The 126,491-nt window shown below is 50.3% G+C and overlaps 1 protein-coding gene and 3 long non-coding RNA genes across 4 annotated transcripts; 3 read left to right on the forward strand and 1 right to left on the reverse strand.

The window, feature by feature from the left end:
• Positions 1-7,201: 7,201 nt before the first annotated feature.
• On the reverse strand, positions 7,202-47,191 carry PARP1 (poly(ADP-ribose) polymerase 1). The gene is made up of 23 exons (XM_077901314.1): positions 47,009-47,191; positions 42,382-42,547; positions 34,073-34,188; positions 33,265-33,479; positions 31,454-31,553; positions 29,044-29,160; positions 28,312-28,488; positions 25,795-25,942; positions 24,501-24,641; positions 22,760-23,002; positions 22,562-22,630; positions 22,215-22,347; positions 20,336-20,531; positions 16,544-16,672; positions 14,584-14,667; positions 12,709-12,831; positions 12,069-12,197; positions 10,932-11,030; positions 10,310-10,462; positions 9,292-9,419; positions 8,530-8,591; positions 7,919-8,033; positions 7,202-7,729 (listed from the first exon to the last, which is right to left on the reverse strand). Exons 1-23 carry the CDS (start codon positions 47,126-47,128, stop codon positions 7,648-7,650), a joined length of 3,045 nt encoding a protein of 1,014 aa, XP_077757440.1. The 5' UTR covers positions 47,129-47,191; the 3' UTR covers positions 7,202-7,647.
• LOC144315965 (uncharacterized) lies at positions 15,136-19,205 on the forward strand. The gene is made up of 3 exons (XR_013381696.1): positions 15,136-15,283; positions 16,407-16,696; positions 18,843-19,205. It is a non-coding gene; the product is annotated as an uncharacterized LOC144315965 (long non-coding RNA).
• Positions 47,192-54,771: 7,580 nt separating the features above from the next.
• On the forward strand, positions 54,772-64,630 carry LOC144315183 (uncharacterized). Its single transcript, XR_013380944.1, has 4 exons — positions 54,772-54,943; positions 55,109-55,243; positions 61,140-61,252; positions 64,182-64,630. It is a non-coding gene; the product is annotated as an uncharacterized LOC144315183 (long non-coding RNA).
• Positions 64,631-106,081: 41,451 nt separating this feature from the next.
• Positions 106,082-106,913, forward strand: LOC144315184 (uncharacterized). The gene is made up of 2 exons (XR_013380945.1): positions 106,082-106,170; positions 106,631-106,913. It is a non-coding gene; the product is annotated as an uncharacterized LOC144315184 (long non-coding RNA).
• Positions 106,914-126,491: the final 19,578 nt, after the last annotated feature.

Here is a 126,491-nt window from a genome sequence, read left to right on the forward strand (position 1 = left end):
CAATAATTCTTACTTTGTACAATGACCAACCATGTAGTCATTAGTAGCTGGCCTTGGGTTGGATAAGGAGGGATGTCGCTCGGCCTACCCATTCAGCAGGGTTTGTGTGGCAGTCATGCAATGAAAGGCATGTCTAGAACTTAGTACTTCATTGTACGGCCTTGGGCAAATCACTCAGCTACACTGTGCCTCAGTTTCCCTCATAAGGCTAGTGCGAGGGTAAAAATAAATGCTGTGCAATCAGATCAAATTTATGAAGGAGACTTCAAAACACAACAGGCATGCGGAGGAAACAGTCTGCGAAGAGTTCTCTGATACTTAGAAACCTCCAGCCAGGCCAGGGGTCAGTGTGTGGAAGGAAGGTGAAACTGTGTTTGAATTTCAGAGTCATTGTGGGGTGTGAAAGGCCAACTGTTCTTTACAGAAGGACAAAGTCACAGGGCCTGCCTGCAGAATGTTCTTCCAGGGGCAGGAGAAAGATTCCCTCACTGAACTATTTTATTTTTCTATTCTATTGTGTTCCATTCCATTCCATCCCATTCCATCCCATTCCATTTATTTTTAAGTAGGTTCCACCCCCAGTAGGGGGCTTGAACTCAAGACCCTGAGGTCAAGAATCACATGCTCCATCAAATGAGCCAGCCAGGCGCCCCTGCCCGCTGAGCAATTCTTAAAGGGCAGCAGGAGAAGAACAAATGGTTTGGGTCACCTGTTGTGCTTGTCGACATAACATAGATGGGATGTATTGTGTCAAGTGTCTGTTAGCTTGACAGGATGTCACATGCGTTCCCTCAATTGTTGCCATGAGCCGGCTGCCCAGAGCCAGCCCCTGGTCCTTGTGTGGGGCTGGTGCGGGAAATGCCTGGACACCACACTGTGGCTCCTGTGGGGCCCACCTGTCCCACCTGCAGAGGGTCCCCAGCCCCACCCAGAGGTCACCACAGCCCCTTACCGCTGTGCCCATGGCTGGCAGCACAGCGGCCCAGAATCACCAGCAGGACAGCTGGAACCCAGGCACTGCTCAGGCAAAGAATTTCCACTACTGACAAGCAGGGCAGGACCATCCTCGGGGCAAGGACAAGGGGGTTCACAGCAAAAAAACAAGCTAAAGAGGGAAGTAGAGGCTTAGTCATCCCAGGAGTGTCTGGCAATGACCTTGGCAATGTCATTGAAGCCCAATGGGTCTGCGAGGTCAGCACTAAGTACCACCATTTAGACTGTTCTGGGCACTGACTCTATTTCTGTGGTTTACATCTTCACGAAAGTCAGAGAATGTTAGAGCAGCTAAGGGAGACTTCGAGATCCTCTACCAAGATCCTCTGTGTTTTGGAGAGTCCTTACACCAATGAGTGTGCTCCCAGGGGATGCCCTGCATGCAGCCACCAGGCCCCACTCCGTGGTCCTTGCTGGAAGAGCCCACCTCACCCTAAAAACAAGCTGCAAACACCAATCATTGTGTGTCCAACCTCCCTTGTAGCCAGGGCACAGGCCTGGGTCCCAACCCTGGCCAACGAGATTAGTCTTCTGGGAGCAATGGAGCAGAGACGGATGACAGGGCAACTTTCTCCTTTCCTGCTTTTGGTTATTGATGTTAAGAGTCTAGCCGCCAGGGATCCCTGGGTGGCGCAGCGGTTTAGCGCCCGCCTTTGGCCCAGGGCGCGATCCTGGAGTCCCGGGATTGAGTCCCATGTCAGGCTCCTGGCATGGAGCCTGCTTCTCCCTCCTCCTGTGTCTCTGCCTCTGTCTCTCTCTCTCTCTATCTATCATAAATAGATAAATAAATAAATCTTAAAAAAAAAAGTCTAGCTGCCATCTTGCAACAATGAAGGGGAAACCAAGAGTAATGCAGAGCTGCATTAATCAACCCTGGCACTGCCCATGTCTTGACAGAGATAGAACTTGTGTCCTTGTCATTGGAGCTGACATTAGGTGGGCTTCCCTTCTCTTGCAGCTGAAAGCAGGCGTGTCACAGCAGACTCCCCAACGGCCATGGAGCATCTTCTGTGGGTCCATGGACCAGTTTAGGAAGCCACGAACTAGAGCTGGGTCTCCTCATCCTACTGATGTCTGCTCTGGTCCTCACCTTCCATAGCAGAGAGAGAGGCCAAGGCAGCTGGAACAGAGGTCTCTAAGCCACGTTGGGCCAGCAGTTCTTTCACGTGCTGGGGGGATTGGCATGAAGGGCAGTCTTCAAAGATGCAGGCTGATGAGTAAGAAACACCACGCAGGAAAAAACGGCTCAATTCTAACCTGTGTCGGGATCTTGGGCAGAGTCTGCTGCTTCTGTGAGAATAGGTCCCACGTTGGCCACATCACACTAGGCCGTCCCCAGGTCCTGGTTGGCCTGTGTGGCTGGGAACTTCCTGATCTGTCCTTCCACAGCTTCAAAATGCAGCCCATCCACCAGGAGAGGTCCAGACCCAGAACCAGGGCGCCGAGAAGCCAGCCCGCTGCTTTCATTTTGACAGAGGAGCAAGAGAGCCCACGCGGCCTGCACCCCGAGGCCCTGCCACCCGCCTGGTAGCAGGGAGAGTGGGGCAGGAGCTGGGGTGGCGTCTGCTTCTTGCCACCTCCGCCAGCGCGCGGCCTCTTGCTTCCTCCCCGGCACCCCGCAGGCTGCACCGCCTGCTTGCTCTGTAGTTTGGGCTCCTGTCGGTTCAGAGAAACAAAATGCTCTAAACAGTGTATTTCTGGAATGCCTGTAAAGTGCTCAGCAGACACCCGATCACAACAACTCAAAGCTTTGTTACTGGCTCCAAACCAAAGCTGCACACTGGCTTATTCAAATCTAAAAAGCCCAGCCTGGTCCCTGGGTGAGCACCACATGGCTAAAATTAGCCCGGCCATCTGCTGAGGCAGCAGCTGGGCTATTCTGAGCCCCAGCAGGCCTGCCTGGACGCGGGGCCAGGCCTTGGCGGGGGCAGGGGCTGAGGCTGGGCCCATTGGACAGAGACGGTGACCAGGAGGCATGGACGGACGACGCCACCCTGGGAAGGCCGGTGTGCTGGGGGATTGAAGGGGGCACAGGGCCCCTCAACAGCCTGGGGCTCTTCCTCCCGAGACCGTCTAACCCCCCACTACCATGCACAAGGCTGCTGTCTTTACCCTGGCCCCTGGCTTCCCCATTCTCATCTGGACTCACACTCCGGCCAAACATTTTCTGGGACTCCAGCAGGAACGGCTGAGATTTATTGAGGGCATGTCAAGGTCAGGGACCACTCCAGGTATTTTGCAGGGATTAGGACACACACTCTCAAAACAGCTCAAAGGGGCTGCCCAGCTGGCTCCGTGGGTAGAAGCATGTGGTTCTTGCTTGATCTTGGGGTTGTGAGTTCAAGCCCCATGCTGGATGTAGAGAGCACTTAAAAATAAGGTCTCTAAACAAACAAACAACTCAAAGAGGTAGGTACCAAAAGATTTCCGGGATTGTGAATGGTTTGATTCATCTTTTTGGTCAATGAGGGAGAGGCCTGGTTGAAAGGGCCAGATGGGATCTGTGGCTCAGGCAACCCCTGGCATCCAGGACTCGTCTGTTTGAGTCCTGACCTCTGCTTCTCCCATGAGGCACCCACCACTGTTTTGTTTGTTTTTTTTTTTAAGATTTTATTTATTTGAAGGAGAGAGAGAGTGAGCGTATGAGCAGGGGGAGGAGAGGGGGAAGCAGACTCCTTACTGAACAGGGAGCCCAACACAGGACTCAATCCCAGGACCCCGAGATCATGACCTGAGCCCAGGGTAGATGCTCCACCGACTGAGCTCCCCAAGCGCCACCCACCACTGGTTCTGCAACAGTAGGCCTCTGAGTTCAGGATGCATTGAGGTAGGAGGTGAGGAATCTGGGGTATGGACATAACCTAGACATTTACTTTTTCTTAAGATTTTATTTAATTGAGAAAGAAAGAGAGAGAGAGAGAGAGAGAACCAGAGAACCAGTGTGGGGAGGGGCAGAGGGAGAGTCAGATTCCCAGGGGGGGCAGAGAGCCTGAGGTGGGACTCCATCCCAAGACCCTGAGATCATGACCTGAGCTACCCAGGCACCCTAACCTAGACATTTATAGATGCTCCACAGATGAGAGTCCAGTTTTATATTTGCAGCCACTTGAACCCATCATCACACATGTCAGACTCAGGTCCCAGGGGCTACTTCAGTCTGCATTCCCACAGCTGGTCAGAAACCTGCTAACCTACAACTCCTTCCACCATCCATTCCCTATCTCCCCTGCCCTTGGTCAGACCAGCCTATCAGAGTTCTTCCCCGCTGAGTACCCAACCCTTCACCCCTGAGGGCCTGAGTCCTCAACAGCCCTGTGTGTCACCGCTGGGGGCTGCTGGCTCCCACTAACCGTTCCTGTTGGACACAGGAGGTGCCCCTGAGTGCTAGAAGGAGCTCCTGAGTGTTAGGAGGTGCTCCTGAGTGCTGGGAGGAGGAATTCCTGGATGTTGGGAGGAGCTTCTGACTCTAAAAGATGCTCCTGAGTCTAGGAGGAGGAGCGCCTGAGTGCTGGGAGGTCCTCACTTCCAGGGCACAGCCTCCCCCTTGATATAGTCAGGAGACCACTCCCCTTTCTCTGCTGTGGGGACAGCAGCCTTTAAGGAGCCCCTGCCAGCCAGGCGGCACAGCCTCTTCTGACTCAGTGGAACTACTGTGTCCCCAAGGAGAGACACTTCTCCCTCGAGGCCTTAGACCTCCAAACCAGCATTGCTGGGGGTGGGGTGGGGGTGGGGCAGAAACCAAGCGGCTGTCAGATGTGGTTGCTGTGAGGACTAGCCTCCCCCGTTGGCCACCAGACCCACACACCGTGGCTGCAGGAGACAGCAACATGCAGTCGGATTTATTTATTTATTTGATTTTTTAAATTAATTATTTTTAAAAAAGATTTTATTTATTTACTCACAAGAGACACACAGAGAGGGGCAGAGACTTAGGCAGAGGGAGAAGCAGGCTCCATGCAGGAAGCCCAATGTGGGACTCGATCCCGGGTCTCCAGGATCACGCCCTGGGCTGAAGGGGGCGCTAAACCGCTGAGCCACCTGGGCTGCCCTAGCAGTTGGATTTAAAACGTATACCAGATCCTGTAAGATGGACCCACATCCCTTCAGGAAGCTCCCTGAGGAGCCACGCTTCCCAGACATGGGCCAACACCTGGGGGGCCCTGCCGCCAGCGCCGCCCTCCAGCCCGGCCCCAGTCACCAGGCGTGTTTATGGGTCACGTTTCTCTTTTACTTTTCAAAGTCAGTCTCCAAAAATGTGCCTTCCTGTGACTTAACTTCAGAGAGGTAAATAGACCTGGTACTGCGCCCCGCCCCCCAGGAGAATGGGCAGAGGCCGCCAAGGGGCAGGGGGTGCGGTTTGTCACCAGACCTCACTAAACTCCAAATTCCCAGCCCCAGACAAGTTGCCATTTGAAGGTCTTACGTCATTCCTTAAAGAAACCCCCCCAAACTCCCATCTTCCGGGACTTGAACAGATCTTAAGGGAAGTGACACCACATAGAGACCTAGGAAACCCCTAAGGAACCCAGGTAACATGGGAGTGTCACAGGACGACCCTGGCAGGTCCAGGTCTGAGACCCAGACTTCCACAGCGACAGACACCCGGTGTCCAGAGACAGACAATGCGCTGGGCGGGCCTTCAGCGTGGACACTAACTGACGTGGCGGTGTCTTCGCCCAGGCGACAGCCCGCAGGCACAGCGCTCTGGGATGTCGTAGGGGTGGCTCTCTGCCTCCAGCGACGGCAACACCCCAAGGGTGGCAAGGCTGAACTGCCAAGGGGATCCGCCAGCTGCCACCCTGGAGGGACCGGCATTGTCACCCGGACCCAGGGCTGCACCTGTTTCCATGAAAGGCTTAAAAAGAAAAATTAAGATTACCAGTATGCATTTCAGCTACACCCTGGGATGGGCCTGGACTTGTAAGGAAAGAAACTCATATTTTTTTTTTTTAAAAGAGATTTTATGTATTTATTCATGATCATGACAGAGGCAGAGACACAGACAGAGGGCGAAGCAGGATCCCTGCGGGGAGCCTGATGCAGAATTCGATCCCAGGACTCTGGGATCACACTCTGAGCCAAAGGTGTCCCTCAAAATATAAATATTGAAGCATAGTATGGCGGGTGCCCTTTTAGAAGATGTGAATTTAGAAATGCGTCACTCTAGGAAGTCAGTTGTGAGGAGGGAACCCATGGAGCAATCACTCCAACCTAAAAATACTTTAATCAAGGACTGGGAGAGTAATTGCCGTTCTCTGCGCCAAGGACGGTAAAGAACTCAGAACATTCTGGATCCACAGAGCCTGAGTCTTGCTGAATGGCTGATCGGGAGCACATCTCAGGTCAAAGGCACGAGGGCCGAGTGGAGGACACTGGACAGACACAGGACCTACTTTCAAGTGGATTCCCCAAATCCCCTGCTGTTGCCATCAAAGAAAGCCTGCCTGGGTCTCTGGTCAGGAATGACGTCTGCTCCGTTTCCCTCACCAAAAACCCCACGAAAACTTGTTTCAGAAGTCATTGGCTCACTGTGCCTGACACTGAGGCCCACACTTCTCATTCTCCCATCAAAGGCCCTGTGTCCTTGCGATCACCCTAGCATGCTTTGGGGTCATCCCCCGCCCCTGGCTGTGGTGTGAGGCGGTGTGCTGTGGGCTCCGTGGATGGGAGGGTTGGCCCACAGGCCTCCACCAGCACCACCTACTTGATTACCAGAGGCCGTGGGCCCCCGACTTCTGGTTCTCTGCCATCTAGATGGGCGCTACCAATGCCATCTGCTGCCTGACATTCTTGCCCCCCCCCCCCGAAGCAAATGCCCCCCAGGTAGTCTTTATGGACCTTGTACTGAGGATGAACCCGATCCAATTGGAATGAGACCAAACACAATACACAACAAACGTAGAAACCATTTGTTTTAATTGAGAAGTACTGTTAGCCCTTGGGTGCGTGCATCAGTGATACCGTTTTAATCTGGAAGACAAGACTAGTCATGGGGAATACAGGAACTTCAAATGCAACTTTTAATTCGCTGCACTGCGCGTTCTGAGGGCTTCCACATCCAAGTGTGTCCAGAAACAGAAAGCACTTCTTTATTTCTAAGTGTGAGAAATTGTTAACATCCCTCCTCCTCCTGGTCTCCCCCACGTAACTCATACAAAAGTGGGGGGAAAAAAAGACGATAAATGCAAAATAAAAAAGAAAACCTAAGTAGTATGAAATTAGTTTTTATTTTTACCTCAAAATAAACGCTTAACATTTTTCCAAAACTGAAACTAAACGTGAACACTTAGAAGGGCGGAAGGAATACCCCCCGGGAAGCCAGTGAGTAAGGCAGACGTCGTGACGTGCGTGGTTCTTCCTGCAGAACTAGTCTAGAACCCCCTTCCTCTTCTACTGTCAGTCGTCCCCACCAGGGTGCTGGCCGCAGGGGCACCCCCTGCTCCACCCCCAGACCCATACAAACAAAGGATTTGAAAAGCAGGGGAAACATCGCTTAACACGTGAGCAAACATTCGTAGAAAATCCTTCCTAAGGAGACGGAATGGAGGTCGATCTCCAGGTGGTGGTACAGCGGCCATTGCCCAGTCAGGCAGTGCGGGGCACTGGGCACCCTCATCCCTGCCACCAGGCTGTGCCTCAGCCTCACGCCCCAGCTCACCACAGGGACGTCTTGAAGTTGAACTTGAGCTTCAGCAGGTATTTCAGGTTGACCTGAGCGATGTCATAGACAATGTACCTAGGAGGGGAGCGTGTCAAGGAGTGCCTGGTTTCATGCTGGCTGCCCCCGTCCCTCATACCAACCGGGCTTGCAAGGGCGGGGGGCCTGGCTTGTCCCCCAGTGCAGGTCCGACAGAGGGTGTGCAGTCAGCCTGCCCCCCTGGACATCCTTTGGGGCATACAGCCTGGCATGCTCAGAAAAGGATACTCGTTATACAGCAGGCAGGTGTCGTTGACGCCAGAGGAAATCCCAGTTCCAAGAGGGACTTCTACGCCATCCAGAGTAATACTAGCGGAAGGGTCAGGAGTCGTCTTGCCCAAACCTGCAGAGCAGAAGGCATGATAGGAACTGTGAGAATGGAGACTGAAAACATTCCAAGAGGAGATCCATTTTACATTGGGTCTGTGTGTTCATCTTAAAGATACGCATGCATTCCATATTCTATCCTTCCAGCCAGAAACCTGTAGTTACCAATCAAGGTCCCAGGGCCAGAGCCTTACTGATCTCACCTGCCCCCACCCCAGTCCTATTTCTGAGCATAGGTCCAAAGCAGCCACTTCAATGTGGCAGGTAAGACCCTGGGTTGCCAAGTGCTTGGAACTCCAGCAAGCCCAGATGTTCTGGGCACCCCAACGTCACGAGCCCCACCCCCAGCACCGCAGCTGAGAGTCACGTTAAAACCCTGGATCCTGGCACACGAGCAGCACAAGGGGGTGTGACCTGATTCTCTAATGAACCTCCAGCTGTTTTACAGCTGGCCACAGACACACAGACTCCTCCCATGAATCCAGGGAGCAGCAGTTTCTGAAACACGTTACCTTTGACACTGTGCTTGCCCTTGGGTAGCTTGCTGATATGTGAAGCGTGCTTTAGTTCGTACCTACACGAGAAAGGACAGTCTCAGAAGGGCCTCTGAGGGCTCCATGCTCTCAAAAGGTCTGACCAGCAGGAGGCCAAGTGAGAAGAAGAACCCAGCCTGCCCTCCCTGCTGGGAGCTCCCTCCCACCCTGGCTTTAGGGAGTGAAGGGGCAGTTCTCTGAGAACAGTCTGTGCCAGTGATTGCTACTACGTGGCAACTTTGCAGGAGAGGTCCTGTCCTGAGCTGTGGCTGGCCACTCTGGAGGCTTCTCTGCCCAGGCCACCCTCCCTGGGCCCCTGGTCTATTACATGACTCTGCTCTCCCATGTCATGACTGGACCAAGGCGGATGCCCAATGCAAGCAGGACCAACCTGACTTTTTCTGCAAGGAATCTGAAACTGGGATGGATTCCGGTTTGACCTGAGTTGGTCTCCAACAAAAAATCTAACATCTGTGTGCACACACTTGTGCGAGGGGGTGACCATCCCTTATGCAGCCCACAGAAGGATGGATGCCGCCAGTTCCCAAGGCCTGGCTGGATTCCTCAGCCTGGGTACTGGGAAGCACTCCTGGGTCTCCCTCATTCACTTAACTAGAACCGGTTTCTACCATCGTGGCAGGAATTTTTAGGGTCCTATCCCGGCCAAAGGGAGCTCCCCTTTCTGGACCCACCCGTCCGTCCCCCCCCACGGGCTGCTCTCCCCAAAATGGGCTGACTCACATGTTCCCAAGGGCAACTTCTCCCAGCAGGATCAGGCCTATGGGGTCTCCCTGGGATGTGTGGCAGTAGTTTGCACTCTTGGAGACCATGTCGGCGAAATAGATCCCTTTACCAAACATGTAGCCTGTCTGGAGAATTGGAAAGGGTCACTGAAGGGGTGTTCGTGGCACCATCGATCCCCTGAGTGCTGACCAGGAGCCAGGCAACAAGGCACACACAGTGGCTGAGCTCATGCAGCAGGCTGTTCAGATCCTGGGTCCCGCCGGGCACCTAAGAAGCTACTTAATCTGCCTGCACCCAGCTTTCTTCCCCTTTGAACAGGAGAAAGAACCTCATGGGGCCCTCATGAAAATTAAATGACTTAGTGAGCAGGTAGATCAGTACCCAGCCCGTGTAAACACCCCATAAATGCTGGCTTATTAAATTTATGTCCTTCTGTTAAAAATGGGGTTCAGGGCGGTCAGGGCATGTGCCCAGGTCACACGGCACTAGCCAGTCACTAGACCTCTTTGCTCTTTTCACAATCTGAAAGCGAGAGGGTTGCAAGACTGCCTCTAAGCCCCCGACCAGCGGGTCACCTCTACAATCCAGTGGGTGATGCACCGACCCCTTGTGTCCGGGCAGGGCTTCACTCAGGCAACGCCACGTTTTCCTGAGGAACACACTGGGTTCATGAGGTCACCCAGCTGGAAGCAGCAGAGGCAGGTCTGGACTCGGCTTGGCCTGTGGCCAAAGCCTGTTCCTTGCATGTCAACACACCCGTTAAAGCAAGGCCCAGACACCCGCTTCTTTTGTTCCAGAAACTATGGCTGATAGAGGTGCAGCCACATCCCCCAGAGTTAGGGGCAGGAGGACAAGGTGCAGACACTCTGGGTGCCATGTGTGAGGGGCCCGGAGAGAGAGGTCTGTCAATAGTCTCCTGTTGCCGTGACTCAGCCAATATCTCCTGTTGCAACAGACCCTGTATGGGGGCATAGGCCTTTCCCACCCAGGCCCCTGCCCCAGGCCAGGCACCTACCACAGGGGCCTCAGGTGGGGCTATCCGGAGGCCCTGGGACAGGATCCCCGCGAAGTTGGTGGTCCTGGACCCGTGCCACAGCAACCTCCGGTTATGCAGCTGCTTGAAGGGCTTATAGCGTTGGCTCTCGCCTTCACGCTCAATCTTAAAGATCTGCTCGGGGGTGGGGGTGGGATTAATGGAAGGAAATGCCAGAAGCCGTTGGTTAACAGATTGGCCTGACCCAGGAGAACAGGAACGGTCTCTAGAGCTAGAGGCCACAGCAGAGAGAGAGGTTGGGTCAGGTGGGGATGAGCTACTCCACCAGAACCCCACCTTGCAGAGGCTGCCTTTACCCTGAACGCTACAGGTAGCAGAGGCACCCCTGAGAGGTGCTCCGAGGTGCATCTCATTGTACATTCTGGGTCTCCATCTAGGCTTTGAGATCGGAAAGGAACAGAAAAAGAGATACAAAGCCGCCCCCCAAACCACAACACTGCTAATTTTTCTCAACCAACAAATCAGTCACTTCCTCTAGTTAAAGTAAAGGAAAGGTTTTTTTTTCCCCTGCCTAGACCCAGGCGGGAGTGAGTAGGCAGGAGCCTGTGGGACTAAACAATGGTAAGAGGAGGAAGAGTCTTACATCAACAACCTCCAGGTCATATGCGTTGTGGGTGGTTGCGTGAGTGTTCTTAACGTACTTCCTGATGGTCTCGGCTTCCTCAGAATCTCTGTCCACCACCTACAACGTTGTTGGGAGTCAGAGTGCAGAAGACCCCAAGTACAGTCACCCCACACATGGGCCGACACTGCATGAACTGTCAGGTTTTGAGGACAGGATGAGAACTCCGAGTCTCTGGAATTCTCAGGGCTGGGCGCACCATGGCCAGCGTGTCTACCCAACAACCGCCTACTCGTTAACATTATCCACGGCGCACAAACATGAGTGCACTATGAGGAAGGCCGAGGTTTCATACTCTCAGCCAAAGTGCAGAAAACCCAGGAATTCTGGTTTTCTTCACAGCTTAAAAGGCTTTGAATCTGTAAACAGAAAGCAAATAAGCCCTTCACAGAGAACTGGGCCCACAGCATTCCCGTCAGGAGGTGCCCCAGGGACCAAACAAGTGACCTTGGTGGCTTACTCTCTGAGGACCCACAGAACTCTGCTTTGTCTTAGGTAATAAAGCAAAGGCTCTTTCCATTGAGGTAAAATTTCATTCCAGGCTCACGTTAACCTGGCCAGACCACAGGGTCCCAAGAAGGGAGACACGCGGGAAAGGAGATCAGACTCAAGGTCAAGGCAAGCTGGAGGCTGAGTGCCCAAGCCCCCAACACTCCCAGAGTTCAGGGACTGTGCACCACCTCAAGTCCACAGTATGAACCTAGGTACCGTGTACTAGTATGACTGCCACTAGGAGCTTCCACTTTGGAAATGGGCACAACAAGCCTTATAGAGTTCATAGCACACAAGTCTCCAAAAACAGATCCTCTCTAGGTTAAGGAAAAGTGAACTTTCTGAAAGGCTGCTCAAAAACTAGTCTCTGTACCAGAGGCCTGGCTTGGAAGCTGCCTGGCCAAGGTGATTACATACAGATGAGAAGCTCCTGGGTTCTCCAAAGGCCAGGCACACAGCATCTGGGAACATGCTGAAATCAGGCCAGCTCCTGGGCCCCAGCCATTGGTTTTAAGGAGGCCTCCAGGAGAAATGCATGTTGTAGTTTGGGGACTGTTGCTCTCGGGATGAGTGGTTGGATGCTCCAGAGAAGGGGGTACCTATTACCTTAATGTCAGTCTTGAGCTTCTCATAGTTGACGTCGATGGGGTCCTTGCTGCTGTCATCAGAGCCACCCCTGAGCAAACTGTAGGCCACCTCGATGTCCAGTAGGTTGTCCAGCATTTCCACCTTGGCCTGGAAGAACAGATAGGAAACCCTGGGCTACGGACCTGGGTGAGGGAGACACACCTTGTTTTACCAGAGAAAATCCATACACAGAGAACCAGAAGGGACAGTGAAAGGAGGACCCCCCCAGCTGGTTGGGGACAGCATGGGACACCAAGAGGGGCGTGCTCCCTGGGGGAGAGGAGAGCCAGAAGCTACAAGGACATGCGGAGAACCGAAGGGGACCTATCGCTGGCACCCAGATGAGGCAGAGACAGAAACCGGGGAGGAACACGTGGTTAGAAAGGGCTGTCCGGCTCCTAAGGCTCGTTCCCCCAGACTAATATGGTAGAACTAGGGAAGGAAAACACATCTGTCTTGCCTGTGGTCGGTCTGCACTGATGTGGGAAGACATTGTACTTCAAAAGGAGGGCCCAAAGGTGGTCCTCCCAGCACCAGCCTCTACTCTGAGGAAGCACCAGCCAGAACCCGCACCAAAGCCCCGCAGATCCGAGGCTCCCTCCTGAACCCCTTGTGCTACCTGCACACAATCCGCGTTGTTCAGGAGTGGGGGCTTCTTCATCCCAAAGTCGTGGGGGATCAGGGTGTAGAAGCGATTCGAGAGATCCAGGATCTGGGAGTCACTGCTGCCCTGGGACACTGCCTTTGGGGGAGGGCACAGAGATTGAGGCAGCAGGGTCCGGGGTGGACACAAGCCAGGAAACAGAGATCATGTTCAAGACCAGTGCACATCATTGTCACACCAGCCTGAGCGCCGGATCCCCCTCCCGTGCAAGCATTCATTTCCAAAAGACCTGTATCGTTATGGACCTGCAACACTCCCCACCACAATGCAAGGTGTCCACTGCAGCATCTAGGTGGTGAGCTCAGGGGCATTCCCATAAAACCTCAACTTTGTGAGTGTTTGGGAACTTTTCACAACAAAATGTTGAAAGGGAAAAAGCCCCTCTCCTATGAATTATGGTGGCCCCTCCACACCAATCCACTGATCTTCAGCTGTAAGGCAGGGAGTTCAAGCTCCCTTTGCTGCCACAATGCCAATTCGTGTTCCGTATACCTAAGTGCTCAGTATATGCAGAGATGGAGGAGCTAGACTGCCGTGATACTAGACCGACAGGCAGCGGGATGGCCACAGGGTGGTAAAGCACAACAGCTTGGTCCCAACACCCCTCCCTTTCCCCACCACGCAGGCTCTGCATCGTGGGGAAGGACGCGCTACCAGCCTCTCCTGGGGATTCTCGAACAGGGCAGAGCATGGGCGGAGACCGTTCACAGCTCAGCGAGTGGGTAGCAAGGGAAGGGCCCCAGGGCTCGGAGCAGTGTTTGCTGGATTTAAGAGCTCTGTCTCACGGTTTCTTTCCAAGCACCAGCAGGGAGTCTGCTTCAGCAGGAAGGTCTCAGTTCAGCTTCCTGGGTGCCCCTCTTCCTTCACAGGCCAGGCCTGCTCCCCTGCCCCCTAGTCAGCCCCTCACAGCACAGTGTTAAAGGACCTGTGGACTAGGGGACGCTGGCAGATGGCCGGTAAGGTGATGTTCAATGAGGATGAACCAAAGTGAAAAAATACTTTGCTTTCCATTTGATTTCCTAGTAACTTTAGCCTTTTTCTACCTTTGTAAAGATTTTCTCTTTGGGCGCCTGGGTGGCTCAGTTGGTGAAAAGTCCGCCTTCAGCTCAGGTCATGATTTCAGGGTCCTGGGATAGAGCCCTGTGTCAAGGTACCTGCTTGGTTGGCATCCTGCTTCTCCCTCTGCCCCCTCCACTCATGTTCTCTCTCAAATAAATAATAAAATCTTTAAGAAAAAGAAAAAGATTTTATTTTTAAGTACTTTCTACACCCAACGTGGAGCTTGAACTCAAGACCCTAAGATTAAGAGTCAAAAGCTCCAATGAGCCAGCTGGGTGTCCCAATTTCAATTTTTTGAAGTTTATTTATTTTAGAGAGAGTGCACACGGGTGCACCAGTGGGAGGGTCAGAGAGTCTAAGGCAGACTCCCGATGAGCAAGGAGACTGACAAAGGACTTGGTCTCTCAACCCCGAGATCACGACCTGAGCCAAATTCAAGAGTTGGACACTCAACCAACTGAGTCACCCAGGTGCCCCTGAGCCTAACTCTTCAGATCACACAAAATCAGGCTATTTTCAGGAGGTAGGAGAACCAAATGCCTTTATTGGTTTCTAAGAGTTTGTTATACATCTGATGACTGAAAATACAGCTAACTCATTAGTTTTGTGACCCCTTTTGACAAGTAGTGGGCACTTACCCTATGTACTGAATTGAAAAAACCTAGGCCCTCATGAGTTGTGGTGCAGTACCTCACTGACCCAGAGTCAATGCCCCTCAGTGAGCCCACTACCCCCAGAGAGGCTGCCCCCTAGCCATGGGCCTGTCTTTACCTGCTGCACTTCACTGAGGATGGAGTACGCGGCCTGAATCTGCCGTTTGCTCAGCTTCCCCAAGGGCATCTTCTGAAGGTCAATCTGAGAAAATAGGGGAGAATTGTCCCTCTGAAAGCCTATCTGTGCGGTGGCCAATGGCAGAGCTAGAGGGTGCCGTGTCCGGCCTCCTGGCCCTGCTGGAAGCGATCACACAGTTGCCTGGTCTTCATGGGGAGATCCAGAGAGTCTGCCCTGCAGGGCCTGAGTGAGAGGGGGTCATATTCCCTTCATTTATGCAGTGATGAGCCACCAGGGACTCCTCTACCCCTGATTTGCACTAGGGTAGCTAACTTCCAGGAGAGGGCCCAGCACGACTCCCACTCAGGCCCAAAGCAAGTATGAGGGCCAGCCTACATGGCATACCCTGGGGTCTCAGAGCCTGGGCAGTTCCCAGGTGAGTAAGGACTATCAAGTGGTGAACAAGGTTTTCAGGAGTACACACTCCTGAACATATCTACTTATATTCAAATTAATGCCATCTTTTTTGAATCGGTTATCTTAAAAGGCTCCACAATTATTTGAGCGACGCTGCTGCTGCTCACAGCTGAGAAATTACCAGTAAGACCCGTGGCAAGGACACAGTGGAAAAGCAAGAATCGCCGCTAGAGGGCCTGGTCCCCATCAGCTACACCTTCCTCCAAGGTCACCCACAGACCTAGTGAGCATCCTGGCCCATGTGGCTTGCTCCCAGTCCCCAGGGCCCCCTGTGCACCCCCACACGTGCACAGATGGAACAGATGGAGCTGAAGGAGCACCAGGCAGGGGCCAGTGGTTGCAGCATCTGATGCTGACTACACACATGGCTTCTCTCCCCTTGAATAGAAAGAAACTCTCCACCCTGAGGGGAGATGTGGTTTGCAGAACATTACGTAGCCGGAGCCAGGTCTGGGGAAGATAGGAAGATAGGTGAACCATGCTGGGACAATGGGATACGTCAAGGAGCGTGGTATCCCAAGTACGGACCAGAAACTGGCTCTGGGAGCCATAGAGGAAGGAGCTCTGAGCACAGCTCTGAAGGAGGCTGTGAGACAAGAGCAGGGCCAGTGCTCCCAGCTGCAGGGCCCCTGGCCTGTCTCTTCCTGGGAAGCTAAGGCACCTGAGCCAAAGCCAGGACAGGAATGGTATTCTAAAGGAGACTGGCCTGAGAAATTCTATCAACCAGAGCACAGGAAGCTAGAAATGTCATGTGGAACATTTCTCCTAAAACATAAAAAAAATGGAGACCATCCCTCCCCTGCGCCCACGTCCCTGTTGAGCTCGTCCACTAGCTGTCATACTGGTCAGCCTTCCTGACAGAAGTCGGTACAGGGGTTTATTTGAATGGCACTGCATGAGTCCTGGCCATTTGTAATCCTGTTAGAGGACCTCTAGGACTCCACATTGTTCTCTAACAGCAGCTGGACAGGGTCGGCCCTGCCAGGGATTCCACACTCACCTCCCAGGGAAAGCTGAGCCAGGTTGGAGAACAAACAGGGACAGGTGGTCTCATCCAGGCCCTCCCTATCCTGCCCTGGGCAGGAGGAACAGGACAAACCCACACCCACCTTTCCCTGAAGCAGGAGGAGTTCTGATGGCCTAAGTGTCAGGAATTTCCCACACCTGCTCAGCGCTGCTCACTGGTCACTGTAAATGGGCTACACCTTGAACTTCCAGAACAACTCTGCCTACCCCGCCTCCCTGAGCCACACCCACATGCGCTCACATGGCAGCAAGGGGACAAGAGCAAGGGACGGGGGACCCAGAGGCCAGCTCTCCCTAGCACACTGTACATTTCATGGCAGGTCAGCGATCCCCTGCAAGGGCATGAGCAGCCCAGGCAGAAGCGGACACCTGCCACCAACAGCCCGAGCTCGCTAGTGGCCCAGTGCTCAACTCTTCAACCCCAGCAGAGCTCGCAAAGGAAGAAAAGTTCAATAACCTCATATTCCACCATGGCTTTCTTCATACTTTCCACGTCAAAGATCATCTTAATGAGGTCCTGTACGGGCTTGGGGAGCTTGGACTTGGTGCCAGGCTTCACTGTCAGCTTCTTCACCGCCTCTTCGTCCTTCATGGAAAAGAGATTAAATCGGTAAGAGACCCCCGTTCAACCACCCCAGTGAAATGGTGGCAGCATCTGGGCGGCAGATGAAGGACACCACAAGACCGAGTGTCAATGGCAGCAAAGGCTGAGGAAGTGTTGCCAGGAGGAGTGCATAGGAGTCTGCCCCAGGATCAGACCCTTCCTCTAAATGCCGCTGGAAGCGCTCAGCTCTAAGCAGGCTGACCTGCAGGCACCCCCTGCCACATGCCCTCACCCCCTCCTGCTCATCACCTGCCCAGGGCCCACTATGGACCAAGAGGACTCTGGACATTCCTCTCCCACTGCCTCACCCCAGGGCCTCTGTAAGAAGTTCCTACAACCTTCTATACAGTCCCAAAAGATCAAGTACCCAGACCCATTTCCTGCCACACAGACTGATGCATGAGCTCTCCATCCTCCTCTGCCTCATCCCTGCTCCCTGACAAGCTAAGAGCACAAGACTATACTGTCTGGTTCTGCTATCTGCAGAACCCAGGCTAGGAAAAAAAAAAAAAAAGAACCCAGGCTAGGTCAGGACCACACTGCATTCAGAATGTCTGAACTCTTGTCACTTAGGAACCAGATAGGATAGGGACTGCGGCCTGTCCATCAGATTGTCCCTAGCAACTAGCCACAGCTGGTATTTGCTCTGAGTGAACATTGATCCTGGAATCTGTTGAGCTGCATGGAGGAACCTGTGCTGTGTTCATGCCCCTGGCTGCAGCCGTCAGCTTGACTTCATGTCCAAACACGGAGTCTGCACCGCTTTTGTATTCCCTGCTTATGGCTCCACTGTAAGGCAAACTGTTAATGGTTAAAACCCTTCGTAAGTACATATTCTCTGTGACTCGATATCTCCAACGCTAGTGGTAATAACCACAGAAATATTTATGAAAGCAGTAGCCTCATTACAGATGATTTATAGACCATGAACTACAACCTGACATCTGTGCAGCCCTAACAGATAGTTGCTCCAGACCAGTGCAGATTAACTCACGGGCTGCTGTTCTGAAAGACAGCCAGTCCGAATGCAGACGTGTCACAAGGGCTAAAAACACACCAGATTTCAAAGATTTAGTTTCAGAAAGGTGGGGGAGGGGAGGAAAAAAAGAAAGGAAAATAAATTACTAAGATACTTTCAGTTTCTTTTTACTTTTTAAAATGTAGCACCTGCAACAGTATAATCTACATAGGTGGTTGTGGGTGCTCTCAACACAGCCTGTGGAGCAGGACTCCAGTTCTCTGGTGAGGAAAAGTATCCGTGGAGAGACAGAGGCACTAAAAACATACACCATTATTGTAACCATACTAACTCTAGGTTGACTATGATTTTGTCTTTGTCTTTCTCAAATTTTCTAAAATGTTATTTTTGAAATCAGAAAAATTAATCAGTAGGGAACGCTGCTGAGTCAATCTCCAGGGTCTCAAACTCGTCATTACAGATACAAATTCTATTTTTCTTTTAAAGATTTTATTTATTTATTCACGAGAAACACAGGCAGAGACACAGGCAGAGGGAGTAGCAGGCTCCCTATAGGGAGCCTCATGGGAGAATCGATCCCAGGACCCCAGGATCACAACCTGAACCAATGGCAGATGCTTATCCACTGAGCCAACCAGGTGCCCCTAAGTTCTATTTTTTTTTTTAAAGATTGAAGTAATCTCCAGGGATGCCTGTGGCTCAGTGGTTGAGCATCTGCCTTTGGCTCAGGGTATGATCCCAGGGTCCTGGGATCGAGTCCTGCATTGAGCCTGGTTCCCTCTCTGCCTATGACTCTCATGAATAAATAAAATCTTAAAAAAAAAAGTAATCTCCAAAGTCAACATGGGTCTCAGAAACTCACAACCCTAAGATCAAAAGTTGTTACCAACAGAGCCAGCCAGGTGCTTCTAAATTCTATTTTTAATAGTGAGAGCTTAAAATACTCTATTAACTAGAAACCACTCATTTGAAACACATTAAGCCTCAAAGATTAAGAATTAAAATCTCTACTCCTCTATAAATCTCTTGCCCTCTGGGAAGTAAACATGGCCCCCCACCTTTATTAAAGTACAGCTGACTCTTGAACAACACAGGTTTGGACTGTGTGGGCCCACTTATACATAGATTTTTAAATTATTATTTTTTAAAAAAGATTTTATTTATTTGAGAAAGAAAGAGAGCACACAAGTGAAGAGGGAGAAGCAGACTCCTAACTGAGGAGGGAGACCAACAGAGCACTTGATCCCAGGACCCTGAGATCATGACCTGAGCCGAAGGCAGATGCTTCACCCACTAAGCCACCCAGGTGCCCCTGGATTTTCTGTTCTTTAAAAAAGAAATACAGGGATCCCTGGATGGCGCAGCGGTTTGGCGCCTGCCTTTGGCCCAGGGCGCGATCCTGGAGACCCGGGATCGAATCCCACGTCGGGCTCCCGGTGCATGGGGCCTGCTTCTCCCTCTGCCTGTGTCTCTGCCTCTCTCTCTCTCTGTGACTATCATAAATAAATAAATAAATACCTAAAAAAAAAAAAAAATTTTAAAAAAGAAATACATGAATGCCCTGCTGGCTCAGTAGAAGAGCATGTGACTCTTGATCCCGGGGTTGTGATTCTGAATCTGACGTGGAGTATAAAGTTCACTTAAATAAATAAAAAATCATTAAGAAAAAAAGTGTATTTTCTCTTCATAATGATTTCTTCTCTCTAGCTTAGTTTATTATAAAACTACGGTATGGAATACATGTAACACAAAATAAGCTGTAACCAACTTTTCCTACTAGTAGGGCTCCTGGTCAACAGCAGGCAATTAGTGAATTGGGGAGTCAAGTTGTATGTGGATTTTCGACCGCATGGGGGGAGGGGTCAGTACCCCAAACCCTCCATTCAAGGGGCAACTGTCACAGATTTTCATATAAAAACCAGGGTAAGCATCGTGCCAGAGAAGACCTCCATAAAGCTATCTGGTGACATACACAGGAAGGTGAGCTAGCTACAAATGTGTTAACAAAAACCATCAGACCTGGGACCCCCAAACCATGACCTAGGAGAGCCCGGGTCACTGTAATTCTATCTTGATGATAAATCAGTCACATGACCTGTGATGAAACACAGGGTCAGGGAAGAAGACGCATCTGAAGAATTACTCCCGTTGCACCAAATGAGCAAAGACTGACCCCCGCCACGCTACCTGTGTTGTCTGAGCTTATCCTGCACCATGTGGATTTGATTCATACGTACATGCGCTTTCTATCTGTGAGGATGCCCATGTGATTTGTTTACTATATTCTTGCTGCAGTGCACCGGTTTCTGCGTGTTGGGCTGACCTTGCATTCTCAGGTATTAAATCCTGTGCTGCGCCCCATTAATTAGGTGGTTAGGACTGTGTCTATAACCCTACGGACACTGGAGTTGTCCTACCGTATCTCTGGCTTTGGTGTCACAAGCCTCACGTTTGGTAGCATTGGCCTCACGTCACAAGCTGGGAAGTGTCCCCCCACCCCCCCGACTCTTATTTGTGGGAAGAGTTTCAGAAGGATCAGTGTTAGTACTTATTTGAGCATTTGGAACCATTTACCAGAGAGGCTGTCTGACCCAAGGCATATTACAGAAACTCTGGCACCCATTGCTTTTGCCAAAAGCAGATGATGGAAGAAGCTAAGTGATTACCTGGCCATAGTCAATCTCCAGAGGGTAGAATTTTTTGGGATGCTTCGTGAAGTTCTTGGCGTGCCAGGCATTCCCAGTTTTCTCTTCATACAATTTCATAAAGTGCTCGATGGCTTCCTCCTTGGACGGCACCTGCTCCAGTTTGTTGCTGCCAATCACGGTGCCCACACGGCCCCAGGACCTAAAGATCCAGTACCTGTGACAGGGCGTGGAGGGAGGGTAAGGATCAGATACAAACTGTGGGCTGGCCACTCACATCTCGGGAGGTTTCTCTTCCCTGCCACTCCACTTGGAGGAGAAAGAGCTTCAACCCCCAAGATGCTGACTGATACAGAGAACAGAAAAAAACACTGTAACAAAGGACTTTTGCTTTTGATGGAACTGAGGAGTAGAACTTTAAAGAAAGCCCCTTCAAATTTCATCATCGGTGAATGGGCCCTAGGACATGCCCAAGAACAGGTTACACTGCCATCTGGCAGGCAAGCTTGTGGAGTGAACCCCGGGGCTTATAATAAACTCTAACTTTATATAAACACCTGATTTCACTCCTCAAAGAAATACAGTAAGCATCATTCGGCAGTCCTGTGCTCAAGAGATGCAACCGTTAGGGACATGCTTGAAAGATTCTGAAGGCTCTGGGGCTCAGCTCAGAGGCTGAGATGTGACAAGCACTGGGTGTGTGTGTCTGTGTGTGCACGGGGGCTCGTGTGCACGTGTGTCAGCAGCATGGAGGCTGAGCCCACAGTGTAAGGCCACCATTCTCTGTTCCCATGTCAACCTGGGGTACATACCACAGGTACCCGACAAGCTGTGCTGCTTAGTTTTTTTTTTTGGGGGGGGGGGGAGTTCGTCTTTCTTAAAATAATGGAAATAATGTATAAGCTGAGTTTTAAGTCACAATAAGATGGTATCAGAACCTCAGACACAAGATTTATTTGTATGCATTTTTTTTTTAATTTTCTTTTTTAATTTTTATTTATTTATGATAGTTACAGAGAGAGAGAGGCAGAGACACAGGCAGAGGGAGAAGCAGGCTCCATGCACCGGGAGCCCAACGTGGGATTCGATCCCGGGTCTCCAGGATCACGCCCTGGGCCAAAGGCAGGCGCCAAACCGCTGCACCACCCAGGGATCCCATGCACTTTTAAGAAAACCAAAGAATTTAAAGAAGATCTAGGGCTTCCTGGAGGTTTTCTGGGTTCTTGCACAGAGATTCAGAAACACAATCCCTGCTTGTGTTTTTCCCTGGAAAGGTCTGGGAGGTGCTTTCCCCAACTGTCCTGAAGAAATGTCCAGATCTGAAAGCCCATGCTGCCCCTTCAGTGAAAACCAGTTAAAGTGGGCCACCAGAGCAGATGATAATCCACATGCTGGAAGGCTTATTTCTTCAGAAAATCTAAGTACCCTACTAGATAGTTTGGACCCTCAGGGTCACTTCTGAGCCACTTTCCAGGTGAAACTTTTGGTGAGAAGTAGAGGCAGTGGGAAGAACCAAGCCACCCACTGCTTATAGATAGCCGCTGGCCACGGTTTCTTAAAAGGGCTGAGTTGGCTCCCACAGGGCCACCGCTACACAGCTTCTGCCTTTCAACTAACTCCTGGACTTCCAGTGGGGAAAATTTCTACTTGCTAACAAGAAACAGTCCAGGTTAACCCACAAGTTCTGGTCCCACCAAACTGTACCTCCAAACGTGTGTACAGGGGTCAGACACTCTGGATTCAAAGGGCTGTTAAGAGTCCTGGGAGATGGTGGGACAAAACACACCCTGTGAAGCTGGGGGGCCGGACTCTAGGGAACCAGGCCTCCCCACACCCCTCTCGGGCCTACCCCCTTCACGGGGCCACCTCGCAGGCATTCCGTCCTGTCCCCAGAACACACCTGCTTTCTTTGTCATCCTCCAGGAGCTGCAGCTTGTAGTAGGAGTTGGTTCCCTTCACGATGTCTACCAGGCCTAGGGTGGCGCTGAACACTTTACCACCTTTCTCCAGAACATGTGCAGAGTGTTCCAGACCTGTGGAAGAGGCAGGGTGCCCTGTTTTAACTCCCATGAGGGGCCAATGCACTCCGGGAGAAGGAGGTCTGCAGGCGGTAAGGGGCGGGGGGCTTTCACACCCCCAGACACCATACTGCCAGTCAGATGACGCCCAAGAGGTAGGAGGGCACAGGTGCAGCCTGGGCACCCTAGTCTCTTGACCACCCATCCACTCCCGCTCCTGTGAGCTCACCTGAATCTGGATCAACAGCAGCACCACCTTTCAGAGTTAATTTCATTCTCTTCTCAGATTTGTTGACGCCTTGGAAGAGGACAAGAACCGTAACTGCTCAAGTAAAACAGAACTAGGAAATACGGGTGGGGTGGAAGGCAGGGCGAGGGAGCGGTCTGCCAGCATCCACAGACCATCTCAGGAGTTTGTGGGCCTCACCTTCCTCCTTGACCGGGCCCTTGCTCTTCTTGGAGAGCGCAGCTCCTGATTTGGCTTTAGGGGCTGCAGGCTCTGCTGGCTCTGCCTTCACCTCAGCCCCCCAGGGAGCCAGCACATGGGCGGAGAGCAAATCCTGAAGGCTCCTGGTGGAATCAGACACGTCCCGGAGAAAATCCTCAGATACCACTCGGATGCTGGCCTCTCTCACCTCCTCCATCTTCTTGTTCATCTTCTCCACCTCCTCTGTTCAAACCAGGGGAAGAACGGCCGAAGCATTAACTGTGAAGTAAAGCCAGAGCCCTGCTGACTGAGCCTGAGCCCCTCCTTGTCACCTAGTGCTGGGGGCCCATGTACAGTGCCGCCTCCTGCACACGGGTCTAGGCCTGTGGGCAGATGCACCCCAGAAGAGGAGCCACCTGCAGCCCAAACGGTAGGAAAGTGCTCGACCCTGCACCTCCCCAGGGCATCCCCAAGCACACAACAAGCAACTGGTTGCCCCTACTCTGCAGGATGCCCCTTAATTCTATGGACAATTTCCCTTACATGTGGAAGCATTCTAGTTTGATGTGGTCCTGTTGGTCTGTTTTTTTTCTTGGTGCCAGAGTCAAAAATCACCAAAACCAGGGTCAAGGAGCTCACCGTCTATTCTGTGCTCTCTTCTATGAATTTTGTAGTTGTGGGTCTCACATACAAGTCTACAATCCATTCTGAGTAAATTTTTGTGAGCAGTGTGAGGCAGGGATCTGGCTTTCTCCAGAGTGTATTCTTGGCTTTCTACCCTGTTCCGCTGACCTCTGGGTGTTCACACGTCAGCTCCACACTACTCTGATACTAGAGCTCATAATGTAGTTTGCAATCAGGGAGCATGATGCCTCCTGCTCTGTCTTTTCTCAAAACTGCTCTGGCTGTTTGGAGCATCTGTGGTTCCACATGCATCTCAGGATCGTCTGCTCCACTTCTGTGAGGAACCAGCACCAGCTTTTCACAGGTAATGCAGGAATCTGTCCTGCTTCCAGTGTGTGGAGTGCCTTTGACTAGGTAAGCTACTTATCTCCAATCCTTCAAGATTTTTTCCTCTGAGACTTTACTGTGTTCTTTTGTTTTGAATTCATCCCCATTTTTCTGTCTTGCCTCACTCTATGGGTAGGTGAGACAAGTACCTCTCCTGGTCCTGAAGGAGCCCTCGTATAGGAGGTGAGTGTTTGTCAGCCCCGCCCCGGCTCTGCTGTTCCTCAAACCCCCAAGCTTGTCCATGCAGCTGCTGTGCTTTTCAGAGCCCCCAGTGGTTGTGGTTGTGCCAAGACCATTCATGTCCCCAAAGTGAGGCGCTCTGGTCAGCTCGGGAGAGAAAGCATGTGAACACACACGACAGAGTGGCTTCACAAAATACAGGCACTGGTATCCCTTCAGACCCAAACAATGCTGCTGACCAGACACCTACCTGGGAGTGCCCTGCGGATGCCACACCATACTCAGTGTCCCCTTACTCAAGCTCACCGCCATGGCAGGAAGCACACTGGGCACCTGTTCTACAACCAGGTTCAACTCACTTTTTTTTTTTTTTAAAGATTTTTATTTATTCATGAGAGACACATAAAAAGAGAGACAGAGACACAGGCAGAAGGAGACACATGCAGGGAGCCTGACGTGGGACTCGATCCTGGGACTCCAGGATCATGCCCTGAGCCAAAGGCAGACGTGCTCAACCACTAAGCCACCCAGGTGTCCTGGTTCAACTCACTTTTGGTACTGATGCACAGGGAGGCCTTGTTGGCTGTGCCTGTCAACTTTCCCCCGAGTTTCTCAATCATGGCCTTCATTTCATCCTTGTTCCGCGAGAGTTTCCCAAGAGTCAGGATCTTCATGTTGGACAATGGCTTACCTGGGAAAAGAGAACAGTGGTTAGGCAGCGAGGTCTCAGGGAGGCTGGGACAGGCTGCAGGGCCTGGACACCCTCAGCTCCCCTCTGGTGCCCGAGTGATAAGTATATGAAAATAGAGGCTGAGGGCTATTGGGAAAGCAGGATAGGACAGCAAGTGGAGAGCCTGTCTCGTCCCCTAACACACAAAGGACCAGGCTAGGGGAAAAGCCACATAACAACACTGTCCTGTGAACAGGCTGGCCTGGCCAGCAGGGTCTCCTGGCTCTGTCCCACAGGGAGACCCAGAAAGCTGCATGTGGGGACCACCAGGCTGGTAGTGGGATGGGAGGCAGAGAGCTGAGCTCCCAATTACTTTTCTTTTCCCAACTCGCAATTTCTTATGTGATACTTATGAACCTCATCAAATAGATTAAGACTCATTAAGGGCAGTCACTCCACGCTGTGGTCAGCAGGATGCCAAGCTAGGTAACCGATTCCAAACACAAAGACCCTGGCACTTCCCTAGAACGGAGCCCAGATCAGAAAGCCCCATGACAGGGGCTGTGCCTAGGTGTGGTGAGGGTGGATCAGGGCTGGCTCCGCACTCCTAGAACAGGGAGGGAAACGTCCCTCAAGCCCTTCCTGTGAGGGCAAGTCAAGACTGACCCCACACCCCAAAAAATAGACTGACTCAGAATGACCATGCACACGTAGGCCTCCTTGGGAGGAAGGAGGTCATTAACAGGCTCACATTCAGGGTCAGCCCCTTGTCTTCCACCCACCCACCTGTGGCTGTAGCCCTTAGGCTATACCATGTGTCTCTGAGTGAACAAAGGCAGCAAGTCTCTTCTCTGGATGGAAAACCACCAACTGATCTGTGTCTGTGGTGTGGAATATTTGTATTCATAGGAGTTGGAACCTGCTTTAGCGGCCAAGGTCTCTAGCAGGTCTCTGTGTGCAAAAGACCCAACCATCCCATCAGGCTCAGGATGACTGATGGACACAGGGCTGCCCAGAGGCACGAAAGCAAAGTCTGTCGTGTGGTTTGGACAACATTCTGAATGTCACTCTCGGTAAGGCTGCCCTAAGGATTGGCAAACAGAGAATCTGGAGAGACCCTCCTCCTGCTAAGATCATGGGCCCCCCCTCCCTGCAGGCGGCCCTGGAGCCCTACCTGGCGGAGTTGAGCTGTTTACACTAGCAGGCGCCAAGGCAGTGGAGGGCAGAGGTGCCGCTGCCACTGGGGCACTGGTCTCAGGGGGAAATATCCGGTCCTGCTTTTTGATCTTCAATTTCTTGAGATAAGAGATTTCTCGGAATTCCTAAAGAATTAAAGTTTCAGTTAAGAAACCAGTTCTCCCTTAAAATTACCGTCTGCCACAGCAAAGGTTTGGTCCGTTCAAACTAAGGAATTTCATTTTACTTCTTGTGATAAGGAATGACAAGAAAACAAGACAATGGGGCACCTGGGGGGCTCAGTGGGTTATGTCTGACTCTTGGTTTCCATTCAGGTTGGGATCTCAGGGTCGTGGGATGGAGTCTGTTAGGCTCCATGCTCAGTGGAGGGGGAGGTCCTGCTGGAGATCGCCCCCCCCCCCCCACCACCCAAAGATATTCTTTCTCACCCTCTGCCCCTCCCCCTGCTTGCTCTAAAATAAATAAATCCTAAAAAAGATTCGAGATTTCCAGCACAAAATACACGATCACTGCAAACACAGTGCTTATTTCTAGTGCTTCCACGTTTAGGATAATGCTGGCATGGATGCTGTAAGCAAAGAGTTTTCCTTAAAGATCAACCAACCAATCATGAATCAGCTGCCACGGCCTGAAACCGCCAGGCCTGGCCCTCGAGAGGCCCCTCAGGGGTCACATGCCCACTTCCCGAGACTGCACTGACTGGGAGAGAGGTTACTTCCCGAGAGGAAACCAGAGAGCTCCCCTCCCTTCTGAGAAGGTATCGTGGCTGCTGAGAGCAACAAGTGTTCCATAAGGACTCCGCCGGAGTTCAGGAACAGCATGGTCCAGGCAAGGAAGAGCCCACTCCCGTGTACCTGTGCTCCATGAATGCCCCGGATCAAAGGAGCAACAGACCATCTCCAAGTCATGCTGAACACTTACTGTGCCATATTATCATGGTGAGGTTATGAAGAGTTTCTTCTTTCAAGAAAGCAGTTCAGTGCTGACTGGGTCAGACATCTGAAGGCTAATGTGACAACAGATGGGGAACTTTGGGGGGGCTCCCTGGAGGCAATGACCTGTTTAGGCAGCTAGGGGCCAAAAAAGCAGGGTCCAAGCAAAGACGTATGACTGACATACTGTGGGATGCAGGGAACACTGGGGGGTCAGTGTTCTATTGCTGGGAATGTAACGAGCTAGAGAGACCGTGTGTGTGCATGTGCAGTGGCAGTGACAGTACCCAGGAAGACAAGGGCAGCACAGAGCCTGAGGAAGGCCCACAGAGAGCAGCAGGCTCGCATGGAGCTGGGAATCCGTGAATCTGCACAGGCAGCAAGCACTGTGGACCTGAAAATAGGTCCTACACACACAGGTACCTTCAAAAGTAAGCACAATGCTGTGCAACTGGCCTGTGAAATACAAAATGGGTCCCCACTCCTTATGATCTCATTTTCTCAGAGATAGTAAAAGGGGTACAGGTACCACATTCAGGTATGTGACATTTGCAAACTCAGAAAAACTGGGAGAATATTTCCACGTGACCCAAGGAATCACTGAGGTCTTAAGGACACAAGCAGTGATGAGGTCAGAGCTGTTTTTGAGTGATTGCTCAAGTACAAGTTTAGAGAAAACAGCGAGGTGGGGTACAATGATGGCAGCAAGCAGGGGAGGCAAGAGGGTGGCAGGAAAAGAGTTCGAGTGTAGGTGCTGTGCTGACGGAGCCAGGGGGACACCCGAGTGACATGCTAAGTCCCGTGCCACCGGCCCACAGGCTTGTTGGCCTCCTGCACAAGCACAAGAAGTGAGGCAGCCCTGCCCACATAGAGTCTGAGGGTGCAGACAGTCCCAACTGAGGATTTCCAAGTGAGTTTTTGGTATCCTGAGAATTCAACATGCATTCCCATTAAAAACAAAAAAACCCAAAAAAACCACTACAACAGGAGGAGATACTTGAACTCCGGACCCAACTCCCCTTAGAACTAAGGCAGGAAGTCTACGGCCATACCACCCTGAACGCGCCCGATCTCGTCTGATCTCGGAAGCTAAGCAGGGTCGGGCCTGGTTAGTACTTGGATGGGAGAACTAAGGCAGGAAAACATCCTTAGGAAATTGTCTCCCATCACCGAGGTGAGAATTATCATCATTCATTTGTTCACCAGCGGGTCTTTTGTGCCTAGAACAGTGCCTGGCACACAGGAAGCCCTCAATAAGCAAAGACAAAGGTAATTCATAGTCTTGGCAAGCAAGAGGACAATGCCAATCATCAAAACCTTATGCCAATAGGACAAAACTTGTACTCCTGCTAGGACTGCTTGTGCTTCTATGTTTGTGGAGTTTGCAAACTTACAGACCAATAATACGGTTTTATATTCTGAGTGTAAGGATGGCCTTGTTGGAAAGACTAAGAACACAGCACTGCAGTCATGGAGACTTGGAGTGTGAACAAGCCCAGAAGAGGGATGACGGTGTTCTTCTGCTAACATCCAAGAATCCACCCCCTCACACACCCACTTACCTTCGGGGTCACCCACTCCTTCCGGCTGGGTGTCTGTGTCTTGACCATACACTTGGTCCAGGCAGTGACATCCCCGGTACAGTAGTAGGCATCACTCTTGAAGACCAGCTGGCCTGAGCATTCCTCACAGGGAAGGAGGGCACCGAACACCATGCCATCAGCCACTCGGTCCAAGATCTGAAGCCAGGTAGCAAACAGGTCAAGAGAGGAGAGGAGAGGCTATAGGGAAGGACACTTACCGACCCAGGAGGAAGAGCAGGAAGACCTTGCTAACTAAGAGAGAAAGGGCTAGCCCCGACACGGACTCCTCGGTGCAGCTGGTTACAGGCAGAGCTTGGACTTCTCTGAGAGGCCTCATGTCTCCACGTGAAGTGCCACAGTCCCTACCCCCTGGTGACTTAGAATAGTGTCCTGCTACCGCACAAGGAGCAGAGCCAGTAGGGCAAACCAGTGGGGTGCAGGTAGGCCTCCCTTCACCATGGGGGGCTCCACGCCCTCCAGACCTGCAGTCCCTGGGTGTCTGGGCCAAAATGTATGGCACATGCACCCAAGGCATATTCATAGCCCACCCTGGTCTCCTCCCTAAGCCCAGGGCTGACGTATGGGGTTTTCCTGTCCCCAGATGTGGTGACTGCGATAGCAAAGACCACACCACAGAACCACAGCATTTCCACTCCTCCCATCACCACCCTGGCCACCTCCTGTGTCTCACTGTACACGAAGGCAGCTCACCGCTGACTCCCCAGATGGCACTTGCTGCTTGTTGAAGATGAGCAGCTCTTTCAGGTCATTTGTAGAACACACTTTCTTTAGCTCGTCCTTGATGTTCCAGATCAGCTCGTTCTGGGCCTGCAGACAAAGCCAGGCAGCTGACAGACCAGCCCTGTCCATACAGAGACCCCACCGGGGCTGGTGGAGTGTGTGTGTGTTCTACCCGCCTCCACTGGTGTCCTCTTGGGGCAGCTGAGCTGTGCCTCTAAGCTGGTCCCCTCCACACGCCCGTGGAGTCTGTTCTAACCAGAGCATGCCGGGGACAGACAGACCTCAGAGGGAAGAGCCGGGACGTGGCTGTAGGGACGATTCCCAAGCACCCCTGCTGGCCTCAGTGGCATATCACACTAAGCATCACACAGGAACAGATCTCTGCTTTTCAGGACACGAGTTTTCCATCTTGGAGGCAATATGCATGCAGTGCCTACTCTTTTTTTTTTTTTTTTTAATTTTCATTTATTTATGATAGTCACAGAGAGACTATCAGAGAGAGAGGCAGAGACACAGGCAGAGGGAGAAGCAGGATCGCGCCCTGGGCCAAAGGCAGGCGCCAAACCGCTGCGCCACCCAGGGATCCCAGTGCCTACTCTTTGTGGAAGCACTACAGCATCTTGTTTACCCTGACCACCACCCTGCCCATGATTCCATCAACCTCCTTCCTTGCTACAGTCCTGGACAAGCTCTTCACCACTCTCGGCCACAGACCACACCCCTGCAAACCAGACATAAAAATGCTGGCCCCATTGACCCCATGGAGTTGCCCTCCATGCCACGTGAGGATTTTAACGGCATCTGGTTTTCAAAATATCTTACTTTTAAGTAATCTTTACCCCTCACAGAATAGGGCTCAAACTGAGGACCCTGAGATCCAGAGTCGCACACTCTATCCACTGAGCCAGCCAGGTGCCCCTCAAGTGAGGAAGGTTTTAATGCGACCAGCAAAGTGCCACCACACACATCTGGTGTCTGCTCCCAGCTCTGCTGTACCTGCCCTGCATCCCCCTGCACCTGTGCCACATCGCCAGTTACGGGTACAAGGTGGCAAGTCTAGCAGGACAAGTTTATTTTTAAGCATTTTTTAAAATTTTCACTTATTAAATCATGAGAGACAAACAGAGAGAGAAAGAGAGAGAGGTAGAGACACAGGCAGAGGGAGAAGTAGGCTCCACGCAGGGAACCTGACGTGGGACTCAAGCCCAGGTCTCCAGGACCACGACCTGGGCTGAAGGCAGCGCTAAACCGCTGAGCCACTCAGGCTGCCCAAAGCAGGACAAGTTTAAACGGAGGAAATGTACTACTTCACCTGCTTGACTAAAGTCAGAGGGCCAGTGGACATGGATGCGCCAGGCTGGCAAGGCCAGGGGAACATGTGAATTTCCAACTTTCTTTTTATCTATGATGGTGCTTGAGAAAACACCCAAAAAGGCAGAGGGCAAGTGCAAAAGAACACCAACCACAACCCTGCCAAGCCAGTTTTACACACTTCAGACATGGTTTCACTGAAGGACAATTACACTGTATCGATGATTCTTATCAAGAAGATAGAACCAGGGCAGCCCCGGTGGCGCAGCGGTTTAGCGCTGCCTGCAGCCCAGGGTGCGATCCTAGAGATCCAGGATCCAGTCCCATGTCAGGCTCTCTGCATGGAGCCTGCTTCTCCCTCTGCCTGTGTCTCTGCCTCTCTCTCTCTCTCTCTCTGTGTCTCTATGAATAAGTAAATAATAAAAATAAAAAAAAGAAGCTAGAACCAAATCAGAAACTGCTTCGAATTTCTACACCACTGGCAAAAACTGAATTCTCTCATGAGCACCAAGCAGATGGCACACAGAAATCATGTTCCCAAAAATGACTGAGGACGGTTCTCCCAAACACCCAGCATTTTCTGATCAATACCTTCTATTTTGATTCAACACATCATCATCAACACAGTGCTGAATCTTTCTGGTCGATGACAATAGACTTAATGGGTGGTTCTCTCCTTCGCTATGTCTCTTCTATTGCTTTTGCAAACAAGAACTAGGAAACAAGCCTGTCCTTCCAGCCACTCATCTGGACCGAGCAAGTCTGCTATGCCAAAACTGAACATTCTATGTGCAACATGTGCCAGACCCATCAGATCCAGGATGCATGGCGATGTGCCCGGGGTGTGAGGCTGGTGAGCCACTGGTCTAGAACCCATTGCCTAAGCTGGGCTTTCCTTTAGGCAAGAAGTGGAGGACGGGAGGGACCATGCTATTTCTCAACTGCTTTCTGTTTGGGAATTCTTAGAGGTCTTGGCTAAGTGGGACGCACATACCCCCTGGAAATTTCTTCCCAGGATAAGGACAGAGAATAGACGGAACAGTGAGCAGAGACACAGTTCAGAGCTCACCTTCAGGGCCTTCTCAAGCCTACTGTCCTTATCCTTTTCTTTTTTAGATTTCTTCTTGGCCACTTCATCCATCCCATCCACCTCATCTCCTTTCCTCTTCCTGAAAGAGACATGGGATGTGACAGAGCCATCAGAACCCTGGAACCAGTGACTCAGGCGATGCAGAATCTTCCTGTCCCTGCAACTCCTGTCTGCCAGGCCCTGAATGCACTGCATCTCACTCTGCCCCCACTTTGCCCCCAAGAGCTTGCAGTCCACCCAGGTAGTGTTGGCCAACAGGCACCACACACCTCATGGCATACTCTGCTGCCAAGGAGAGTCTGGGGTTTGCCCTAGGAACTTGGAACAGCCCATGTAGGAACCAGGGCTCAGGCCCCACCCCATCTGATGTCAAACCCTCATGTACCTCTTCGCACAAATAAAGCACCTGGAAAGTTCTGGCAGGGACCATGACAGGTAAGCCCATTGCCGGGGGCAGGGATTGTAAAAAGATGAATCACTTGTCCCAGGGGCCAAGCCTTTCAAGCTAAATATAGGGCTGCTCCTAGGGCTGTTCTCAGAGGTGGGGCTGCACTGTCATTCAAACCCCTACCAAGGCAGCGATGGTCTTGGCACCACTACTCAGTCTGCCTGGGCTGGTTGCAGTCACCCCTGACTTGAAGGAGGCAGGGAGGGTCAGCAGCAGCCCCCAGGAACAGGGCAGTCACAGTGGTTAAGACTCACTTTCAGCTGTTATGGACCCGACTTCAAACCGTAACAAGTTTCCTCATCCATGAAACAGAATACCATGTACCTAACAAGACCATGGGGATGGCTAACTAAATTATCCCCATCACATCAGAAGCACCCCATCAATTCAGGTGCTGTGATGGCATAAACATGAGCTTATGCCTTCCTGCACACATCATGGGCTGTGCTGTCCTGAGGACTCAATCCATGAGCTCGATTTTCCACTTTCCATACATATTCCAGAGCCACATATACTGTGCATGAACTGGTGTGTGATGAACTCAGTGCTTGACAGCTGCTTGATCATGGGGAGGTCAGGGTTACCCCAATCCTAACACTGACCACAGCCCTGCATGGCCCTGCCATGCCTCCCTAGCTAGGCCTGTTACACCAAGCAACTCCAGACTACAGCCCAGGGAGCAGCAGAGGGAGGTGACCTGGGCTGGCCAGACAGTGGGGCCTTGGGTCCACACCAAGGGCATGGTGAGGGCTGCTGGGAGGTGCTGGCTGTTTTGTTACCAAGGATTGTGTGCTACCCTAAATCTCAGCACAGGCAAGAACAAGTGCCTGTGGACTCCAGATTGGCATGACTGGGCTCCCCCATCCTAAATGTTGAGACCATATGAAACCCATACCATTTTGAAGGTAAACCAAGGAGCTTCTAATCTACTGCTCTCCGTACTCCTGTCACGATCCTCCTAACCATCATCAGAGACCCAGACACAAAGTTTGCAATGGGGATGGGGAAGCAGGTCATGCAGGGAGTCACAGGACACGTGGTAGTTGGCCCTGGCAGGGAGAATACTCAGGACAGGAGAGCCCTCCCTAAATGTGTGAAATGCTAACCTGGGGGTAGAGGGGATGACTGGCTGGTTCTGCTGGTCTGCCGATCAGATATGGAAGCAGGAACCCCCACAGCTCTCCCTATGTCCTCTGCCCCATAGCTGGGAAGGGGTTGAGCGCGGCTGTCACTGTCTCTCACTCTGCAGCCCCTGGCTTGCTGGCAGTCACCAAAGGGAGACACGGGAGTGGCCTGGAATCTGCAGGGTCTCACGGAACCCGCCCCTGCCCCGCCCACCTACCCTTCATTCTTGACTCCTGGGAGCTGCTTCTTCAGGGCTTCTTTATCTTCTGGAGTGAGGAGGCCAAAGCCCTTGAACTGACTGGCGCTGTACTCGGGCCGGAACCCCAGCTCCTCCCTGTTCTTAACAAAGCAGTTCGGGTGGTACCAGCGGTCAATCATGCCCAGTTGGGGCTTCTCTGGATCCAGCATCTTCTTGGACAGGCGTATTTGGCCCTGCAGGAAGAACCACATGTGGTACAAGAAATCCAGAAGTATGGGGGTGACCTGGGCTGGCCAGACAGTGGGGCCTTGGGTCCACACCAAGGGCATGGTGAGGGCTGCTGGGAGGTGCTGGCTGTTTTGTTACCAAGGATTGTGTGCTACCCTAAATCTTAGCACCCCATTTTAAATAGGGTCGACTCCAACTAGCCATCTACCCACCCACCCAGGCAGAAGAGCACGTCTTTCCTGAGAATGTTCTGCTGGCCAGGAGCAGACATAAGCACAGCCAGCCTTAGGCCACCAACTAGGACGCCATGCACCCCTGCCTGCAGACCCTTCAGCCTTTTTTTAATACATGAAGGTCCCAAGGAGGCAGAGAAAAACCCACAATCCAGAAGCTCATGAGGCCTCGGGGACCAGGTTTATGAGCTCAGACGGGACATTCTCAGCAGTTCTGGGCTTATGAGATCCTCAGGTTATGCACTAGGTTAGCCACTAGTGCTGGCTAGCACTGGAAGCCCCCGTATATCATCTTAAAACACCTAAGGATATAGCTCCGGACCCCCAGAGGCTCTGGGAGTTAACACTCCTACCCCTAGGCTCACCTTTTCTATCTTCTCCAGGCAGCCCTTGCACGTGCTCCTGTTGGACTTGGCATATTCAGCTGCGAAGTCAGCCAGTGTCTTGTCTGTCTTGCCACCTCCTCCATCCTGGCCTTTGCCTGAAGGATCGGACATAGCAGCGCTGCACTCAGCCTCAGAACAGCTTCGGAGAGCCCAAGCCCGGGAGCTTTTCACTGGGACACCTGTGCCTACAACTGGCCCAGCTCCCCCACATCTGTCTCTACTAGCTGTGGCTGCTTTTCTGGCCATAAAAGACAACCCTTCATCAGACAGGCTCTCAGAAACAGCACAGGGCTCAGTCTCTCCTGGTTCTCTCCTTCTAATTCTCTCCATCACCACCCTGGGTGCTCCCTCACTTTGAAAAATACTTCCTTAGCTCTGATCTTCCATAGCTCTCTGATCAGAGAGCTATGCACTCTGCTACATTCTAACTACCCCTTCTGATTTCCGTTACATTTCTAGGTATCAAAGTTACAGGCATATCTTCATACAGAAGTACAAGAAACAAGCAGTGAAGGCAGCATTTCTAAATTGGTGGGAAAAGCTGGGGTCATTCAGTAAGGAGCCTTGGCAATGAAGGGCCAAGCATCTGGGAACAAAGGAGAGTCTTATACAAAATAAGTCAATGACTGAATGCTTCTACCTTGAGGACAGACACCAGGCAAGGCTATCTCTCCCAACCACATCTATTCAACATTGTATTGGAGGCTCTAGTGAGTGCCATCAGGACAAGAAAAACAGACAAAAGGTGTAAGCCTGGAAAGAACAAGTACAGCCACTTCTACCTGTAGGGACACGATTGCACAAGCGGGAATATAGAAAAAAACTACTTCTGCCATTAAGTAAATTGAGCAAATTTGGACAATGTAAGGTCAACATGTATCATGTTCCTATATGTGAACAATAAATCTATTAGAAAATTAAACTAGACTCCTGTTTAAGAAGCATTTAAATACACAGAATACTCAGAAACAGATTTGACAAGACCCACAAAACCTCTACACAGAAGCTTTAGGATGGTATGAAATTAACGAAAGCCTAAGGACATGGAGAGTCTCATGTTTATGAATTGACTCAATTTGTTGACATATCAGTATGTCAATTCAATTTCATCCATAAATTCCATGTGATGCTAATCAAAATCCTAGCGGGCCCATTTGGCAAGAAATCAGTAAGGTTACCACAAAATTGGTAAGGAATTACAAAGGACCTAGAAATGTCACCAAGATATTGAGAAAGAACAAAGCTGAAAGATTCACATTAAGCGATTTCATGACATCCTACAAGTTGCAGAACTTAAGACAGTGGGGTTCTGGCAGAGAGGACCAACCCAAGGGGCCAGAGTCCAGACTCATACCTATAGGTATGCAGTCACTTGGTGTGAACAAACAAGTCTTCTTCACAAATGGAGTGGGTACAACATGGTCTCCACATGAACAAAACAAAAACCAACCGCCTCCCCACAACTACCACAAATGTTCACTTAAGACATATGAATGTCAGGACTACACAACTTTCAGAAGAAAACAAAGAAGGGTATCTTTGCAATCTTAGAACAGGCACAGATTTCTCAGGAGGTGGAAACCATCAACCAAAAAAAGAGGAAAAAACTTAACTACTGCTCTTTATAAAATCAGTAATTAAACAAAAGGCCAGCCCCACCAGAATGAGAAGGTATTCACATCTAATAAAGGACTTGCATCTAGAATATTCTAAGAACTCTTATGACTCCATAAAGAGACCAATGCAAATTAAAATCATGACGAGCTCTCACTACACACCTATCAGTGTTAATACTGAAGACTGCTTGTGCCAGGCCAGGTGATGGCGAGGACATGGAGGAGCTGAAACACTCACATCCCCCGGGTGGGGACATGAAATGGTACAATGTGGGAAGACAGCCTGGCAGTTTCCTTCAACAGCTGCACATACACCTACCATTCATCTACCACTCCATTCCTAAGTACTGGCCCCAGAGAAACAAAAGTGTGGCACACAGAGTGGTGTACACAAATGTGAATAGCAGCTGTATTTCTAACAGCTCAAGGTTGACCACAGAATGTTGGATGGACTGTGCAAGGTGATTACCCCTCAGCAATGAAAAGTGTAACTCAAGACAAATGAGACAACCCGAGTGAGTGGAAGGAGGTTATAGGAGAAGCACAACCTATTCCTTTCCTTCTGAGATCCTAAGTCACACAAAGTTAATCCACGGGGACAGAAATCAGAGCAGTGGTCACCCAGGTGGTGAGGATAACTGAGAAAAGGCACAAGGGAACCTTCTGGGGGGAATGGAAATGTTCCCTAAATCGATGGGTATGTATGTGATGGCCCATGAGTTAGTTCTCACAGGACTGCATGTAAATTATTTTTAAAATTCCAGATGAAGAACTTAAAACTAAGATCAGAAGTAGAAACTGTAGGGATCCCTGGGTGGCGCAGCGGTTTAGCGCCTGCCTTTGGCCCAAGGGCGCGATCCTGGAGACCCGGGATCGAATCCCACATCGGGCTCCTGGTGCATGGAGCCTGCTTCTCCCTCTGCCTATGTCTCTGCCTCTCTCTCTCTGTGTGACTATCATAAATAAATAAAAATTAAAAAAAAAAAAAAAAGAGGTAGAAACTGTAAATGAGCAGCCAAATATGACTAAAGAACATTTAGTCCAGGGGATCCCTGGGTGGCGCAGCGGTTTGGCGCCTACCTTTGGCCCAGGGCGTGATCCTGGAGACCCGGGATCGAATCCCACGTCAGGCTCTCTGCATGGAGCCTGCTTCTCCCTCTGCCTGTGTCTCTGCCTCTCTCTCTCTTTGTGTGACTATCATGAATAAATAAATAAAATCTTAAAAAAAAAAAAAAAAAAAGAACATTTAGTCCAAGACAAAGCTTCATGTGGCAAAACAGACAAATCTGCTTCAAAGAAAAATGTCAAAGGAAAGCCTGGCTGGTGGTGGAGCAGGCAGTTCTTGATCTCAGGGTTGTGAGTTTGAGCCTCACATCAGGGGCAAAGTTTACATTAAAAAAAAAATCTTTGTAATAAAAAAAAGCATTTTTATATACATGTGTATGTGTATACATATACATAAAAACTCAAACTTGTAAATATATTTGCAAAACAAAACCCAAAGAATTCCTATCATCCGTTTCATTAAAATAAACACAAAATTCAAAAAACAAAAACAAAAACAAAAAACCACAAAATTCAGGCACTTGGGCGGCTCAGTGGGTTAAGCATCTGCCTTCAGCTCAGGTCATGATATCAGGGTCCTGGAATAAAGCCCCACATGGGGCTCCCTGCTCAGCGGGGAGTCTGCTTCTCCCTCTGCCCCGCCCCCTTGCTTGTGCTCTCTCAAGTAAGTAAATCTTAGAAAGACAAACACATAACGCCTAGGCACCTGGATGGCAATGTGCCAAGCATCTGCATTGGGCTCAGGGTCCTGGATCGAGTCCTACATCGGGCTCCCCACAGGGAGCCTGCTTTTCCCTCTGCTTCTCATGAATAAATAAAATCTTAAAAACAACAAAAAAACCACCAACAAAAAACAAGCCTACACATATAATGCTCTAAAAGATAAGGCAAGGACACCTACAAATATCAAATTAATAAAACTGACTAAATGTGACAAAACATTCCATTCCATCAGGAACAAAGTAAACAGGAATGGAAATACTTTGTGGTGGGATGTGGATGCAGAGATCTATCCATGGGTGGCATGACTAAGGGATGCAAGCCTTCTGAAACACAATTGGACACGAGCACAGATGGCTCAGGACAATTCAGCCCTTTGAGCAGCCATCCTGCGTCCTGGAATTAAAGAAGTAACTGGACGGGTGCCCTGGCTAGACAGGAAGTTTGCAGCAGCTCAATCTGCTATGTTGCAAAAACAGGTGACAGTGTAGCCTCCAAGGACAGGCAGTCTGGAGCCGAATCCTGGCTCATGGGCCCTTGGCATTGTCCTAGCCCAGTGAGCTCACCTCTCAGCATCTGCACTGGATCTGGGCTACTGCACAGGGGCGAGAGGGCATTCATGTCAAGGGTCATGAATGAAGCACAAAATGTAGCAAAACCTCGATAAATGACTACTACATAACCGTAAAACACAAGGATGGAAACTTACAACTTTTTAACACGAAAAGAGTAAATATTAGGGGTGCCTGGGCAGCTCAGTCGGTTGAGTAGCCGACTCTTGATTTTGGGTCATGGTTGTGAGATCAAGCCCTGGGTTGGGCTCTGCACTCAGTGGGAAGTCTGCTTGAGACTCCCTCTCCCTTTTTCTGCCTCTCGCCGGATCACACACTCTTTCTAAAATAAACAAATAAATCTTAAAAAAAAAAAAAAAAAGTAAATATTAAACTGTAAAATGTAACATATAGATCAACATCATAGGAAAATGCAAATCAAAACCACATGAAAGGGACGCCTGGGTGGCTCCACAGTAGAGCATGTGCCTTTGGCTCAGGCCATGATCCTGGGGTCCTGTGATCCAGTTCCGCATCGGGCTCCCTGCCTCCCTATATGGAGCCTGCTTCTCCCTCTGCCTGTCTCTGCCTCTGTGTCTCATGAATGAATAAAATCTTAAAACACACACACACACCACATGAACACTTCACACCTTAGGCTGGGTATTATAAAAACAAGAACAGAGACAACACACCCACCCACCCACCCTCAGACCATAAAGCACTGGCAAGGATGCAGGGGAATTGGAAAACTGTGTATTTCTGGAGGGGATGAAAAATCGTGCAGCACTTGCAGAAAACACTATGGCAGGTACACGGAACATAAAACACAGAATTACTCTCTGATTCAGCCATTCCCCTTCCCACATATGGACCTAAGAGAACAGAAAGTGGGGTCTGGACTGGGTATGCCACCATAATGTCCACAACAATGTTATTTGTAATTGCCCAAGGGCAGAAACCATCCAAATACCCCTCAATGAGTGAACAGATAAACAAAATGTGGGGCACCTGGGTGGCACAGTCAATTAAGCATCTGCCTTTGGCTCATGTCATGATCTAGGATTTCTGAGATCCAGGCCCCCTTCAGGCTCCCTGCTCAGTGGGAAGTCTGCTTCTCCTCCTCCCTCTCCCCCCGGTTGTGTGCGCACGTGCTCTCAAATAAAAAAATAAAATCTTAAAAAAAAGTGATGTATCCATGTTGCAGGTATATGCAATCTGATAGCGGCCACAGCACTATACCACGGACAGAGCTGAGGACAGATGTCGAGTGAGATAAGCTCATCCTAGAAGGACAAACCCTGTATGATTCCACTCACAGAGGCACCCAGAGTCCCATTCACAGACAGAAATCGTAGCAGGGGGACACGAAATTGGGGAGGGGGGCCGTTTACTGTGAATTGGGCTCTGAGTTTCAGGTTGGGAAGATGAGAACACTCTGGAGGTGGAGGTGGGTGGGGTGATGGTCGAACAGTGTGAATGTGCTTCATGGTGATGAAGCCCACACTTAAACTTGGCTAAGATAGTGGATTTCATGGTATGTGTATTTCACCACACACAAGAAGCATTTTAACAAAATAACACTTAGGCAGAATCCCATTTCTACAGGAAGAAAAAGTGACACACATGTGAATCAATACTGGAATAGAAAATTTCAAATAGGGAGACACCCCACAACGCCAAAGATAGTTGGAATTACAGGATCTAGGAAGATGGAAACTTCTTGTGTGTCTCTGTGATTAAATTAGGCTCTTTGAATACAAAAATCACTGGACAATTAACAGGTGTTATCTTAACTTTGATTTCTGAGGTTTTCAGAAACAAAATAGTTTATAGCAAACTTACTGTGCCTTTCCTATTATAAAATTACATAATTTGATACACATAAATTATAACTAGATGGGACATAGTCCTAAGACAACCCCCACTAACCTGAACACAAAAGGGAAAAACGACCACAGAATAAGAAAAATTTGTTACACCTGCCCTCTGCTAAAATGGACAGGCTCACTCTCTGGACCCTTTCTTAGCGAATTTGCTGTTTTTATTCACAGTGAGCCATGTCATTGACCTCCCAGCTCCCAGCGCCCCGACTCAAGTTCATATGAAGGCAAAAGACTCAGAACAGCCAACACAGGTTTGAAAAAGAAAAACAAAGTCAGAGGACTAACACCATCTGGCTTTAAGATTCACCATGAAACTAGTCATCACGACGGTATGGTACTGGCAGAATAGACAAACTGATAAAAAGACCCCACAAATATACCCACACCAACACAGTCATTGACATCTGACAAAGGAACAAATGCAACACGATGGAGGAAAGACAGAATTTCCAACAGGTGGTACTGGCACTGGACATATGCATATACACAATAAATCTAGACTAAGACTTTATCTACTTTACAAAACTTAAAACGAATCAGGATCTTAAAGGAAAACACCATAATGTAAAACTCCCAGAATGTGACACAGGAGAAAATCTAGCTGACCTAGGTGTGGTGAGGACTCTTAGATACAACAGTAAAGACACAGGCCAGGAAAAAAATAATGGATAAGCTGGAACTTATCTTACAACTTACAACTGAGAACTTCTGTAACAGACGCTGTCAAGAAAATGGGAGAAGAAACAAACCAGACATGAAAAAGACATCTGCAAAAGACAAAAGACCACTATCCAAAATACATGAACAACTCTAAAACTCAAGGAAAGAACATGAAAGATGAATGGCAAAATATCCAGACTCTTTCCCAAATAGAGATGCAGATGGCAATAAGCACACGAAAAGATGCTCCACATTGTAGGGTATTAGGGGACTGCAAACCAACTCAAGACACCTGTACACACCCATCAGAATGGTTAAAATCCTGAACCCAGACATACCAAGTGCTAGTGAGGGAGTGATGGAAATGCAAACTGGTACAGCTGCTTAGAGAGCTGGTTTGCGGGTTTCTTTTCTTTCTTTTTTTTTTTTTTTAAAGATTTTATTTATTTATTCATAGAGACAGAGACACAGGCAGAGGGAGAAGCAGGCTCCATGCAGAGAGCCCGATATGGGACTCAATCCAGGGTCTCCAGGATCACGCCCTGGGCTGCAGGCGGCGCCAAACCGCTGCACCACGGGGGCTGCCCCTGGTTTGCGGGGTTTCTTACAAAATGAAGCCTACGCTTCCCCAGAGGATGAGCAGTCATGCTCTTTGCTTTCTATCCAAATGAAAGTCTGCACAAAATTTACACATGGATGTGCACCTAAGTCTGCACAAAAATTTACACACGGATGTTCACAGCACTTTTATTTGCATTTACTGAATCTTGGAAGCAACCAAGATATCCTTCCTAACGAACAGACCGTGGTCCATCCAGACAATGGAATGTTATTCAGGGTTAAAGGGAACGGAGCCATCAAGCCCCGAAGAGACACAGAGGAACCTGAAATGCCTGTTAATTATTAAGTAGAGAAGCCAATCTGAAGAGACTACATACGAATGACTCCAAATACAGATGACACTTGAACAAAGTGGGAGTTGGGATGTTGACCTTCCTCGTGCACTGAAAACCTATGGGTCACTTGAGTCCCCTGAAACCTTTTTTTTTTTTTAAAAGATTTTATTTATTTGATAGAAAGCAAGCGAGTGTGAGCAGGAGGAGTGTGAGCAGGAGGAATGGCAGAGGGAGAAGCAGACTCCCCACTGAGCAGGGAGCCTGATGTGGAACTTGATCCCAGGACCTGGGATCATGACCTGAAGGCAGATGCTTCACTGAGTGAGCCTCCCAGGTGCCCCACAATACCCCTGAAACTTAACTACTAACAGCCTACTGTTCACGGGAAGCCCTACTGATAACCAACAGTTAACACATCCTTTGTTATAAGTATTAAATATTGAACTCCCAATAAGGTAAACCTCAAAAAAGAAAATGTTATTAAGTAAACACATTTATAGTAGTGTTGAATTTACTGAAGATTAGACAGAAGCAGACCAGTTCAAACCCATGTTGTTCAAAGGTCAATTGTGTATTGTCCAAACCCATACAATGTACACTACCACACGTGAATCCTTAAACCTTGGACCTGGGGTGATAATGAAGGGTCCACTTGAACACATGTACCGCTGTGGAGGGAGACAGAGGGAGAGGCCCTGCCTGTGTGGCGGCAGGAGGTAAATGGGAAAACTCGTTGAAAAACAAAAACAGCCTACCATAGGCAAGCCAAGGAGGTGCTGCCGAAATCACAGGTAACAAAGCTGAAGGGCTCCCCACCCCCCAGAAGAGGTCCCCAGGGAAGCTGCCCAGGTGGGACTGGGGGTCTACACCTGCTGCCCCCAGGTCCATACACACCTGTCACGCCTCCAGCCTCCGCAGTCTTTTTGACTTTCTGCTGGTCATCCCACCTGAGTTCAGAGAACCCGTCCACCTCCACGTCAGGGTGCCGGATGGAGTGGCCGACCTTCCAGAAGCAGGAAAAGTGGTACCAGTGTGGGACTTTTCCATCGAACATGGGTGACTAGGAGAGAACAGAGGGAGATGAGTGAGCAGCCTCAAGCCCAGCCCTTGGCAGCTGGCCCTGTCCCGTGTCATGTGAGAAAATGCATCCCAGTCCACAGTTCTCCAGATCTTCCCCAACAGCTGTCTGCTGAAGGTGGGAGTCTGTTCTCAGGACATGGGACACAGATGGGAACAGGGGAGCTTCTAAACAGAACCTAGCCCCAGAGGCCTTCTAACCACAGGCTTCACGCTTCAGTGACATGACTTCCCTCCCAGCATCCTGGAATGCACACAGGACCCCCGCTGCTGCCCCTGTGGGGCCTGTGTGGCCCAGAAAGGGTTCCCTTAGTGCGTCTGCAGTTAAAATAATGAGGAACAAGTCCCAAATAATGAGCAAGGCAGAGAAACTGTGTCAGGAAACAGTGTCAAGCTGGCGGTCTGGGGAGCAGATGACAGAAGTCCCCAGGGCCTGGAGCCAGACTATCAGCTCCCTCACTGGCCTCTGGGAAGTCTGGCCAGGGGGGAAAGGTGCTTCCCCTCTCATGGTGGACTTCCTCTTTCCTTTGATGCTTCATACTCAACAGGCTGCTGACTCCACAGCACCAGGCTCTTCTCCCTGTGTGGTGTCACCTTTGGTCTCCTGGGCCCCTAGCACCTCTGGCTTCAGAGAAGGCACAGTGGTGGTGACCAGGCACAGTGGGGCTAATGCTGGCACTTACTTGGTCCCTGGCCCTCTTCGCAAGCCATCACACGTAACCTTCAACTACCTCTGGGTGGGAACCAGCATCCCCGTCCACAGATGTCTGCGGCAAGTGACTCAGCCTGACTGCACCGACACCAAGTTTTAGTCCACTACTCTGCTCGGCAGGAAGAGCTACCGAAACATACACAAACGTTTTTTTTTTTTTTTTTTTTTTACACAAACGGTTCTGATCAAGGCAGAAGAGGCTCCAAATATCTGCCTTTATAGAAAATAAAGCTAAATGCCACACAGATGGAATAAAAGCATTAAAACAGCATCAAAAATAAATACCACATACAAATTTTTGGATGGAACAGTCTGACAGGGGAAATATTCTGGAAAAACAGTGATGAGTTCTCCCACCAAGCCCCCTCCTGCTGGGAGTGGCCTCTTAATCAGTATAATACATGCAGAGGGAGGGTTCAGGCCAGGGTACTTCAAGGACTCCCTAGCATCAAGCAGCCTGGTTTACAGCACAATAGCTCTTCCCTGGGCCCTGAATGCTCCACTGCCCTATTCAGAGCAAGTGGCACCTTCCCATCTCCCCAGAAGGTTCCTTACAAGCTCCTCCTTGCTAAGAAGGATCCATTTGGGCCATTATTCAATGTCCATGTCCTGCACTAGGCTGGAAGCTCCCGGAAGGGCAACAATGCCCACCTTGGTACCATCATGCAATGCCTACTCATAGAGGACACAGAGAGAGTGTGGAACACCCCAAGTTTGGAGATAAGAAAGGGAAAGGATGGGGGATGTCCTGCTCTGGAAAAGATGCCCTCCCAACAGAACAAAAGATGGTGCCCCCACCCCCCAAAAAGGCATTTCAGAATGGACTTGCATTTCAGCTCTCAAACTTCCAACAAGGCAGGCGAAGCGTATTCCACCTTGCTGTACATCTGCAGAGACTGGCACTTGGGCTCCTTTTGCCTCCGTGTCCCTCGTCTGCCCCTCCTCTGCGGCGCTCAGGTCACATTCGCACAAAGGGAGGGAACACACTGGACCTTGTGGCTGTTGCATGGTTTCCTGGCTCTGGAGGGGTCCCTGCACCTGCCCCCTAACCTCTGGTGTGGGTGCTGTGTCCCAACTATCAATGCAGCGTGGGGCAACCAAGAGGTGCAGCCCAAGGGCATGCAGCTTGAGGGACTTGAGAGCAAGGACCCCTGATCAAAGCAAGGCCTTACCCTAGAATGTAGGATTCACAAGGATATGGCAGGAAGGAAACCAGAACAAGGTCATAAGGCTACGCTTCCACTTGGCAACCGTAAGCAGAAGAATTTCTGTGTACCCAGCAAACACACACCAGGTCCTCGCCCAGCCACTATTTCCTTCGGCATAGAACAGGCCATCCCACTGCCCACCTATCCACCGAGAGCACGGAATGACCATTAACAGTGTGTGTGACCCCACAGCAAGCCCGCCCAACACAAAAGAACCCAGGGTCCAAGGGTCAAGAAGCTACAAGGCCTGGTTAGTCCCCTGGAGGCTGCCCCCGGGCACACCACCTAACGTATCAGGTATCTGACACTTGGAGAACAATCCGCCCATACAAATGTAAAAGAAGGTATTAGAACCCAAGAGGGAGAAGAATGGCTTCTTTCTTTCAGGCCTCCAGCTCTGCCTACAAAGACCAGATTTTACATTCTGAATTAAAACTCCACCCCCAAATACAGTTACAGAAAACCACTTTAACTCATTTATTTCACGATCTGGGAACACCAGGCCAGCCCTATGTATTCGATATACTGGCTCTACTATGGTTTTGTCTGTCCTTCCTGATCAGGCAAGGTCCTCTCTGGATGATTAGTGAAGCCTAAGGATACGTCTTTCTCCAAATAAAATTTAAAAACGAGTAATACAATACAGAGGCTCACAGAAGAAAGCAGTTAGACTGAATTATCAAAATGTTTAAAAATATGGTAATGGTGAGCTCTAAAGCATAAAATAACAAGATTTAGTGCCCACTGTAGCAACTACAGCAACTTTGAATGATGATGAATGTAATGGATGTTTTGAGATATCCCCAACAAACGTACAGTGATATGAAAATATCTGTAATTTCCACTGGTGACAAAAACCATAGGTACTGCTTTTGCTTTTCTGCCTTCACATTCATAACTGGAGAAAGTAATGAAGTTTATTTAGAGATTAGAGATTAGTGACTAGGACGCCTGGGTGCTCAGTGGTTGGGCACCTGCCTTTGGCCCAGGGCGTTATCCTGGAGTCTCAGGATTGAGTCCCACTTCGGGCTCCCTGCATGGAGCCTGCTTCTCCCTCTGCCTGGGTCTCTGCCTCTCTCTCTCATGAATAAATAAAATCTTAAAAAAAAAAAAAAAAAAAAGAGAGAGAGAGAGATTAGAGACTACAGAGATATAAATTTCTCTTCTTCTAAACTCAGATTTTAGGTTAAGAGCCCCGGCACTGAGGGAGCTTCTCCTTTTTATTATTATTTTTAAAATGTTAATTTCATGATAGTCAACAATGTTAAGGGGAGAGCTTCAGATTAGGCGACCCATACATTCAGGTGTAAGATCTGGAGAGCCTCAGGGGCAGATCTAGCTCTGCAGATGGTAAGACCTGGTCGGCTTCTCCAACCTCAACTTCCTGCTACTCCTGCGCTTAAGAACCCCTATCCAGCTCTCACCCCAGGCCCTCAACGCCTGGTGGGTGCACAGGTATCCTGGGTGGTCTCCACTCACTACAGCCACATTTCCCAGTTATCTTCCATTTAACCGAGCTGGTGGCTGCATGGGCAGAGGGCTGTCTCCGAGGCCCTAGAACCTAACACGGTGCCTGACACGCCTGGTGTTCACTGAAGGGAAGTACTGCACGGCAGGTGCGAGTTAGACTGGCTCTGATACCAGAACAACATCCTCCATCTTTAACCCCACTTGGCATTTGGTACCCACTCTGCTCCACCTGGTTAGAACTGAAAACCCAGTAAAGTCTACAGGGTTGTTCTTTCTTTCTCTCTCTTTTTTTTTTTTTTTTTTTTTACAGGGTTGTTCTTAAAACATGCTGCTGCCTCACTGCAGGGAGGGAAAACCGAGTTACCCTGACTACCAGCACTGAACTTAACCAACAAGAGCTCCATGTTGGAGAAGAGCAGGACTGGACAGGTAGACAGGAGCAGACTGGCAGCTGGAGGACGCAGGAAGCCCCCCGCCTAGGTAGGAGCCCTCAGACACACGCCCAGTCCCACGGCCCGGCCTGGGAAGCCTCAGCAAATTCGCCGGAGCACCCCCAGAGGGTCCAGAAGCCCCGAGGACACCCCTCCGGCCTTTTACTCAAATCAGACAGCTGTAAATGCATCAGGGTGGGAAGGCGCCGGAGAACCTGCAAAGCTGGGGGCGGGGGGGGTGTTATTTCAAACCCCGAATCAGTGAATGCGCTGTACAGAAATCACACCGACTGGTACAGTTCTGCATAATTAAGAAAAAAAATCGAGAGTGAGCGGATGTTGTATAAAAATAGATTAAAACGATCCTCACGCGCCAGGCGCCATCATCAATGTAGGACACAAACCTTCCAGCACGAGGGAGGGCAGAAGCGGCGGGCTTCAGAAGCCCAGGCTCGCCTCGTCCTCAGACCTCGGCCGGCGACAGGCAGGAGGAGCCCCCCACCCCGCAGCACCGCTCCGGGCCGCCCTCCCCGGCTCTCGCGGGCGGGCTCCGGGGCGGCCCCTCCCCCTCCCCGGCTCCCCTCCCCCGCGCCCCCAACCGCGCACAAAGCGGCCGCGCGCACCTGCACCATGATGGCCATGCGCAGCGAGTCCTTGGGGATGCTCTCGCTGCATTTCTTGCAAGACGCGCGCCCGCTCTTGGCGTACTCGACCCGGTAGAGCTTGTCCGAGGACTCCGCCATCGTCCGCCCCGCGCCGCCGCCTGCCCTGCGCCGCGCCCTGGACACGCGCCGCCGCCGCCCCCCACTCCCGCTCCCTGCAGACGACCGAGCGCCCGGAGCCGCCGCCGCCGCCCCACAGCACGCCGCGCTGCCCGCCGCTCCCGACCGACCGCAGACGCCCGGCCGCAGGCACGCCCCCCGCGCACGCGTCCTCGGGGCGGGGCCGCCGCGCACGCACGTCCTCGGGGGCACGCCCCCGGCGCACGCGTCCTCGGAGCACGCCCCCCCCGCCCCCCGCGCACGCGTCCTCGGAGCACGCCCCCCCCGCCCCCGGCGCACGCGTCCTCGGAGCACGCCCCCCCCACGCCCCCCGCGCACGCGCCCTCTGCCCACTGCGCGGGCGGCGGTTCCCGGGCTCCTGCGGCTGCGCGAGCCGGGTGGGCAGCGGCTGCGTGCAGGGGCGGGGCGTGGGGTGCGCTCCGTCTGCTGGCCTCAAGTCGAGGGAGGGCCTTGTGGTCTCCCGGAGAATCCCCTCCGCCGCTCTCAGGAAGCGCGTCCCGCTTCCCCGCTGTGCCCTGGGACCGTGCGCCGACCCGGGGACCGCGCGGAGTGGGGCGGGGAGCCTCGCCGGTGTCTGCGCTCCACGCGACCGGTTCCCGTGGGAGCTAGAAGACCTGTTGCTCTACAGCTCCGTCGCCCTAGAACTGGCTTCTGTTTTAAACCTGTGGATTTTATTTTCGTCATTTAAAGCATCGCAGTGGCTCAGTCAGTCGTGTCCGGCTCTTGAATTGCCCTGGGGTTGTGATCTCGGGCTCGCGTCCTGGGATCCTGTCCACGGATCCGTGCTAAGCAGGGAGTGCGTGTGAGATTCTCTCTCTCTCCCTCTGCTCCTCCGCCCTCCCTCGCTCTAAGACATAAATCTTAAAAAACATAATTAAATGCATTTTAGTGGCCGGGGCCTGGCTGGCTGGGTCAGTAGAATGTCTGGCTCTTGAGTTCAAGCCCCACCTTGAGCATGGAGCCTACTTTTAAAAAACACGAAAGTAAAACATTACTGTGGAGTGTGCTGTATCTGAGGACTCGGTTCTGGTAGAGCAGACAAGAAAAACGAACAGGATCAATGAAGCTGCTGAAGCACATCAGCATAGAGAAGAAAGCTAGTAACCTGAGAGGTGATGTTGAGAGGTGGAGCAAGTAGGTTGCGAGCCCTAGGCAAGAATCTGAAGTAAGGGATGTTAGCTATGTTGAAGGTGAATAGAATAAGTGGAGTGTGTGATAGAATAAATAAAATAACTTTTACTTAGAGAATAACCAAATCCAAAGATAGGCTCACTTGACCTCTGGGTTCACTTATTGGTACTAACATTATGGTCCTGCTCTGGCTCCCATATGCTTTGCCCAAGAACGGCAGATAACACCCATGTCTGTTCAGCAGGCTAGTTGGCAAGCTACAGCTGTGGCCCAGTGCATTTGCCACTGTGTCTCTCTGAGTAGCCTCTAGGTACTTGGACTGGCCTTGAGCATCCTCCGCTCTGGTGTTCACAACCCGACTGTCAGGCCAGCTGATGCGGTGGAGGGATACAGACCTTACCAACACAGCATGACCCCAGATTTAGATGGTGTGGTCTATCTAGCCTCTACCCAGTCCTGTGTGTGTCATCTACCATATATTTTGTTTCTTTCTGCAGGGAGTTTAAATCAGATATTTAAAATTCAATGAACCCTGGAGTACAAGCATCTTAATTTGGTCTGTAAGGCTTTTTTCTCTTTGGTCACTTCTGGGATACCTTGCCTAATAGTGTCTCTGGGAGCTACCATGGCTTTTGAGGTCCCTGGACTTCACTGGACCGACAGAGGTTAGGAATTCCTGCCTAAAACCAAGGGATGGCCAGCTAGATCCTACTGCCTACTCAATACTTTTGCTAGGATGTCTTCAATGCTTCCCCAGTGATGTCTAAAACCTCCCCTGGTACTGCCCATTCAGGATGTGATCCCTGGTTCTCCCATCACTTAGGACAAGCACCTTGCAGTCAACTTTTCTCTTCTGTCCCACACCCAATCCACCACCAAATCCTGATTTCTGATTCCAGTAGTTGCTTCATTTTTAACATTTAACTACTTATGATGTGCCTACTGTTCTGTATCCCTGCCACCTGCCATGACTCTACCTTCTCAACTGCAAGGGATGCCCATGGGACCCCTGAGCCTGCAGCTTGCTGTCTTGCAGGGAGATAGGCCGTGAGAGACTGATCTCTGGATGAGCTTAAGGAGTTTTCTGTGATTTTCCTTTGATGAAGGTGTCAACAAAAATGATTAAAATGACACATAGAATAATGTGAGAATCTCTCTTCCTCTCCATCTGTCCCTACTCCCATATCCCAGAGGTCATTACTTGTCACTGTGTATCATTTGGCCTGCATCCTGCTGGACTCTCTCACACACATGCAGAGTTTGATCTGATTATGTACACACTCTAATTTGTTTGGAAGGATGAAAGGTAATTTATAGTATTTTATTCATATAGTTTCCATAGCTCCACATGATATACAAACATGTCCTTTTTGTGAAGTATTCAGACCTGCTCTGTCTGATACAGCAGCCACAAGAACTACTGGGCATGGCTGAGCGATGGATTTGAACTGAGATGTGTTGTTGAGTGTACCCAGGTGCTCCAAGCACCCAGGTGCTCCAAGAGAGAGGATCTTAAGCTGACTCCCTGCTGAGCGCGGAGCCCAATGCAGAACTTGATCTCATGACCCTGAGATCATGACCTGAATTGAAACAGAGTCATACTCTTAACTGATTGAGCCACGCAGGTGCCCCTCTAAGGTGTATTTAAAGCTATATAGCTTATCCTGAGTTCTGTTTTGCCCATATTCTTCCAATTGTGTGTCTATTCTTCTTTGTTTTTGAAAAAAGTTATTCTAGGGATGCCTGGGTGGTTCAGTGGTTAAGCGTCTGCCTTTGGCTCAGGGGCATGATCCTGGAGTCCTGGGATCAAGTCCCACATCAGGCTCCCTGCATGGAGCCTGCTTCTCCCTCTGCCTCTGTCTCTGCCCCTCTCTGTGTGTCTCTCATGAATAAATAAATAAAACCTTTAAAAAAAGTTATTCCATTTCCATAAATACTTTAATTGCAAAATACAGTTGCTTGTAATTACAGGAGTAATATATGACTATCTTTTGCCTACTAAAATACAATGAACTCTCCTCTCTTCTCTCCAGCCCTGATCCCTCTCCAGAATGCACTATTTTAGATATTGACATTGTCATCTACTCAAATGAGAACAGAAATAGAAATGCTGATGTCTAAACAATCAATCCCAAAACGAAACAGAGAAATGGAGAGACAAAAATATTCCCAGAAATAATGGAAATGAATTCCTCAAAGTTAAACAAAACACAAAAGACTTCCAATTGAAATTTGAGAAAAGGAAATACCCACTAGTCAACTCACCGTGTAGAACCATGAGAATACCAAAGATAAAGAAAAAAATCATAAAAACCCACATAGAGAAAGAGAAGATCACGTGAAAGACCCAGAATCAATTTGCCATCAGATTTCACCGACTGCAGAATCGTTTAGTGTTGATCAGAGAGGAAATTCAGAGGGAGATGTATCTTCTACAGGGGAAGAAAAAAGGCCCAAGACTAGGAAATTAGCACATTTAGGCGAAGCTGCAGGAGAGTCAGGACTTAAGGGGAGAAAGAGGCACAACAGGGAAAGAACTGGCAAGGCTTCAGAATGCCTGACACACTTTGACCCCAAACAAGGGAGCCCAGAGAGGAGAGAAGTGAGGTGTCAGTGGGAGTGGAAACCACACACATTCCAGCCTCGACTGGCCCATCCCCGGCCATCCTATTATACTTAGAAAATCCACATGCTAACGAGAAGAGCCTGGGTTAAACATCCCACTCCTGATTTCCACTCCGGTCAAGATCTCAGGGTCCTGGGATCAAGTACTGCGTTAGGGCATGGGGTGGGAGTCCCTACTCAGTGGGGAGTCTGGTTCTTCCTCTCCCTCTGCTGCTCCCCTGCTCTCTCTCTCTCTCTCTAAAATAAGTAAGCCTTACTCATTTATACCCCTGGTGCTCTGTGAATGAATGAATGACACTTGGCAATATATCTAAATTTTAACACATGAATTCTTTTGTATTCTTTTTTTAAAAAAGATTTTACTTATTTATTCATGAGAGACACACAGAGAGAGACAGAGACACAGGCAGAGGGAGAAGCAGGCCCCCCGCAGGGAACCCAATGTAAGACTCGATCCCAGGACCAAGGATCACAACCAGAGTCCAAGGCAGAAGCCTAACCTACTGAGCCACCAGGTACCCCAAATTCTTTTGTATTCTTAACCCCTAGCTAATATCTGGCACATGATGGGAATTTAGTAAATGTTTGTCAAATGAGTGGATGATTGAAGACATACATAAATGTGTAAAAAAATGGTTTACAACTTGCCTTGAAAACTGTCCTGGTGAGTCCACTAGGAGGACACGGAGCTGCTAGGGGTCCCCGTGCCAAGAATGCAAAGCTATTTTGGAGATTGTTACATAATTCTCACTGGAGTGCGGACCTCCCAACCATGTTTATGAAGTTACAGTTTATGTTTCACTAACTCTTCTTTTAAAAAAAATGGCATCAAAATTTTGTGATTCTTTTTCCTCTGCAATTTCGAGGGCAGGACATTTAGTTTGAACTAAATATGCACACATAATTTCATGTTATAAGATTTGATTATTTTGAATTACAGGAGAATCCTATGGTGATATGATTTATTTGACTTACTGAAAAATAATTGAGTGAAATTTAATTCCATGGGGTACAAAACATATAGGAAACTCCCTGGGCTTTTTAAGCAGAGAGACATCTCAGAGCTATGTCTGGTCTCTGGATTTACAGCTGGGCAGAGGTAATATGATTCCTAAAGTTCACCCAGCTAGCAAGTGGCAGAGCAGGAGAGCATGGCTGTTCCATTTATTTTTCTCCCATGCTGCCCAACAGGAGCACAGTTAACTTATCCCCATGGAGGGCTAGTGTTCTGGAAAGAGGCGTTCCTTTCTGAGATGAGGCCATGGACAGGGGTGTCAGGAAGCATCAATGAGTGAGCTCTGAGGATTCAGACTCAGGAAGTAAGTCCACCCAAGACAGGCTTGGTCTGCCTGGATCGTACCACCAGTGGGGCAAGGATGGCAAGACCCATTTTAGAACCAGGGACTATGCCCTGGGGACACAACCAAAGGCCCTCCTCTCAAAGCTGCCCAGAACCTAGCATAAACTCGTGCACTCTCCCATCTAACCTGAGAACCCTTGAGGACAGAGGCAGTATCTAGCTCTATACCTAGCACAAAAAGAACTCAATAAATGTAAACAAAATGGCAATTTCCCCATTTAGAGCCAACCTCAGGGCAGAATAAAATCACAATAGCCATTGCCTAATACAGTTGAACTTGCTCATCACCTCTGACCCATACTGCTATTGCTAGGCATGCTTAGGGAAATGCCAGCTCGTTGGCGTCAGGAAGACCTTGATGTTACAAAAATATTTACTGCAGGAATGTTCACAACAGCCCCAAATGCAAACGGCCCAAATACCCACAAATGGTAGAATGAATGTATTGTGGTATGCTCACTCAAGTGGAATACTATACAGCAATGTAATTGAATGAATTACAGCCCACACATTAATATATATAAATTGCAAAACACAGTGCTCAGTGAAAAATTTTAAATCAGAAGATCATTAATTTAGATTAGCTCCATTTATATAAAATTCACAATGAGAGAAAACTAAACAATCTATTGTTTAATTTTTTTGAAAGATTTATTTATTTTAGAGAGTGCAAGTGGGGTGGAGAGGGGCAGAGAGAAGGAGAAAGAGAAAATCCTCTCGCTCAGCATGGAGCCCGACGTGAAGCTCAATCCCATGACCCTGAGATCATGACCTGAGCCGAAGGCAGATGCTCAACCAACTGAGGCACCCCTAAACAATCTATTGTTTTGGTTTTCTCACATATTATATTACATTAAAGAAAAGCAAGGAAATGATTTACACACATTTTCATAGTAATTATTTCAAGTGAGATGGAAAGAAATACATCTCAGGAGATTTGAAGTCATTGGTATTACTCTATTTCTTAAGTCAGATGATGAGCACATGCCTATTATTATTCCTTTAAAGGTTGTACATAATATGCACATTCACATATTTCATGATGAGAAATTCCAGATAACATACCACCACCAAACAACTTAGGTGGAAGCTCTCCCTAGCACTTGACGTGTCTGTCCTCAGAGGAGGGAAACTCGTGGCCCTCAAACAATCTGACTACACTGAATGGATTTGTCCATGGGGGGTTGAAACAGCATCCATTTCATCACCTGGCTGCTGAATGCTGTCACTCTGATTGAAGGGATCTGTCTGTAGGGTAGGCAAGGACATGGAAGGAAGGATCCTTGGTTCAGGGGGAACTATGTGTCTCCCCATAGGAGCACTTCTTTTGGAGTATCCTTAAAGGGAGAATAAATCAACAATCCCCCAACCCCATCACAGGGGCCAAGGGGCTGTGCTCACCAGGCACTGGGAGTTCGTGAGCACACAGGCTCCCTGGGGTTCATCATTCACAGGTCCTTGTTAAAAGCCAGGACAACTGTTGCCTCTGCAAGATCACAGAGCTGAGCCTATAGCAACTCAGGCACTTCATTTTCTCAGAAAGCAAGGGGGAGGAAAGTTTTATTTATTTTTTTAGTTTCTTTATTTGAGAGAGAGAGAACTCACAAGCAGGGGGAGAGGTAGAGGGAGAAGCAGACTCCCCACTGAGCAGGGAGCCCTATGCAGGATTCAATCCTGGGACCCTGAGATCATGACCTGAGCCAAAAAGGCAGACACTTCACTGACTAAGCCACCCAGGTGCCCCTGGAGGGAAGCTTTTGACCAGGTCCCTTGCTGATGGTCCATACTGTCTTTCCATTACCTGAGGCACAGCAGTTCCAGAGCCCCAGGAAGACCTAGGTGTGAGCCTTGGCCCTGCCTCTTGCCTGCTCTGTCTATAAGCAAGGTCCTGACCTCTCTCCTCTTCCATTCCTTACCCGTGGAATCGATAATAGTAGTAGTACCTCTGAGGGGCTTTGGGGAGTAAGATAAGCATGTTAAGCCCTATCCTGCCCATAGAAGGAGCTCAGTAAATACTTGAACGAATGGCCTCTGGCCAGCACTGGGCATCCTGAGACAAGCCTGTGCTCTGGGCACTCAAATGGGTGGCGTGTGACTGAAGAGGTGACAAGATGGCCTTTCTACAGGGAGGTGGGCTGACTGGCGCCCAGATAGGGGAGGACCAGGTGTCTGCACCCCGACAGACTCACCCCAAGGGCCAGTGTCTGTGCCACAAACAGAAGGTCTCAGGGGCCAAAGCCGTGAAGCCACAGACCGCCCTGTGCTTCAGGGTCATCCGGGCACTGTGCCTCCTCTGTGCTTTGGCTCCATTTGGGGTCTTGGCGTGGGCAACAATCTGGCATTCCCCGCTGACTTCCCACTGGCTGGTGTCAGGGGTGGAGCAGAGGTGTTGACTGTCCCCGGGGAGGAGTACCCCCCCCCCCCCCGCCCAGCTCAGCCCTGAAGCATTGCAGCTGGGTGCCAGGCTGTGATTACAGGCCCAGGCCAGGTCAGGCCAGCGTGCTCCCTACGACCAAGATTGTTCCAGCCCTTGCTCTTGAATCCTCTGGTGTGCTGACCTCTTCCCTACAGTTCCTGAGGTCATTTTGTGCACAGCAAGAATGACACCCCAATGAGCACTGAAGACTGTTCTGAAGGAGTGACTCCTTTTTGTGGGCCAGGTACAAGCGGAGGGAGATAGGAAAGCACAGACCCTAGTTTGGCCTCCCTGTTGTCTGGGTGTCCCAGGGGCTTCCCAGTACATGGCACTCCCTCTTCTCTACCCCGGGCTTTAGAAACACGGAAAAATAAAACAAGAGGAAGGACAAATATCTCCTTCCTTATAGGTGGGGACCAGCGCAGCGGACAGCACTTTGGGCCAGTGGCCCTGCTGACACGGAGCTGCAGGCAAAGGCAGACTTCGGAGGTGTGTCTGGACCCACCCTGTGGGGGATGATGGGGACCTCAAGTCTGAGGGCCAGGTGAGTACGGGAGAGAGAAAGGTCACGCCTTAGAAAGTCTTTCCTGTGGGCAGTGAGGAAGAATCCTTCCTCCTACGGGGCTGGTGGTGGGTTTGGGGGTGCTTGTGGGTTCCTCTGATGTTTTACGATCCAACCCTCCATTTTTTTTATGTAAGTGTCAGGCAAAGCAAGCTCATTCTTTCCTTCTTTTTTTCTTGCAACGTTGCCTCCATGATATAGTGAAACCTTTCCCAAAGCCCAGCATAACAGACTCTGGGGGTGCCCACAATCCCTTGTGTCCAGCACTCACTGCATGTAGCTTCCCACCCTGTTCCAGCAGCAGGGAATCTGCTCCTTGCCAGAGGTCACCCCCTTCCGTACCCATGCCGCAGCCTGTAACGGGCTGGTGGTTGATGTATAAACACCCCAGCTCCCTATCCAGGATTAGGGGGGATTGTTGTGGAGCTCCCGGGGGATGTCCCATCAGGGTTCAGCTCCAGCCGCCCTTGGAGGTGACAACCTCTTTGGTGATGGTCCTTCCCATGTCATGGTCTCCCCACTTACCTTCTGCTCCACGAAGGACACTACTTGCCTCCTTTTGTCAGGTCTGCTTTCAAGGAATACAAGCTAAGGCACTCTGGACAGAGGGACTCCTGTCCTCCTCACTCTGTGAGAAGTGGAACAAGCATGGCAGGGTATTGGGTTGTGTCCTCATCCTGTGTGTGGCTGTCACAGATGGTTCCAAAGAGCTGTCTCTTTGCAGGTGGGTTTGCCTGGACTGTCCAATTTACCTCATGCGATCCTGGTGCCCACCTGGCTTAGCATTTCCCTGGGAGGGAAGTGGCCTGGCTTGGAGATCAGTTCTACAGTTGTGGTTGGATGGGAGAGTGGGGTTTAATAGAACCCCAGGAGGTTAGAGGCCACAGTCCTTTGGATTCTTCTCAGAAAAGCTGCTCCTTACAGATGAGACAGCTGAGGCCCGAACACTAGGTGACCTGCTCATGGCCAGGCAGCTGGCAGCCGACCTGGCCCTGGGAAGCCAAGCGATGCTCTACTAGGCACCACCCTAATCCTCCCTTCCCTTCCCCTAGTCCTCCAGAGGGGCAGCTGTTTCAAAGCACGCTATATGTCATCTGTGTGCCATTGACTTTACTGTGGGGGCAAGAGCATCCTTGCTTTTAAAATCTGTGTTCTAGAGGAAGCCTCACCAGAACTGGGGGTGTTCAGAGCTTGGAGACAAATTGCCTCACTGTCCACTAGATGGTGTCCAACACTCACACACGTCCCCGGCACACGCAAAGACAGCCCTGTGTCAACAAGGGAAGAACCTACAAGATCTAATCGTTCAGTGGTGTCTAGTCTTGTTTGCTCCAGAAGGGGTTTGGGAACTGGCAGGAGAGGCGGGAAATGTATCTGTGGATGATCACTCCGGTCGAGGGTTGAAAGACTGAAGGTGGAGACATTCCAGGGCTGTCCTGGTAGGAGGTGAGGTGGCCTGGACTGGGGCTGTGGGCCCTGGGGATAGAGGACAGTGGACAGATGGAGGAAAGACAGTCCCCCCGCCTCCCTGGGCAGAATGGGTGTGCCAGCGTCTGAGTTCACTAGTCTCCTTTATAAATTGTGAGCCCCAGGGGGCCAGAGGTGCTGGCTTCTCAGGTTGCTATGTTTCATGCTACAGACTTCTTGGATAATGCTAAATAAAATAGCTAAGATTTATTGAGTGCTTATGTGAGGCTTCTAAGCACTTGACATGTATTAATTTCCTTTATTCCCCATCACACATCATGGGTGCCTGCCCAGATCAAAATCTCTGGGATAGATGGGCCTGAATCGTTGTATGCTGAAAACCTTATACAGCGCTCCCCCCCACCCCCTGCCCTCCCGGGAGAGGCTGGAGACACCGGGCAGGCTTGTCCTGGGGTGAGGGCCATAGGCTTCCGGCTGGCAGAGCTGCTGTCCTGGGTCCTCCAGTGGCCGTGGACCATGTCTCTCTCTTCCTCTCAGACCTGCTCATCATTTTGTGCCATGTATCACTCATGCTTCCTTTCTTCCTTTTGGGACACCTCCAGCATACCCCCCCCCCCCATTTTCTCTCCCTGTCCCTTGTCCCTCCTGTGAATTATGCACAGCATGGGTCTCTCCCACCAGCATGTGGAGCACACACAAATCGGGACAGCAGATGGTGCAAAAGGCCTGGGCCAAAGGATGCCTAAGCACGTGGCTGTGGGAAATGTTCCAGCTTTCTACACCTTCCCCAGCAAAAATGAGAACCCTGAGCCAACAACCATCCATCAGGTACCTGCTGTACACCAGGCACTGTGCTAGTATCATGTCCTCCCAGGAAAGCCTCCGTGGGTAGAACCTGGGTTGATTAAAGAGCTCTAATTCCTGGGGTCCCTCTGTTCCTCCAGGAACAGCTTCAGGCAGGAGCCGTGTCTCCACTTTTCCCTGCAGAAATCAGGGCCTAGCACACAGTGGGTGTTACATGTTTGCTTATTGAATGGATAGAAGTGTCTTTGTGAACAGGGAGGGTTTGGAGGGGATGGTGGGGTTCGAGGGGGGGGTCTTTTTTTTGGGGGGGGGTCTTATTAGGGAGAGAGGAAGCAAAGGCAAGAGGCTGAATTGCTTCTCTCCCCACTCCCATTACTCTGGTGGGAGGGGTGGGGCACCTGAGCAGCAGGAACTCCCTCTGTCTCCAGAAACACTGAGCTTTGCAGAGCCACCTCCTCCTTTAGAGCTGGGTGCACTTGCCCAGGCTCTACACCTCACTCCCTCACTCCCTGGTTCTCTGGACATTTGCACAGCCTTACAGGGGAGGCGTGTGGTAGGCTTGACTCCGTTTGCTCAGGGGTGCCCCCCTCCTCAAGCAGTTATAGCTGAGCCTGTTGCTCTTCTCTGGGTGAACTTCAGAATCACCGGGGAAGCTTCTCAAAAATGTTGATGCTTTATTTAATTGGCCGTGGTGGGGCTGCCGTGAGAAGTCCTGAGCTGGCCCCACAGGGGAGGAGGCCCTCCTTCCCTCAGGGCCTCTCCCCAGTCCATTCTGGTCTGTGCCCCCCTTCCCTGCAGCACATCCCAGAGCCTGGGCGCTGAGTTACACCTCCCAGCAGACTGCTGCGCTGCTGTCTCCTGCCAAAAAAATGAAAGTGTTCAATCATTCAGCCAAGAGCCACACAGACAGACTCTCAGCTCCTGGAAAGGAAGACTGCGGGGGTGGGGGTGGTGAGTGAGCACATGGGGTGGGGTGGCAGGGGGGCAGAGAGAGAGGGAGAGCAAGCTTGCTGGGGCCTCTGAGGCAGAGGGTGAGAGCAAGAGTGTAGCGCTCATACCACAAGGACTGAAGCAGACCCCGCCCTCCCTAGAGTCCCCTCTTGGGAAGGCTGGGACTGCAGACCCGCCTGAGCTGTGGAGGCCATGGCAGGCAGCCCCAGGGGTGGAAGGCCTTTCAGTGTGGGACATATACTCTCAGCCCCCCTAAAAGTGGGGTGTTTGAATGCCGCTTCCCATAGTGGCCCTTCTGGGCCGGGGCCAGAACTTTCCTTCCTGAGGACCAAGGATATGGCCTCCCTGTCCTGAGGACACTGACTATCGGGACTTCCATAGGCAGAGGCTCCTGGGGGGCTCTCAACACTCTTATTCATGCGCTGCTAAGTGATAGCCCCAACAGTGGCCCTGGCTGTGGACGAGGATGGGGACGTGATGGGGAGGGCTTGGCTCCTCAGCTGGGGGCCCTCCCACCCTGGCCCCAGTTGGGGTTCAATGCTGCTGTGTGGCTTGTGGCACAGGTGTGGGGTGTGGGGGTCCATGGGGGGCAAAGGGACAGCAGGAGGGTGGCAGTGCACGTGTACTCTTACCCGGACAGCAAGTGAATATCAGGGCCTTTGTGCAGGAACGGCCAGTGGGCTATAGATGCTACCCTTGTGGTTGCTCCCTGTCTGGGCTCCTGGGGTTGGTGCTGTGTCCGTGGGATGGGCTGGCACTGCTGGAAGGACAAACGGCAGTGTCTGCCACAGAGGGAGCAGGGCTGCGGGACACAGCTTGGGGTGAGGCCCCGCCACCGGCCCTGGGGCTGTGGCCAGCTGAGCCCATCCCTCACCCAGAGGCTGTCAGCAATTTTCAATTAGCCGGAGGCTGGGCAGGCAGCTGGGGCTCCAGGCTCCAGACTCCGGCATGCTAATGAAGGCGCTGTCCCTGCTGGAGACAGCGCTGGACCAGGATGGGAGGCAAATTAGGTTATCCCTGTAGAGGGACAGCCAGGCTTTGGTTTGGGGCTGTTGGCTTACCTCTGGCAGGGCTGGACATTTCTCTGGGCTTGGAGGGTGAACTCTGCCCAATGTCTTCCTCTGGGCTGGAGAGTGGGGGAGGGGGGTTGCAGAGAGGAGCCTCAGGGCCCTGGGTCTTCCTTCTTAGAGGGGCCAGCACGAGCTGCAGACAGAGCTGTGGGGTTTTCTGTCATCTTGGGCTTGCAGCAGAGGGATCACTAGGAGCTCAGAACTTGGGGGAGGGGTGTCCCAGTGGGTGGCTGTGCCCACCGTCCCTGTGGATGGGAATGGTCCGCCCTCCCCAGTGATGGAGATGGCTCAGGCCCCATGGTCGGTAGCCTGTCGGAAGGCAGAACCCAGCAGGGACCGGGAAAGTGCCATCTCTCCTGTCAGAACAGCGGCAACGCGATCCAGGGCAGTTGCTAGGGAGTCAGTGTGGGAGCCCACACTTTCTTTTCTTCCCAGGCAAAGCCCCCAGGGAGTATCAGCTTTCCTGACTGAGTTGCCCTAGTCCATCAGATGCAAATCGGTTTTCATAAAACCCAAGGAGACATCTGCTGAGAAAAATTAAGTTAATGACCACTACAATGTTTCTCTGGAGAACTCCATGCACATTCTGGCCTCCTCTCTCCCCTCTGGCTGCACAGAGGGCTTGGGATGTCCGAGGATACCATCTTAAGGCACTCCAGGTGAGCCACAAGGCCAGGGCACAGAGCCAGCCCTTTGCCTTTTGCCTGGATCCTCAGGAAGCTGGAAACAACCAGGGGTGATGATATGCTGGGGACCTGGCAGAGGGGATGGGCAGGGGCCCGTCGTGACCTTTGGCACCCAGCTCACTCCTATGGTTTCTCTGCTGTGAGCGGGCGGAGGCTCGACTCTCCCAGGCCTGGCTTCCCGACACCCAGAAAGTGATAGCTCCCTGACAGAAAAAGAAGGAGGCCAACCTATGGAACACACCTTTTCCCTCAAGTGTCATTGGCTCTTTACGATGGGTCCTGGTGCCTTGGACATGGGCATGCGGGCGGCACTCAGAAAGCATGTGGGGAGTGGATGCACGAATGGGTAACTCTTTGGGGCCATACTGCATTCTCTGCAGTTTTACAGGTAAGACCTCGGGGTTTAGGGAGGCCAAACAACGTGCTGGAGGTCCAACAGCAATAATGAGATTTGAGTGCCCTTCAGAACTCCATCTTGCCCTACACCCACAAGTCTGAAATCACAGTCCACGCCACCTGCCAGGGCCACTTGTCCGGGGAACCAGAGTTGCTGCTGGGATGGTCTTCTGGTGGTCCAAGGGGAAGGGGTTTGGGAGCCCCGTGTGAGATTTACCATGTGGATTTTCAATAGTTTTGCTCTCCATGGACCAGGGAGGGAGAGAGAGCGAAAAAGCTGTATTCACTAAATTCTCTAATTCAGAATCCATTAGGATACTTCCAATGGCTCAAAACAAAAACTTCAACTCAAAATGATCTAAACAATATGATTATTTCATGTAAAAGGAAAATCCACAGCTAACCAGGCTCTAGGGCCAGTTGATCCCAGGGCTGTTTGTGTGACGTGTGGATGGGGCCACTGGGCCTGCATTAGATCCTCCTCTGGAGTGGAATGGGTGTCAAGGAGTCAGCGATGATGTACCCAGTCCTTCGTGCACACAGGCAGCCCTGCTTCAGGACCTCTCTGGAAACATTCTGGAAGACCCTGTCCTTCCTGCACTGCCACAGACCACTGCTTAGAATGGGCAGCTTGATGGGTCCAGCATATCCGCCAGGTGAGCCAGGTGGCAGCCCGGGCAGTAGTCTCAGGGTTCGTGGGGCCGACAGTGGGTGCATTGCTGCAGCGCCTCCACAATGCTGGGTAGTCGGCAGAGGTGCCAGCAGGAGGTGGCCTGGAGAGGCCTGCCCCCAGAAAGCAGGAGAGGGAGGAAGAGAGTTAGCAGGCACAGGGCAGCCAGGGCTTGTTCCCTAGTACATCTGACATGTCCCCAGGGAACTGAACGGGTTTCTGCAGGCGGCTGGTGTCTGAGCATAACAGATGGGACAGGAGGAGCTAGCAGAGCTGGGCTTTTCTTGGCAAAGTGATCCACTGGCCCCTGACGTTGGGTACGTGTGTGATGCTGGGGCTGGGTGGGAGAGCACAGCATGCAGCTCTCTCTCTCAGCTCCCGCTCCTCCCCCAGGGAGGACTTATCACAGCCTGGACACACAGCAGGAGAGGGCTTGGCCAAATCCTTCCCTTTGTGCAGGGCTGGTGGGGGTGGTCATGTAAGGTCCTAGGTGGTACCTTGAGACTGGGAGAATTTTCTCCCCTCTCCATATGCTTTCATTTCATTTAAGCAGTTTCTCAGAAGTAGAATTTCTGAGTAATACAAAACATGTATGTTTAACTTGATAAGAAACTAGCCAACTGCTTTCCAGAGTAGTTGTACTGTTTCACACTCCCAAGGAGGAGAATTCAAATAGCTTCCCATACTCATGGACACTTTGTACGGTCTTCAAAATTATAGCCATTCTAGTGCATAGAGTGGTAACTAATCATAGATTCAGTCTGTATTTCCCTGGTGATTAGTACTTCAAGCATCCTTTTGAGTGCACATGGGCCGTTTGTAACCTTTTGTGAACTGTCTTTTCAAAGCCCTGTCCCATTTTTTTTCCTGTCCCATATTGTTATTTAGTTCTTTGTCCTAAGACTGAATTATGAGGGATATCCCTGGGTGGCTCAGCAGTTTAGCCCCTGCCTTCGGCCCAGGGTGTGATCTTGGAGTCCATCGGGCTCCTTGCATGGAGCCTGCTTCTCTCTCTGCCTCTCTCTGTGTGTCTCTCATGAATAAATAAATTAAATCTCAAAAAAAAAAAGGCTGAATTATGAGAGTTCTTGATATATTTCTCAGGGAGGATATATTTTACATTTTTGGTTATAAATGAAGTGGAGTGGCTCTTTGCCTGTGTAAGCACCAATAGTACTTCCTTTTCTGCAAACATCGCAATCCTTTGCTCACTTTTCCACTGAGTTATGAGTCTTCATTCTATTGATTTCCAAGAAGTCGTTATACGTTAGGCGGATTAACCCCTTGTCTGAGATAAGAATTGTAATTACTTCCCCTCATTTGTGGTTTGCCTTTGCCTAGCCTACGGTGTTCTTATTTTTATTTGAATTAGCTGGTCTTTTCTTCTATGGCTCTAGGATTTTGACTCCTAGTGAGAAGGGTCTTTCTCACCCCAAGTTTGCAAAGGAAGTTCACCATGTTTTCTTCTCCCATGTCTTAGCCAGGTTACCCAGAGAATAGCAGAGGGCAAAGCTGGACGTTGCTTTATTAGGTGATGTAGCTCCCCTGCAACAGGAGAGGGTGTGAGAGGAAACAAGGCAGGAAGGCACAGGAGAGATAGCTCATTATTGAGGGGTGCTGGGTGGGGGGAACTCAGTCCATTGAGCATCTGACTTGATTTCGGCTCAGGTCATTATCTCGGGGTCATGAGATCGAGCCCCAAGTTGGGCTCTGTGCTTGGCAGGGAGTCACCCTCCCTCTAAAATTAATAAAAATAAATCTTAAAAAGAAAAGATAGCCTGTTATCCAGCCAACCATAGACCCACAAGAGATAGAGCAGATTACTTCCCAGTGGGGGCTTCCACCATCAGGCTGCAGAGAAGCCCCTTAGGGGAGGAGCGAGAGGCCTCATCCACTGGTTCCTTCTTGTCTGTTGTGTTTCATTGGTCTGGGGGCCCAGGGCCCATTACTGCCCTGGACTTCTGTTCTGGGGGCCAGACCTCTCACCGGCCCAGCCCCAGCTGGAGTTTCATCACAATTTGGAAGTGGTGGGGGGTCAGGCTTGCCTGGGTCTGATCTTGTCCCCATGGAGGCCATGCCAGAGCCTGGCCCCTACCTGGGAGTCTGGGACTGGCGCATTCACAGCAGCAGCCGGTGTTCTGTAGGAACATATAACGCAGGCCCGGGGAGATACCTGAACCTTCTGGTTCCTTCTGTGCTCGTCCATCTCCATTGTTTTTTTTTTTTTAAAGATTTTATATATATATTTTTTCATGAGACAGAGAGAGAGAGAAGCAGAGACAGAGGCAACGGGAGAAGCAGGCTCCCCTACAAGGAGCCTGATTCAGAACTTGATCCCAGAATCTAGGGATCATAACCTGAGCTGAAGGCAGACACTTGACAACTGAGCCACCTCCTTGTATTTAAACACTTACATATTTAGCCTATTTGGATTTTCTCCTGGCCTATGCTGTTGGGTGGTGCGAGGCCTGACTTAGACTTAATATTTTTTCCAGACAACCACTGAGTGTTCCCAACTCCCTTCACTGCATGGTTCATCTTCTTTCCTGTCCATTGGAGAGTCTCTTGTGTCATATACAAAATCTCTGTATCTGACAGCCCAGTGCAAAATTTCTTTTCCATCCCTCAGTCTGTTCAAGTTGTTTTAAATACTGAAGTTCTAGGGCAGCCCGGATGGCTCAGTGGTTTAGTGCCACCTTCAGCCCAGGGCGTGATCCTGGGGTCCTGAGATTGAGTCCCACATCGGGCTCCCTGCATGGTTCAGAGTCTAATTATTTATAAATAAATAAAATCTTTAATAAATAAATAAATGAATACTGAAGTTCTACTATATGTATTAATATCTAGTATGTTTCCTGTTTAACATCTTCCTAGTCAACCTTTGTTAATATGTTCTCTTTCCTTTATTTAAGCAGGCTCCACACCCAGAGTGGAGCCCAACGCTGGGCCTGAACTCATGACCCTGGGATGGAAACCTGAGCTAAGATCAAGTGTGTGACACTCATTCGACTGAGCCATCCAGGCGCCCCTCGTTTAATGTTTTTTTTTTTTTAATTTTTATTTATTTATGATAGTCACAGAGAGAGAAAGAGAGAGAGGCAGAGACACAGGCAGAGGGAGAAGCAGGCTCCATGCACTGGGAGCCCGATGTGGGATTCGATCCCGGGTCTCCAGGATCACGCCCTGGGCCAAAGACAGGCGCCAAACCGCTGCGCCACCCAGGGATCCCCACGTTTAATGTTTTTAATAAATGGTGCTTTCCATAATTGGCTTACGTGCACTGTTGAGCCAATTTTGTTTTATCCTGTCTGTTCTCCAGTTTTATTCTTCATCATACTGTTTTAAAGGTATTTTGGCAAATAGTCACATGTTATGATTTTGTACTTGAAAGAAACTTTGAAACAGTCTTATCTGGGAAGGGTGAGGCAGGCATCCAGGAGACAGATGAGGCTCTGGGTGCCTTGGGGCTGGCTTTGGACAACATTTTAGTTTTCGTTGTTTTTTTTTTTTTTTTTTAAGACTTGTTTATTTTTTAGTGAGAGAAAGCACGTGTGCACACACATATGAGTGGGGTGGGAGGGGCAGAGGGAGAGAGAACCTCATGCAGACTCCCTGCTAAGCATGGAGCAGGATGCCTGGCAGGCTCAATTTCACGACCCTGAGATCAGGACGCAAGCTGAAACCAAGAGTTGGGTGCCTAATCGACTAAGCCACCCATCCTCTGGATGGCTTTTTAGAATAATGTAATTCTTTTCTTTTTAATTTAAATATTTTATTTATTTATTCATGAAAGACACAGAGAAAGAGAGAGGCAGAGACACAGGCAGAGGGAGAAGCAGGCTCCATGCAGGGAGCCTGATGTGGGACTCGATCCCAGGACTCCAGGATCATTCCCTGGGCCGAAGGCAGGCACTAAACTGCTGAGCCACCCAGGCGTCCCATAGAATAATGTAACTCTTGCTTTCCCCTTCCCCTCCCTCCTACTACCCCAGACAGAGCAGCAGACCCCCAGCTCAGGTCTGGAAAGGTCCCCTCACCCTGCAAGCTTTCTGAATCTGTCATCTGCTGAGCTTCTTGTTGACTAGAGGGACAGTCTGACCCTGAAGGCCACGCTGTCCTGTGGAAAACTCTCACACTCTCCCTAGCATGACTCATTCATTAACTTACCTTTCCTCCTGTTCTTTTCCTCTTGGGTTTGTGTAGCTGGGAGTAGAAGGAGAGAGCACCAGGGTCCGGTGGTCTCAGGCAGACCGGTTCGGCCACCACTCCCTGACAAAATCAAAGGTCAAGAGTTGAGTGATGGTGACACAGGAGAGGAATTCATTTCAGTGAGGCCCACACCATGTGGACAGCAGCCTAGTGTCTCAAAGACAGTCTCCAAAGTTCTGGAAATACTTCTAGGTTTAAATACAGAAAATGTGGGACAAAGGTCGGTGGGTCCATGCAGGTGGGCGGTGGAAGTCGGTCAATCACTGTCTTGGGATCAGTCAGGAGGCTCAGGGCAGTTCCTATTGTTGGAGGGGGCAGTTTCAGTTCCCATCAGGGGATGCTTTGCCTGCCGGGTGTTTGCCTGAGTTAAGAGATAAGCTGCAGAGAAGAACATAATAAGTTATAAAGTACAGACCAAGGTCAAAATGGAGGTGGTTGGCGTCCTCTTTTGTTTAGAGAGGCTTTGTGAATGAGAGGAAATGAAGGTTATGAGCTAATTAGGGATTTGGTCTCGAAGGTCCTTGTTCTATACACATTGGTTCAGAGTCTAATGAAAGCTCTGAGAAAGGAGAGGAGCTTATTATGCTCTGCCTTAGGGTACCAAGCAAATACACCTGTCTCCCCAAATATTCCTCAAATGAGGGAATGTTTCACCTCGGTTGCCTCTGAAGGCAAGTAATGAAAAACACAACTCCACTCACTGAACAATGAAGACAGCTATCATCCTGCATGCTCACATCCCAGGGTGGGGTAGACATCAGGACGGACAGCATCCAACGCCTCTGGTTCTGTTCTCTGGGCTGGCTTCATCTTCAGCCTGGTGGGAGATGGGAGCCCCAATTCAGCCTCATGGTCAAACAGAACATTCCACAGGAAGAATGAGAGGCTAATGTCCAGAAGCTGTCTACCTACCTCATTGGCTTAAATTAGGTCACTGTCCCTTTCTGGAACCAACCACTTTGAGGGGGAGACCCTCAGGATGCCCTGAGATTGATCAGACCTACTCTTAATGCTGGTGATAGTTGGATTTCCCATGAAGCACGTGGGTTGTGTGGGGTCAGCATGATGCCTGAACTGCACTGGAGTTCTGTTGGGAGGGTGGGGAATGAGTGTTGGGTCAGCAATCAGCAATGCCCATCGCCCATCGGAGAGGGGTGCAGGTCCTTCTTATTGTGGTTATTCTCTTCTATTTATTTATTTAAGAGAGACAGAGATAATGACAGAGGTAGTGAGAGAGTACACAAGCGAGGAGGACAGGGAGAAGCAGACTCCCCGATAAGCAGGGAGCCCGATAGGGGGCTCAATCCCGGCACCCTAGGATGATGACCCAAGCTGAAGACAGAGACTCAAATCAAAGCGCTCAATCTCAGGACCCTGGGATCATGACCTGAGCCGACGGCAGACCCTTTACCGACTGAGCCACCCAGGCACCCCTTGAGTGCATTTTTAAAAGCAGGTAAGTGTAGTGGCTAGGGAGTGAATGAGCCAGAAACAGTGACAGGTTCAAATCAGGCTGTCAGGCACATCGAGACGAAAGCATACTTTTCCAGCGACAGGAGGAACAGCAAGATTCGAGGGTGTGTGGGGAAGGAATAGAGGTGATGCTCAGAGCCCATGCAGAAATGTACCAGTCATGCAGATCAGATGAAAATTCGAGTGACCCTGGGGAAAGCCCTAGCTGAGATGAGGTGCTTCTCAGCAGCAGAGCCTGGCCAGGAGGGGAGGGGTGTGGTGGCTAAGGACAGGGGATGGGTGAGCCTGTGTCTGTCCCGGGGGGTGCAGCTGGTCAGTCAAAACAGGGCAGTCTTCTGGGCTGTTTTCCTAGAAATTTTCATTCCTGGATCAGTGAGAGCACTACCTAGGTTCTGTTCTAGTTCCACATGTGACAGAGTCACCCCCGCAGGTGGGGGTAGGCAGACCCTGCAGGCAGCAGTCCCACCTGGCACCACCACATCTCTCGTGCCCTGCTTGTCAGGAGTCCAGCCTGCTGCTTCCCGGTGGAACCTCTGGTCCCTCCTCTCTGGTGGCATGGAGAGCACTTAGTCAGCTGTCCCTAGGCCAGCACCTATAAGGGACAGGGACTGGACGTGCCTCCCTGCCCACCTCCCTTCCCCCAGCCATCTGAGCTGTGGGAAAGGCATCAAATACTTGTCGTCCTTGGACAAGCAGTTTCTACATTTCTTTTGTTGAGTTCATGTCCGCAAGGCACTTTCAAAGAATAATAAAGATAGCAATGACAAGTTGTGCTTACAGAGGACTTTTGCCTTCAGGGCACTTCTACTCCTATTATCTTGTGATTCCCTTAATGGAGGACAAGCACTTGAGGGGGAAGGGGATTGATGGCCCCAGGTGTTATGTGGGCACTCCTGGTGCCTCAAAGGAGGCTTCCTGTAGGTTGACCTATACCTGCCCCCAGCCCCTCAACTTAGCTGGGCTCCACTCGACATCTGACACACACGTGGGAGCACAGAGGGCAATGTGATCAGCACTCCCAGGAGACAACAAAGGCCCACTCAGGGGGGTCTGGGAGTTCATCCCAGCATTGTGGGTGCCCACGCCCCCTCTCAGGAGGCACAAAAACCAGGGTCTCCCCCAGGTTCTCCTGGGGGCTGAGGACAAAGCGCCAGCACAACCGCTAACTCTGTTTCTATTTCTTTTTTATTTTTTTAAAAAATATTTTATTTATTTATTCATGAGAGACACAGAGAGAGGCAGAGATATAAGCAGGCTCCGGAATCCCTGGGTGGCGCAGCGGTTTGGCGCCTGCCTTTGGCCCAGGGCGCGATCCTGGAGACCCAGGATCGAATCCCACGTCAGGCTCCCGGTGCATGGAGCCTGCTTCTCCCTCTGCCTGTGTCTCTGCCTCTCTCTCTCTCTGTGTGTGACTATCATAAATAAATAAAAATTAAAAAAAAAAAAAAAAAAAAGCAGGCTCCATGCAGGGAGGCCGATGTGGGACTGGATCCCGGGACTCCAGGATCACACCCTGAACTGAAGGCAGAGGCTCAGCTGAGCCACCCAGGTGTCCCTCTATTTCCCTTTGAAGATGTTCAGCCAGGCTGCTGGCACTTAGACCTGTTCTGTTTGTCCTCCAGACAGCCTTAAAGGAGGGTGGAGGGGCTGTCATTGCAGATCCGAGGCATCCAGGGTGGACCAGGCCCTGCCACCTAATTAGCATGCCTTCCCACCCAACCCTGAGGGAGGGAGAAATCCCATCTGCAGCAGGATCTTGGCTTCTGAGGGCAGTTTTGGAAAAGCAGAAAGCAGCCTCCCAGCCTCTGCCCTGCCCTACTCTGGGCCCCAGGCCCAGCTGATATCTCCCGAGCCCATCAGCAGCACTTCCTGTGCTGGACCCCGTGAGCTGGCACCTGCTTATAGGGGGCGGGGACAGAATGGGTCAGAGGGTGGGTGAACCACACAGGGAAAGCTGAGTTTGCCTGTTGGCTTTGCAGACCTCTTCTGTTTCCAGCACTATCGGACTTCAAGAAGAGGATGACACACTTCAGGATTTGTGGGATTGTCTATTTTTACTTCTTCATCAGCTTTCAGGCCTGTAGAGCATTTCACCTGAATGATAGCAATAGTAATTGTGATGCCTGTGGCTTGCCTGCATGAGGTGGCTTTTCCTTCAAGCAGCCTCACATCTATCACATCATTTGAACAATCCTGCTTATCCTCTCTGAAGCCTGTCCAGGGCATCCCGAGCTAGGACCCCTGCAGCCTGTGGGTAGGGGATGCGGGTGCAGGGGGTGCAGGTGGGGGTGCATGCTTCCTGTGACCAGGGTGGGCTCTTCCCTGGAACTCTCTTGACTCCAGCCCGGTGGCAGCTCAACGAATCAAGATGCATCTTTCATCTCATGCCCTGAAACCCTTCAGCCTAAGGTTTGTGCGATCTCTCCTTCACATTCTATAAGATGATGGACCTATTCTGGGGCTGGGAGTCTACTCGCAGGCAAGGCCGGTGTGTGGTAGCCACTGAGACCATGTCAGTGAGGACCTCGAGCTGGTGGGGAGAGAAAGCAAGGGGTCAGGGCAGGGCTTTCCATCTGCCCACCTGCCCACCTACCACCCACCGCACTTGCCTCTACTGCAGACATGGTCAGCACGTGGAGACCCACAGAGTGCCAAGCTGGAATCCTGACATACCAGGCCCTGGCTCTGCGCCCGTCAGGCTCTTGAGGAAAAGTCAAATAAACAAATTCCATTAGAAGGAGTCAGGGAAATCAGTGGAGAAAATGAGGGATTATTTTATCTTAATTAAAAAAAAATTTTATTTATTTGAGGGGTGCCTGGATGGCTCAGTGGTTGAGTGTCTGCCTTCAGCTCAGGTCATGATCCCAGGGTCCTGGGATTGAGTCCCGCATCACACTCCCCACAGGGAGCCTGCTTCTGCCTCTGCCTGTGTCTCTGCCTCTCTTTGTGTCTCTCATGAATAAATAAATAAAATCTTTTAAAAAAAAGATTTTATTTGTTTTTCAAAAAAGATTTTATTTATTTGAGAGAGAGAGAAAGCGCACAAGCAGAGGGAGAGGGAGAAGCAGCGCTCAATCTCAGGACCCTGGGATCATGACCTGAGCCGACGGCAGACCCTTTACCGACTGAGCCACCCAGGCACCCCTTGAGTGCATTTTTAAAAGCAGGTAAGTGTAGTGGCTAGGGAGTGAATGAGCCAGAAACAGTGACAGGTTCAAATCAGGCTGTCAGGCACATCGAGACGAAAGCATACTTTTCCAGCGACAGGAGGAACAGCAAGATTCGAGGGTGTGTGGGGAAGGAATAGAGGTGATGCTCAGAGCCCATGCAGAAATGTACCAGTCATGCAGATCAGATGAAAATTCGAGTGACCCTGGGGAAAGCCCTAGCTGAGATGAGGTGCTTCTCAGCAGCAGAGCCTGGCCAGGAGGGGAGGGGTGTGGTGGCTAAGGACAGGGGATGGGTGAGCCTGTGTCTGTCCCGGGGGGTGCAGCTGGTCAGTCAAAACAGGGCAGTCTTCTGGGCTGTTTTCCTAGAAATTTTCATTCCTGGATCAGTGAGAGCACTACCTAGGTTCTGTTCTAGTTCCACATGTGACAGAGTCACCCCCGCAGGTGGGGGTAGGCAGACCCTGCAGGCAGCAGTCCCACCTGGCACCACCACATCTCTCGTGCCCTGCTTGTCAGGAGTCCAGCCTGCTGCTTCCCGGTGGAACCTCTGGTCCCTCCTCTCTGGTGGCATGGAGAGCACTTAGTCAGCTGTCCCTAGGCCAGCACCTATAAGGGACAGGGACTGGACGTGCCTCCCTGCCCACCTCCCTTCCCCCAGCCATCTGAGCTGTGGGAAAGGCATCAAATACTTGTCGTCCTTGGACAAGCAGTTTCTACATTTCTTTTGTTGAGTTCATGTCCGCAAGGCACTTTCAAAGAATAATAAAGATAGCAATGACAAGTTGTGCTTACAGAGGACTTTTGCCTTCAGGGCACTTCTACTCCTATTATCTTGTGATTCCCTTAATGGAGGACAAGCACTTGAGGGGGAAGGGGATTGATGGCCCCAGGTGTTATGTGGGCACTCCTGGTGCCTTCTCACCTGGTCACCTGCCCCCCCCCCCCCATAGAGAGTCCAACTGTCAAAGGAAGAAAATGAGATTTAGAGATTAAAGCACTTACCTTACCATAGGTGCTTCCCCCCCACCCAGAGACAGATGTAAACTAATCAATACTAATACTAATACACTTGCTCAAGGCAACCCTGCAGTGTCCTCTGTCCCCAGGGTCTGACTTGGTGCTGGGTCACATCTGAAGGCACACTCACGAGAACAAGGAATGAATGACTGAGGCGTCATTGCACCCAGTACTCTGGTCTCTTGGAGGGCATTGTGGGGTGTAGTTGCCAGGTGTACTCCCCATGGCTCCTTCCTGCCTCCAGCACCCCATGCTCACCACCCCCCAAGCCCCATGCTCTCCTTCCCTCTCCATATTCTTCTGGTCACTTAGGCTTTTGCATTGAATACTTACCGGAAGAGTTCTTCCATTCATAGACAGATTTCTGTCCTGTGTCTCTCTCTGCCTACATCGAAAGGAGAATGGGGCAGCCTGGGTGGCGCAGCGGTTTGGTGCCTGTCTTGGCCCAGGGCGCGATCCTGGAGACCCAGGATGGAGTCCCACGTCGGGCTACCTGCATGGCGCCTGCTTCTCCTTGGCCTGTGTCTCTGCCTCTCTCTCTCTCTCTCATATAAATAAATAAAATATTAAAAAAGAAAAAAAAAGAAAGGAAAATGTACAAGAAACATCCAAGCGGTTATACCACCGTTGCCACTGGCTGACAGCAAGTCTGCAGGCAGAGCTGCCAGCCACCTGCCGCCCCCTGCCCACCTTGTTCTGGTGTCACCCCCAACACCACTGCAGGGGCCTATCTGCCTCCTTACCTCATATCTCTGTCCCGCCCCAGAGGATTTGTGCTCTGTTTTCCCTGCAGTTTCATGAAATACATACTGTACACCAAACATTCTTTGGTCTTGTATTTGAACTCCTTCCTTTTTTTTTTTAAAGATTTTATTTATTTATGAGAATATACAGAGAGGAGAGAGAGAGGCAGAGACACAGGCAGAGGGAGAAGCAGGCTCCATGCAGGGAGCCTGACGTGTGACTCGATCCTGGGTCTCCAGGATCACACCCTGGGCTGCAGGTGGTGCTAAACCGCTGAGCCACCAGGGCTGCCCTTGAACTCCTTCCTAAATGAACAACATACATCTTCTATGACTTGCCTTTTGGTTACTTTAAGATCACTTTGTCGAGATATAATTCACGCACCGTACAGTTCACGCACAAAAAGTATAGTTTAGTGGTTTTCCTATGTTTGCAGGCTGTGCAAACCCCACTGCAGCCAACCTTAGAGCATTTTCATCACCTCGAAAATAAGCTCCCGTTCTCACCCCCCCCCCCCCCCCCGTCCTTGCCTCTCCTAGTGACCAGGAATCTACTTGCCATCTCCAGAGCAGAAAAGACAGGATTGGCCTCTTCTGGCCTTGCCCACGAATGGAATCAGGTGGTCAGCGGTCTTTGGAGACCAGCTGCTTTCACTTAGTGTAATGTTTTCTGAGTTCATCCATGTGGCAGCAGGTCAGTACTGTTTCTTTTTTTTTTTTTTTTTTTAGTACTGTTTCTTTTTATCACTTTTTATCACACTCCCTGGTACGGATGTACCACATTTTGTTTGCCCACCTGTCCGTCGACAGAGACTTGCTTTTTTTGAATCTAGCATTATGTGAGATCCATTCCCGCAAATGTGTATAGCTGCTATTCGTTTCCAGCGTAACCTACACGCTTTAAGCATAGGAGGGGCATTTAGAGAAATGATTTTGCTATAAAGGTTCCTGGGGCTCCTCCCTTCTTTCTTGCCATGCCTGTGGCTGGTGGGGCCAGGACTTGCCCTCTGTGAGGAGTGGCAGGATGAGGCTGGTGGAGGTGATGCTTGTATTCACCATCCGGACTCCTCACATCTCCTCATTTGCTGAACTGGATAAACGTAGGTGTCCTTATCTTTTTCCTCATTCAGTTGTGGCTGCCCATAGGTCCAGGTGTCTGTATGGACATATTGATGACATCCACTGCCATAGTGGACCATGTAAGACATTTATCCTTTCCTGCCCTTGGTGACCCACCATGGATACACATCCCTTATTCCTCACCCCCAACAGCTGGCTTCCAAGGCAGGGCCATGGATCCTCTGCCCACCTGGCCCAAGGCCACCACCACAGGGGACATTCCCCTCTCTTTCTGCAGACGGGCTTAGCCTTTGTCTCGTTGTCTGCTCCCATCTCCCAAGGCCTCCCCAGTTCCTTGATTCCTTTGCTGCACAGGAAGCCTGGGAGGTGGTCTTGAGCCTGACCCTTCAGGGAGGATGAAGGATTTCATCGGCAGTCAGGCCTCTTTCCTGGGACTCCTGTCAATTTCAGCGGGACTTTATTTAAACCAGGTGTTCCCCGTGAAACTTAAGGTCTCCTCACTGCACTCATCACCTGTGTATTTAGGGAGCATCTGTAGTGTGCTGGGCATGGAGCATCTGCAGTGAGAGGGAAGAAGAGGGAGAGGGTGCTCAGGAGGGAAAAGACATCGCTTCTGTTCCTGAGCACTGCCAATCTAGTGGGGCCACAAGACTAACATACAGCAAGAAACACAAACAAGAGGGGCACCGGGGTGGTTCAGTTGGTTGAGCGTCTGCCTTCGGCTCAGGTCATGATTCCTGAGTCCTGGGATTGAGTCCTGCCTTGGGATCCTGGCTCTGGGAGGAGTCTGCTTCTTCCTCTACCCCTTCTCCCAGCTGGTGTGCATGCTCTCTCTCTCTCTCTCAAATAAATAAAATAATAAAAAACAAAGTATTAAAAAATCATCATGGGGGTTTCTTATTCTACTAAGCCTTTATTGACACAAATATAAAAATACTATAGTAAATCATTTTCCTAGGAATAAAACGGAAGCACTTGTTGCTCCTGAGACTGAGACATGGACATACCCCTTAATTAGCCTCAGCCTGGCGGGTGTGTGTGGGGGTACTTACTGCTGCTGGAGATGTATGGGGGACTTTGCGGGGTGATGCCTGGGGACTGCCTGGGTGAAGCACGACCCCCCCTCCTGTAGCAGGAAAATGAGTGCCCAAGGAGGAGGCACCCTCCCGGTTTAGGCCCAGGGGTGCTGGGACTGGGGCCTCAGTCCCACGGACAGTCCAAGGCTGTCCGCATTGGCCATGCAAAGCCGGACCAGACCAGCTGGGAGCCAGCACTGCCAGAAAGGAGTAGTTTTCCTTTATCGCCTGCAGTGGGAGCCCAGCAGGGAGAATTTTTGCTGAGAAGTGGGTAGTAAGTGATTTTTCTTCTGTGGTAAGAACAAGCTTGCAAAGACTCATTCCAATGGGCTTCCAGATGCTCGAGTGGCAGCTGCAGAGGGAGCCCTGCCTCGCCTCCCTCCACTGGCTCTGGCCATTGGGCTTCATCCTCTCCAGTTAACCCCGGCCTCAGAAACACAATATGGGCCCTGGGAGAGCCTTCTGTGGGGGCCCAGCCCCTGGCTCCATCCCACCTCAGCTTCGTGTGCTTTCAGGGCAAGCCCTGAGCGGGAGCCTTCTCAGCCAACCTCCCCGTAGCCCAGAGCTTTCACTTCCCATGCCCTCTGCAAAATGTAACTGCCATGACCCACCAGCACTTTGCACAATTTTGCTCCCATAGCTGACCTATATTTTCACCAAGAATCAGTTGCTTTTAAACCTGGTTATGCTAGTTGAAGTTGTAATTGCATTTTATATATAATTTAATTAATATTATGTAAACTGATAAAACTTGAGTGCAAAAACTTTTCTTGGAAAATGAACCTAAATGCCTGGGAAGGATTAACCTAAAACAAGTCATACAAAAAAAAAAAAAAGGGAAGAAAGAAAAGAAAGAAAAAAAAAAAACAGAAGTCAGTGGGAGTCTGAAAGATAGGTTGGGGAAACCACATTGAAAAACCAGGGTTCGGGATCCCTGGGTGGCGCAGAGGTTTGGCGCCTGCCTTTGGCCCAGGGCAAGATCCTGGAGACCTGGGATCGAATCCCACGTCGGGCTCCCGGTGCATGGAGCCTGCTTCTCCCTCTGCCTGTGTCTCTGCCTCTCTCTCTCTCTCTCTCTCTCTCTGTGACTATCAGAAAGAAAGAAAGAAAGAAAGAAAGAAAGAAAGAAAGAGAAAGAAAAAGAAAAACCAGGGTTCTGGGCAGCCCCTGTGGCGCAGCGGTTTGGCGCCGCCTGCAGCCCAGGGCGTGATCCTGGAGACCCTGCATTGAGTCCCACGTCAGGCTCTTTGTATGATGCCTGCTTCTCCCTCTGCCTGTGTCTCTGCTTCTCTCTCTCTCTCTCTCTCTCTCTCTGTCTCTATGAATTAAAAAAACAAAAACAAAAAAACGAAACAAAACAAAACAGGGTTCTGGGGCACCTGGGTGGTTCAGCTGGTTAAGCTTCGATTCTTGGTTTTGGTTCAGGTCATGATCTCGAGGTCATGAAATCAAGCCCAGTATCAGGCTCCACACTCAGCAAGGAGTCTGCTGGTGATTCTTCCTTTGCCTCTGCCCCTCCAGCTCATGGTTTCTCCCTCTCAAATAAATAAAACTTAAAAAACAAACAAAAAATGGAGCACCTGGGTGGTTAAGTCAGTTATGTGTCTGTGTTTGGCTCAGGTCATGATCTCAGGGTCCTGGAATCCAGCTCTCTCTCTCTCTCTCTTTTTTTTTTTTTGGCTTCCTGCTCAGCGGGGAGTCAGCTTCTCCCTCTGCCTTTCCCCTCCACTTGTGCTCTCTTTCAAATAAATAAATAAAATTTTTAAAAGAAAGAAAAAGAAAAAAGAAACACCAAGGTTCTGAAGGCAGCCAGCCTCCCTTCACTAATGAAATGTGGCAACTGGAAATCTCAAGGATAAATTATAGGAAAGCTTCCCATAAGAAAGAGGACTCAAAGCTCCAGATGGCAAATCTACACACAAAGAAAGGCCTTGACTCCACACTAAAAGGTTGGAGGAATATTTCTGTGATTTACATAAAAATTTACGTAAAAATAAAATGTTTAGGACACATCATTTTCAGTGGTTTCCCTCTGTTTTGGGTAGCACACTCCCAGGTTTGTGTTGGATCAGAGGGGTGGCAACATGGTGTCCACTCCTGATGTGGCCACAGCTCAGTGAGAGCGGGGCCCTGGGCAGCCTGTGGAATGGGGTGTTGGCTCCTCATCTGAGAGGAAGGCCAGCCTTGGGTGGGATGTTACAGCTGTGGGGGCCACCCCTCTCTTGAAGCTGGGTTCCTTCCTGGTCACTGGTGCAAAGTCTGCTCCTACTCAGGCATGGGGCAGCATGAAATCAAGGACTGGACATGTTTCTGTGGTCCCCACCCCCCGCCTTTCCATAGTGCCAGGCACAGAGTAGGCCCTCAACTAATGCTGGCCCGGGAATGAATACATGAAAGTGTCTCATGATCTCGAGAGGTTACCAGGGTGTGCGAGGTTTTTTTTAAAAAAAGACTTTACATTCTTTAGAGCATTTTGCAGCAAAATTGAGAGGCAGAATAGAGTACCCATTTACCTAACCTCCTGGTGCATGGCCTCCCCCATTACCAACATCCCCACCAGACAGGACATTTGCTCAGTTGTGAACCTACATTGACACACTAGAACCACCCAAAGTTCAGTATACATTAGGGATTGCTCTTGGTGTCTCTCATTCTGTAGGTTTTTGGGGAGGTGCATGATGACATGCATGCATCAGTGTAATATCATACAGAGTATATTTATAGCACTAAAAATCCTCTGTACTCCCCCATCTGGGTCCCCTCCCCCCACCAGCCACCCCTGATCTTTTGTCTCCACGGCTTTGCCTTTTCCAGAATGTCAGAGACATGGAATCCTGCAGCCCGTGACCTTTTCAGACTGGCTTCTTTCACTTATGCAATATGCATTTCGGGTTCCTCCGGTCTCTTCATGGCTTGATGGCTCCTTTCCTGTCAGCGCTGAATATTAGCCCATTATCTGGGTGGACCACGGTTTATTTATCCACTCACCCACTGAAGGACGCCTTGGGTAGTTACGCAGAAAGCTGCTATAAACATCTATGTGCAGGTTTTCATGCAGACATAAGTTTTCACTTCCTTTGGGGAAATGCCACAAAGCGCAATTGCTCACATGGTAAGTGTATGTTTAGTTTTATAAGAAACCAGCAAATTGTCTCCCAAAGTGGCTGCACCCATTTGCATTCCCACCAACAGTGAGTGAGACTTCTGGTTGCTCCACATCCTTGCCAGCACTTGAGGTCCTCAGGTCTCCACGTTTTGGCCCTTCTAATAGGTGAGCAGTGATGTCTCACTGTTCTTTTAATTTGCATTTCCCTGAGGACACGTGATGAGCAGCATGTCATGTGCTTCTTTGCCATCTATTTACCTTCTCTGATGAGGCGTGGTTACCTGTGTTTTAATGTTTGGATCAACATCCCCTGAAGGTAGAGGAAGAAGAGGTGTCCTAAGCCCTCTCCCTGAAGCTGCCTGGAGCCCAATAGCTACAGATTTTTTTTTTTTTTTTAAGGGTTTTATTTACCTGAGAGAGGGAAAGTTCGTGCAAATGGAGAGAGGAGCAGAGGGAGGAGATCAAGCAGACCGTACAGGGAGCCTGATGCAGGGCTCCATCCCAGGACCCCAAGCTCAGACACTAAACAGACTGAGCCATCCAGGCGTCCTGCTACTGGCGTTTACCTGTTCTGTTTGACTTCTCACGGGGGGCATCCCCCACTCCCTTGATTCAGCATGTAGAGCCTAGGAACTAATTTCGGTATGAAGTGCTAAACAAAAAGGCAGAACAAATATAAGGTATTGGTATATAAAGTACCAATGGAGGGGTACCTGGGGGCTCAGTCAGTGAAGCATTTGCCTTTGGCTCAGGTCATGATTTCAGGGTCCTGGGATGGAGCCCTCACTGGGCTCCCTGCTCAGGGGAAAGTTTGCTTCTCCCTCTGCCCCTCCCCCTGCTCATGCTTTCTCTCTCTCTCTTTCTCTCTCTCTCTTTCAAATAAAATAAAATCCTTGAGAGCAGTCATTTGCATTATAATATAATATTATATATTATTATGTTATTATATTACTTTACTTCAAAGTAAAGTCAACAGAAATGGCTTAAAAAGTAATCTCTAGTGCTTTAAAAATGCCATGCAATTTACAGTTAAAAATATTTTCTGGGGGCGCCTGGGTGGCTCAGGCAGTTAGCATCTGCCTTTGGCTCGGGTCATGATTCCAAGGTCCTGGGGTTGAGTCCCATGTTGGGCTTAGCTGGGAGTCTGCCTCTCCCTCTCCCTCTGCTTCTGCTCTCTTTTTCTCTCTCTTAAATAAATAAATCTTCAAAAAATATTTTCTGAACTTAAGATGATTAAGGCCAAGTCTGGTCAGATCAGTGAATGTTTGTGCGTGTACATGCCTGTGTGTGTGTGTGTACGTGTGTGTGTACATGTGTATGTGTGTGTGTGGGTTCCTGCCCAGCTTTTGCTTCCTCTCCTGACGTAAGCTCCCAGACATCAGAGATTCAGCCACCTGCACCTGAGGCTACGTCATCCCCTTGTGAGCCTGGCTTAACTGTAAAATGGACAAAATATGACTACGGTGCAGGCCTGTCGGGAAGATACATGTGTGGTGGTCTGAATAAGGGCCCCCGAAGATGTCAGACCACAAGCCTTGAAACTTGTAATTTTTACTGTGCTTGGGAAAAAGGACCTTTGTAAACATGATTAAGTTAAACGTCTTGGGAAAAAAAAAAAAAAGTTAAACGTCTTGGGATGGGGAGATGAGCTCCCTGGAACTCCCCGGCTGGGCCCTAAATGCAACCACGTGCGACCTGGTAAGAGGGAGGCAGATGGAGACGTGGGCACGCAGGGGAGCAGCCAGTGTGGAGCTGGAGGAGGGATGTTGAGGACCGGCAGGAAATGGCCAGCAGCCAAGGACTTCTCTCCCCGAGCCTCTGGAGGGAGCGCAGCCCTGCCTGCCTGGAGTTCGCTCCAGGGATACTGATTTTGGATGTCTGGCCTCCAGAACTGGGAAGGAATAAGTTTCTGTTGTTCTAACCGCTGGGTTGGTGTAGTTTATTATAGCAGCCCTCCTGGTTTGAATTATCACCCCAACCACCTGCTTTGTGACTTTGGGTGAATTACTTCATCTTAGGCGAAGCTAGTTTTTCACGAGATGAGCCAATGTGAAGTGCTTAGGTAGGGCAGGGCTGCCCACTGGGCGCTGTTGGCACCGGGGCGGGGTCCTTCTTTTGCTTCCTCTCATCAGGTGTGGGGCTGTGCTGTGCCTTGTAGGGTGTTCGGCAGCACCCTTGGCCTTTACATCCTCCATACCATAGTACCCTCCACGAGAGTGGTTGTAGGCAAATTATGCCTCGTTGAGAACCTCTGGAATAGAGCCTAGCTCATAGCGCTCAGCAGACAGTAAATATTGTTATTTGCCAAATGAATGGGTCACTTTGGGAGGAGGTAGAGCATGGTGCTTGAGAGCGTGGGTCAGACTGCCTGGGTCCCCATCCATGTACAGCCATCTCCTGGCTCACATTTGGTGCCTCATGCACCTGTAAAAAGGGGAAATAATATCTAAGCCAAGATTCCATGTTTTCTTCTTCTTCTTCTTCTTCTTCTTCTTCTTCTTCTTATTATTATTATTATTATTATATTTTAAAGATTTTATTTATTTATTCATGAGAGACACAGAAAGAGAGGCAGAGACATAGGCAGAGGGAGGAGAAGCAGGCTCCGTGCAAGGAGCCCAATGCAGAACTTGATTCTGGGAATCAGGGATCAGGCCCTGAGCCAAAGGCAGATGCTCAACCACTGGGCCACCCAGGCTTCCCTATTTTATTATTTTTAATAGGATTTTTGTTTAAGAGAGAGAGAGAGCATGAGGGGGGACAAGGTGCAGAGGGAGAGGGAGAAGCAGATTCCCCACTGAGCAGGGAGCCTGACTCAGGGCTTGATCCCAGGACCCTGAGATCATGACCTGAATGGAAAGCAAACGCTTTACCAACTGAGCCACCCAGGTGCCCCCAAGGTTCCATGTTTAATAGTAAGGACAAGACACTAAGGACCCTCTGTGGGGTACTGACCAGGTACTATGCATGTGCTGGGAGCCGATGATTGTGCTGTCTGAGGCTTCAGAACTGCGTAGGAATGCAGACAATAAAATATGGACAGGAGCCCACGGGGCCATGACTCAGTGCACTGATGGTACAGCCACAGACACAGCACAGGTTCGGAAATGTTCCCTTTCTTTCTTATTGCAAAAGCAGGCCTGCGTTGGGCAGCCCAGGGTGATAGTTGCACCACCAGTCATAAAGCTGTGGTTCACAGCAGAGGAGAAGTGTTGGAGGGAAGCACATGACCTCCTCTAAGAGATGTCCTAGAGGTCCTGTCCTTCTCGTGGACTCAGATGTCATCAGGCCACACTAACAGTGAGACACTGTTAATGGGGTGTTTAGCTGAGAGCATTGCTAGAAACACAAACTAATTCTGGACTTTCTTACTAAAAGAAGGGGGAATGGATGTTAGGTTAGCATATCTTGTCACAAAGCAGGTGGGTGATACTTCCCAGGTGAATAAAGATCCCACTACTAAATCTGGTGACTTTACAGAAGAATCCTGAAGTTCAAAGCTGCAAGCCAATGAGGTATGCCTAGGTGATCATTTGGAAGGGGAGAAGGAGGAAGAGCAAGTAAGCTTCCCGGTTGCCAAAATAGTCCTCCAACTCATATTCAGACTCAATTTTCCCGTCTAGCCTCAAACCATGACCTGATTAGTATCCCATCCATGCCCCTTCTCCAACACAACCATAACATCACTCATGATTATAACACTAACCCCAATTTTAGTCGTAAATCCACTCCACCATGAACCTAATCTTAACCCTAACCCTAATCCAGCCCTAACTCCAATATGACCCTATGCTAATCCTCCTCTGAGATGAGGCCTGACCTTACACTGATCCTAATCCCTGTTTCAACCACAACACCACCCCACCAGAATTCTTGCCCTTCCTCTAACCTTAATCCTAATCCCAACCTCAGAGAACCTAATCCCAACCCTCACTTTAACTCTTAAACCCAACCACAATTCCAACCTTATATCAGGTCCTCCAGAGAAATGGAACCAACTGAGTGTGTCATATTAAAGTGTATTTTAAGGAATTGGCTTATGTGGTTATAGAGGCTGGTTAGTCCAAAACCTGCAGGGCAGGCGGGCCTAGAGATCCAGGAGGAGTCGATGCTGCAGGTCAGGTCTGAAGGCCACATGCTGCAGAATTATCTCTTGCTTAGGGAAGGTCAGTCTTTTGGTCTATGTGGGCCTGCACTTCATTAGACAAGGCCCACCCACATTATGGAGAACAATCTGCTTTACTTAAAGTCCCTAATTTAAATGTTAATGTCATCTAAAAACATTCACAGAAACATTCAGCAGAATGTTTGACCACATACCTGGGCACTGTGGCCCAGCGGGGTTGACACATAGGATTAGCCATTAGCAAACTCAAGGTAAATTACAACCCTAATCCTAATCTCCTCCCCAAAAAGAGCCCATTCTCTCTTCCAAGCTGCCTTTGCCTCTGCAGATTGGCTGGTTGACAGGATGCAAGGAGCCAGAGAGGTTGGTGACATGAGTGTGGACACCACGGGCCTCATGCAGCCAGCCTGCCTTGACACAGAAGGGCTACTGGCTAGCCAGGGGAGTGGATGGCAGGACGACAGAAGGAGTGGGATCTGCTCAGACCCTTGGCACACCAGGTAGTATGAACACTGGTGATGTTTACTGTATAAGGAGAAAGTTCAGAATATGATTTCACAGATTTGGCCTTCATGTCGAGTTTAAGTACAATTGCAGTGAATTACACTGATTTCTATTTCACTGGCTTGGATTTAGTGGATTTTGAATTCATCTTCTAAATGTATGTAAATTATCCACTCTGCTCCCCAAATCCAGCAATTTGTGTGAGAGGACTGTGGTGTTTTCCTTGACGACTGTGATTTCTGGAGGAGGACTTTGTACCAGCTCCTGCCAGCGCTGGCTCCCTGGCATGGGCCCAGCAGAAGATTCAAATGGGAATGAAAGAGCATCAGTGAAATTCATAGGAATGAGGAATACTTCTCAGAGAGTGGAGGAAAAGCAACGGACAGTCCTGCTGCTGGACAGTTCAGCAGGTACTTCAGATACACGTGGGGGGTGGGGTTGACACTGCAGGAGAGGAGCCGGAGAGCCAGGGTTACCAGGCTTGGGGGTCAGGGACCTGGGGAGGGCAACACACAGATCCCTTGCACTCATCTTCTGCCTCAGTGTGACCACATCAGCTGTCTTCATTTTATGAGATAGGGTGACCCTCCAGTGTGAGTCCAGACCCCATGGGAAATGGGGTGCATTCCACCATGGACCTCTCTCTCATCACACCACTGGGGTATTGGAACTGGCGGCTCCCATTGACTCACCAGCACCTGCTACATGTGTGTCTCCAATTCTGCTGTTAAGCTGGTCATCTGAAATCTCTCCAGGTGGAGTATTTGCTCCATGGAGGTGGGGCAAATGCTCCACATCTGGATGTTTCTCCCTGGCAAGCTGCTGATGAACATTTATCAGCACACCACTGCCCCACCCCCACACCCCACTCTCTCATCCCTTCTTTCTTCCTAATCCTTCAGGAGGTCAGAGGCCCAGGGAGCTTGGGTACAAGAATCACTTACAGGTGAGCCCTTGGAGGCACAGAATGGGCTCAGAGGCAGGACAGGATAATGGGCAGATTATATGGAGAGCAGGGCTGCACACAGACAATGTCCAACACAGCCCACCATCCCATTTCATCCCCAAAGCCCACTGTGTTTTTTTTTTAAATTTTTTTAATTTATTTATGATAGTCATCACAGAGAGAGAGAGAGAGAGAGAGGCAGAGACACAGGCAGAGGGAGGAGCAGGCTCCATGTACTGGGAGCCCGATGTGGGATTCGATCCCGGGTCTCCAGGATCGCGTCCTGGGCCAAAGACAGGCGCTAAACCGCTGCGCCACCCAGGGATCCCAGCCCACTGTGTTTTAAGGATCACATCCCCACTTGCCATATTGCAAAGTTCGTTGTTTACCATCTGTCTCTGTAACCAGAATGGAAGATCCCTGGGAGAAGGGATTGCTTTTCTCCTCTTAAATGCCTCTGGCACTTGGACAGCTAGCAAATGCTCGCTTTCACTGAATCAAAGAGAACTGAGGGGCAGCCGGGGTGGCTCAGCAGTTTAGTACCGCTTTCAGCCGGGGGGGGGGGGGGGGGGGGGGGGGGGGGGGGGTGATCCTGGAGACCGGGGAACAAGTCCCATGTTGGCTCCCTGCAAGGAGCCTGCTTCTCCCTCTGCCTGTGTCTCTGCCTCTCTGTGTGTATCTCTCATGAATAAATAAATAAAATCTTAAAAAAAAAAAAAGAGAGAACTGGGCAGGATGTAAGTGTAAGGTGTAAGAGGAGCTGGAAGCGGCGGGTCACACAGGGGAGGGATTCCACATCATGTGGCATACGGGACACCTGCGGAGACTGGAAGGAAAGGTCCAGCAGATGGCTGGAAACAGGGCAGAGCTGGAGATACAACTTCCTCCGCTGCAGCGCCTTGAGGACGCCGGGCTGCTGGAGGTCCTGGCAAGACCGTGGAGGGGACGAGTCCTGATGACCACTCTGCAGAGGTGAGGTGTGGAATTTAAGGGAGGAGCATTTCAGGGAGAAGGAGATGAGTGATCCCCAGGAGAACTGGCATGTAGTCAATGCTCCATCAGGGTTTGTGCAGAATGAGCTCTAAGGGATGCTTGAGGCATGGCCCCCAGACTGTCTGATGGGGAAGAAATGACTTGTGACCAACATGAGTCATTTCTTTCTTTCTTTCTTTCTTTCTTTCTTTCTTTCTTTCTTTCTTTCTTTCTTTCTTTCTTTCTTTCTTCTTTCTTTTTCTTTCTTCTTTCTTTCTTTCTTTCTTTCTTTCTTTCTTTCTTTCTTTCTTTCGATTTTATTTATTTATTTGAGAGAGGATGAGAGTGAGAGAGATCACAGAGGGAGAAGCAGACTCTTCACTGAGCAGAGACCCTGACGTGGGGCTTGATCCCAGGACCCTAGAATCATGACCCGAGCCACCCAGGCACCCAACATGGGTCCTTTCAATGCAGTGGTGAACAGCCGAATTCCAGTGAGCTGAGGAGTGAATGGACCGCTTTGGAAATTAAGTAAGATACTACTGTATAGGTGGAACTTGAAAATATGCTAAGTGAAAGCAGCCAGTCACAAAAGACCATCTACCATCTGAGTGCATTGATACGAGATGTCCAGAACAGGTGGATCTGTGGAGACAGAAAGTGGATTAGTGGTTGCCTGGTGCTGAGGAGGTTGAGAGACACAGGCAGTGACTGCTGGCAGGTGCACGGTTCCTTGTGGGGGTGACGAGAATGTTCTAACATTGGCGGTGGTTGCACAGTTCTCTGAACATACTAAAAGCCATCAAATTGCACACCTTCCATAGGTGAATCATATTGTATGTGAATCATAGTTCAATAAAGCGGTTATATCAACATTTATTAGGAAATATTTCCCTTACAAATACATACCCTATGTTTCCTCTACTCTGAGGCACCATTGATTGCCAGAAGCATCATTATTTTATCTGCCACAGAGAAAGATAGCGCCTACCACATAAATTATGGCACAAGGCTATTTTGTTCTTAGCACGCTGTGAGATGCATCCCAATTTCAGAGAGATTAAATTTTAAAAATGTGTGTCTTAGAATCAATGAAACAAGATACACAGCATACATATGTAGTTGTGGAGGAGGCAGGTGTGGGTGGATCTAGGCAGTGAACTAGACAAGTCTAATAGAATGAGCCCTGGTACTTCCCACAGCACACTTGTGCCCTTTATGCATCCCTCCCCCTGCTGTGACATCATCTTCCTTTATGCACCCTCCTCCCCCTGCTGTGATGTCATCTTCCTTTATGCATCCCTCCCCCTGCTGTGACATCATCTTCCTTTATGCACCCTCCTCCCCCTGCTGTGACGTCATCTTCCTTTATGCATCCCTCCCCCTGCTGGGACATCATCTTTTTTTTTCTTTTTTAATGTGGTATAATAATACCATCTTTTGCTGTATCTATTTTTAAGATGAATAATTCATAACATAAAATTTACCATTAGACTGTTTTTAAGTGTACAGTTTGGCGACATGAAGCATATTCATACTGTTGTGCAACCGTCACACCCATCCATCTCCAGAACTTTCTCCTTACCCCAAACTGAAACCAAAGAAGCTGAAATAAATCATAACTCCTCTTTCCTTGCTTCCCCAGTCCCTCGTAACCACTGTTCTACTCTGTCTCTATGAATGTGACCACTCATATGAGTGGAATCACACATTATTTGTCCTTCTGTGACTGGCTTTTTTTTCCCACTGAGCAGGATGTCCTCAAGGTTCATCCCTGTTGGAGCAGGTGTCAGATTTCATTTCTTTTTAAAGTTGAATAATATTCCACTGTAGATATGCGCCATACACTTTGCTTGTCCACTCATCTGTCGATGGGTATGCGTGTTGCTTCCTTTTGGCTATTATGAATCATGCTGCTGTGAAACATAGATGTACAAACACCTGTTGGGGTCCCTGCTTGCTTGCTTTCTCTCTCTCTCTCTCTCTTTCTTTTTAAAAGATTTTATTTATTTATTTGCGAGAGACACAGAGAAAGGCAGAAATACAGGCGGAAGGAGAAGCAGACTCTCTGTAGGGAGCCCCATGTGGGATTCAATCCCAGGACCTGGGATCATGACCAGAGCCACCCAGCTGTCCCAAGGTCCCTGCTTTCAATTCTTTTGTGTACATACCCAGAAGTGAAATTGTGGAATCATATATAATTCCATGTACAATATTTTGAGGAACTGCTATATGGTTTTCAGTAGTGGCTGCACCATTTTCTCCACATCCAGGGAGGGTCCCAATTTCTCCACATCCAGGCCAACATTAGTTATGTTTTTTAAAGATTTTATTTATTTATATGAGAGAGAGAAAGCATGAGCAGGGGGAAGGCCAAGGGAGAGAGAGAAGCAGACTCCCCAATGAACAGGGAACCCAATGCGGGATTGGATCTCAGGACCCAGAGATCATGACCCGAGCTGAAGGCAGAAGCTTGAGCCACGGAGCCACCCAGGCACCCCTAACACTTGTGATTTTAATAGCCATCCTAGTGAGGGTGACTGCCATCCTGATTTTGAGCTTTCAATTCTTAGTAGTTTTACTAAACGTATGTACCTCTAAACAACACATTGTTTAATTTTGCAAGTTTTAAACCTTTATTTCAAGAAGTCAGTTATTCGCGGAGCATCTGCTGGGTGCAGGCAGGCAGCAGGTGTCGGGGAGACACGGTGGACGGGATGGGGGAGCCCTGCCCTCGGGGGTGGAAGCCTGCTGGGCAATTCCCAGCAGGGACTCGCTCCAAATCCGCCGCGTGGCCCGTGAGGACCCATCTCCAGGGGGGCGGGGAGGGCTTCTGAAGTTTGATGGTAAAGAAGCATCGCAGGGAATGGCCCTGCGGAGGGCGAGAAGGCTTTTGGGGAAGAGGGACTCGCCCTCAGCCCGGGGAACAAGGGAGAGGGGCGAGGTGCAGATGCCGGGTTCCCGAGGCTGCGGGGCGGGGGGGGGGGGGGGGGTGCGGCTGGCTGAGTCCGGGACCCCTGCCCTTGCGCGGCCGCGGCTCTGGGGGGTCGCCTCTGCACCCCCCGCCCCCGCCCAGTGCTCCTCCGCCGCGCAGCCCACCCGGGGAGCCTGGGCAGGACCTCCAGATCCGCGGGGCCCGGGAGCGCGGAGGCCGGGGGCGGAGAGAGGGGGCGGGGGCGCCTGCAGCAGCGGTCTCTCACCCCCCCCCCCGCAGCACGCCTGGAGGAGCCGCTCCGCCCACCCCTCAAGCTGCCGCCTGGTCACCCTCCGCCGCGTTCTATTGATAGGCCCCCCGGAGCTCGTTCCGCCTCGGCGCCCAACCAGGTGGAGTCTATTAAAAAGCTCCTCCGGCAGACTGCGGGGCTGGAGGGGGGTGGGGGCTGCGGGCAGGATGGGCTCAGGCCCCCCCTCCCGGGGGCAGACTCTGCCCGTCTCCAGGGCCGGTAAAGCCATCAGAAACCACCCAAGTGCCATTCTGATGGAGATGATGATTCTGACTTGTGTCTTCCCACCACTGCCCTTGGCATTGAGAGAAGATCGCCCTTCTCAGAGACAGGAGGCATTCCCCTTGCGAGGAGGGTCTTAAGGAATAAAACACCTACATTAAAACACCGGCGGACTCCTCCAGAGTCCTTCGGGGAGCAATGACCCCAGGGAAGGTTCTAGAAGATGCTGGGAAGCAGCCCCCATCACTGAGTAGAGTTATGAGCGAAGGAAGTTGAGGGGATGGACCACTGCTCCTCTTGGGAGCCGTTTCCTCCCCGTTGCGAAGTGGTGGAGGGACAGACTGCTGGGAGCTGCAGGGGTCACTTTTGTCCCTTTGACCTGGGGGCAGCAGTCGGCAGACTACAGCTGTGGGAGCTCTCTGAGCTTTACAGCTGTGCTTCTCTTCCTCTGTGGTTTGACAGATCTGTTGTACCTACTGCCACCCCATCAAAAACAGCAGCCAACTGTGGTCATGGTCTAAGGCAGCAGCAGCCGGGAGTGGGGGGAGTGGGGAGGGAGGCAAACCAGAGCCTCTTGGGGTCCCCATCAGAGGTGAGATGGGGAGGGCAGTTGAAAGCCTTTTTGCTCAGGTGAGACAGGCCCAGGGTTGCTGAGGCCTCTAATACTCCTTGGTGGGGTCCTGCTGCTCCATCCACCAGGCACAGGGGGCACCTCGTTCCAGCCCCCTGGCACTCTCTCTGCTGCTCTTCTTGCCAGCTTGGAAAGGCAGTTGGCCCCTTGCAGGTGCAAGGCCTCGGCTGGAGTGCAACACCCCTGAGGTGCTTCGGGATCTATGCTTGTGGAGGATGAGGGACCCAGGAGGCTCAGAAACTACTATGCCAGGTTCCTAAGCCCCCAGGTGGAAGCGGGATCAGGGTCTCAGCACTTCTACCATGGGCTCTGGGGCAAGGCCTGCAGTCTGAGGGCGGCCCATGGCCTGCTCTCATCAGATCCACACATGTGTTTGGTTTTTTTCCATTGCATTCGTTGCCAGTATGAAAAACCTGGGAGATTTCAGTCAAAATCCAGAGTCCCAACTTCTTTGACAAACCAGAAGATCTGGCATAATAGTGTCCACTTTCTGGAAGGATGGGAGCCCTGGGGGACTGAGCCACACCTACCCCTCTAGCAATAACCGGCGTGGTGAGAGCTCTGACCTGTGCCAGGCACACTTGCCAAGAGATTCTTTCACCCCCAGGACCTGCCCCTCCTGGTTGGGGTCTTGGCCTGAAGCCTGCTGGCTTCAGTTTGCAAGCCTGCTGAAGGAAGGGGGGTGTAGGAGGATTAGGGGCAGGTAGGAGATGGAAGGGAGAGGAAGAGGGGGGAGGTGGAGGGGAATGGGAGGAGGTAGAGGAGGAGCTGCTGCCTGTTGGGGGAGACCAGCCCCATTGGCTTGTCCCCTGGGCCGCTGCCCTGGGCTGATAAACGAGTACATCTCCCCAGCACCAGCTGCTTCTAGATTCATTTTAATCTCACTTTCACCACTTGGCAACGGCCATCACATCCCCCTCTACCTCCTCTGTACTGCTCTTTGTCACTTCCAAGTGGCAGTGCCTTTGTGATCTGGCTTCTGGGAGGGCAGAAGAGCTCCCTGACCAGGGCCAGGCCTACTGGCCAAGGATGAAGCAGGGGCAGGATGGGCAGGGAGCTTGCGGGGGCCCTGCTGCTGTCACCTCTGGAAGCTCTCCAGGGAAAGCCTTGATGGGCTCTCAGTTTGCAATGCAGCCTTGATTTCAGGAAGGCATTTGAAAGTGGTCTCAGGCCCTTGAAATGTGGGCCAGCAGATAGCAGTGTTGCGTGGGTCATTGATAGGGCTAATGTGCACTAGAAGGAGAACAGAAAATATGCTGTGCTGCCCATTTATAGGATTGAGATTAAGAGCTGCGGCCCCTGGAGACAAGCAGACCCAGGTTTGTTTGTTTGTTTGTTTGTTTATTTATTTATTTATTTATTTATTTATACATACCCAGGTTTAAATACAGGCTCTGGGAAGCCTGGGTGGCTCAGCGGTTTAGTGCTGCCTTCTGCCCAGGGTGTGGTCCTGGAGACCCGGGATTGAGTCCCACACTGGGCTCCCTGCATGGAGCCTGCTTCTCCCTCTGCCTCTCTTTCTCTCTGTATCTCCCACGAATAAATAAATAAAAGCCTTAAAAAAATTAAAAAAAAATACAGGCTCTGCCACTTATTAGCCTTGTGACCGCAGGTGGACTGCTGGCACTGCCCAGGGGTCTAGTTTCCTCAACTATAAAGTGGGGATAAAGATGATACTGTCTTGTAAGGTTGTTGTGAGGCTTAAATGGCCTAATGCCCAGGAGGGCACTCAGTGCACATCACTGACAGTGACCGGCTTCCTCAAGTGGCATTACTATGGGAGAATGGGCACAGAGAGCAAAGCAGGAAGGCCCAGTGGTGTTCTCCAGTTAAGGTGCTGTTATGCCTGCCTCACTGCTACAGACACTACACTCTGTCATCCACTTGGGACAGAGCCAGATGGCAGATGGAGGGTCATAGGGTCTCAGGTCCCCCTGGACACTCAGGGCCCGTGTCAGTGCTTGGCTTTGCAATTAAGAGGGACGAGTGGAGTGTCTTTCTTCAAAAGAGAATTAGTTGTTCTTTTCCCTTGGAGTCCCGACCTCCAAGCTCCTGACACATAGCAAATGCTCAATAAATGTTGATCCATTGAGAAGAAAGAGGCCTGAGTGGGATGGGGGCTGGCATCTCCAAGCAACTTGGAGGCCTGTTCTAATGGTGGCAAGGCCAAGAGGGCTTCCCCATGCAGCTAGCCTCAGTCCCCAAAGATATCCCATGGCCCTTAGTATAATTATCAAAGTAATATATGTACAGTGTTAAAAAAAATCAAGGGATCCCTGGGTGGCGCAGCGGTTTGGCGCCTGCCTTTGGCCCAGGGCGCGATCCTGGAGACCCGGGATCGAATCCCACGTCGGGCTCCCGGTGCATGGAGCCTGCTTCTCCCTCTGCCTGTCTCTCTTTCTCTCCCTCTCTCTGTGACTATCATAAATAAATAAAAAAAAAATTAAAAAAAAATCAAGCGGTAGTAAAAAAGCTTACAATGAAAACAATGGATCCTGTCTTTTCCTGTCCCACTCCCCAGAGGCAGCTCTGAATGTCCATCAAGTGGTCAATGAATGCTGGGTAGTAGCAGCAAAAGGATGAAGAATCTCTTTATGTACCAATATAAAATGATCTTGGGATATGCTAGGTGCAAAAGATAAGGGGTGGATGAGTTTGCACAGCATGCTGCTAGTTACAGAAAAAGAGATGTATGTGTGTCTTAGTGCTCTGGGAAGTCATGGCTGACCATGTCATTGTGGGCAGGGGGCCAAAGGAGTGAGCAGTGAGGACTGTGTGGACCTGTGTTGTATATGCAGACTCGTGTGTGAGGTTCTAAGAGAAACGGATTGTATTTGTGGTCTCCCAGGGAAGAGAGCTGGTTGGCTACGGAATGGGTGGGAGGGAGTCACTAATACTCTTTATATATTTTGGATTGCTTATCAAAAAATGAAATTGTAATCGCTTCTTGGTGGCGAATAGAACATAGGGTGGTTCCAATGATCCCAGCCTCCTGGAATTCACACCCTTTGATGTGGCAAAGGCAATGGAGTGTTGCCACCATGTTTATAATTGTAGAAGGCCCCATTGTAGCAAACTGGAGCAAGAGGCTCTCCTTATGGCCTGGACAAAGTCAGTGGCCATGGTGAAAAAGTCCACATGGCAAGGAACTGTGGTAACTTCTGGGGACTTTGTGTAGCCTGCAGGTCTGTCTGATGGCAGTAAAAAGCTGGGCTCTTAGTCACTCAACCACAAAGATATGCTACTGTGGACAAACTGAATGAGTTTGGGAGAGAATTTTTCCTAGATCGAGCCATTGGATGAGAATGCAGCCCAGATGAGGCTTTGGTTGGAGCCTGATGAGCCTGCAGAGGATCCACGCGAGCCTCCTGACCCAGGGAAACTGCGAGATCATGACCATCTGTGGTTTTCAGCTGCGAAGCTTGTGGTCATTTGTTATGTAGTACTGGGAAACTAATAATACACTCTTGGAGTTATTTCTTCTGGTATTTGCCTCTGTATTTCTAAGTAACATGTTTCTATTGCTTTTCTTGATTAATCAAATTAGGAATTACACCTTCAGATGCTGTATTGGGAGACAAGGATTTGTTCCCTTTCTGCCCTCTCCTCCTATCCTCCTAGGATAGCGGCTTCAGTACTCCTAGTTAATACCAATGGTCAGTGTTTACTTATTATAATGGCACAAGTATGTTTATGGCAGAGCAAGTAGTATGCTGTGATTACATTTCCTTTTTTATTTTAGGATTAATAATTATCTTAGTTAAAATTTTACTTAGTTGTCTGTGTACCTTGCCTCATTTGTTTTCCAGTGGCTCCTTCAGTTCTAGCAAATGCCTGCGATAGTATTTCTGAATGGCGAGACTCACTGAGTGCTGTAAGGATCCCGTTTTTCCCGGTGGTCTCTCTCCTGGAGCAGACTTCCCTCTCACTCCAAACCGTGCTGCACACTTGCGAGGTCCGCTGCCCAGCTGCCGCTGCTCTGCTCAGACCCAGCTCTGTTGTCTTCTCAGTCCAGACTTCCTTTCTTGATTTACAGCCTAGTTTTGCTGGAGCACATCCTACAGGAGTTTCTTAAAGTAGGGCACATGGGAGGTCAATTTGTTCGAGTCCATTTATATCTGGAAATTGTCTTTTTCTACCCTCATGCTTATCGATAGTGGCTGAATATAGATTTCCAGGTTGGAGATGCCCACCCCCGCCTCCTCCTGGCTGCATGATGGAATGCTGAAGCCATTGTTTCCTGTCTCCTGGCTTCTAGCACTGCTGGAACTGCTTAAAAGCATAAAGTTGAACAAAAATCAAAAAGCTGCTTTAATGCTTCAGCAAAGCTCAATTTTAAGCTAAGTAAACCTTTTGCAAGCCTTCCATCCTCCCTCCTTAGCCTTTTGTTCTGGGAACCCCATTCGACCCTGAAAACATGATGAAGGAGGCTGGCACCATGTATGTAATTCCCACCCAAACCAGATCAATCCTGTATTTCCCTATAAACCCCCCAGCCCCTCTTCCAGGCAGGCTTGCAGGTCTGAAGGCCCTTGCGGGCTGCAGCTCCTTTGCCCAGCAAAGCAATAAAACTTGTGCCTCTCTACATGCAAACTCTTTGTTATGTATTTCAGCTCCTGAGCACAGAGGCTGGCTTTTGATCATGCTGCTGCTGCCAAAGCTGTGCCACCCAGCTCCTGCCTCTTGGATGGTGCCCGCCGCAGCTCTCTGCAAGCCTAAGGGTCTTCTACTTATTTTTGGACCCTGAGATCATGACCTGAGCTGAAGGCAGATGCTTCACTGACTGAGCCACCCAGGGATCCCCTGTTTTTTTTTTTTTTTAACTTTATTTATTTATTCATGAGATACACAGAGAGGGAGAGAGAGAGGCAGAGACACAGGCAGAGGGAGAAGCAGGCTCCATGCAGGGAGCCTGACGTGGGACTCGATCCTGGGACTCCAGGATCATACCCTGGGCCGAAGGTAGACGCTAAACCACTGAGCCACCCAGGGATCCCCCTGTTTTTTTACTGTCCAGGAGCTCTGTCTTGTTCTCCATGATTTCCTTTCTCATAAAGAGCAAAGTTTCTCTTCATTTTCTGAGAATTTCACTAGAATTCTCTTTGAAATTGTCTCCTGGCCCCTGCACTGTGCCTGGGATTCAGGGAACCAGACCTGGCTTGGTTTTGGTCTCTTTTTCGTGTTGGAATCCTTCCTCAAATGTCTTTTGGTTCTTGACTGTCTGTCTGTCTGTCTGTCCATCTTTCAGAGAAGTTCCATGAAGCCGACTGCTCTGAATGCTTGGGCAGTACATGGGGGCTGGTGGGCTTTTACCCTGGAAACTACCAAATGTCAGTCTTCAGGGATCTTTCTCTCTGGGGTAGTAGCCTGTAGCTGCTTGCCTGGGAGTAGGGTGCAGAAGAGAGGAATCAGATGTTCCCCATGATGCCTTAGGACCACAGTCCTGAACCCCACCCCACCTTAATTTCCCTGGGAACCCTAAGTTCAGAGTCGTCATTCTGCTTCTCCAAGGAATAAGTTTTGGGCTTCTGGCCCAGGGTGCAGCTGAGGAGGGAATCTGGGGTCTCACTTGTACTTTCACACAAGCCTCCCTTCTCAGTGCTACACGTGACCACAGCTCTCTGTACCTGTTGCCTTGAGGTCGCGAGTGTCTCAGGTTTTCTGCAGGTGAACCGGTTTGCTTCTCATCTGGAGTCTCCTTTACAGGAGCTTTAGCTTCAAGCTCCTTCTGCCAATTTCCCTCCTCCATCTGCTTTCCATCTTCCTTTAAGCTTTGTTGAAATCTCATCTATAATTATCTCCTCTCATTTTCTCTTAGTCTTTGGGTTTACTTTCAAAGAATGCATTTGCTTTCATCTCAGAGGGGGTTTTGGGAGGACAGGATAAACACCTGTAGTCCTATTTGGGAGGAAGCACACCTCTTGTTCTTTGGGCTGGGGTTCCAGGGCTTCCCCCCATCTTCTAATGGATCTGAGCAGTGGCTGAGCTCAGGCTTGCCACAGCTGCTGCCCCGTCCCACCATCTGAGCCCTCCTGGCACTCCTGATGGTGTCCTATCTTGGGGTTCTCGCATCCGGAAGTTGGAACCTATAAGAAATAAAATGCCACCTCTCCTCCCACACGGGGGACATTATGGCATTAAGCCAGAAGCCTTTCCCTGTCAGGGGCACTTCTAGGCATTCTTTCATCCCAGGGCGACGACAAGATTGTCGCAGCCTGAGTCAGGGGAGCAAGGGGAAGCAGATGACAGAGGCGGGCTCAGAGCAGGTGATGAGAGGGGTCCTGCCAGCAGGTGGTAGCAAGGCAGCTGGGACAGGGGGCTGGCAGAGGGAGGTGGAAGTCTCACACAGCAGACATTGGATGCTCAGAGTCAGGCACTTGTGGCAGTGGCCAGGCCGAAAGGCAGTTGACCTTGGGGAGCTTCGTCCCCTGGGAGCAGGGTTTAGCTCAATATTTGGGGACTGAGTGTGGGGGAAGGTAGGATTCCCCTGGCACCGTTCAGGTGGGGATACCGAGGCAGATTGTGGTGATCCAATTTTGAGGACTGAGAGGCAGAGGGAGGGACAAAGGGACAAGCCAAGTGTCCTGGAATCTGAGCCAGAGTACCAGCAAGTCAGACAGTCGAGCCTCCTACAACAGCCTGGGACAGGACTGATGCTCAAGCAGGGGTCAGAGAGAGACCCTGGAGGTGATGTCAGGTGGACACAGGGACCTGGAGGTGATGGATTTGAGGGGTCTCATCCACCTGCAGGGCTTGGACTCAAATTTTTCCTCTTCGAGGACCTTTCCTGGGGCGGGGTCTGGCCTTGACCCCCCACTGGCCCTGTGGCAGAGTGAGCAGGAGGGAGCCTCACTGTGATCTGCTGGCAATGCTGACTATCTGGAGGACCCCCAGTAGAGGAAAGAAGGAGCCTCTGTTGAGCAGCTGCTATGCCGACATTATCTCATTTAATCTTGCCATCAGCCCTCTGAGTGCTGTTGTCACCCCTTTTATGCAGAAGAGGAACCAAGGCTCAGAGAGGTTGATTGTGTTGTATGGGATCACACAGCTGGTAGGTGGCAGACTGAGAGCCAGCTTAGGTCTGCCTGAATCTTTCCCCAGAAGTGACTCATGGTCCTTCCAGAGACGAGTGGGGTGGGGTCGTGAGCCTCGATTGCCACTCTCCTGTGCCAACACCCGAAGCTGCTGTTGAAATCAACAAAGCTGGGTCAACTGGTGGGTGTGCTTGTCTGATAACCAGCACACCCTGAAACCCTGGCGTGCCAGAGGCAGCTAGGCAGGAGCCCTGAGGCTGCTTCCCCTGCCATTCCCCTCCCCCAGCACTCCTGCAGGAGTGCCTTTTGGAACCAGTAACAGGATTTAATTTGCAAGCCTGTCTTGAGCTTTCCTAAGTCTGCGGAGTTAATTGGGTCTGGGGTATCTGTGACCCGTGATGAAGCATCTCCATTATCTGGGAAGGGCTGGTCCTGCCAGTCCTGGGTTATGTGTCCACGTCCATCTCCAGCTGCTGCCTGGGCCCCCATAGAGGGGTCCTGCTCAGAGCTTGAACTCAGAGGAGGATTCCGAGGGGGGGGGGAATATGGAGATAGATAGGTTGTGACCTGGGTGTAGAAATAATATATTAGGCATATGGATGCAGTTGCAAGTACTGTTGGAGACAGGCAGATGGACACAGCCCCCCAGCAAAGGTCCACCCAGAGTCAGCTGCCACTCAGAGTTCATTCACTCCTCCTACTAACCCTACGAGGCAGGAACTTTTATCCTCATTTTACAGATGAGAAACTAGGATGACTTGCCAGGGCACATGATGATGAGCAGAGGTGGGGTCCTGATGGGCCCCGGTGCTTGTGTCAAAGCCCAGGGTGGTAAGCCGTGGCCCCCACGGCCCCCAACCTCTTTCTCTCGGCCTCCCTGGGCCTTGCTCAATCTCCTACGGCAGGAGGGAGGCAGCCTCAAATCCCATTCGTCTCTATCCTCTTCAGGGAAGCTCTGGTGGTAGAGATAGAGAGCCTGGGTTTGATACTCCCTGAGCCCCATGGTGGCCCTGAAAGCCTGCCCTGACCTGGCCCACTGCTTGTCCTACCTGTGAAGCTCCCCAATAGGAAGGCTCAGAAAGAAAGGGTGAGGTGGTGGCCAGTGGACCCTGCTGGACCCTGCAGTACCTTCAGCCCCTCTAGAGCCTGTTCCAGAGCAGCTCCAGGGCAGCTCCAGAGCCAGCTCCAGAGCAGCTCCAGGCTAGCTCCAGGGCCAGCTCCAGGGCCAGCTCTAGGGCCAGTCCCAGAGCAGCTCCAGGTTAGTTCCAGGGCCAGTTCCAGAGCAGCTCCAGGGCCAGTTCTAGAGCAGCTCCAGAACAGCTGCAGGGCCAACTGCAGAGCAGCTCTAGGGCAGCTCCAGGGCTGGCTTCAGGGCCAGTTCCAGAGCAGCTCCAGGGCCAGCTCCAGGGCCAGCTCCAAGGCCAGCCCCAGAGCAGCCCCAGAACAGCTCCAGGACCAACTCCAGGGCCAGTTCCAGGACGACTCCAGGTCCAGTTCCAGAGCAGCTCCGGGTCAACTCCAGGGCCAGCTCCAGAACAGCTCCAGGGCCAGCTAGGGAGAAACTTCCTGGGCCAGCTCCAGGGCCAGCTCAAGAGAAGCTTCCAGGGCCAGCTCCATAGCCAGCTCCACCTGCATTTCCTTTGATTAAACTTGTTTAATTGTTTCTCTTCAGCCCACGGGAGCTATCTTCCTGTTATTTAATTCCAACTGTAATAAAACATCCATGGAACTACACATAAAGGCCGCAGGAGGCTGGAAGCAAGCACCAGGCCTGGGAGGGGGTGGTCCACAGGGCTTCACTGTTTCTCATATGCTCCAGGATGTCCTATCAGAATGCAGGGACAGGAGCCATGCTGGGCAGCATGGGTGGGGGTGGGGGGGCTCCGGGGACAGGACCAGGGGCCCAGGCCGTCCTTTCCTTGTCCTCAATCAGAGCCACTCTCGTCAGAGCTTCTCATGGCTCCTGTCCTCACACCCAGTCCTGGAGCCTGCAGGCCATGCACCGGGACCATGGGATGTAGGCCACAGGCACCCTTACAATACACCCATCGTTAGACAGGAATCTCTCGCTCTGAGCCACCTCCCCAACCCGTCACCAAATTGTTCTTACTCTTCCAGGTTCTCTCTTTAAAAAATTAAAAAAAAAATATTTATTCATTCATGAGAGGCACAGAGAGAGGCAGAAGCATAGGCAGAGGGAGAGGCGGGCTTCCTGTGGGGAGCCCAATGTGGGGGTCGATCCCAGGACCCCAGGATCACACCCTGAGCTGAAGGCAGTTGCTCAACCACCGAGCCACCCAGGAGCCCCTCCGGCTTCTGTCTCTGAGCCTTCTTTCCCTGTTTGGCCTCACTCCACAGACCCATGCTCAGAGACCATCCTCCAGCTTTTTTTTTTTTTTTTTTCATCCTCCAGCTTTGAATTCACTTCTGGGCCCACAGAGATCCCCTGCCCCTGCCCTGGCCTCTTCTTCCAGGCAGCCTGGCTCACCCAATTCCTGCAGTTGGTTTAGGGATGCCTGGGTCTGGCCCTACCTGGTTTCTGGGGTTTCTGAGGAGAGACAGCTGGCCTGGCCAACTCCCAGCCTTGGAGACATTCCCTCTGCACTGGCAGAAGGTGACTCTCCCAGCTGCACCTCCCCCACGGGGTAGGGTAGGGAGGACTGATCATCCCCGGGCCTGGGGGCTGCTGGAAATGCCCTTTCAGGCCAGCAGCTCCCTGAGAGATCAGGGTCCCCAGGAGAATTTCAAAGTAATGAACGGAGGGGTATGCACGGAAGGGACCCAGCACCAACCAACTGGGCTCCCCTGGAGCAGGGTCCTGGGGGTGGCACACAGGACTGGCCCTTCACCCCTGGGCTGTGGGACCCCGGGAAGCTCCTGGGTGCCAACAGGGGCTCCTGAGTGGTTAGAGTGACAGGGCCCAGGAGGAAACATCAGGCTAATAACACTTCTCACTGGGGACCCGTGGGATCCATCTGTTAGAAGTCTGGAAAGCACCTGCATAGAATCAGTGCTCGATCAATGGCAACTAATATTATTATAACCAATTTACCACTGACGGTCCAAGCTGAGTCTATCTGTCTCCAACCTGACCACACATATGCTCACTCCAGCAGCTCCTGGGAGTTTGCCCGGAGCCACACAACATGTGAGACCCTGGGGTCTCAGAAGTGAACACGGTGCACTACATGCCAAGTGCTTGGAGGTGTTTAAGTAAATGAACAAAGTGCTTGCAGATTCCTGCCTCCCTTTCCTATGCCAACCTCTTACCCATCTTGCGTGGAGACATCCCTACTACAGTTGCCTGCTGTCCTGTGTTCTCACACAGAGACCAAGAGGAAGTGGGACCCTCATCATAGCAGGGCCAGTGTCCACACAAAGGTCAGGGGTGGTTGGTACAGAGAGGAGCTTTGACCCTCCTGAGAGGTGGTCATTCCTTGAGGAGGGGCTTTTCAGCCCTGGGGGGCTGGGTTGGAAACATCAGGGGTCCCCCAGCCTGATCCCAAGGACAGGCTTCTAGGGATCAGGGCAAGGTGGGTCTTGCCTAGAGGAGGTGGCGACAGAGGCTTTCTTCACACTGAGGACAACCTGCTTGCTTGTGGTTTCTGTCTGAAGGAAAGCCACTCATACTCAAGCTGATAGAGTAGGGCTGTTCTATTTCAAAAATGCGTGTCCTGACCCAGACCACCTGCTCAGTCTTTGCATCTCCCTCCCGAGCCAGTGTTCAATCAGAGATCACGACTCGAGTCTGAACTCCCTGTGAAAACTGATGGTGTCAAATCGATCTTGCCTGAAAGTTCCTACCTTACGCCCGGCAGCGCTGTCTGCACTTACAAGCTGGAGGTCGTTCATGACGATAGCTGCAGGAAGAGTTCTCCTGCCTCTGAAGTGGAGAGAATTGCTGGATTTCCTAATATTGATCATCTGTAGAACGATATTGGTCCCTGTTGCCTGAGGCTGCTGCTGTCAGCAGTCACATCCTTTGGAGATGCCCTCATCGTGCCCGCCTGTCCACCTGTGACCTGGGCGCACCCTGCCCTTGGGGTGAGGCACCTGCTGGAAGGCAGACAATGCATCCCAGATGCTCACAGGGTACATATGTTTCTCACATTAGGCTTGGAAAGAGATGAGGCTGCATTTACTTCTTGTCAAGCACTGAAGCTTAATTGGGCCAGAAATACTCCCTAGTTCCTGCTTCTGGAAGACAGATCTCGGCTGTCACTAAGCATCTGTGGTACCCGGAAGGGACTAGCGGAGCTCTGGGGGCTGGAGGCTTTGAGAAGATTTTTTTTTCTCTTTCGTGCCAAGCATGTGCATGCGTTTGCTTTCCTTTGAATCTCCGTGTCTAAAACTTGGGCCTCGGGGCTGGCACTGTGAGCACGTCCGAGTCCCTGAGTCCCTGAGTCCCCGGCACTGGTGCTGCTGTGACCCGCCGGGAAGTGGGCCCCCCAAATCCTGGTACTGGAGCATTAGAACAAAGGGGGCTCTGAGTGGGGAGGCCCTCCTCAAGGAGGGCTTCCAGAGGCAGGTGGGGAGTTCTGGGGAGCTGATCTTGGAGGGAAGGGAGGCAGGCAGGAGGGAGCTGCGGTGCTAAGGGGTGGAGGCAGCACGTTCACGCATCCCATGTTGGGAGTGTCCCAGGTGTGTGTGCGGCACCCGTCGGGGAGATAGGCAACAGGCAGAGGCAGGCTTTGATGATCTCTGGTAGGGAAGGTGCTTGGAAGAAAAGCCAAAGAAGGCGGGGCGGGGGGGAGACACAGTGGGGCTTGGTGGGGGGAAGCAGTCCCTGCAGAGCCAGAGCCAGGGCAGCAGGTGTGAAGGGCACTGGCAGCCCAGTGTGGCGTCTGGAGGACCAGGGGAGGGGGCCTGCGAGGTGCCACGCTAGAGAGGGCCATGTAGGCTGCACAGTTGAGATGGAGCCCGATGGGCAGTGTGGGCCCCTCCGGGGCAGGAAGGGGGTCTCTGGATGTCTGGGCCAAGCCCTCCACCCTGAGAAGGGATCCATTAGCTGATTCCACCAAGCCCTCAAGGGTGCCTAGAAAGGGGACATGACTCACCCAGCGTCACTCTCCCAGAAGAGGGGGCAAGATCCCCATCTCCACATAGATGCCTCTGCCTGGGAACTGGGAGGGACAGCCCCTACCGAGAGACAGAGAGAGAGAGAGAGAGAGAGAGAGAGAGAAGGTCCTGGGGCCCTGGGGAGGTTCTCAGGGGGGGGCTTGGCTGCAGGGTGAACCCCTGCCCATCTGACCAGAGACACCTTCCCTGGTTCTCTCTCCCTTTTCTGTTTGCTCTCCTCCGTTCTAGCCTCTTTTCTTCTCCCAAATCCCCCCTGCATGCCCCCGCCCCACCCCCAGGCAGGGAGCCAGGCTGGGGCGAGTCTGTGGCCTGGGCACGACCTGGGCACGCCTTCTCCAGGCAGGTGCAGGATTGGCTTCCATTCTTCACTCTCGTGGGGCTGTGGGCAAAAGACCGGCTCTGAAGCTGCCAGTGTCTTGAAAGTTCTATTAATGTCCCTGCCAGCTCAAGCCAGGCTGCCCTGGCCTTTCACTGCCTGCTCGAACCATCCTTCAATCCGCAGGGAAGTCTGAAAGCCTCTCCTTAGAGACATTAATTAGCTCCCAATTAACATAAAACAGAAGCTCATCCTGGGCACAGAGCAGAGTGAGCTCCAGCTCTGGAGCGTGTACCCCATTTGTCTGCAAAGTAGCCAGACATTCATGACGAGGCTTCGGTCTCTTAACAAAACAAGAAACAGCTCCAGGGGGACTTTATAGAGGGGTCTTTGGAGGTTCATTTGTTTCCTGGGCCTGTCTCTGGAGAGCTCTCACCACTGAGCACAGGGCCCAGCAACTCTGGCTTCAGCTGGCTTACACAGTGCCTTAACCCCGGCACATGGACAGCCCCCGCACGCAGCAGCTCGTGGCTTTAATTAGCAGCTTTGCAACAAATTAGAGCGCCTCCATGGAGCCGAGATGCCAAGATTTCTCTGAGAGAATCATCCTTAGCGAGTGCAGCAGGGGTTTCTGAGGTGAGGGGTGCTGTCACGTGACGTCACTCCTCTGGCCCTGAGAAGAGGACCTTGCTGGCCAGTTCAGGCAACTGGGGTGTCAGTGGGACTTGGGGAGGCAGAAAGCAGGATGTGGTCCCTAAGTGGGCTTTCATTCACACAGCAGGCATCTCACAACACCCACACCGCTGCCTGCATCTGAGGGGTGAGCACTGCAGAGGCTCTCAGCTGAGGCGGATATCAGCCCTGCACACAGGTGGCCCAGGGTGACAAAGCCTCGAGGAGAGCTGCACTCTGGCCAGCTCACTGGGTCCTCTTTTTTCCTGTTTTACCCCCAGCTGCCTGTACAGTCAGGAGACTGTACCCCGGGGTGCAGGGAGGAGGGAGCAGGAGTGCCCAGAGATCATCTCCATGCTGGGCAGGAGGACTTATCCTTTCCCATCTGCTCCTGCCCTAGGTGCAAGCACATGTGCGCATGTGCGTGCGCACACACACACACACACGTGAATACACTCATGCATAAACACACACATGCAGACGAGCATGCATGCACATGCACACAAATGCACACGAGTGTGCACACATTCACACAATGCACATGTACATGCATACATGCACAAGCGCATGAGTGTACATGCATGCACACATAAGCACACACATGCACATGAACATGCATACGTGCACACATGCACGCACACATGCATTCTCAGATACAGCCGTTGGAAGGGAGGAGTGAGAAAAGAGGAAGACAGGCAGATGGAAGGCCGTGTGACAGGACCCTTGTTCCCTGACCATCACTCAAGCTCTAACAACAAAGCCAGCTGTGGGTCCTGACCATTGCTTTTGAAATATGACTAGTTAGCAAGCACTGAGACTCTTCCATGCTGTTCTGCTAACTGCTGGACAAGAGAGATCGGCTTGTAGGCCATCTGCAGTCTCTCTGGGGGAGAGCCGTTGGTGGAGAACTATATTCAAGCTCACCCCTGGCAGGTGCCCGACAAGCATGAGCTACCCGACAAAGAACACTCCTGCGTTGAGAAATAGTTTGTCCATTTGGGTTTTGAAATGTTGGCATTTCTTTTAAAACAAGGATTTATTTTCCAATTGAATTCTGAAGAAAGGTTTAGGCTTAGGTAGTTTCCTTGGGCCAGAAGGGCCTGAGTCATTTCCCTACTGTCCTGACACTGCAGGAGTCCCGAGCCCAGAGCCCAAGGGGCTTGGCTGGCCTTCCCTGCCACCACCATTGGGGCACAAGTCACTGATGGTCCAGGATTAGAAGAGAGAAGGGGAAGGGCCTCCTTCAGAATCACCCAAGCTGTCCCTCATCCTGCAGCTGCCAGTGTAATTCTCTGCTATTTCATGTCCTACGACGACATTGTCAGCCTCAGGGGCAGATCCGAACTGGCCTCTTATCTCATCTTACAGATGCAGGTGCCCCAACACTTAGACTACCAGCATTGGTGCCCAAACGAGGGGTGCTGATCCACATGTTGATTTTCCTGTCTGCTGGGAGGGCATTTCTTATTTATTTATTTATTTATTTATTTATTTATTTATTTATTTATTTAAGATTTTATTTATTTGAGAGAGAAAGAAAGCCTGAACAGGGGGAGAGGTAGAAGGAGAGGGAGAAGTAGATTCCCCACTGAGTGCAGAGCCAGATGCAGGGCTTGGTCCCAGGACCCTAAGATCATGATCTGAGGTGAAATCAAGAGTCGAATGCTAGGACGCCTGGATGGCTCAGGGGTTGAGCATCTGCTTTCAGCTCAGGATGTGATCCCCGAGTTCCAGGATCGAGTTCTGCTTCTGGCTCCTGCGAGGAGCCTGCTTCTCCCTCTGCCTGTGTCTCTGCCTCTCTTTCTGTGTCTCTCATGAATAAATAAATAAAATCTTAAAAAGAAAAAAAAGAGTTGAATGCTTAACTAACTGAGCCATCCAGGCGCCCTGGGCATTTCTACTTTGAAAAAAACCTGGGAGTATGTAATGAAGCTCCATGTGCTGAAGCTGTGCAAACAAATTTAAGAGAGCACAGGCTACTAATGTAATAAGGATGAATGCAAGATGATTCTAATACATCTTCAACAATATAAGCAATCTTTTTTTTATAATAAATTTATTTTTTATTGGTGTTCAATTTACCAACATACAGAATAACACCCAGTGCTCATCCCGTCAAATGCCCCCCTCAGTGCCCGTCACCCATTCACCCCCACCCCCCGCCCTCCTCCCTTTCCACCACCCCTAGTTCGTTTCCCAGAGTTAGGAGTCTTTATGTTCTGTCTCCCTTTCTGAGATTTCCCACACATTTCTTCTCCCTTCCCTTATATTCCCTTTCACTATTATTTATATTCCCCAAATGAATGAGAACATATAATGTTTGTCCTTCTCCGATTGACTTACTTCACTCAGCATAATACCCTCCAGTTCCATCCACGTTGAAGCAAATGGTGGGTATTTGTCATTTCTAATGGCTGAGTAATATTCCATTGTATACATAAACCACAGCTTCTTTATCCATTCATCTTTTGATGGACACTGAGGCTCCTTCCACAGTTTGGCTATTGTGGCCATTGCTGCTATAAACAGTGGGGTGCAGGTGTCCCGGCATTTCACTGCATCTGTATCTTTGGGGTAAATCCCCAGCAGTGCAATTGCTGGGTCGTAGGGCAGGTCTATTTTCAACTCTTTGAGGAACCTCCACACAGTTTTCCAGAGTGGCTGCACCAGTTCACATTCCCACCAACAGTGCAAGAGGGTTCCCTTTTCTCCGCATCCTCTCCAACATTTGTGGTTTCCTGCCTTGTTAATTTTCCCCATTCTCACTGGTGTGAGGTGGTATCTCATTGTGGTTTTGATTTGTATTTCCCTGATGGCAAGTGATGCGGAGCATTTTCTCATGTGCGTGTTGGCCATGTCCATGTCTTCCTCTGTGAGATTTCTCTTCATGTCTTTTGCCCATTTCATGATCGGATTGTTTGTTTCTTTGGTGTTGAGTTTAATAAGTTCTTTATAGATCTTGGAAACTAGCCCTTTATCTGATACGTCATTTGCAAATATCTTCTCCCATTCTGTAGGTTGTGTTTTAGTTTTGTTGACTGTATCCTTTGCTGTGCAAAAGCTTCTTATCTTGATGAAGTCCCAATAGTTCATTTTTGCTTTTGTTTCTTTTGCCTTTGTGGATGTATCTTGCAAGAAGTTACTGTGGCCGAGTTCAAAAAGGGTGTTGCCTGTATTCTTCTCTAGGATTTTGATGGACTCTTGTCTCACATTTAGATCTTTCATCCATTTTGAGTTTATCTTTGTGTATGTGCAAGAGAATGGTCTAGTTTCATTCTTCTGCATGTGGATGTCCAATTTCCCCAGCAACATTTATTGAAGAGACTTTCTTCCAATGGATAGTCTTTCCTCCTTTATCGAATATTAGTTGACCATAAAGTTGAGGGTCCACTTCTGGGTTCTCTATTCTGTTCCATTGATCTATGTGTCTGTTTTTGTGCCAGTACCACACTGTCTTGATGACCACAGCTTTGTAGTACAACCTGAAATCTGGCATTGTGATGCCCTCAGACATGGTTTTCTTTTTAAAATTCCCCTGGCTATTTTGGGTCTTTTCTGATTCCACACAAATCTTAAAATAATTTGTTCCAACTCTCTGAAGAAAGTCCATGGTATTTTGATAGGGATTGCATTAAACGTGTAAATTGCCCTGGGTAACATTGACATTTTCACAATATTAATTCTGCCAATCCATGAGCATGGAATATTTTTCCATCTCTTTGTGTCTTCCTCAATTTCTTTCAGAAGTGTTCTATAGTTTTTAGGGTATAGATCCTTTACCTCTTTGGTTAGGTTTATTCCTAGGTATCTTATGCTTTTGGGTGCAATTGTAAATGGGATTGACTCCTTAATTTCTCTTTCTTCAGTCTCATTGTTAGTGTATAGAAATGCCACTGATTTCTGGGCATTGGTTTTGTATCCTGCCACGCAACCAAATTGCTGTATGAATTCTAGCAATCTTGGGGTGGAGGCTTTTGGGTTTTCTATGTAGAGTATCATGTCATCAATATAAGCAATCTATGTGTGTGTGCGTGTGTATGAGATAGAGAGAGAGAGAGGTTCACATGAGTGGTCAGTCAGTTCAGTGCTTTACCCATCACCCTCTGGGGCACTTAGTCTCCTTCACGGTCCCCCTCCCCCATGCCCTGCCCTCTGGGGTTGGTCGGTCGTGTCCTGGGCTGGAGGATGTCCAGAGCTGAGCCCCGCCCCTGGGCACCAATGCAGGAGGCTGCCATCTCCATCCTAGATCCAGAATCCGGAAGCTGCCTTGCTCTTCCAGATGATGGAACTTACCGCTGTATCTACATCACCTCTTTTTTCTCATGAGAAAAGTTGAAACATACCTACACACAAAAGAGAGAATAGTAAGGAACCCCTGTGTATCCATCTCCGAACTCATGGCCAATCCTGTTTCCTCTGTTCTGCCCACTTGGCTGCTTGCTCATTTGTTTCCTGGAATATTTTATTTTATTTATTTTAAAGATTTTATTTGTTTACGGAGAGAGAGTGTGCATGAGCGGTGGGGAAGGGGAGAAGAAGCAGAGAGAGAATCTCAAGCAGACTCTGCACTGAGCCCAGGGCCCAATACAGGGCTTGATCTCACAACCCTGAGATTATGACCTGAGCCAAAACCAAGAGTCATACACCCAACCGACTGAGCCACCCAGGCGTCCCTGTTTACTGGAGTATTTTAAAGAAATCCTAGATGTCTGGCAGCCCCGGTGGTGGCTCGGTGGTTTAGCACCGCCTTCAGCCCAGGGCCTGATCCTGGAGACCGGGGGTCGAGTCCTATGTCAGGCTCTCTGCATGGAGTCTGCTTCTCCCTCTGCCTGTTTGTCTTTGTTTCTCATGAATGGATAAATAAAAGCTTTAAAAAAGATAAACAATATTTGTAAAAAAAGAATCCTAGATGTCATGACATTTTGATCATAAATGATCTTAGTCATTTTGAACTGATTTTATATGTTCTTGTGTTAAGATATAACATCGTATCATTATCATACTAGCATAAATTAACTTCTGCCATTATATTATGCAATTATCTAAACCAGCTGATTTGTCCCAATCAGCAGCCACCCAAGGTCTGCAGATTCATTCCCTCGTTAAGTGTCCTTGGACCCCTCCACTTTTTTACTTTTCTTACTTAGAGACCCTGGGCTATCTGCCCTGTGGAATGTATTCTGATTTGGAATGAATGCTTCCTTATGATGTCATTTGACTTGTTCTTCCATGTTTCATACTTTCTCTGAGTGTTACTTAGGCAGAGCTGTATGAAGACTGGGGACAGATCTCCTGGAGGAAGGGGTGTGTTGATCAGTGGAGGCATCACACATATAAAAACTTGTGTGCCCAAATGTTACTTGGTCAAATCCCGCATCCCAGCCGGAGGCACAGGGTCCGATTTGTCTCGTCAAGTGGCTTCAGGTCATACCTGCGAGATGGGCTTAGGCAGCTTAGATTCATGATTTCCTTGTAGGTTACAAAATAATGATTTTTCCATTCTATCATTTCTTCCAATTTGTTATCTGAGGTAACCTTTTATGAAGAAACATTTCTCTCCTTTTAGTCAATTTTCAGAGTGAAGATTTACCCTAGCAGCCTTGAATTTGCCCTGGTAAAATTTGGGCAATCAGGTTTTTATATATGTGACACCTCCAATCTACTGCAATTATTATTGTTTTGTGTTGTTCAGATTGTCTCTGCTCAGGTTGGTAGGTACATATTCTGCCCTTCTGATGTGAACACAGGGCTTCCTTTTTTTCAGGTACAACACGGTACCCCAAGCTCCTCTTGGGCATTTCCTGCCCCAGACCTAGAATTGGCAGTTTCTCCAAGGAACCTGCATTACTCTGGGAGAAAATGGTATTTAGAGAACCTGAGCTAGTTACTGGTGGTCGTTACTGCTGCTGGGTCATCATTACCTGCAGACCTGACAGCACTTGGAGCCCACGGTTTTATTTGTTTTCAATTAAACTTTTCATTGAAGCAAAGCACCTCTAACAGGAAAGTGAATAAATCATAAACATTAAACTTGATGACTTTTCACATAGAGTGAGAATGTTTCTTTAATCAGTATCCAGATCATGAGATAGATGATGAGTACCTGGAAAGTCCCCTAATCTCCCCTCCCAGGCACTATCTCCTCACAAGGAAGACTATCTGCCTGATTTCTACCATCATAGATTTTGTTTGGTTTTGAAATGTATGCCAATTTAATTCAAATATAATGGTTTTATTCTCATATTTTTTAAAGGAAAAATTATGAGTTCATAGTGATTATTTCCAATTCAAATGTAAGATTACAGGCTCTTTACTTAACTTTGTTGAATTTATGTTTTCATTTCTTTTCTCTTTGCTGAAAATCAGCTTGGTTTTTAATGAATTCAACACAATTGCTTGTTTGACTTGTTCCACAATATAACTATAATAGTTTCAAAATAGCTATATGCATATTGGGCTAACAGTAAGATTGCTGAGTACAGTATAAAATTTCTTTGTGGTCTGTTTTGTCCTTAGAATATATGCCACCAAGACTGTATAATTGTAATTCCACATTCTAAAGTCATCTGAATAATTATTTTCTCTGTGTTATTAAGCTAGTGACTTGATAAGCAGTGAGGTACATTTCTTTCCTTTTGTTTTCAGTTTTTTAACTTTTTAATTTTCATTTTTTAAAAAGATTTTATTTATTTATTTATGAGAGACACAGAGAGAGAGGCAGAGACACAGGCAGAGGGAGGAGCAGGCTCCATGCAGGGAACCTGACGTGGGACTCGATCCCGGTTCTCCAAAAACATGCCCTGGGCCAAAGGCAGGCGCTAAAATGGTTAGCCACCTGGGTGTCCCATCAGTTTTTTTAAATTAAAGAATTTTTAAAAGTAATCTCTACTCCCAGTATGGGGCTTGAACTCACAACCTTGAGATCAAGAGTTGCACATTTCCCTAACTGAGCCAGCCAGGTGCCCCTGTTTTTAATTTTTTTAAAAAATATTTACTTATTTTAGAGAGAGTGTGAGAGAACATGAATGAGAGGGGCAAAGGGAGAGAGAATCTCAAGCAGAAGTAGGGCTGAATCCCATGACCCTGAGATCACAACCTGAGCCAAAACCAAGAGTCAGATGCTCAACTGTCTATGCCACACAGGTGCCCCACCTGTTTTCAATTCTTAAGACTTGTTTTTTTTTTTTTTTTTGCCATTTTTTCCACTTTTAGTTTTTTATTCAAGCAATATTAACATACAGTGTTATGTTAGTTTTAGGTATATTGCCATGTTTAGTTTTTGAAATTATAGATTCAAAGTCAAAACTATATAACAGGATATATTCTGAGAAGTCTGGCTTCCATCTCTAGCTCCTGCATCCTGCTCTCTCACCCTGCTTAGGTAACTTTTACTAACACAAGTGATTTTTATTATTTAGTTTATCTATTCATTAATTAAAAAAAAACATAAACAAGTATGTATTCATATTGTCACTCTTCCCAGTATTTCTCTTCCCCTTTGACCTGGGTTGGTTCTGTGGCTGCTTTAACCAATAGAATGAGGGCAAGGGATGCTCTGCCAACTGGCAACTTTCATTTCCTCCTTGGTAAGCTCACCCTTGGGATTTAGGATTCAGCTGCCAAGTGTGAAAGCCCAAGCTAGCCGTGTGGAGACAGAGAGGCCCCAGCCTCCCAGCCCTCCTTGCCAAGGCACCAGGCATGTGTGTGAGTCACCTTGGCTGGTCTAGCCCCACCACCATCTGATGCCAGCAGCACCATAGGTTCATGAGAGAGAATTAATCTTTGTTGATGTGCTGAGCCACTAAGTTTTGGGATGGTTTGTTATGTTATGCAGCAGTAGATAATCAAAACTTTTTTTTTTTTAATTTTTATTTATTTATGATGGTCACACAGAGAGAGGAGAGAGGCTGAGACACAGGCAGAGAGAGAAGCAGGCTCCATGCACCGGGAACCCGACGTGGGATTCGATCCTGGGTCTCCAGGATCGTGCCCTGGGCCAAAGGCAGGCACCAAACCGCTGTGCCACCCAGGGATCCCAAAACTTTTTTTTTTTTTAAATGCAGAGGGAAGCATTCTAGTTGCATGACTCTGCACCTTGCACTGATCACTTAATGTATACTGGAGATCATGGTGTTGCCCATGGGTACTCATCTTTGTGATGACCCAGGCTGCAGATGGATAGGAGAGATTCAGAAAGGCTGAGTGACTTGCCCAGGGCTGCACAGCCAGCATACGATCCGCTAGAGCAGCCATAACAAAACACCTAATGACAGCAATTCACTTCCTCACAGTTCCAGAGGTTGGAAGGCCAAGTCCAGGGAGCCAGCAGGCTTGGTTTCTTCTGAGCCTCTCTCCTTGCCTTACAGATGAATCCCTTCTGACATGGTCTCTCCCCTGTGTCCTCACGTTCCTGGTGTCTCTCCCTGGGGCCCAGATTCCCTCCTCCTCCAGGGGCCCTTCACACTGGAGGAGGGCCTACCCTCTTGACCTCATTTGGACTGAATCATCTCTTTAAAGGCCCTGTCTCCAAACCAGTTGTGTCCTGGGATGCTGAGAGTTAGGACTTCAACATGAGACTTCTGGCGGATGCAAGGATTTGCCACTGTCTCCAATCTGCCACATTGGTTTTTGACTCGTCCCTTCCCTTTGTGAGGCTGCTGGAGACGCTGCATAATATATTTATCATCTCTCAGATACGAATGTGACCGGGGAGAATTACAGATATTAAAGAGCTGGTTTTGAAAGTATAAGACAGAGAGAGGGGGCCTCTCCCCACCCCACCCCCTACAAGTAGTTCAAGAGAGCTATTTTGGGGGAGAATTCTGATACCAGGTTAAAGAGTACAGTTCTTTTTTTTTTTTTTTTTAAAGATTTTATTTTTAATTTTTTAATTTTTAATTTATTTACTCATGAGAGACACACAGAGAGAGGCAGCGATATAGGCAGAGGGAAAAGGAGGCTCCATGCAGGGAGCTCGATGTGGAACCCAATCCCAGGACCCTGGGGTCATGACCTGAGCCAAAGACAGATGCTCAACCACTGAGCCACCCAGGTGCCCCAGGATGGCAGGAGGCCAGTTCTTTTACTGGGATTGCTTCTGTGTTGATGATGGCCATTTTGTTGAAGCCCTGTTTATTTACTTCTATTTTCTTAATTGGGAAAAATTAAAAGACATTAGGTGAGGCATGATTGTTCCTCCAAATATTTTCTTAAAAGATTTTATTTATTTATTTGAGAGAGAGAGTCAGAGAGCTCACAGAGGCAGAGGAAGAAGCAGACTTCCCACCAAGCAGGGACCCCAGGATCATAACCTGAGCAGAAGGCAGGTACTTAAGTGATTGAGCTGCCCAGGCACCCCTGTTCCTTCAAGTATTAATACCAGCTGTCTCTGAGTAGAAGAACCATGGGTTATTTCTCTTTCTCTCTTCTTTTAGAGGGCTAGAGAGAGAGAATTCGTGTGTGAGCAGGGGGAAGGGCAGAGAGAGAATTCCAAGCAGACTCCCCATTGAGGGCAGAGCCTGATGCAGGGCTCCATCTCATGACCCTAAGATTATGACCTGAGCCAAATATCAAGAGTCAGATTTTTAAAAAATGTATTTATTCATGAGAGACACAGAGAGAAGCAGAGACACAGGCAGAGAGAGGAGCAGGCTCCTTGCAGGGACCCCCATACAGGACTCTATTCCAGGAGTCCAGGATCATGACCTGAGTCAAAGGCAGACACTCAACCACTGAGCCACCCAGGTGCCCCAAGAGTCAGATGTTTATCAACTAAGCCCCCCAGGTGTCCCAAATTTCTCTCTTTTTAAAACTTTCCCATGTTTCTCTCCTCTGTCATTTCCCTCCCTCCTCCCTTCTCTCCTCTCTCCCTTCCTACTTTCTTTTCTTCTCTCCTTCTAGTATGAAAGGAAAGAAAGGGCAAGAGGAAAAAAAGCACAAGCCTTTCTCTCTAGGGGACCAGCCACCTCATGATATGACTCCTCGGACTTCAGGAACCCCTTAGGTCATGCTGAGTCGCTGTGTGGAGTCCCAAGCGGAGCCTGGCTTGGTTGCCAGCACATGGGGCCCCCTGGCTTTCCACGAGGGAGCGGGCAGGGGGGATCAGGTGGCCTGTGTGGCTTAGGTTTGTGCTGCTGGAGATGAGAGGAGGGAAGCCAGCAATGCCCTGGGTGCAGGGCGGGAGGCGGCACAGGTGCAGGTGTTTTCCTGCTCTTGGACTTCACGGCCTGGAGGGCTTCCTGGAGCCTCTCACTGGGGCCGCGGGGCTGGGAGGACCGCAGAGCTGCTGGAGGCAGGGCCCTGCCCGGGGAGCCGCCCGAGCCGAGCAGCACCTATCAGCAGGGACACATAGTGCTGAGTGCTTGCACCCGGAGTTGCCAGCTCAGAAGCAAATTGAGAAAGTTGCATGTCAATGATGACCGTAGCGCCTTCACCTAGGAGCCCACAACTTGGGATAACTTTGCTGTACGTGAACTTTCTCCTAAGAAACTCGGCAGCCTTCTGCGCTTTGCCTAAACCCACCTGTCAGATCCAGCCAGCTCTGGGCTTTCAGGAGCCACCTGCCAGGCCGTGGGGTGCTGGCAAAGTCTCACAGGTGTGTGGGACACCCGTGGATCACTCTGAGGAGTCAAAGAGGGAAGGTGCTGGGGGAATAGAACCAGAAACGTATCCAGGTCTTTTTATTTTTTTCTTTTAACATTTTATTTATTTATTCATGAGAGATGCGCAGAGGGAGAAGCAGGCTCCCTGCGAGAAGCCCTATGTGGGACTCTCGTTTGCCGAAGGCAAACGCTCAACTGCTGAGCCCCCCAGGTACTCCCCAGGCCTTTTTAAAGAAACAAGACAGAGGGTACCTAGGTGCCTCAGTGGTTAAGCGTCTGCTCTGGGCTCAGGTCATGATCTCGGGGTCCTGGGATTGAGTCCCGTTTTGGGCTCCCTGCTCAGTGCCGAGTCGCTTCTTCCTCTCCCTCTGCCCTCCCCTAACTCATGCTCTCTCTCTCTTCTCTTGAATAGATAAAATCTAAAAAAAAAAATAAGACAGATTTTTACATTTTGGTGACTATGATGTCGACCCACAAGAATATGCTACAAAAATAAGTTTTAAGGACTTGATATTTAAATGCTTAGGGAAACAAAGCACTCCTCACCAGCTGTCATTGATTATTTATTAAAAATGAGGGATGCCTGGGTGGCTCAGCAGTTGAGCGTCTGCCTTTGGCTCGGAGCATGATCCTTGGGTCTCGGAATCGAGTCCCATATCAGGCTCCTTACAGGGAAGCCTGCTTCTCCCTCTGCTATGTCTCTACCTCTCTCTGTGTCTCTCATGAATAAATAAATAAAATCTTCTTAGAAAACGAGCTTTCAGGGATTTCTGTGCAAAGAGATTAAAGCTGAATGCTAGTACCTTCCTCCGCTGATGCTGACACTAAACCCAAAGACTTTATCAGAAGGAAAATTATGGGCCCATCTCACTCAAGAATATAGATACAAAAACACTAAATAAAATATTGGTAAATAAAACACCAACACAGCATTAAATAATACACTACATGTAAGTTAGGTTTATCCTGGAGGTTTGGGACAGTTCAACACCAGAAAACTGCAGATATAACTTTACCCTAGTAGCAGACTAAAGGGGAAAAGCCATCTAATCAGCTCAGTCTATGCAATAGATTTATTTTTGATAAATTTGAACATGATTCATGCTAAAAATTTTCTAAGGAATATAGGTCAAGTTCTTTGATAACAGGTATCTATAAAACACTAACATAAGATCCTTGTAAGGGGAAAAATAGATGCATTTTCTTTAGATCCAGGAGTGAGACCAGGACCCCTCCATCACAAGGTTTACTATCCTCAAGCATGTGGGCAGGACCCACTCTGCAGGACCAGAGAAGAGGAGGGACATGAAGACTGGAAGTAAGGGCACCTGGGTGGCTCAGTGGTTGAGCGTCTGTGTTCCACTCAGGGCGTGATCCCAGGGTCCTGGGATTAAGTCCCACATCAGGCACCCTGAGGGGAGCCTGCTTCTCCCTCTGACTGTGTCTCTGCCTCTCTCTCTATGTCTCTCAATGAATAAATAAAATCTTAAAAAAAAAAAAAACCCAAAAAACAAAATAAAACCCTTTCATCAGGGCCAGCAATTTCCAGGCCCCACTGCGCCCTGTTGGCCCGAGAGCTCCAGTGTGATCCCACCTCCCTCTCCGGCTCCTCACCCCCCTCTGTGGACACTCACACTCTGTGGACAGAGGACCACTCCTCGGGCTCTCTCCCCGCTGGGCCCCCGCACAGGAGGCTGTATCAGTCGGGGCTGGGTGTAGCCGTACATGACAACACCAACACACAGGTGGTTAATATTTTGTTATTATTTTTTAAAAGATTTTATTTATTTATTCGTGAGAGACACACACAGAGAGAGAGAGAGAGAGAGAGAGAGAGGCAGGCTCCCAGCCACACAGGTAGTTTAAATGCGACCTTTACCCTTTCACATGTGAACGCAGCTGGAAGGAAGGCTCTCCAGGGCTGGTGCTGCTCCACGGCTGCCCCGGACGCAGGCTCCTTTCAGCTTTCTGCCCTGTCGTTCTTGGCAGTTAGCTTCCCTCCTGAGGTTCACTTCGCGGTACAAAATGGCTGCTGGAGTTCAGGCCATCGGGTCCATGTTCAAGGCGGGAAAATGGAGGAACCAGGCTGCATCTCTTAGGTGAGACAGGACTCCTTTTAAGAAACCCTATACACTTCCATGTATATCTCATTCACTATTAGCCACGAGGGGGGCTGGGAAATGCCGTCTCTTAGCCAGATGCTGCCCACCGGAATAAGATGGTTCTCTAATTTTAAGGATGAAGAGATGGACACATACGAGTCAGGAACAAGTAAACTCTTCCACTCAGTGTCCTTCCTCCCTTTTGGATTGCTCTATTGGCCCATTAGCTCTCCACTCAGACAGAGCTTCCCCTAGGTCCTGCCCTGGCCTGAGACTCACTGGTTGTTGTACCACCTGGCACCTGTTGGCTCACCTGTCCCGCTCTCCTCATCAACACTGAGCTCCAGGGAGGTAGGGGCTGTGGGTGCTCCAAGCATGCTTCTGGAGGCTGGGCCAATGTTCTTTCCAGAACATTTCACACTAAATCTCCCTGTTCACGATGCTCTTACAGACCTCCACTGATCTTGCTGTGTTTTTACTTCTGAATCCATTACCACAAAAATGTACCCAAACCACCTCTTCCCCCTCCTCCTCCTCCTCCTTCTTCTTCTTCTTCTTCTTCTTCTTTTTTTTTTTTTTTGAAAGAAACAGCATCTCTTCCCAAACCCCTGGGGATGGTGCATGATTTGAACCCTCACAGTTCTGGGGAACAACCAGAATATCCAAAACAGCATTCACGCATGTCTGGCTGGCAGTTTGTAGGGTAATAAAATAAGAAGTAATTTAGAAGCGGCAAAGAACTTGAACTGAACCATAATTCCATTTGGTGCAGAGAACCAAGCTGTTCTGGATAATCTGTCAACCGGCCAGGCCTCTCTGACTTGCTTAAGCCAACAGCTCCCACATCCTCCCCATCTCTGACTGGCTTCTTCGGATTCAAATTTTAAGTGGCAGGGCTCCCAGTGTTCCCAGTAAAGACGTCACCTCCCTCCCAGCTGAGCCAGCTGATCTGTTTTCTTTGCAAGTGGCTGACCTGGGTTGCAAATGCTCAGCCGGCCATACGATCCGGAAACTTGCTCCTAGAAAAAGCCTATCAGTGCTTTTCAGTAGTATCTATCACAGCAAAACAACCCACTTTGAAATGCAGTGGGTTAAAATAACAATTTATTATTTCTTCTGATTCTGTAGGCTGGCTGGGCCCAGTCGGGTGGTTGCTGGGGTGACTCAAGCACTGGTGTCCCACTGGGGCCCACCTGTGGCTGGCATGGCCATGGTGGCTTCTCATCTCCCCACCCCCTCACACATGGCCTTGCACCATTCAACCCCTACCTTGAGTCCCCAGCATGGCAGCTGGCATTCGAGAAGGGACTTTCTAAGGAGCAAACCCCAGTTTGTGAGGGCTTGTCAGGCCTCATGCCAGCTAATATCCTAGTGGCCAAAGCAGGTTACATGGCCAGACTGGGAGTCATGAGCCAGGGGAACTTGCAGGCCATGATCCTGGGAGGCATGGGTCCCTGGGCCACCGTGTAGCAGTCTACACCTCTGAGGACAGTGGGGAGCTCATAGTATAGGCCATAGAGGACTCACTCCTGAGACCCAGAGGCAGGGCCAGTGGGAGATGGAGAGCTTTCATGGGAGCTGCTCAGCAAGCCGATGTCTGCTTTATAAGATAATGAGTTCCTTGTCTTGGGAAGCATCCAAAGAGAGCCTGGAGTACCTCTTGGTGGGGATGGACTGAGTTGGCGGGGGGCTGGACCAAATGACCATAAGTTCCTTTGAACCTGGTCTGTTTACTGCCCTTTGTGGCAGGCCAAGCACATCGCCTCCCAGCTGGCGGGTCCCTGTGTCAGGGCACTTGCTGGGGGAGAGGGGGCAGCAGGGATCTTGGCCTGCAGTGGGAAAGAGCTCAGGGGCTGAAATCATAGGGACTCATCTCTGTGAATTGTGTTCTCATGGATGACAGTCGAGTGAGTAGGTGGCCCTTCTTGTCCTGGCCGACCCTGGGGGACACAGGCAGGAGGGATGCCAGGGTGGCCACCCCTGGGAGTGCCGAGGGAGGGGCAGGGCACCAGGCCAGATCTGATGGGATCTTCCCCTACGGCCCAGCGCGATGCAGGGAGGACACCCTCCTCACTGCAGTTCGGGAGAAAGCTTTCAGGGGAGCAGATCCCACAGACATGGGCTCTTTCCACCTCAAGACAGAAATAGAGGAGGGTCAGCAAGGTGGTCAGGGTTAGGCCTCCTGCCCCAGGCTGTCTCCCTGCCCCAGGTGTCACCCTCTGCCCTGGGCCGTCCTCTTGCCCTGGGGCCGCCTCCTGCCACGGGCTGCCCTCCTGCCCTAGGTCACCCCCTGCCCTGGGCTGCCTCCTGCCCCAGGCTGCCCCCCCCCAGGTCACCCCCCTGCCCCAGGTCCTCTCCCCACCCCAGGCGGCCCCCCCACCCCACACCCCAGGCAGCCTTCCCTCCCTTACGTTTTCTATCGCTATCACAGATGGCCACAAGTTTGAGGACACGAACCAGCACACGTTATTCTCTCATAGTGTTGGTGGGTCAGGAGCCTGGGCTCCACTGGCCTGAGTCCTTTGCTTGGGGGCTCACCAGCTGCAATTTGCATGTTACCTCCTCTCCTTCTCTCTGGAGCTGTAAGGATTTTCTCTCCTGGCAGCTGTGTGACTGAGGGCTCCTGCTTTTTGCTGGCTTTGGCTGGAGGCTGTCTTCAGCTCCCTGCCATGTGGGCCTCCTTGACATGGCCTTGGGCTTCATCAAGCCTACAGGAAGAGCTTCTCACCTTGGGGAGGGCCCTGTCTTCCTGGAAGGGCTTTCACCTGATTAGGTCAGGCCCATCCAGGGCAACCTCTCTTTAACTCAAAATCAACTGATTTGGCACCTTAATTACATCGGCAAAATCACTCTAAGGTTGCCATGTTCTATTGGCTAGAATAAGTCACATGTTCCACCGAGGCTCAAAGGAAGGGGTGTGAACAACAGGGGATGGAAATCGTGGAGGCCTTCCAGGCTGCATCCCTCACATCCTCTTTGGGAAACCCCCAGGCTCCAGACCCCTAATTCCTCTCCCTGCATGCTGGGCCCTCTGCTCCCTGCCTTCCTCCACATGCCCAGCTCCTCCAGATTGCTCTTCTCAGCTGGTAATGGGTTTAGATGCCCACCTACTTAGTGACTCTATGAGGTCATCTCTCGGAAGGTTCTGGGGCATGCTTCCCTCCTACCGCCACCCCAGAAGACAACTAGCCTGATAAACCCCCTTCACTCCATGTGTCTCTGCTTTGCAAATGAGATGACAAGCTGGTACCAAGGGAATTGTCCTAGTCTACTCCATAAAGTGTTTGTGTTGACAGTGGTAATACGTACCCAGAAAGGAGAAACTCAGTTTTCTACCTTCCTGTGTATGGAAAAACCGAGTCCTCCCTTCCCTGTTTCTTCCCCGTGTTTCTCCTTTTCTACTCATGCTGAACACATACTTCTGCCACTTCTGGTCCTCGAATGCAACACCAACTGTGTGTCCTATGACATGGCTCAGTACGCTGTCGACCCAGAGATTGCATCATACCCTGCAGGGCTCGGTCCCACAAGATCACCCCCCATCCCCACGTCCACTTGGGACACATTGCAAGTCCAGGCTGTCACCTAGGCTTCTGACCAACCCGTTATAGATCAGAGGTTCCAAGGACCCTCTCATTGCTAGAACAGTTCACGGAACTTGGGAAATATGTTTACCAGTATATTAAAGGATGTAAAAGATAGAGATGAATAGCCCAATGCAGGGGTACATAGGGTGAAGTCTGGGAGGGTCCCAATCCCAAGAGCTTCTGTCTCGGTGGAGGTGGGGTGTGTCCCCTCCCCTGTGGTCAAGTCATTCCTCTTAATGGCAGTCAAAAGACTCTCCTGTCACCCAAGAAGTTGACAAGGGTTTCAGGAGCCCTGAGTCACAAATGGAGGTCAAAGAACCCTTATTACAGGGTTATAGGAGCCAGGGGCAGAGAAATATATATATATTTCCTACGACCTTGCAGTACCATTTATTGAGCACTTACTGTGTGCAGCCATCATGCTGAGTCCTCTCGAGGAAGTCCTCATGCCGACTTTACAAGCTGGGTACTGTTGTTGTCCTTGTCTTTAAGGTATGGAAACTGAGTCCCTGAGAGTCTCTGTCCTTTGCTCCATGTCACATGGTTGGTGAGAGGCAGGAGTAGGATCGTCTTCCATGGAGTGTCAGACATGACACTGCTCACCATGGGCCTGGGTTGCAAATGCAAGTGTCTCTGGTACCCATCCCTAAACTGCAGCTCCCAGGGGTCCTGGAGTGGGGGGGCGGTTGGGCACCGGGCAGGAGGAGCTGCCCCTGGGCACAGTCCAAGGGCTTCCTGGGAAGCCATTTGTGGCAGGCAGCCCCAGGGCCCCCCAGAAGCCTGGGAGGTACTGACATAAGAGCTGCCTGCCTAGGAGGGAAACAAACTAACCCACGTCCATGAACCGAACGCCAGGAGAGACCAGTCTGTGGTGCCTACCAGAATCACAGAGCTTCGTGTCCCCATGTGTCATCACAGGAGACATGAGACCACACAACTCTGTAGAGTGGCCCTGGCCCTGGCCTGCTGCCCCTGGAGGCACTGGGAGCCCAGCTGAAGGGGTCACTGGCAGGGTCGGGGGTACCAGGCCAAGCTGCCCGGTTTTAGGGCCAGAGGGAGTTCAGTTGAGACACTTGGAGGCAGGTCAGTAAGAAGACACAGGGTTTCGTCTCCGCATGACACACATCTTCAGTGAGGAGAGGAGGTCTGGGGCTGGCAGCCCCTGCCTTCTAGGTGGGCGGCTTTGTGGTTGATTGCTTCTCTTCGTTTCATTTTACAGTTCTTTCTTTCAAAGGTTTTATTTATTTATTTATTTATTTATTTATTTATTTATTTATTCATTCATTCATTCATTCATTCATTCATTTATTCGTTCATTCATGAAAGACACACAGAGAGGCAGAGACACAGGCAGAGGGAGAAGCAGGTTCCCTGCGGGGAGTGTGATGCGGGACTCGATCCCAGGACCCTGGGATCATGACCTGAGCCGAAGGCAGATGCTCAGCCACGGAGCCACCCAGGCGCCCCTACAGTTCCTTCCCTCTACTCTCCCTCCTCCCTTCCCTTCTATTAACCCCACTCTAGTTAAGTGTTACATCAGGCTCAGGTGTAGACTATGGTGATTCGACAAGTCTACACATCACACCATGCTTTTCACGAGAGGCGCGCGCCTTCATCCCCATCATCCATTCCACTCTGATTGCCAGAGGTGAGTGAGTGTAAGGGTGCAGGAGCCACCTCATGCCCTGGCATGGATTACCTTTAGGGTGGAAGGCACCCACCCTCTCTGTCTCTTTACTCCCCCCTCCCAAACCCAGTTCTCTCCTTTCTTCTCCCTGGCTCCTCTCATCCTCTGGCGACTCATCGGTTCTAGGACACCCACAGCTTCCGAGAAGACAGGAATGGCTTGGGGGACTCCGGGAAGCTGAGTGAGGAAATCGCGGAGACATATGAATTGATTGGTGCCTGCATGAGTGGGCGAAGTCAGTTCACATTGAACGAACACTCAGGGTGTGCAGCCTCTGTTTACAGCCTGGGAGTGGGGGTGTTGCAGGGAAGAGGGTGGGGGTGGGGCAGAAGGCTCCAGAGGTCCAAGCTGGATGGCAAGGGGCCTCACAGGAGGGCCGGGTGAGTGGTCAGGGTGCCTGCCTCAACCAGGCAGCCTGCTTCTGGAGAGGGAGAGGGGAAAGAGGCTGATTTTTAGTTTCCAAAGTATCTTCTCATCTGTCCTCCTAGCACAAGTGTGCCTCCCACCCCCCTCCCCCGGCCCCGCTCTGGTCCCTAACCCACTGCTGTGTCCCCCTGCTGTCTGCGGTCCCTTCCTGTTTGGTTGGGAATAGCCCAGACCAAATGCAGAGTTTCCAGACTAGTTCCGGGCTGGCCAGCTCTCAGAGGGCCTCTGCTGCCCCTGTACCCAAGTGGAGGGAAAGAATTATTACCTACGGAGGAGGAAGGGTTCTCCTGAGTGGGAGGATGATGCTCCGCACAAGTCTTGTCCCCCCCAGAGACCTTCTTCTCTGTGACCTTTAGGGTCCTGACTTCCAGCCTGAGGCCAGATGTCTGTTGTGACCCCCACAGCCTTTAGCCTTGGGGACAGGTGGGGAGGAGAACAGCAGGTAGCCAGTCACCTGTGGCCAGGGCCTGGCCAGACAGACCCCAGGGGAAGAAGAGGTCAGGTATTCTGAGGTCACCTCATTTGTCCTGTCACTGTGCTTTATTGCCTGAGTCTTTGGCTGTAAATACGCAAACCTAATCTCCACCAGATGTAATCAGGAGAGCTGATCTATAGATTGATTACAACTTGATGGATTTATTAGGAGCAGCGTGGAACTGGTAAGCGGCAGGCCAAGTGAGGCTGGCCTGCTGTTTGGACATGGGACAGAAGGCCAGCCAGCAGGCTGGTGGAGGGGGAGCTGGAGTGCAGGAGAGAGGGGTGGCAGGAACCCTGGGGATGGGAGGCAGGGGGCCCCAGGGCAGGTAGGAAGGCAGTACAAGTGGACCGTGTAAGCACGAGGGAGAGCTCCGGGACCCATGTGGCCCCTCTCGTTACTTCACTCTGCTGAGCCACGACATGTCCGTCTGTGAAGTGGGCACAAGGAATGCCTTGTTCACAGGGTGGCCGCGAAGGTAAAGGGAGAGCAAATGTGTGGAACAGCTGGATGCGGGGCCCGCTACACAGAAAGGGTGCAGGGGGGCAAGGGATGGAAGGAAGGGGAGAGAACGGCAACACACAGAACAGCTGCAGGAACACAGGGCTGGTGGGCATGGGCTCTTGCTGTTGGAACTGCCAGGGAGGGGCTGCTGTGTGCCCCCCCCCCCCATGGGCTCCTCTTCACCCACCAGCAGAAGGGTTCCCAGCCTCCCTCGTCATTGGACGAGACCATGTGACAGTTTATGCCCAGCAGAGACCAGTGGGAGTGATGGAGGCACAGCCCAGGGGTGCCTTGCAAAGGAGGGAGTGTGCTCTCCTTCCCCCTCCCCTGGCTGGTGCGCCGTTCCAGCCACGTGGATAGGGGAACATCCCAGGAATGGCAGAGCATCAAGACAGAAGGAACTGGGCTCCCTGACGCAGAGGACACCATGTGAGCATCGCCAGTCCTGGTCACTTAGCAGAACTGAGCTACTTTACTGACCTAGAATTTTATGAAATAGAGAAATAAACCAACATCTTGGTGAGGCAAGTCTGAGGCTGCATCTCTCACATGCAGCCCAGTTATTTCTAAATCAGTGCTGTCCACCCAAACTTCCTGAGAGGGTGCAAATGGTCTCCATGTGTGCCATCCAATATGACAGGCACTGGGCCCATGTGGCCACAGAGCACTTGAATGGTGGCCGGGGCAGCTGGGTAACTGAAGCGTAAATTTACTACTGAATTTTAATTAATTTAACTTTACATAGACACAGGTGGCTAATGGCTCCCATACTGAGCCACTACATAGTACTAGTACAACATACTAGGACTACAGACTACTACTACGTACTACTAGTATTTTATACTATGACTACTACATTCTACTACTACCACTACCTACTATTACTACTACTATAACACATTACTACATACTACTGCTATATAGTACTAGTAATATTACATATTATGACTATTACATATACTGCCATGAGGTACTACCACATAGTACTGGTACCACTACATGCTATTACAACATACTACTATTCCATACTACCACATACTATTACTACATGCTATTAGTAGCTACTACATAGTACTACTATATATCACCATATACTTGTACCAAACACTACTACTACATACTTCTACATACTATTCCATACTATATCCTACTACATATTGCTACACACTACTAGTATACCTACCACATACTACTATGATGACATACTACCACATGTTACTTATATACTACTACATACTACTACACAGCATATACTACTACATACTACTACAATATACTATTACATACTACAACAACTACTACATACCACAACTGTTGCTGCTACGATTACATACCACTGCTACTACATGCTACTACCATATACTATTATATACTATGTACTCTTACTACTACTACATATTATTACTACTACCTACTACTGCCGCTGCTACTACTACATACCACTACTACTAGCTAGTACGTATCCCAGGTGCGCTTCATGCTGCTCCATTCCCTCCAAGGACAACCCCTCTGCCCAGTAAGCTGGGTACTGCCCCATGTAGGTAGAAGCCTGCTGGGACAGGCCCCCTTTGTCTCTGGTGCAGCTCAGAACTTGGCTCAAGCTTCAGTGTGCAGGGATCTAGGAGTCCTTGGTTCTCCAAGGAGAATGCAAATCTGTCCAATTATAGCAGGTTTTAGATCAGAAAGGCTTTTGCTGGCTTTCCTGTTCTCTCTCCTAATAGCATTTCACATTTTTCTTGGTGACCTGGTCTGCAGCTGCAGCCTTACCAACTTTAGAAAAATGTGAAACTGTTTGCATAAGAAGCAGGACTTGCCAAGGTGAACCCCAGCTCTGTCTGTCTTGCGACTCTTGAAGAGACAGACGTCTCCTCCCTGCCCTCACGGGAGCTCCTCTTAACTAATGTTTTTCTCAGGTCATTGAGGCTCAGAATTCAGGGTGGTAATGATTCTCTCCTCGGTCCTTGAAGACCGGGTAGGGCAAGGAGCAAGGTGGTGTAATAGTGTCCCTGGCACTCAAGTGGGTTCTGGGTCCTCCCCCCACAGAGAGATGCTGTGCCCAAGCTCAGCTTCCTGCAGGATGGGTTAGGTCTGCCACCGTCACCTGTCCCTGTGAGGGTGACTTCTTGTGAGCACCAGCTTTCCAAATATCTTTGTAAATGGCTGGTGTCCAAATCTAGACAGCCTGGTCTTATTATTACTCCACTGCCAACGTTACTATCATGCTCACTCTGTTAAATTGACAAAAGGACACCCACCGAGAGGGGTGCCTCTCCTCTAGAACAGGAACCACTCTGAGTCCAGCAGAGCACACTGGCTCCAGTGTGCCTCTTGTTGGGAAGCTGGGACCATGGGTTGTCCCATGCCTTCACTTCTCTTGTTGTCCTTGGCCTTATGAACTTTCTGTCATCACGTTCCTCTGCAAATATTACAGCATTAGGTCTCCAGGGGAACAGTGGGGAGGGCAAACATCTTTTTGGGAAGGAGGATGAGAAGTTCCATTCCTAGAGGGAGCAGAGATATGAACCGCCAGATTGAAAGATCTGAAATAATCCTCCACTTCTAACTTGTGGTTCTAAGTTCACACTCCTGGTCTTCAGGAATGGGAAGGCTGGGCATGGCCATTTCCATTACACAAATGGGTAAATGGAGGCACAGGGAGATGATGTGCTCTGACCAAGATCACACAGCTGGGTATAGGAGTGGTGTGAGATGGGGCACCTGGGTGGCTCAGTGGTTGAGCCTTTGGCTCAGGTTGTGATCCTGGGGTCTTGGGATTGAGTCCTGCATCAGGTTCCCTGCAGGCAGCCTCTGCCTCTGTTTCTGCCTCTCTCTGTGTGTCTCTCATGAATAAATAAATAAAATATTTTTAAAAAGTGGTGTGAGATGTGGTACCAGCCAGACTGGGCTCTGTCTTTGATTTCACAGGAGTATGTTGCATCTGGGAAAGGCAACCAGAGGATGTGTCAGTGCAAGTTAGCCTGTGGAAGGAAGTCCAAACACATGGCTCCTGTAGGTCAAGATCAGTGGCTGAGAAGATTAATTATCCAGAAACCCACTCACTGTCATACAGAATAGGCTGCAGTCTCTACGGCTGTTTGTCTAGCATGCATACTCACATCCCTGTTCTGGCTGTACTTCTACCCAATCCTTGAGGGTGGAGGGGGCTATCAGTTCTAGAATCCCCCTCATCACAGGCCTGGTCAAATTGAGTATCCAGCCACAGTACCCTGGCAACAGTGACTGATCCAAGAGGACCCTTGGAGAGAAAGATGTGTCTTTCTGCTGGGCTTGCCTGGGAAGATGTGAGTCCCAGCTGTTCAGAGGCCATCTTCTTCCTCCCCACATAGGGAGAACCAGTCGACTGAATGAAGCCTCATGCGGAGGCCAGCAGAGTGGAGACAGAGCTTGAGAGAGACACAGAAAGAGACAGAGAAGTATTAACTAATTAGATGACTCACTGACATAATTTGAGCCTTCTTTGGACCTTCCAGCCACATGAGCCCATTATAGCAGTTAGGGTTCAACCAGAGAAGCAGAACTAGCAGAATCATATAGATGATAGATAGAGAGGCAGACAGGTATATGGAGGTATGGATTTGTTAATTGTAGGGGCTGGCTAAGCTGGTATCCACGGGGCAGGTGCTCAGGGTGGGAAGATCGCAAGCAGGCTGAAATGCCGTGGCAAGGTCAAAGCCAGACATCCATAGGTCACACCGAAGAAAGAAGATCCCAAGAGCAGGGAGCATGCTTGGCTCACTTACAGTTAATGGCTTAGGGGCTTTAACCACACCTGCAGAATTCCTCCACCACAGCACCTATGTTAGCATTTGACTGAGCGCCTTGGGGGAGGTGCACATCTGCCACTGAACGGCCATGGCCTCCCTTCTGTCCTCCAGCCCTTGACAGGGATCATCACCCGTAGCCCACCTGGAACAGAAACAAATGGGAAAGGGGATTCTGGGGACTGAAATTCAGCCTCTCCAAGTGGATACATCCAAAAATCATCATATAAATTCCTTTTTTTATCCTAAAAGCGAAATTTGTGTTGGCTTTTTTTCTTTCTTCTTCTTCCTTTTTTTTTTTTTTTAAAGATTTATTTATTTATTTGGGAGAAAGAGAGTATGAGTGGGAAGGGCAGAGGGAGAGAGAATCTCAAGCAGATTCTGCACTGAGTGTGCAGCCCCATGTGGGACTCGGTCTCATGATGCTGAGATTATGACCTGAGCCGAAACCAAGAGTTGGACACCCAGCTGACCGTGTCACCAAGGCGCCCCTGTGTTGGCTATCACTTGGGATGCAAAACCTCCTCACTCAGTTGGCATTTATTGAGTGCTTTCCACATATTCTCTCACTTAATCCTTATGCATACACAAATGGGATTAGGTATTATAATTTCATAGCCTGAGGCTAAGAGAGGTGAAGACATCATTCAAAGACATAGAACTTGAAGAAAACCTGTCTTTCTCCTGCCAATGCCACAATGCTAGTCTTTGCCAAAAGGAGCCATTCCAGTTGCTGTATGAATTTCTTGGAGTGAAATGAGTGAAAATGTGTAAAGTGCTTAGAACGGTGCCTGGAAACAGTTTGGAAGTGGATTTCAGCAAAATTGTTATTTTTTTCAGCTAAAAGGAGGTCTAGGGAATAGGCCTGGTTGAGCCAGCTCTCAGAGCTGAGAATTATTCTGGAAAGGAATCCTCACTCCTAGTTGCTCCAGCTGCCACCATTGGTGCCTTCACAGCTGAGCCTCCAGACATTTCCTGACCCACAGAACTTGTGATCATTACAAAAAGGTTGTGTCAAGCCACCAAATTCTGGGGTAGTTTGTTACATAGTAATAGTAACTTGCAACGTTCATGTCACTCTGCCCCCTGCTGAAAACATTCCAGTGACCCAACAGGGCCACCAGGATAAAGTCCAGATTTCTTTGCCCTTCATTGTTGGGCTTTTGGCCAACTTGAGCCAACTCCTATCCCTTCCACACAAGCTCCAGCCCGAGACATAACTGTAATCCCTGGAATGTTCCCTGCTTTCCTAGACTTCCATCCATGCTTTTGTATGTGTTGTTGCTCTGCCTGGATGTCTTTCTGACATCCAGATATTAAGTGAATCATCTGGCAAATTGGGAGATGTAAATCCACTTTCTTCCTTGAAATCCTTTTTTTCCCCTTCTAGGAATAATAGTGTTTGCATGGCCCTAAAGTAGTCCAGGTGCTCTGTGAAAGAATATTCAAATAATGTGGGCTATTTCCTGGGCCTCTGAATGAAATATCCTATCCATATGGATTCTGGACCAAGATTGGCTCTAGCCACTGTACAACCACAGTGGGTGGCAGCTCCGCAGACACGCCCTCGTTTGTTCAGCACCTTCAGCTTACGACAGCCAGGACATCTGTCACTGTCCGATTCTATCACTGTGCTCAGTTCATCTACTAGACCCTTGAAGGCAGAGCCTGGGTTTACCTCCTTCCTCTCTCCCCGGAACCTGAGTGGTATTAGGCCTTCAATAAATGCATATTAAATTCTGCTTTGATGTTGCAATCTGAGCCCAGAAAAGGCTCAATGAGTTCTTTTAAGTCACGCAGGTAATCAGTGGCCCAATAGAGACTATACCTTGCTCACTCTGCCTGCCAGGCCTGAGTTAGATATGAGCATGAAGGTACTTGTGTGGCCATGGTGTCACCACTACCCCCCGCTGAGCATCTGCTTTTAAATCATTTTATTCAGATACCCGGAAAATCATGTATGATCTGAAAGACTTTCAGTGTCCTTCCTCTGACTCCTGTGCTGTTTTAGGGTCATACAGTCACTATTATTCCTGGAGAAGGAGGGTCACGGGGAAGGAAGTCGATTTGCCTTCTTCCCATCATTCTGGGATGAATATTTGGGTAATTCTGACTCATTGAACATTGCCCTAAGGTAGGAGGCAGTTGCTTTCATCCAGTCACTTTTCCCAAATGGTGTGGAGATGAGGTGAGGGCAGCATTATTCAAAAAAACCTAATTCAGGGGTGCCTGTGTGGCTCAGTAGGATGAACCTCCGACTCTTGATCTCAGCTCAGGTCTTGATCTCAGGATCTCGAGTTCCAGCCCGCGCTGGGCTCCAATGCTGGGCAGGAAGCCCACTTAAAAACATTCCCCCAAAACCCTAATTCAGTGTGGGACCTTTTGCTCCCCCAGCTAGGACTCCATAGGAGAACCCTCTGGCTTCTACCGATTGTCACATTGTCAACACCAGACGGCGCTG

The sequence above is a fragment of the Canis aureus genome, chromosome 6 (genome assembly GCF_053574225.1).
Source record: "Canis aureus isolate CA01 chromosome 6, VMU_Caureus_v.1.0, whole genome shotgun sequence".
Classification (NCBI taxonomy): domain Eukaryota; kingdom Metazoa; phylum Chordata; class Mammalia; order Carnivora; family Canidae; genus Canis; species Canis aureus.

Coding starts and splice junctions, on each gene's coding strand:
- PARP1 (XM_077901314.1), bottom strand. CDS start 47,128: ATGGCGGAGTCCTCGGACAAGCTCTACCGGGTCGAGTACGCCAAGAGC. Junction 22,631..22,759: donor GGGCCCGGTCAAGGAGGAAG/GTGAGGCCCACA, acceptor TCCTCTTCCAAG/GCGTCAACAAATCTGAGAAG. Junction 8,034..8,529: donor GGGCAAGCACAGTGTCAAAG/GTAACGTGTTTC, acceptor TCTGCTCTGCAG/GTTTGGGCAAGACGACTCCT.